General features: G+C 45.1%; 5 protein-coding genes and 1 pseudogene across 12 annotated transcripts; 4 read left to right on the forward strand and 2 right to left on the reverse strand.

Moving 5' to 3' along the window:
• Positions 1 to 2,336: 2,336 nt before the first annotated feature.
• Positions 2,337 to 8,528, forward strand: Gpr61 (G protein-coupled receptor 61). 4 transcript variants are annotated; one of them, XR_009594755.1, is made up of 3 exons: positions 4,837 to 5,011; positions 5,248 to 7,557; positions 8,018 to 8,528. XR_009594755.1 is itself a non-coding variant. In XM_021631642.2 (2 exons), the coding sequence occupies exon 2, from the start codon at positions 5,805 to 5,807 to the stop codon at positions 7,152 to 7,154; it is 1,350 nt and encodes a 449-aa protein (XP_021487317.1). In that variant the 5' UTR covers positions 2,337 to 2,469; positions 5,248 to 5,804; the 3' UTR covers positions 7,155 to 8,528. The 4 variants fall into 4 exon arrangements, 2 of the variants coding, with proteins under 2 accessions (XP_021487317.1, XP_021487318.1); XR_009594754.1 differs by having other exon boundaries at positions 5,248 to 7,396; XM_021631642.2 differs by lacking the exon at positions 4,837 to 5,011 and adding an exon at positions 2,337 to 2,469 and having other exon boundaries at positions 5,248 to 8,528.
• A 2,887-nt stretch (positions 8,529 to 11,415) lies between these two features.
• Gnai3 (G protein subunit alpha i3) lies at positions 11,416 to 51,487 on the forward strand. The gene is made up of 9 exons (XM_021631680.2): positions 11,416 to 11,673; positions 33,882 to 33,924; positions 34,037 to 34,178; positions 39,903 to 40,060; positions 42,347 to 42,475; positions 45,552 to 45,681; positions 46,071 to 46,224; positions 49,136 to 49,344; positions 49,436 to 51,487. The coding sequence occupies exons 1-8, from the start codon at positions 11,556 to 11,558 to the stop codon at positions 49,324 to 49,326; spliced, it is 1,065 nt and encodes a 354-aa protein (XP_021487355.1). The 5' UTR covers positions 11,416 to 11,555; the 3' UTR covers positions 49,327 to 49,344; positions 49,436 to 51,487.
• Positions 51,488 to 57,037: 5,550 nt separating this feature from the next.
• Gnat2 (G protein subunit alpha transducin 2) lies at positions 57,038 to 69,713 on the reverse strand. Its single transcript, XM_021631681.2, has 9 exons — positions 69,583 to 69,713; positions 64,741 to 64,920; positions 63,055 to 63,097; positions 62,650 to 62,791; positions 61,855 to 62,012; positions 60,256 to 60,384; positions 59,916 to 60,045; positions 58,432 to 58,585; positions 57,038 to 57,830 (listed from the first exon to the last, which is right to left on the reverse strand). The coding sequence occupies exons 2-9, from the start codon at positions 64,856 to 64,858 to the stop codon at positions 57,640 to 57,642; spliced, it is 1,065 nt and encodes a 354-aa protein (XP_021487356.1). The 5' UTR covers positions 64,859 to 64,920; positions 69,583 to 69,713; the 3' UTR covers positions 57,038 to 57,639.
• Positions 69,714 to 71,983: 2,270 nt separating this feature from the next.
• On the reverse strand, positions 71,984 to 72,602 carry LOC132657113 (uncharacterized; annotated as a pseudogene).
• Positions 72,163 to 84,275, forward strand: Ampd2 (adenosine monophosphate deaminase 2). Of its 3 annotated transcripts, none has more exons than XM_060392894.1 (18): positions 72,163 to 72,612; positions 77,652 to 77,782; positions 78,017 to 78,147; positions 78,460 to 78,528; positions 78,623 to 78,734; positions 78,951 to 79,137; positions 79,375 to 79,516; positions 79,623 to 79,712; positions 79,932 to 80,061; positions 80,586 to 80,780; positions 80,866 to 80,997; positions 81,147 to 81,310; positions 81,599 to 81,725; positions 81,817 to 81,980; positions 82,243 to 82,363; positions 82,620 to 82,793; positions 82,960 to 83,070; positions 83,196 to 84,275. In XM_060392894.1, the coding sequence occupies exons 1-18, from the start codon at positions 72,603 to 72,605 to the stop codon at positions 83,400 to 83,402; spliced, it is 2,397 nt and encodes a 798-aa protein (XP_060248877.1). In that variant the 5' UTR covers positions 72,163 to 72,602; the 3' UTR covers positions 83,403 to 84,275. The 3 variants fall into 3 exon arrangements, with proteins under 3 accessions (XP_060248877.1, XP_021487352.1, XP_060248878.1); XM_021631677.2 differs by lacking the exon at positions 72,163 to 72,612 and adding an exon at positions 72,957 to 73,606; XM_060392895.1 differs by lacking the exon at positions 72,163 to 72,612 and adding an exon at positions 76,461 to 76,554.
• Positions 84,276 to 110,812: 26,537 nt separating this feature from the next.
• On the forward strand, positions 110,813 to 115,902 carry Gstm4 (glutathione S-transferase mu 4). 3 transcript variants are annotated; one of them, XM_021631676.2, is made up of 8 exons: positions 110,886 to 111,105; positions 111,307 to 111,382; positions 111,799 to 111,863; positions 112,145 to 112,226; positions 112,325 to 112,425; positions 113,220 to 113,315; positions 113,397 to 113,507; positions 114,980 to 115,902. In XM_021631676.2, the coding sequence occupies exons 1-8, from the start codon at positions 111,070 to 111,072 to the stop codon at positions 115,067 to 115,069; spliced, it is 657 nt and encodes a 218-aa protein (XP_021487351.1). In that variant the 5' UTR covers positions 110,886 to 111,069; the 3' UTR covers positions 115,070 to 115,902. The 3 variants fall into 3 exon arrangements, with proteins under 3 accessions (XP_060248881.1, XP_021487351.1, XP_060248882.1); XM_060392899.1 differs by having other exon boundaries at positions 110,932 to 111,012; XM_060392898.1 differs by lacking the exon at positions 111,799 to 111,863 and having other exon boundaries at positions 110,813 to 111,012.
• The last annotated feature ends 25,165 nt before the right edge of the window (positions 115,903 to 141,067 follow it).

The following is a 141,067-nucleotide window of genomic DNA, read 5'->3' on the forward strand; positions in this document are numbered from 1 at the left end:
CCCCGCCATAGCTTTTTAGTAGGGGGCTCATGACCTTTCCCTTGGCCCCACTCCAGCTTAGTGGCCGGCCATGATAACTGTACTAGCTCCCTGGGTAGCAGACTCTCTCTGTATTGCAACCTCCATACCACTGTTCAAGACACTGGGGAGTGAGGAATTTTGACTTTTTTTTTTTTTTTTTTTACATATGGAAAAAGTAATGCACAGTCAGCTCGGAAGCCAAGGTCTTACTTCTGAGCAGGAGAGCACATCCAAAGCTAGACCGTGCTTTCCTGACCCCTGTCCAGTGCTTCTGTCTCTATTTCTGTTGCAAAGATCCTGTCTGCCCCTAGCTCTCTCTGAATCCCTGGAAGGGGTTCTGGGGCTTGTATCAGTCTGTGCTTTTGTCTTGACCGTCACATCAGGACTCCAGAGAGGCCATGGGACTGGGGAGGACTGAGAAAGCACTTTATCTTTGAACAGATAAATAGGGTTCAAATATTGGCTCTGGCTGTATTTGGTCCGGAGAAGGTCACTTCACCTTATGCCCTCTTCGCCTCAGAGGTGAGTAATTGCTGCCTTAAACACTGGTGTGAGGACTGAAGGGTCATATGTCAAGGGTTTGCCACTCACTAGGAATTCTGGGAGGGCTGGGTGCAGTGGTAGGCACTCTGGGAGGTGGAGGCAGGCGGGTCACTGTGAGTTCAAGGCCAGTCTGGTATACAGAGTGAGTTCCAGGACAGGGCTACACAGAGAAACCCTGTCTCAAAAAAAAAAAAAATTTTAGGCTAAGCTAGTCAGTTTCTCTTGGTTGTTGGTTTGGGGCCTAAAGAAGCTAGTCTGTCCTCTGAGTTTCTTGGGTAAGTCACTGGTTTTACAGATCTTTGTCTGGATCTAGTAAGCGATTCTAGCATTCCCTTTTGAAGCCAGAAGGAGTTGTTGAATACGCAGGTGGCTCCCTGACAAGGCTCCGGTGTCAGCTCCAGATCTGATCTGAATTCCCTGTTCAGGCTCACAGCTCTGCTGTGGGGTGGGGCTGTGCCTTCTGAGCAATGCCTTCACCTCAAGAATATGGATACCAGCCAGGCAGCGCTTTCATACACCCGTAATCCCATCAGAGGCAGGTGAATCTCTGAGTTCGAGTCTAGCCTGGTCTACAGAGTGAGTTCCAGGAAAGCCAGGGTTATACAGAGAAATCTTGTCTTGGAAAACCTTGAAAAAAAAAAAAAAAGAATGAATGAATATGAACCTCTTGGGGCTAGAGGGTTGCTTGGCTCGGGACTTGGAGCTTTTTCAGAGGATACAGGTTTGGTTCCAGCACCCACGTGGTAGCTCACTTCCATCCCAAACTCTAGGTCGGGGGTCCAGCACCCTCTTCTGACCTCCATGCACATACACAGATGAGCACTTACACACATGCAGGCAAAACACCCATATACATGAAACAAACTTAAAAGAGAGAAAAGAGTGAGTTCATACTCCGTGGGGATTTTAAGATGCCTCTTTAGAAACCTCTTCTTGGGATCGGTCACTGACCATGTTCTTCATAGCTAGCAGGAGGCCAGACTCCTTCTCTCCCTTCTAAAGCTTTGTCATATAGTGGTGACACCCTGTGAGTGAGGCCCTTGGCTCTGTCCAGCTCTACAAATACAGACCAACCTGAGCCTTCCGGGGAACCTGGCTCCTACCTCTGCCTTTAGGAGCAGAGGTGTGGACATGTGGAAGGGAGCTCAGGAGATCTTACATTCCCCTGTCTTTATAAGCCCCAGAGCTTAAGCAAATAATAGTGGTGTGGTTTGGGTGGGGGACAAGTGCATGGTCAAGATGGCTTCCTCTTCAAATTCCACTGCTACTCATTCATCTGTCTACTACACAAATTTACCCATCCCAAAAGGAGTCAAACCATGGGTCAGCCGCTGGAGCCCTCCCAGGTTGAATCTTGAAGTTCTGGCTATGCAGGGTTCAGCCTACTACAGTAGCACCTTGGTGCTGGCATCATACAGAACCGCACAATGAACATCAAGGATGTCAGAAACCTTGGGGGTCATCTATCTCATCATCCTATTGAGCAGATGAGAAACAAGGGCCAAATGGAAATGACTTGCCCAAGGTAACTCAGCTCTTAAGTGCCTGGGACTTTTTTTTTTTTTTTCTTTCACCAGGCTGATTGGGAGGGTTTCCCCTGATCTGCTTGCCATCAGCTGGCTCCTGGAAGCCTTTGAGATGCAGTCCAGATTCCTGAGAGAAACATGATTAACAGAGCTTCCTCGGCACTTTGCCTGGGAGCCCCGAGGCCCAGCTGTTTGCTCCAGAAGTGGCTCTCAAGGGCTGGTGGATAGCAGGAGGCCACTAGGACCCAGAAGCTCTCTGAGCATCCTGCTCTGCTGGCTGCCTCTCTCCGCTTACTGCAGTGGTTCAGGCTTCAGCAGCCTTGGAGAAGCATCAGCTGAGAGGAGCTATCACATAGGAGCTGGGAGCTGCTCAGCAAAGGTAGGAGTTGCCGACTAGGCCAGGATTGGGGGGCAGACCCAGGGCTTGGTGAGTGCTGCCTCACCTTACAGAAGGATGGCATCTCAAGGAGCAGCCCACCCAGCCCTACGGTGGGCAGTTCTGTCAGAGGATGGGCTTCCAGGTGTCCCAAAGGTAGTGTTGGCGTGTGGGCATCTCTAAAGCCAAGAAAAGGGAGGTTGATCATCTCCTGCTGGCCAGAGTAACTCCATTCTGCAACAGACAGCATTCCCTGTCTGCCTTGCCTTGTGTCATACAGAGAGGTCCCCACATCCTAGGAACAGGCCCTTCGGCATTCCAGGATGATGGGCATCTGTGTCCTGGGCGTGGGCAGTTCTGCCAGGGAGAAAAATCTCCCCTGGCCTAAGAAGACCACATTCTTGCCTGAAGGTAGGCCAGGCTCTGATCCTTGGCACAGAAGCTCTGGGTGTGAGACTCAGGTACATGTGAATCCCAACAATACCTTTGTGGCCCTGGGCTAGGCACGTGTGTACATGCTACATCCCGAGATGAGGACAGCTGTCACTTGACCATGGCCCTGTCAGAGGCCAGACTTCAGACCCTAGGCTGGCAGAGCCTTCCAGGTACTAAGGTCTCGAAGATGAGGAGGTGGTAGTAAAGGAAGCAGTGGGAGGGTGCAAGCATCTACTGAGGTGGAAGGCGTGATGACATGAGCTAGGAGTGGAGTCAGACTCCCTGGGTTTCCCCTATGAGGCAGTTACACCACAGCCCTCCCCTCTAAAACCCTCCATCAATGAGAGAGTACCTAGTATCCAACTATATTGGTCTGTCTGTTACAAGGCAAATTGGAATCCTAGAATTTGACAAGACTTGGGGGTGGGGGAACTATGAGAAAGAAATATGCCTAGTGCTTTCTTGCCTAAGGCTCCATCATGGCTGCATAGCACCCCTGCGTGTCCATGTGTCCACATGAAAACCATGTATGCCTTTCTCAGTCAGGGATTATAGCTGTGCCTTGCTGGATTGGACTCCTGCTATCTATCCACACATAGTGGACTCTTCCTTCTTTGGGCACCACGTCTTTTAGGCCCCACTCCAAGGGAGGATGGAAGTGGAGAGTAAAGGGTAAAAGATGCAATCTCTAGGATTTCTTTCAGGCATTTTTTTTTTCCTGGTAGACTGTCTTATGAGAATCTGACATCTCCCTGGAGAGAGGTATGTCTCTAGGCAGTTGTCCAAAGTTAGGGAAGCCGCAAATCCAGGAGTCTGGGCTATCCTCCTCAGAGAGAATCCCCTGGCTGGCACACAGATAACTGACTGAATATTTCAGGAGTTTGTACGCTGGGGCCAGGATTCAATTAGTCAACTTGAGTCTGATTCAACTCAAAAGAATTGCACTGAACACCTAATGCATGCGTGACATGTTAGAAGTTGGATTACGGCAAGGTTTAGGGTGGTTATAAAATAATTTTGAGAGGAGTGGGGCTCTGGAAAGTTATGTGGTTCTCTTCACTGCAGCTGTAGAATTGATAAGTTTTTTTAAGGGTAGAAACCACCAGGTGTTCCCCATCCCAGAAACTCACAGAGTAGCAAAATGTTATATGTAGAAAGCTTGCCAGTCTTGTGGTCCAAACCTCCCATTTCACAGTTGTACAAAGTGTGGCCTAGAAAAACTTTTAACTTCTCTACGGAATGGCCAGCAGACTTGGCATTCCATGGCTTGTCTCTAGACTGTGTAACTTAGCATACTGTATTGAGGGCTTATATACATATATGCTAATCATTAGTTAATTACTAATGATTATTAATTATATTAGTTATTGAGGGTTGATATATGTTAATTACACTGGGGACAATCTGTTTCAATTATATGCAGGCTTAATGTGGATAACGACATAATAAACAGATGTGACCTGTCACTTGATGGGGAGATCTGGGAGGTGATGGTTTGGTCTGGCTTTCTCTCCTTTCTGTGTACCCAATTCTATAACTGCAGTCCTCCACCCTGCCCCTCAACACCTTCACCCTTTTTACATGAACATTCACGCTCACCCTTTGTCATGTGATCATGGGAAGAGGTCAAAACCAAGAGAGCTTTGGGGTGAGCAATCCTTGCTTAGTGGCAGAAACCTGGGAAATGGGGCTGCTGCTCTTCCACCAGCCAGAATACCACAGCCCTGAGAAGCTATAGAGTAGGTAGAGAAGGACAGCTTTCAAATGGCATGTGTCCCCTGGCCATGGGAGTTCAGGAGCAGATGAGCTGGCGTTCCTTGCAGCTGGGCATCTGGTCTTCACTGCAGCTTCCTCGGCATTCCCAAACTGGCAGCTCTTTGTTTTGGGAGTGATGATGTCAGTAGGGACTGAAATGCAGCTGTTCTTTCTAGGTGATGGTGGGAGATGTTGGCAGGGTCTGTTCAAGTTCAGCGATGATTTCCTGAAAGCCTGCTGTACTCTAGTTGATACGGAGGCTGCTTTCCCCGCATAGAGAGGCATGGCGGGCAAAAGAACCGTCCCTGAAGGCAGACTACTCTGAGCTTGCCTCTCCTGAGCTGCGTGATCTTAGGTATGCTCCTTAACTTCTCCAGGCTGCAGGTCTATCTGTGGAGAGATGGAGGTCATACCGTCTGTCTCCTGGGATCGTGGGAGGATGGAGGTGAGCTGAGGGACCTGGAGTGCTTAGGGCAGGGCCCGGAGTGTGTCCTGAGCACCATGTAAACTCTTATTGTGCAGGATTAGTACTGCAACCAGACCAGACCCTGCGAGCAGTTACGAAATAGGTGTTATCTCTTCCTTTTGCAGATGCCTTCATGAGGAAACTGGAGCCCAGAAGAGTTGCAGAGTTAGTAACACCTGGAACCAGAAGCTGAATCTTAGGCTCCTTCTGCTCCCCATTCTGATGAAAAATCAGAAAATCCACACAAGCAACCCTAAAGCGGGATCTCTGTCCTAGAGCGAAGCAGGACACTGGAGGAGGCTGACAGAACTTTAGGATTGCCCTCAAAAGGGAAGAAAAACATGGAGAACTAGAAAAGAAAGCGGCAAAGAGGTACCAGAGGTCACCCAGAAGGCGGCTTAGGAGTATGTGAGGATCCTTCCCATCACCAGGGCTGACCCTGGGGCTACCTCCGGACAGAAACTGGACATGAGTTCCTGAGTTCAGAGCTGCCTGTCCTGGCGCTCTGTCCACACAGGGGCCCAGCTTGAAGGCTGGGGACAAGAGCCTGCCTTACAGGCTCCAGCAGAAGGCCCCCAGCGAGATTGGGAAGCCTGAGCCTGGGCTTACATCCCAGGGTCGTGGAGTAGGATGGGGGATGGGCCTGTAGTAGGAAGTGCCCTGGGTGTCCTCTTCCGGCCCCATGGAGTCCTCACCCATCCCCCAGTCATCAGGAAATTCGTCCACTTTGGGAAGGGCCCTTCAAACCCCAGGTCCCTCTACTGCCAGCGGGGTCCCAGAGTTGGGACTACGGGACGTGGCTTCAGAATCTGTGGCTCTCTTCTTCATGCTGCTGCTGGACCTCACTGCTGTGGCCGGCAATGCCGCTGTGATGGCTGTTATTGCCAAAACGCCTGCCCTCCGAAAATTCGTTTTCGTCTTCCATCTCTGTCTGGTGGACCTGCTGGCTGCCCTGACCCTCATGCCCCTGGCCATGCTCTCCAGCTCTGCCCTCTTTGACCATGCCCTTTTTGGGGAAGTGGCCTGCCGCCTCTACCTGTTCCTGAGCGTTTGCTTTGTCAGCCTGGCCATCCTTTCAGTGTCTGCCATTAACGTGGAGCGCTACTATTATGTGGTCCACCCTATGCGCTACGAGGTGCGCATGACATTGGGGCTGGTGGCCTCCGTGCTGGTGGGCGTGTGGGTAAAGGCCCTGGCCATGGCTTCTGTGCCAGTGTTGGGAAAGGTCTACTGGGAGGAAGGAGCTCCCAGCGCTAACCCAGGCTGTTCTCTCCAATGGAGCCACAGTGCCTACTGCCAGCTTTTTGTGGTAGTCTTTGCTGTCCTTTACTTCTTGCTGCCCTTGATCCTGATCTTTGTGGTCTACTGCAGCATGTTCCGAGTGGCTCGCGTGGCTGCCATGCAACACGGGCCGCTGCCCACGTGGATGGAGACGCCCCGGCAACGCTCCGAGTCTCTCAGTAGCCGCTCTACTATGGTCACCAGCTCTGGGGCTCAGCAGACCACCCCACACCGGACGTTTGGGGGTGGGAAGGCAGCAGTGGTTCTCTTGGCTGTAGGGGGACAGTTCCTGCTCTGTTGGTTGCCCTACTTCTCTTTCCATCTCTATGTTGCCCTGAGTGCTCAGCCCATTTCAACAGGACAGGTGGAGAATGTGGTGACCTGGATTGGCTACTTTTGCTTCACTTCCAACCCTTTTTTCTATGGATGTCTCAACCGTCAGATCCGGGGAGAGCTTAGCAAACAGTTTGTGTGCTTCTTCAAGGCAGCTCCAGAGGAGGAGCTGAGGCTGCCTAGTCGGGAGGGCTCCATTGAGGAGAATTTCCTGCAGTTTCTTCAGGGGACCTCTGAGAACTGGGTTTCCCGGCCCCTGCCCAGCCCTAAGCAGGAGCCACCGCCTGCTGTTGACTTTCGAATCCCAGGCCAGATTGCTGAGGAGACCTCGGAGTTCCTGGAGCAGCAGCTCACCGGCGACATCATCATGTCCGACAGCTACCTCCGTCCTGCCCCCTCACCAAGGCTGGAGTCATGATGGACACTTGGAGAGAAATAAGGCTTGGGGCTGGTTTATGATCTCATGGACTGCTTTTCCAGTTGGCTGGGGTTTGGGCTGGGGTCTCTGGACTTAGCTTTTGCTTGGTGTTTCCTGGGTCAGGACCAGAGCCATCAGGACGGACAATGTGGCAAAAGCCTTGGACTTGGATGTGATCTTTGACTATTGGGGGAGGGAACCTGGGTATGGTGAGACGGTGATGAGAGAAAAGGGTCACAAAGGTGAGGTAAAGCCTTTCTACCAGTGAACTTTTCATGCCTCAGGAAACAGGGAAACTTCCTAAGGGTAGGCGCTGGAGCAGCAGGCTAGGAGAAGTTACTGTGGGGACCACTGAGGTTTACTTCTTTCCAGTATAATAGAGTAATGCTTACACGGGACCAAGGTAAGACAATGGCCTACATCTTCTCAGTTGCTTACGAGCTTTAAAAAGAACAAAACTAGCCAAGTGTTTCCATGAGTTAATAGATCCCTTTTTAAAAGTTAATCTGTAAGATTTCTCTTAAACTGAGAAGACCTGTGGAGTGAAGTCTTTCCTGAATCTGGCCAGCAGCAAGGAAAACTGCAATTGGGGTAGTGGAGTAGGAGACAGAAAAAAAAAATGTTCTGCAGCTCTCTCCTATTCTCTTTCCTGCACGCAGGAGATCAAATGTGGGTCCTGATCACAGCAGAGACAAGTGTGAGAAAGGATGCCTCTTTCCTCCCTGTCTTTTGAGTAACTAGAGTAACTGGGGAGGTTAGAGAGATGAGGATGGGTGTTAGTCTTTGAATTGATAATGTGGCTGGATACAGAAAGGTCAGGTAAATTACTCTGATCAATAATACTGCCAATCTTTTCTTTCCAGGACTGGCCTCCTTGATCTCTCTCCTCATGGCAGTGACCCACTTCCAGCCCCCTGGACAATCGGGTACAAGAGACTAAGGTCGGGCACGGGAAGGGTGGGGTTTCCATAGTCCATGAAATGCCTCCCTGCTCTCATTCATTGCTCTCAAAATTAGCTTCTGTGATAAAGACTTAACTGTCTCCTACCTGCAGCCCTAGGTTGGAGAGAGGGCAGAGAGTTGGGCCTTGCTGTTTATTAAGACTACAGGAACTATGTTGGTTAGTATCAGCGATGGTATTCTCAATGGAGAGGGACTGACTGCAAGCTGGATAGGCTACCTATCTGGGTCCTGTCCATTCCACTTCCCTCACTCAAATACTAAAGGGTCAAGGTTGATCCAGAGGGTGATGTGTCTACATCTGAACAGATTTCTTGTTAATTGGACATCAAAGGGGGAAAGCGGGTTGGGGCGGAGTAGTTTCCCCTTTCAACAACTAATAAATTTTATGATAAAAAGTTATATTAATATCAACACTGACTCCTTCAGTTCTATTCAGTGCACAAATAGCAGAACACCAACACTCCATGGGACACACAGATGATGTGTGGACTCTGAGTTTAAGGAGTTCACAGTCTAACTTGATCAGATATTCTGTATTTTTGTAGAGCATTTAGGTCTGATAAGGTTTGTAGTTCTGCCTTCTGAGAATTCATGGAAGTGATACATAGACACTCCCTGCTTGTCCTTGAAGGTGTGGGGGATGTAAACAAAACTCTGCAGGGAAGAAAATAACCTATTAAATAAAACTGGGCAAACAGCTTTTTTCCCTTTTGGATTAGGTAAATTTCCAAGTTTCTTCCTATCATTTGTGTATTCTTCTAGTCTAGTGCCCGTTCCACTGAGGAAATCTCTTAGAAATGAGAGCCCTTTCAACTTCAAAACTATTTCTTTTTCTTTTGAGATAAATTCATGCTGAGAAATCTCCTTCCTACTATATAATACGGGAAAAACTTTCATATATATTAATCCACCAATCAGCTGGTAGACCCAGAAACTGCCCAGTAGATGGCAGTGTGAGCTCAGAAGAAACAGGAAAGGTACTTAGGAAGGGTAATTGTGTGTGTGTGTGTGTGTGTGTGTGTGTGTGTTAAACATTGCTTGGCAGCCATTTTGTTAAATTTTTTTTTTTTACTTAGCCCTCCAACCCTTGCTTTATATAAAAAGGAAGTTTTAAGTACAAGGAGATTTCTAATTCATACTGAAATAACTTGACAGTGAGATCTTGCTGCCATTAACTAATTGCCATTCCTCCCCTTCCCCCACCTTGTTGTAGGAACAGATCATAAAGGAAGTAAAAATTTCCCTTTATAACAAAGGAAACTTTCCTCACAACTTTTGCTATGACCACCTTCCAGGAATTTTCTACTCACTGAGACAGATTGGTAAAGTTCAGTATATAATCCTTAGCTCTTTTTTTTTTTAAGAAACTTGTTTATTATGTTTTTGTTTTGTTTTGTTTTGTTTAATGTAGGACTGTTCTGTCTGCATGTACACCTGCATGACAGAAGAGGACATCACATCTCTTTATAGGTGGTTGTGAGCCACCATGTGGTTGCTGAAAATTGAACTCAGGAAGAGCAGCCAGTGTTTTTAACTGCTCAGCCATTTCACCAACCCCAATCCTTAGCTAGTTTTTTTTTTTTAAGATTTATTTATTTATTTCATTATGTATACAATGTTCTGCCTGCATGTATATCTGAACACCAGAAGAGGGCACTAGATCTCATTATAGATGGTTGTGAGCCACCATGTGGTTGCTGCGAATTGAAGTCATGACCTCTGGAAGAGCAAGCAGTGCACTTAACCTCTGAGCCATCTCTCCAGCCCCCAATCCTTAGCTCTTAAAAGCTGTTCCTGTGCAAAACCTCCCTTAAAAGCTGAGGAAACAATAGGACGAGACAATCATCCTGTCAGTTATTTTTGTCTACATCTTGGTATTGAGATAAAAACTTTCTGTTGTCAGGTGTCCCTAAGCAATCCCTTTTAGAGGCCTGGTAGAAAAGGGGGTACAGTTGAAAGTAGGTAGATATGTTTACTGAAAGCCACTTAATTTCTCTGAGTCTATTTCCTCATCTGTGACAATGGGGATCAATATTACCTACCTCACAAGGTTGCTGTGAGGATTAAGAGATGAGACATGGAAATGCCAAGCCATACCTGGCAAACAGATACTCATTAAATGTTGTACTTCCCCTTGCCTTCTGAGCCCTTTCCCCCAGAAGTGATCGTAAGGGAAAAGCAGCCTCTTTCTTTTTAATGGTCAGTAGGAAATGAGTGGAAATTCAGCCTTGGAATTGATAAGCATTATGGTGAAGTGGATGAGGTTAATTGTCTAATTAAATAGTTCTAATTAATTACTTTTCACTGAAATGACTTTTCTGTTGGGGATTTTAAGATTTAAGTTTAGCTTAAAATACTAGAGAAAGGTTTTAAATTTCAGGGGAAGGTTTCAATGGCTGCAAAAAGATCCCCTTCCTAAAACGAGTGGCGAGTCACTGTGGCCATTTGACAGTAAAGGTACTTTAGGATTACCTTCACAGGGCTGTGATTTACAAATCTTCAGGTGGTACTACAGAGGCACCTTTTACTAAACCCTCCTTTTTCTGTGGTTATAACGTAGGAACTCTTGTTAGATTAACGATGATGCGCTGGTTTGCTTCTGGGTATTGGACTAAGAACCTAAGGTAGAGCCGTCGTTTAAGTTGGAGAAAGGGAAGCATGGAAATGTTATAGCTACACCCATTTTTCATGTTCTACTACTTGCTAGCAGTCGAGCGATTCTTTGCTAACACAGGAGTGCCAGGCGAATGTACAGCTTACAGAATTTCATACGGGGTAGCAGAAGGACTAAGACATACTTTTTAAGAGCAGGAGACTATGCCTAGTCTTGGCACTATGGGTGGTAGCGTGAGGAATGGATGAAAACCCAGGCGCAAAGATCAGACCGAGACAACTTTGGCGGAAGTTTCCAACACTCGGCTTTGGGCACAGACCCGGGCTCCACATCACAGATCAACAAGATTTTTCTGGAAAGGGAGTCTTTCCCCAGGTGAATTTCCCCGGGGGCTGTGAGCTCTCATTTAGGAATCCGGTCCTCATCGCCAAACCTTCCGTGCGTCCTCAAGAGGGCACCGCGAGCTGGAAGTCCCGCTTTTTCTACCCTTGGAATGCAAAGCCCAAGAGCCTAAGAAGTAAAAGGGCTGTAGGGCTGGGAGGTGCGGAGTGACAAAGCTCCCTCGCTCCGCGCGCAAGGCCAGACTCCTGAGGACTTCCGCTTTCCGTACCTCCACCGCCTCCCACCGCCGCAGAGCTCGGAGCGGTAACGGCCGCCGGGCGTCGCCGGAAGTGTCGTAAACAGCAGATATCCGGTTCTTCCGGGCGCTCAGGGAGCTGACGGGGAAGGCCACCGCCCAGCAGAAGACGCGTCTCCGCCGGTGGAGTCGCGGTTCCCGCGGTGTGTGAGTGAGCCAGGGCCCGGTCCCCTCTCCCGCCGCCGCCATGGGCTGCACGTTGAGCGCCGAGGACAAGGCGGCGGTGGAGCGGAGCAAGATGATCGACCGCAACTTGCGGGAGGACGGGGAGAAGGCGGCCAAAGAAGTGAAGCTGCTGCTGCTCGGTGAGGGGCTGGGGGCGGAGCCGGAGCGCTAGATCCCGGGAGCCCGGCCCGGGAGTAGCCCGAGCTCGGAGGGGTCTGACCAGGCTGCCAGAAAGGACCCCAAAGGGACCGGGAGGGAATGCCCGGCTCGGGGCGGGTGCTGGGGTTGGTGATCGAGGCCCCGGAAGGCGTGGGGATTTCGGGTTGGAGAGGGTGTAACCCGGCTGGCATAGTTCTCAGAGTTGGAGAGTGTGGAGCTCTGAGGCTGTGGTAGGAATCCGGGAAAGGCTCGTAAAGGGAGGGACCGATGTTAGGGAGGTTTCACGTTGGATTGGGATGTGTCAAGGAGGGTAGATATGGGGTCGGGTGGGCCTGTCCAGGGTTTGTGTGAGTTTGATTCTTGACGGCAAGCTAGTACAGAGGGGTCACGTAGAGAACCTGCGCTGTTTGTCAAAGAACGCACGTCTTTTTGCACTGTTTAAGTAAGGTGGATTGTCCGGGAACGTAAAGGGGTAGGCGGGTAAAGTAAGTGACAAGTCCTTCGGTATAAAAGGACAGAACTTGGGTGCCGATGCCGGCTGTACTCTTTCAAGTTTTTCAATCTTTTATTTTTTTCCTCTTGAGGTTCTGTAACTCCTGTTTTTATTAAAGGGATAGGGATGGTGTAAGCTGAGGAAACTGAATGAATGCCATCTTTGAGGTTGGTGATAGAGGACAGTAGATTACAGCAGGGAAGATACTGTGGTTTACAGTAGATACAGTAGTATAGGATAACGTGGAATGGAACATATTTACCATGAAGATTGTGGTAAGTTTTTTTATTGGGGTTTTCAAAATAAAAATACTGGCTTCCAGACTACAGCGTGTTGCTTTATACTCAGGTGGCTTTTATATAGTGTTAGTCAGGATAGTTTAGTTTTAAACTTTGACAGGCCCAGTAAAGTCATATGAAATTTTCTGGCATTAACCTACCAATATATCCAGCTGTATTCATTATTCATACTTTTGGGGAATGTTTTAGATCAGAGTAAGTATGAGTCACAGGTTCTGTAAGCACCAGAACTTTTTCGGTAAATTGAATCCCGGGAAATCATTGTAGAGTTCCAGATTCACTTTGTACAGCTCCAGAGGATGGACACACCCACCATAACCTCAGACTGCCCTTGTGCTTGAAGATGTGCTGGGTGCTGGTTTCTATATTGTGGAAGCTCTAAGTGGTGACTCTGATAAGAGGAAAAAGTGGAGTTGGAGCTTCCAGAAGATGTGAATTCAAGTCATGGTTCCGGACTGCCAGTGTCTGTGGAACAGGCATCTTCTGTGAATGAACATGGTTTCTGGTACTTAGCAGGTACTTAAGTATTTCCTGTTAGCCAACCAGCTTGATCAACCTTGTGCTGGATGTTGGTTCACGGGAGCCTTTCGGAGCTATATGAAACACACTTGTCAGTTTCCTTCTCTGCGTTTTTGTGTATTGAGACAGTATCACTACGCATCTTTGGCTGGCCTCCAGGTCTCCATCCTCCAACAGTCAGCTTCCCCAGTGCTAGATTACAGCATATATCACCATATCAGTGACATTAGCACTTTCTATATTGATCAATCAATTGTGAAATTAAAGATGTATTCTCACCTTCTGTGATTTGATTTATATTGACCATTGAAAAAAACAGGCAAGCACTATCGAAATATCTGGAAAACTCATTTGGGGCCTTTATTTCCTTTAATTAAGAAAAAATTAAACACATGACGGTATCTTACAGAATTTGGAAAGTTTAAGTAAAGTTCAAAGTACTAAAACATTTGTTTTTAATTTTTACCAGCTTTTTTTTTTTTTTTAAGCTTTTTGTTTTGTTTTGGGAGAATCTTGTCCTCAAAATTCATAAAAAAGGTTTTCCCCCCATCAGGATTTTTTTACGACAGTGTTTTGAGCAAATGAAACCAGTAAATTGAAGTAGGTCGCAGAAACAGCTTGTCTTACCTGAGCTGTGTCCTAATGCGATCTTTCATGGGGCTGGAGACCGTGCTTCAACAGTTAAGAGCACTGGGTGTTCTTACAGAGGACCTGAGGTAGGCTCGCAGTACCCACGTGGGTTACAGCCATCTGTAGGCCTGTCTGTGGTACGTACATACAGATGCAGAGTGAATTAAACATTCAGACACATAAAATTAATAATTCTAACACACACACACACACACACACACACACACCCTTCCTGAGACAAGGTTTCTCTGTGGCTGTCCTGGACTTGCTTTGTAGGCTAGGCTGGCCTGGAACTCACATCGATATGCCAGCCTCTGCCTCCCTGAGCGCTGGGATTAAAGCTGTGCGCCACCCTACTTGGCTTCCTAAGAATTTTAAAAAATGATCTTTCATGATATTTCTTTACGTAAAATTTACGTATGTGGTATATAAAAAGAATCCTATATAGTATTCCAATTATCCCCTTATTTTTTTGGCTGCAGAAAGTTTCCTTTGGTACATGTAAAGCATTTTACTTCAGCACTGTGAAGCTATTTGATTTAGTTTAAACCGAAATCTACTTCTCCTGTTTCTACTGGTTCCTATATTTTCTTTCTTTTGTGGCTGTAGTTTTGTGTAGTGATTAGCAGCATGGACTTTGAATTCAGAATGCTTCAAATTCTAATTTGTGTTTACTAGCTGTAACCTTAGGAAAGTCATTTCCATTTGCTTCAGTTTCTTAACCCCTTCTCCCCGCCATACACGCAGGCAGGGTTTTTCTTTGTAGCCTTGGCTATCCTGAACTTGCTAGACCAGGCTGGCCTGGAACTCACAGAGATCCATCCGTCTGCCTCTTCCTTCCTGAGTGCTGGTCTTATAGGCAGGTACCAATGTGCCTGGCTAGTTTAAGTTAGAGAAAGTAGATAATTCTTTACAATTGCTAGGAGGATTAAATATGGTAGTAATGTAAAGCAAAACATATCCAGCAAAATTAACTGTTTATTATAGTTAAAAGTCAGTGTTAAAAAAGTACTGTAGAAGTTCAAGTGAATAAGTATAGGCTTAATTACTAAGGAAGACTTCAGGATTGTAATTCCTCCTCTGGTTTGGATTTCCTTTAGATAGAGCTTGTTATGTCAAATTGCTGTTTTTAGAGTTTGCTGTGGTTACAGTTCCCCACCGTATCATGTAACCATTCCCAGCTAGTGTGTACAGGGTGGTGTGTAGGTATGCTCTTTGGAATTGTATGTTCAAATCTGAAGTCTTGTTTTGAGACAGGGGCAGCAGGGTAAGCCACTCAGATTAGCCTAGCACTCAACCTGCCGCAGCCTTCCAGCATAGAGGATCATGAGTATGTGCATCATACCTAGCTCTGAAATAATTGTATTACTTCAGAATTCACAGCAGTTGAAATAGTATTTGGATAGTTTTCATTCTGTAAATTTCTTCAATTTGATACTTTGAAGAGAAAAATTATTTGCAAGGTTTATACTAGTTCATTATTTAATAACCTGTAATACTTTACATTTCCTTTTCATGGCATAATCTTGTAATGAAAAAAAAAAAGCCTCTTCCACCAAAGCCTGCTCTGATATATGTCATGATGTTACAAAAGTTGGGAGGTGCTAGTGTAATCTATAACGACACTGCTTTTGGATTCAGACAAAAACCAAATTAAGCTTCCACCTCCATCAGCTGGTTGTGAAACCCAGAACAAATCACTTAACCATGTGGATTATATTCACGTATGTAAGTAGGGATGATTCTTCCTGTTTCGTAATATGAAATGACGTAATGTATGCAGAATGCTTAGTGTTAGTGTTTAGATGATAACAATCAGTAAATGGCAACCTCTGTCTGCTGACTGCTTGTGAGGCCTATCATTTTAGTTTCTATTTTTGAAGACTGTTTCAGACACTTGACATTCTTCATGTTAACATGCAAAGATCTTCAATTCATAATCTTGTGCTGATAATTTATATTTTATGGCAAAACCTAAGTTGCATGCAAAGAAGTAGAATATTGCATTTAAATTTTATATTATACAATTGGTTATTCATATTTAATTTTCAAATTACTGGTGGGATGTGATCATTGAAAATAAGATTCTCCTTTGATCCCCCTGTGGGGTGGTAGTCACTGTAGTTTTTGCCACCTCTTTAGAATAAGGCTTGTAGAAGCTAAATCTCTAGTGTGGATTTAATCACACCAGGAGAAAAAAAAAGAACCTGGAATAAAAAGTAGAAATAAGCATTGAAAAAAAATTTAGTAACCTTATTCTTTGTGTCTTTAAAAAAATTATTTTGGAAGCCAGGTGGTGATGGTGCATATCTTTAATCCTAGCACTCAGGAGGCAGAGGCAGGTGGAGCTTTGTGAGTTCGGGGCCAGTCTGGGGACAGCCAGGGCTACGCAGAGAAACTCTGTCTTGAAAACTCGAACAACAGCAAAGTTTAGATCGATGTTTTGTGTGTATGAGTGTTTTGCCTGCATCTTTGTAGGTACACCACCTGTGGACCTCATGTCCACAGAGGCCAGAAGAGTTTCAGATTCCCTGGAGCGGGAGTTTCTGCTGGTAGCCTGGGTGCTGAGGCCTCTGTCGGAGCAGCAGGGGCTCTTAGGTGCTGAGCGCTGGCCAGTCCCTCCTGAACCTTTTCTAGAGGGTGGTCCTCACTTCGCAGCATGGAAACACTGCACCTTTCCATGTCCCGTCACGGTTTTCTCCGGCTGCCGTTGTAGACAGGGATGAATATGGAGTAGGTGCTCAGTGCTTAGATGTACGGGGCCTGTGACGTCTCAACTGAGGCTGCAGCTGTGCTTCTTTTAAACACAGTGTTAGCTGATTCCACTTGGACCATTTACAAAATAGTCTTTAGTTTGGGGGCAGTTGTTTCTGTTAAGAATAGGTTTTAATGGAGAGATCTGTTTTAGAGGTCAGTGAAACTGAAGCTCTGCTTTTACTGAATTGGATATGCTCTGTCCCTGTCTTTTTAAAACTTTGTGCTGTTTTTATGAATACACACACATATATACACATACATATGTATACGCATAAACAAACTATATGGTCCTTTAGTCAGGAAGCCTAGGGATTTCTCTATATCTTTTGTTGTAGAACATAATAAATTCTAAGGGTTTATAAGGAACAGGAAACTGTTGGTCACACTAGTACAAGTAAAGGAGGAGTTTATAGACAAGCCATACCAACTAGGCAGCTTCACAGTTGACATCCAAGGATAGCACTGCAGTGAAATACGAGTAGGTTGCATCCTCATGAATTGCAATACCCTCCTCACTTCCAGAGCAGAAGTCCACTTACACTGCTTTGCTGGCTAAGTCACTTCTTCATATCATCTTTCTTTGCTTTCTTATAATACTCCTCCCCTCTCACTATACACCAGTCTTCAACTTTGGCTTATTCTGGCACCTTTTCTGGCTCACATATCACTATACCTGGTAGTTCAGTCTTGCTACATGTATCACAAGCTTCCAGGCTCTCTAACCTGGATTCCTGGGAAAGCATCAGGTTGGTCTAACCTTGCCAGGTACTCACCATAATCCAGTTTATTGGGGTGGGCGTATGGTAGAGTTGATGGAGTATCGTGAGTTTTATAAGGCTGACCTTTTCAAGTGCTAAAGTCCTCTAGTGAAAAGGCATGGCTAAAGAAATAATGATTAATAAATGACAGTGTCTGTGCCTAATAGACATTCATATAATCTAAGTTGGACATAGTGGAATGAGGTGGAAATATTAGAGAACCAAGCACATCACTGCTTCAGTTTCTCCTGCATTTGAGTCTGATCCTTCTTAGCGTCAAGGTGTCATTTTGTGTGCTTGGCAGATAAGTTTAAATTTACCTGGAGGTAGGATATCCTGTTCTCAACACAGCTAACTCAGAATAGCCATGTCACCTGGATTTAATTACTTTTAATTAAATTAAACTGTTAAAAACTACAAATGGTTTCTCTCTACCTGACGTCTCTGTCTACTGCTTTTAAGAAAGAGTAGGAGGTGAGCTTATGCAAAACTAAGGAAAGAGGTTCAGCTCACTTGTTTGTCACTAAAGCCTTTGCTTACAGGTCTTGTTAAGGAGTAGGTAAAAATGTTTGACAATGCAAATATAGATGAGTTTTCTGTGCTGTTCTTTTCTTATGGCATCAGGTTTGGCTTAGGTTTTTTCCTCAGGTGAAGCTTCAAGGGACAGGAGGAGAAAGATGCTTCAAATACTCAGGAGTTAGCACATTAATAGTAAAAACCAATTTAAGGTGGTGGTCTTGTATCATGAAGTATCTAGAACCACAGGCACTGAGTTTGTCCTGGTTATTAATTTTAAAATGTGTTTTCTAGCCAGCAGAATTTAATGCAATAGTGTTTGTAAATCTCTTACAGCTAGTAACTCAATTCGGAAATGGAGACACCATTATAATACAGGGCATAGAGCCTGAACCTTGTGAGATTGGTTTTAATCTCTAAGCTTCATTTTCTCTTCTCGGAACCAGTGAGGCATTGAAATTGGGTCTCAGTAGTCCCTTGCTTGTGAAATTCATATAATTTAACAAGTTACAAAGGGGACTGTTTGTGTTATTTTTCTTATTCAGTTTGGTTGAAATTAGTTTAACATCACAGAGCTGCTTAGGAAGACAGTTAAAAACTAAAAACATGCTTTATAAACTGCTCACTGTGTAAATGTTCAGCAAAGCACAGAGAAAATAAGCCCTTTTAGTATTTGATTTTCTCTTTGTTGTCTTCATTTTAGTATAGCTCTTGTGTAGGCTCAGGTTGGCATTATCTTTAAGCTTTTATCTATTCAGGTTATCCTGTTACCTGATTAGTGATCAGCTGTATCATTGCTGTAATTCAAACTGTTTGAACTGAATAACACTGTTAGGAACAGGGTTCAGTTGTTCTAGTTTGGATATAGTACTCCCTGTAAATGAATTTCCTTTTGTTCTTTGGCTGTAACAGAAATAATATAACATCTAAGCAAAGGAGGACGATGCTTGAAAGTCCACATTTGACCACCTGAAAAATGACTTAGAAGTACATTTCAGGAGGAAGTGGTCTTTAGACCTGAACCTCCTTTGACTTCCATGTTGAATTTAAGGTTAAGAAAGCATGTTAAGGGGCTAGAGAGATGGTCAGTGGTTAAGAGCACTGTCTGCTCTTCCAGAGGTCCTGAGTTCAATTCCCAGCAACCACATGGTGGCTTACAACCATCTATACCCTTAACTGCTCTCTTCTAACATGCAGGTGCACATGCAGATAAAGCGCTAATATAAATGCATAAAATAAATAAATAAATAAATAAATGAAATCTTTAAAAAAAAAAAAAAAGAAAGCATGTTAAGCTGGGTGGTGGTGGCACAAGCCTTTAATCCCAGCACTTGGGAGGCAGAAGCAGGTGGATCTCTGTGAGTTCGAGGCCAGCCTGACCTACAAAGTGACTTCCAGGACATCCGAAACTGTTACATGGAGAAACCCAGTCTCAAAAAAACAAAACAAAAGAAACAACAACAACAAAAAGAGCATATCAAGAATTAGTTGAGATAGTTTCATGTTTGCATTATTGATACATCACTTTTGCATACTTTGGACATTTTATTGCTAAGTTCTGTTTTCAAGTTGACAATTTAAAATTCATATAAAACATTTTTGAAGGATGGTAGTATTTTCCATCTGAGAAAATTCTTTTTGTCTTTTAAAAATATCTATCTATCTGTCTATCTATCTTTCTCTCTCTCTCTCTCTCTCTCTCTATCTATCTTTTAGGTGTGTGAGTGCTTTGTCTACATGTGTATGAGTGTACCACCTGTGTGCACAATGCCCACAAGAGCAAGAAGAGGGTATTGGACCCGTGGAACTAGAGTTATGGACAGTTGTGAGAAGCCATGTGGGCGGTGGGAACCCAGTTCGAGTCTTCTGCAAGAGAACCATTGCTCTTAAACATGGTGCCATCTTTCCAGCTCCAACAACTTTATGGTTTTTCTGTTTGTTTGGTTTTTGTTTTGTTTTTAGTCACTACAGCCTGATTCCAGCTCAGAAAATTCTTGTTAACTTAAAAGTGGTTCTTTGCCAGGTTTGGTGGTGCACACTTTTATCCCATCCCAGCGCTTGGGAGGCAGAAGCAGGCAGATATGTTGAGTTCAAGGCCAGCTTGATCTTGGTAGTGAATTCCTGTCCAGCCAAGATTACGAAGAGAAACCTTGTCTCAAGTAGGAGAGGGAAGTAGCTTTCTGATCACTCTCCTTCTTTTTGATGTATTTATTTGTGTGTGGGGGGGGTATGAGTGTGAGTATGGATGGGTGTACACACCATAGCACACTTGGAGAAGTCTGAAGGTAACTTGTAGTAGTTGGTTTTCTTCTTCTACACTCTGGTGCCAGAGATAGAACTTGGGTCAGGCTTGGCAGCAAGTGCCTTTACCCACTGAGCTAACTCTCTGGCCCTTGAGATTTTTTTTCTACTTGCTCATATAAATTTCTTTCAGTTGAATCCCAAATGTCTTGCCACAAATTTGTTTGCCTGTTTAAGCTTTACTCACATCTTTTATTCATCTAGTTTGCTGTTAATATGGCCATTTAAATCAGGACTATTTAAACCTAGCAAGGTAGCTTGATTTCTGTTGTCTTGTAATTAACCATCCTCTAGTGGTTGCATAGCCTGTTTTTATAGTGGGCCAAATAACAAAAAATTCCCTTTTCAAGTTTGGTATTTGCTTTGTTTTAGTCATGTACTGATGTCAGGGCCTGTGGCGCGGGGGTGGGAGGGTGTCCTTACACATTCTAAGCACACATGTGCAGGACTGCTTCAGGAGCCAGTTTTTGCCTTCTATCATGTTTGAAACAAGATCGCTTATTTCTGCTGTTGTGCTACATACTCCAGGCTAGGTGGCCTGTAGGCTTCCATGATTTTCCTTTCTCTGCCTTCAGTCTCCCCATAGGAGTACTGGGAGTAAGATGCGTGCGTGATAGTCCATCCATCTTCTCTGTGGATTCTGGGATTTGAACTAAGATCATCAGAATTGTGTGGCAAACTCTTTTACTAAGTAAACTGTGAACTTGGCATCCCTAGTATATTTTAAAAAACAAGTAAGTATATTATGATATGACCGAGGCTTATCAATGTGACTTTAGAAATCATTAGATTAAAAGTATTTTAAAATCATTGGAGAAAAGCAGGCTATGGTAGTATATGCCTTTAACCCCAGCACTCTGGAGACAAAGGCAGACAGATTGCTGGGAGTTCCAGGCCTAGGCCTAGTCTACGCATAGTAAGTTTCAGGACACACAATAGAAACCTGTCCCAAATAATAATGATAATAATAATAATTGAGAAGCAGCAGAATGCTTCTCTGTTTAAAGGGTATATATAATGTGGGGCTGGAGATGGCTTGGTGGTTAAGAGCTGTTCTTCCAGAGAACGTAGGTTTGATTCCCAGTATCCACATGGCAGTTACTAACATCTGTAACTCCAGTGCAGGGTATTTGATGCCTTCTTCTGAACTCTCTGGGTATTAGACTTGTGCTACACAGATATGCATGCAGACAAAATGCTCACATGAATAAAATAAATAATGAAAAGAACAATTTTTAAATAAAATATTTTAATAAGCTTTTTATTTTGGATTAATTTTACAGAAAAATTGCAAGGATGGTGCAGAGAGTTCCTGTGTAGTCTTCTGCTAGTTTTCCTTAGTGCTGACTTGCTAAATAATACCTGTGATACATTTATAATCACCAGGAAATTAATGCTGTTAAATAAATGTTAACTTTTATACAGTATTTAAATTTTAAGTTTTCCCACTAATGTTCTTTTGCTGGTCTAGGGTCAGTCTAGGATGCTGCATTGTATTTAATTAAGGTTTTATTGAGCTTTCTGCTTTCCAGTATTGTACTCTGCAGTGAAAGGCTCATCTATTATTTATGATTATGCATTTTTAGTTGTCTTTCATAGGTTCTCTCCTTCCCTCTTCCCCCTTAAAAGTCCTTTTTTATTTTTCAGAGTTTATTTAGCCAGGTTCGCCCTTGAACTTGTGATCCTCCTGCCTCAGCTTCTCTATGGTGATATGTGTGGAATGTGATTGATAGAAGAATCATGTTTTGAAAGACAATCTTAGAAGAAACGACGTTTGAAGAGGTTTAGGAGCTCCTTTTGATGCTTTGTGGTGCTGGAGATGGAGCCCGTCCTAGGGAGTGTTGTACACTGAGCTGCCCGCTGCTCTGAGTGTGCACAAATGCCCAGAACACAATTGAGCAGGTAGTGTTGACTGCATGACTGGTGTAGAACAGGTGTAGGAGATGGTCTTCCTATCTGTTCCAGGTGCTGGGATCATGACTATGCACCACCGTCTTGTTTTATTTAAAATGTCTTAAACATGAATATGCACGTGTGTGTGTGTGTGTGTGTGTGCATGTGTAAATATTGTACCTATGTGCATTAACTCTGATGGCATCTTCAGAAAAAAGTGAGTAGTAATTGCAATGCAAAGTCTGCCAACATTAAAGGCTGCCAACGTGGGTAATAAGAATCAAATTCTAACCTGCAAAAGCAGTTAGTGCTCTTTAGCCCGGGACTGTCTCTCGAGCCCATATTGAAACATTAAAAACATTTCAAATTCATTCGAGCATTGATGTGACAATGACAGGGAGAATTTGAATGCAGGTGGCATAATGCACTTGTGGAGGTCAGAGGTCAGCTTCTAGGACTTGGTTCTCCTTCTACTTGGGTTCCACAGATCAAACTCGGGTCCTCAGGCTTGCACAGAAGTACTTCTTACCTGCTACACCATCTTGCTGGTCCCTCATTGAAAATTTTAGTAGCTGTCTTAAGCTATATTTTATTCTACACACAAGTGCGTATGTATTTCAGAGTCTAGACACTTTGCGTTGTTCTTACTGCTTGTTTTTTTTTTTTCTGGCAATGCCATCACAGTTAATACTGTCACAAAAGATTGACTAGAAGAGTAAATGCATTATGAAACCCAGACTTCTTGAAGTTTTGCTGAGCAATTATATGGTAAAGGAAATTAAAATAGAAGCCTTTCACTTTGTAGACCCTTACACATTTTGTAATGTCTTACTGTAAATGACTCTAAAGTGTGGTATTTACATTTGATTACATATGCATGTACATATGCATGTGCTGCCGTCATTATTTGGGAGTCTGAGTTAGGATATGAGTCTAACATTTTTAAAATATGTTTTATTTAATGAATGAATTTAGCATTGCTACTAGCTTGAAGATAGACCATTTCCCACTATAATAAAGAATTATTTTTATGAATTAAAATGAGATCTTTGGACTGCTGATGCATTACAGTTATTTGTGGCATTTCTATTTCCTTTTATTCCAATAAAAACAGTTTTAAGTCATAGCATATATAAATACCATATAATTTAGCACCAAAATGGTTTTGTTGCCATGCTTTCAAAGAAAAAGGAAACTTACTCACCACAGGCCAAAATTAGAACTCTGAGGCAGTCAGAACACACACTGGCTTCTGGCTCACAAGTGACTGATTCCCAAGCAGTCTTGCAAAGGTGAGGAACGGAAGCCACAGTCTGCCCTTCTCCAGCCTGTACTCTGCTTATGTTATGCACAGTCTCAGGTGATAACATTTTGGTAATATTTGAGGAGCTGAGTGAGCCTCCTCTTTTTTTTTTTTTTTTGTTTTGTTTTGTTTTGTTTTTGTTTTTGTTTTTCGAGACAAGAGTTTTTCTGTATAGTCCTGGCTGTCCTGTAACTCCACTCTGTAGACCAGGCTGGCCTTGAACTCAAAGCGAAGGTGTGTGTATACACAGCACCCCTCTTTTTTTCTTTTCTTTTCTCTTTTTCTTTTCTTTTCTTTTTTTTTTTGTAACCAAAACAATGTTATCCTTAGGTTGGTTGATTTTACTATTTTTTTAAAAATCTACGTGTGTGTGTGTGTGTGTCCATCCTTATATGTCCCAGGCTTGCCTTGAATTTCCCACGTAGCTGAAGATAACCTTGAACTCCTGATCCTTCACCTTCTAAACACTGGGATTAGAAATGTGTGCTACCATACCCTGTTTATACAGTGCCAGGGATTAAACTCAGGGCTTTGCCTGCTAGGCAAGCATGATACCAACTAAGCTATATCCCCAGTCCACTTTATTTTATTAACTTATTTATTTGTTTTATTTTATGGTGCTGGTGATCAAACCTAAGACCTTATATGTGCTAGGGAAGTGCTTTACCCGATGAGCTTTGAGTAGTGTTCAGTTTTATGGGTTTTGTAGGATCATATGTATGTGCTTAATAAAAGATGCGAAACCGAATAAACCGCATACTGCTGTCTTGTAAGATAGAGAATACGGTACATAGGCGTGTGCGCGTGCACATACACGGTAAGGAGTACCTGCCTACTCCAAAATCCCCTTTAAGAAAAATCCCTTTTTTTCCTTAGTGGCAGTGTGTTCATGTATATATACAGCGTAAAAGCAGGTCTCCTGTATGAAATACAGGAATATGTGTTTAAGCCTAGATTCAAAGTGTGAGAGAAAATGTTTTCTATGGTGTTTCCTCTCCCTTCCTACTATTGTGTCTCCTCGCCCCTCTTTAGATCCTTTTCTCATGGTCCCCTTCCTACTTTCATGTCAATGTACATAGGTGTATATATGTAAATCTAGATTTTTCTTACGAGAGAAAACATATTTGCCCTTTCAAGTCTGACTTGCTGCATCAACGTGATAATTGCTAGTTCCATTCAATTTTGGCCTGATGTAATTTCATACTCTTTATGGCTGAATAAAATTTTACTGTGTATTTATGTGCAATGTGTGCACTTTTCTTCATTCGTTCATCTGTTGATTGGCATTTAGGCTGGTTTCATACCTTGGTTCGTGTGAATAGTACAGCAGTAAACATTGATAGGCAAGTATCTCTGTGATATGCTGAGTCAGATTCCTTTGGTTATATGCACAGGAATGGTAGCGCTGGATCATGGTAGTTCTAAGTTGTTTGTGAACCTGCCACACTGATTTCCATAGTAGTTACACCAGTTTACATTCTCACCGGTGTTATATAATGGCTCCTCTTTCCACACATCTTTACCAGCTTTTTCGTTGTTTGTTTTCTTGATGATAGCCATTCTGACCGGAGTGAGATACGAATCTCAATGGAGTATCAATTTGCATGTTCTTCATGGCTAGGGAGACTTTTTAAATATGTTTATTGGCTAGTTATATTTCTTTTGAGAACTGTTTGTTTAATTCATTTTCATAGCTAGGTCAGTTTTAGGGCATTTAATTTTTTGTGTTCTTTGTAGATTGTATATATTAATATCCTGTTAGATATACAGGGCAGTATTCTCCTATTTTTCATTTTTGCAGTCTTGAGCTACTGGAGTCCTTTCAAGGTCTTTATGCCTGTGTGTTGAGGTGTTGTCCTTATGCTTTCATATAGCAGTTTTGATAGTTTCACGTCTTACGTTAAGGCTTTGATCCATTTCTAACTGGTTTTTATACAGGGTGAGAGAGTGGGACCTAGTTGCAGTTTTTTACATGTAGACATCCAGTTTTGTAGGAACCATTTGTTGGCTGTCTTTTCCAATGTGTGTTTTTGAAACTTAGGTCAAAAATTAGATGCACAATTAATGTTTTTATAAAATTTTTCTCATAATACCCTTTGAGCCTTTTTGGTGATGGGTAACTCTTTTAAATAAACAGACACCCATGTTCTCTGCCTTAATTGCAGTCCCTGTTTCACATTTAAGATACTCATTCATCCACTGGACAAATACTTGTCAGTTTTCACTGTTCCACATTCTCATGTGCTAGGATTGCAGTGGATGGACAGATTGACAGCAGTTTATTCCATTGGAACAGAGTAGCTGTGTGCAAAAGCCCAGAGAAGATTAGAAGGAAGCGAGGCAAGCAGCGAGGCAAGCACTGTCCAAATTTACAGTCATTTTGGTTATAGGATGAGAGCTGAAAGCATAGGCAGGAGTGGGTGTGTGGCCGAAGATAGCAGAGGAGTGGGAATTTCTCTGTTCACTGCCCACATTGAAAATTCCATCCACTGCAAGTAGCATTTACAAAATGTGATTGGGCAACCACCGGATATCATAGCTGCTTAAGTCAGTTACCCCACAGCTAATTGCTCAGTGCCTCCTCTGTCCTAGATTGTGCTCTGGGTTTGGAGGAGTGGGCCACAAAAAGAAGGCCCTGTTAGGGCTGCTAGATGATAACAAACTCAAGTGCTTAAACATTTTGACCAAGTAGTAGTGTTACAGTCCTGTAGGGCCAGGTTAGGCCTGGTTAGCATGTTTTTAAGGGATAAGTACACAAGCATTGAAGAGTTTTCAGGTTATGCTGAAAAGAGTTTCGTAACTGTATTAATCAAAACCAGTTATGAGATTATGACAAGCCAGATGAGGAGTGAGGAAGGCAGCCAGATACATACTTTAGAGCAGCTGGGCAGGCAGAGGTAAATGACCTGAGTGGTGAGAGGAGCATCCTGAGTTATTTTCAGACATTACCTGATGGATCGATGCTGACCTGGAGGAACCTTTGGCAGCCACCATAGGAGTGGTTGCAGTGTAGGGGAGAAATCAAGGCTGGCCTCTGAGGACTGAAGATTACCTTCAATAGATGTTTCGGGATGCTTACACACACACAGGCTTGGCATGCTTAGAGGCTAGAAGACTGGGTGAGAAATGAAACTTTTTGTGCTGTAGACCAAGGAAACTTTCTAATTTCACAAGGAAACTCTAATGTCTCCTACGGGACCAGAATCCCTGAACTGAATTGAATGTGAAGCTTCGATGTGCAGGAGTTCCAGGCATGCAGCATGGATTAATTAAATGGAAATGAAGAACAATTTTTCTTTGTGCAGAGATGTTTTTCCTTCTGTAATTCCTGACCTTTTGTTTTAGTTTTTATTTTTATGTGTGTGTTTGTTTTGCCGGCATAGGTGTATCGTGTTCATACAAAGCTTGGAGGCCAGAAGAGGGTATCCTCTGGGACTGGAGTATGGACAGCTGTGAGCCATGATGTAGATGCTGCCGTTAAATCTGTGTTCTCTGGAAAGGCAGCCTGTCCTCTTAACCACTGAGCCATCCCTCCAGCCCACATTTTATTGCATCTCAATTAATTAATTGTGTGTGTGTGCGCGCGCATGTGCGTGCACCCCAGTGTGCATGTGGAAGTTAGAGGAACCAAACATGGGTCCTTTGCACAGACAGCATGTGCTCATAATCACTGAGCAATCTCTCCAGCCTGCTCTTCTTTGGATGAGTTAAGCAATTCCAGCCCAATACCTGAGCCACTGAGGTAGGAGGATCATGAATTGAAATCTGAACTACATTTTGAGATTCTGTCTTTTTTTTTTTTTTTTTTTTAGCACCACCAACCGGATTTTGTAATAAGTATAATATATTGGAAAACATTTTATGTGAAATATTTTTAACCTTGATCATATTATTGGAAAAGAAATGGTGAGGTGGGGTAGAGGAGTGGAGGGTAAGCCTGAGAGATTGCTCAGCCTGTAAGAGCATTTACTGCTTTTTTTTTAGGGCGGGGGGCAGGGGAAGCAGGGTTCAAGACAGCATTTCTCTGTATAGACTTGGCTCTCCTGGAATTCATCCTGAAGATCAGGCTGGCTTTGAACTCACAGAGATCCACCTGCTGGGATTACAAGCATCTGCCACCACCACCTGGCTCTGTTTACTGCTTCTTATGGTCTAGTTCTCAGCACTCATATGGAGTGACTCACAGTCACTTGTAACCATAGTTCTATGGGCCTTAAGTCCTCTCCCGGTCTCAAGGTATCTGTGTGCATGTACATATAACATGCCCTGTACAGACATGTATGTACATGGATAAATTTTAAACAAATGAATCATGGGGCCAACATGATGGTGCTTGTTGCCAACTTGATGATCAGAGTTTGATGCCCACCACATAGTAAGAGAGAATCTGTGGAAGCAATAGGCATCTCCATTAGAAGTAGCGGGTTGTGCTCTTTTGAGCTTTAGTTGTAGGGATGCATAATTCACCTCCTTCCTTCCCTGCCTTCTCTATGCTGCCACACCCCCCCCCCCATTTCACCCTACCAATAGCAATGTAAACTTGATAGAGTACCTTCAAGCATGGATATAGGAGTTGGCATGCCAGACAACTCTTACTGTCTTATAGTGGTGCTTCCCACTGGTTGACAATAGATTAGTATCCATATTACGGTAGCTGTTCTGAATTGTTGAGTTGTTACTGTATGGTTTGATTTGAGTTCTGTATTAGACTCAGAGATTAGTTATCTTGGAGTATAACTGTAGAGCACATTTAGGCCTAATTTCTTTATGTTTTATAGATAAGGAGGCAGGCATTGCAATCAGGTAGTTACCCAAGGTCACATAGCTGGACATGGCCTAGTAGCACAAAAATTTACTGTTCCATTGAGTTTATTATGATACGATGTCACCAGCTGGAAAATTAGGCAAGAAAGAATCAGATTTATTTGTTGGTCAAGCTTTCTTTTTGGTGTTTGGGGCAGGGGTCTGTCTTTACTTATATATTGCAGTAGGTCTGTGAAGAGAGAGTTTTGGTCTGGTACTACTAGGTTATTCACAAGTGGTGTCATCCTGGGACTCAGCTGCCCAAACTCTGCTCTAGTTATAACATAGAGTCACTAGAAATGTCAAGATTTCTCTATAGAAACGGGTATAGGAAAATGTGTCTCCTGTGCTCCCGGAATGCCTGCTGACATAGAGTAGGCATGTTGGGAAGCCTGGAGAAAAATGCCTGAGGCCAAGATTGGTGAAGTGTGAGAACAGAGATAGCAGACAGGGCCACAGTTATACCCAAGGAAGAGAGGTTTGTGTTCCCTAAGGTGGGGCAGAGAATGACTAATGCCTTGATGCAGTTTACTGTAGTTTAAGGTTTACACGTTTCTTTTTGTTTTATTTTAAATGTGTATAACTCTAGATGCCTCTAGAGTTCTATTACTTTCAAAGAACTTCTAATACAGCTGCCATTTCTGTAGGAATTTACACCAACATCAGAATCAAAGTCGTTTTTAGGAAGTAAAGTCCTTTGAGGCCTAACATCACTTGATGATGTTTTCAGCAGTGAGGACATTTTTATACACAGTAGCTGGCTGTCAGTCACTAAACATTGCTGCAGACAAGGCACTCTCCAAAACATTTTTTCTTGACCCCATTTCACACCTTGCTTCGTGGCGTACAGGTGGAAAAGAACGTAATAATAGATCTGAGATCTTCTTTGGACTGGGTTTAGTTAGATGAAAGGAAGAGAGGTAGCATGAGTAACCTTTCCAGGCTTTTCTCCTTTAAAGCCTCCCCTCCCCCGAGGCTGCCATCCTTATTGTCTACAGGGTCATCTTCAGTTCCTCCTACCCCAAGCTGTAGTTTTTAGCTATTCCAGTCCTTATATTGTATTATCCCCAGTAGATTGAAGATAGGCAAGTAAATGTACCTTTTAACATACTACTTTTTGAAGTAATGTAAGAAAAAAAAAGATGTAGGAAAAATTAGGAAGTCCAAAATCCACATATTTAATCAGGGAGGGAAGTACAAGTTATTAATATGATGGATGAAGCCTAAGAGCCAGATGTTACGGAAGAGAGTTGCTGCAGAGGTAAAACTGGATGGAGTCCAGACCTCAAGAGGAAAGAGCCATTGAAGGTCATTGAAGAATTTGGAGAGTCGTTAGGCTAATAATTTGTAAAATACTGCTGTTTGGGAATGATGAACACCAGGAGCTTTGAACTGGAAGTTTAAGAAAATTACAGCAGTAATATAATAGGCACAGTGTTAGGTGTGTGAAGAGTCCAAGAGGTTAAGTAATTTGAGAAATACTTAAGGAGAGAGAAAATTGTGTTCCGGCTTGGTAAGCTTACTGTGTTGGCTAGTTTTATGCCTGCTTGGCACAAGGTAGAGCCATTGGGAAGAGGAACTCTCAGTTGAGAAAATGCCTCCGTAAGATCCAGCTGTAGGCAAGCCTGTAGGGCATTTTCTTAATAGTGATCATGGGGAGGGCTCAACCCATTGTAGGTGGGTAGTGCCATTCCTGGGCTGGTAGTCCTGAGGTCTATAAGAAAGGAGGCTGAGCAAGCCAGAGAAGCAGGCCAGTAAGCAGCCTTCCTCTATGGCCTCTGCATCAGCTCCTGCCTCAGGTTCGTGCCCTGTTTGAATTCCTGTCCTGACTTCCCTTAGTGACAGGATTTGAGATTTGAGAGATGTAGGATAAAATAAAGTCTTTCCCTCCCAAGGTGCTTTTGGTTGGGATGTTTTCTCACAGCAATAGAAACCCCTAACCGAGACATCTAGAATAGTGAATGGATTCCAAGTGGACTCTTGGATTTCAGAACGTACTTAGAAGATGGGTAAAATAGTGGCACTTTTCATGAGAATCTACAGGTTGAATAGGCCAATGCCTTGTGATATAAAATGTGCTTCACTCTTTATGTATACCAAATGCCTAGTAACACACACTAAAAACAAATTCTGTAGGCAGTAAGAGGTGCCTTCATTTATGAGATGGACTTGAACGCCTAATAAAAGGGGAGAAACACACAGAGTAATAATAAAAGGAAGGGCAAACAGACATTTTCTTTTTCTTCTTTTTGCCATCCAGGGGGTGGAACCAGACCTTGCATATGCTAGGCAAGTGTTCTGCTGAACTGTATTCCCAGCTCCCAGAATGACATTATCTGGGGAACCTTTAGAAAAATGAGAGAGGTAGAACAGCATAGAGTTGTGGGAGTGTGTATATAAGTTAATGAGATGGGTAGATATTAGTGGTGAGATTAAGAGATTTATTTGTAATGGCTTTCAAAATAGTCTGCCATGAGCAGTAGGAATACATTTTCAGTACTGAAAGGAGAGCATTCAGTACTTCAATACACTGTTACTCATATGGGATGGTCTAGGAATTCTGAATTTTTGTTGCTGTTGTTTTGTTTTGGGGGGAATTCTGAATTTTACAACTTAAAAACAGCATGTGAGGCGGGAGACATGACTCAGAGGTTAAGAGCACTGGCTGCTTTTCCAGAGGTCCTGAGTTCAATTCCCAGCAACTACCTATAATAAGATCTGCTACATGCAGACAGAACATTGTATACATAATTGAATAAATAAATCTAAAACAAACAAACAAAACCTCCCAAAACAGCATGCATTTCTGTTGTCTTCCCCAGAGATGAAAAACTTTTCTAGGTATGAATAGTGGAATAAATGTTTTTGACAGTGTCAGAAGAAAGACGCTGCGGGGCTTGAATATTAACTGTGTAGTGCTGCCCAGGCACCAGCCCTGTAGTAAGAACAGAAATAAAGTCATATATACAAATACTCCTTGATTCTGCAAGAATGTAGAAGCTTGAATTTTTTATATTCAGATGTTATTTTAACTTAAAATTTTCGTTGATAAAATTGAGAAATATTTCGTGAATTATTATACTTATTAAAGGCACATTTGTTCAATATTTATTTGATTAAATATTTGACTAATTGATATCAGGCTCAGTTGAGGCCGCTGAGAACACCGGGAAGAACAGCTTGACAAAGCTTTTGTTTAAGTGGGAAGATGAGAAAAATAAGTGTTGTGAAGATATGTGCTGTGAAAAATGTGACACTATGGAGTGGGAGGTAGTCAGGTAACTTCATTAGGAAGTGTTCTGAGGGAGCAGAAATGTAAGTGAAGAAGAAAAAATGGCAAAATTATTTCAAAGGGAAGAGCAAATGTGAAAACTCTGAGTCAGAATCTGGCGCAGTGAGAACCAGTTTTGCATGTTAGAGGAAACACTCAAAAAAGCTGGTCTGACAAGAACATTGAGGATAGAGTGGAGGCAGACAAGAAATGAGGATGAGGAGGTAGGCAGGGACCAGAGTATATTGGACATTATGGCCCACACAGTATAATTTGGGTTTATAATTATAAATGGAGGATGAGGCTACTGTAGTCAGTGTTGTGACATGATCCAGACAGGCGTGTTGTACACTTGTGATTCTAGCCATTGGGCTATTGGGTAGCAGAAAGAGGAGAATCCTTCTAAGTTCAAGAGCAGCCTGATAAACATACAATTCTCAGACTGCCAGGGCTACAGTATAGCTAGATCCTATCTTTAAAAAAAAATTTTTTTTAAATTATAGAAGCTTTGCTGTGAATTAGGTAGGCTGTGGTTTCTAGTGTATAAGGACCAAACTGTGTATTTTTAAAACTGAATTCTACTAATATTTAACATGTATTAACACTTGAACCCCCATTCCATCTGTCCCTTCTATGTTACTTGCCAGTTACAACCTTAACAAGTTAGTTAGATGTTAATAGCATTTGTTGGGAGGAAAGACTGAGGGAGGAACAGGTTTGTTTGGGATGGAAGTGGGAATGAATAACTGTCAGTGTTGAGCATTAAGTTTGAGGTGTTCAGTGGATACCTGCTGTGATGTAGAAGGTAGAAGATGAGTTTGAAGTCAGCATTGGAAAGCAAGATTGGAGGTCTAAGTTTGGGAATCTAGCATATGCCAGCTCTGAAGTGAAAGAATGGAGATTTCAATTTTGCCACCTGCTGTGTAACTGTACAACTTTCTAGCCATTCTGCTTCATTTATCAGTATAAAAGGAGGGTAATAGTGTCTACCTCACAGAGATGAATTATCAAGGTACATAGAGCATCCTGATCCATGTTTCTCATTGGAGGTTAACTTGTATTCATTAATAATACTTTAAATCATCAAGTTAGGCTAAGTTAGAAAATAAGTATAGGGTTGGAGAGATGGCCCAGTGGTTAAGAATACTGGTTGTTCTTCCAGAGGCCTTGAGTTCAATTTCCAGAACCCATGTGTTGGCTCACAACCATCTATAATGGAATCCAGTGCCCTCTTCTGTCATGTAGAAGTATAGGAAGACAGAACACTCATATACATACATAATACATCTTGAAACAAAATAAGTGTAGAGAAAAAGACAGTCATCTTTGAAAGAGCAGTCTTGAAAGGCAAAGTAAGGTCTAGGGATGACCACTGAGCTTGTCAAAGTGCAAGTGGTCTCATTGGAGAACATGAGAAATAGTTTCATTATAGTAGTAGGGATGAATTAGAAGTACTTATTTAGAGGTTGTAAGTATAGATGACAGGCTAGGGAAATTTTGCTATAAAGAGACACAAAGAGGGGCAGCCAAGATAGCCCAGTATGTAGAGTTGCTTGCTTTTAAGTCTGAAAACCTGAGTTGATCCCTGGGCTGCTCATGTGGAAGGAGAAAACCAACTCCTATACGTTGCCCTCTGACCTCCACACATGATCATGTGTGTTGTCACTCTCTCCTAATCCCACAAAAGAATAAACATAATAGATCTTTTAAAAAGACTCACGGGGAAAATGGAATAATAGCTAGAGAAATGTGTGTGCGTGTGTAAAGATGGGTAGTGCAACAGTTTGTATGCTAAGAGAAAAATGGTGATAGTTTAGTGGTGTTAAAAATTACAACAGCCACAAGTCAAGGTGAAATAAAGGAGATAAGTATATAATCAGAGCAGTAAGGACATTGAAGAGACAGCTTGTCCATTGTGAAGAGAATATTAATGGAGATTCAGGTAAATAGTGGATTTGGTTATGGGAAAATGAGGTAATGTTCTCTGCTTATCTTATTTTTCCTAAAAAGAAGCAGCAAGATTGTCATTTGTCAGAAGTAGCATTTGAGGTGGTAACGCTGCAAGAGCCATTTTGGAAGATGGAAGACTTATTGACCAGGGAAGTCTAGCAGGAAGACTGTCAAGATCTAGAAGTTTATTTGACCTTTGGTCTTTAGCTTAAGTGATTCTAGTGTCTAAACAGTTGTCTAAATAGGGCCATGTAGTCCTCTCCCACAAGAGGAGTCGTATCATGAAAGGCAGTGTAGGTTCTGCTGCTGTTGGGATCCTTTCCAGCCCTATTGCCTCTGGAACATTACTCAGGTCCATGGGCAGGTCACAGAATTAATAACTATGAACAGGCTATTGGCCACAAATTCATGATTGCATTTTTGCCTGTGTTCATTGAATATATCATCGTTTATGATGTTACTAAAAATGTTTGTGTTGCTATCTTTGAGTAATATCTCTTATGCACAAATGATACCAATTAAAAAAAATAAAGCAAAATGTTCTAATTAAAGTTTAGTTTTCCCGATAGAAATGAAAGCTCATCAGAATTTCTGTAGGACCTATATTTTCCATTAATGTAGACTTACTAGTCACATTATTCCATATCTTTGTTTGCTTACAGAGAAATTCAGAATCTACTTTTGTTTGTTTTTCAGGTGCTGGAGAATCTGGTAAAAGTACCATCGTGAAACAGATGAAGTAAGTTCATGCAGGGCCTTCTAAGACTAGATTTCCTCCTCTTCATAAAAAGTTCATAATGTTTTCCTTTTCTGTTGCCGGTATTGACTTGTGGTTTAACTTCTTTTTGAAGAATCATTCATGAGGATGGCTATTCAGAAGACGAGTGTAAACAGTATAAAGTAGTTGTCTACAGCAACACCATTCAGTCCATCATTGCAATCATAAGAGCCATGGGACGCCTAAAGATTGATTTTGGGGAAGCTGCCAGAGCAGTAAGTACTTCTCATTTCCTCTTCGCTTGCTGCTCTTGAGTGGATGCAGTTAAGCCAAATTTGCGTCATGTTTTAGGGAACAAGAAGATAAGACGGTGCAAAATATTTTTGAAGTGTTAGCTGTGTGACTCAGACAGTAAGTTAACACTGCAGGCAGAGCCCTGGAAGTGGGATTCTGTGGCTACCCTGTGACAGCTCTATTTGGTTGCTTCCTTTGCTGCATCATTGACTTACATTTTGCAGCAGTTGATGGTAGTAAATGTATATTCTCAAAAACAGGGCTTTCAGAGTAAGCGATCAGGGAGAAGAACAGTTTCCCAGAATAAATTCTGTAAGGACTTAAACACAAACGCCCCAATTTTAGAGTTGATTTTGGATGTTCATAAATATCACTATCTTCCATTGAACTCTGGGTTATAGAATTGGGTTATTACATACTCTGATGTAACTCTTTAATGCTTTACATCAGAACTTAAAAGTCAGTTAATAATAATACTTAGTAGATTTGAGGGCAGTTTATAAAGAAGGATATTTGATGCCAATGGAGAAAGGGCCAAAATGAAGACAGTAGACCTTTTGTATTATCACCAACTCAATTTCAAGAAAGTTCTAGAGAAGTGCAGACTACATTAAAGGATGTCAGCTATGTTCCATGGCGCCACACTTAAGTGCCATGGGAAAATAAATGGAAGTGACCTAGGGGCTTTGCCTGGAAGGACAAAAACCTTATGCTTGTGAGTAGCCTAGGGACTCTTACCGGCTGCTGAGTTTATCAAGTGCAAGCTAATACTGATCAGTGGGAAGTTGAAGAGGAAAACACTGAAAGCTGTCGTGGCTTTGATTTATTCTTGAGTAGGATATATCTTTGAGGTGAAATAAGGGAACAGGACCTAGTTAAGAGCTACGGGAGAAAAGAATAGCAAAATAGAAGGGGAGGGGAAATAAGTACGTGACTTTTGTCATCTTATGACATAGTTTAGGGCCTCCTCTTCCCTCCTGGGGATTGTACTCATCGCTGCAGCAGGACTAGGTGAGTACGTGATCAGCATTTAGCCCAGAGGCTGTTTTCTGCCCTTATTTTCTTTCTCTATCTTAAGAAATTTTTTAAAAATTTTATTTTTAATTGTGTGTGTGCGCTATGTGTGGGGATCCCCTTGGAGGCCAGAGGGCTTTGATTTTTCTGGAGCTGGAATTGTAGGCATTTGCAAGCTACTTTATGTGTATGCTGAGAATCACACTCTGGTCCTCTACAAGAGAAGAATATGCTCTTGACTACTAAGCCAACTCTTTAGACCCCATTTTTGGGTTTTAGAGACAGTGTCTTACATTGTAGTCCAGTCTGGATTTGAACACACAGTAGTCTTGCTACAGAGGCTAGTTTTCTATTCTTAGGGAAATTTGATAATTCAAGTAAAGTCAAGTTTTTATTCACATCTTAGTTTCTTTCCATTCTTTGTCTCTCATTGACTTTTCTTCTTTGTACTAGAATTCTTCCGTGTTCTTTCCTTCATGTCATCTAACTACTTCTCTGAATACTCTTTGTATTTTATAATTGGTTAGTAATACTGTATTTATTTATTTTTCTTCTCTCTGTTGACTTTTCTCCTGTTATTTATTCCTTAGTCTCTCAGATGCCTACCTTTTGCCTTCTTGCTTCTTTCCCATCCTCTGTTTACCTCTGTTTCTCTTGACCATTCCTTTTTGTTTCATTCACTTTATCAAATGTCATTGGATGCTGGAGAGATAGCTCAGTTAGTAACGTACTTGCTCTGTGAGCTGCGTTTGATATCCAGAACTCACAAAGAAGCCAGGTACAGGGATACAGAGGCAGGAGGATCAGTGAGCCACAGGCCACAGAGAGACCCTGCTCAAACAAACAAACAAACAAACAAACAAACAAACAAACAGGGCAGATGGCGCCTTAGCAACAGTGCCTGAGATTATTCTGTGCTCCACACACATGCTCATGTGCGCGCGCAAGCACAGCTGTTATCACTGATACTCCTGTGTCACTCCATGGACCTGATGTTCTTAATTCCTCTCCGGGCTCATGAGTCATCTAGCCCTACAGCGTCCACTTAACCCGATGGACAGTCCTTTTAAAGTTTTAGACGTTTAGAGTTTCTCTTTTTTCTCTTACAGTTAAGGGTTTATATTTGTATTTATCTTTCCATTCTTCTAATTTGTAATGATGCTAAGAGAATGAAAAGAAAAGAAGAGAGCCTATGGGATAGTTTTCTTTTGTTACCTGCTTAAGGGTTGAAGTGTGAAGCTGGTTGTAAAGAGGGGACTCTGTAAGCCTTTGGAGAAGGGTTTACTGTGAGGAAGCTAAAGTGGGCTGGTGAGCAATTAAGTAGGAAGGGGGAAATATTTCCCTAAGAACTCTCAGAATCAGGACAGCCCCAATATGTAGTAATGACCCTCTGTATTTTGAAGTTTCTAAAATTTGAGTAAAAAAACAAAACAAAAAAACACAGGGCTAGAGAGATGGCTCAGAGGTTAAAAGCACTACCTGCTCTTCCAGAGGTCCTAAGTCAGTTCAAATGGTGGCTCACAACTGTCTATAATGACATCTTACACCCTCTTCTGGCATGCAGGCGTACATGCAGGCAAGACACTGTATACATGATAAATAAATAAATCTTGGATAAAAAAAAAAACAAAATAAAACACAAGCTAGGGATGGTAGCCTGTGCCTGTGATCCCAGCACTCTGGGAGGCAGAGGCAGGCAGATCTCTGTGAGTTTGAGGCCAGCCTGGCGTACAAAAAATGAGGCCAGGAGAGCCAAGGCTACATAAAGAAATCCTGTCTCAAAAAAACAAAAAAGAAAAAGAGAAAAAAAAAAAAAACAAACCAATACAGGTGCTTAATTATATGTTTGGTTGTTTTTTGTTTTTTTTTTCCCTCCTCCCCACCCCCCAAGGCAAGGTTTCTCTATGTATCCGTGGCTGTCCTGGACTTGCTTTGTAAACCAGAGATCTGCCTGCCTCTGCCTCCCCAAGTGCTGGGACTACGGGTGTGCACCACCAAGCCTGGCTATGCTTAATTATTTGTCAAATTTCAGGACCTGTGTAATTTTAAAATATTAGATAAAGCAGTATACTACACATGGAAAAAGTCTTATTTGTTGTTTAGTGTGCTTGACAATTGGTATAATGCTTAAACATTTCTTAATCTGCTTTTTTATTTAAAATTATTATCACTATTATTTTTTAAGGTTTATTTATTATTTATATAACATTCTGCCTGCATACTAGATCTTATTATATAGATGGTTATGAACCACCATATGGTTGCTGGGAATTGAACTCAGGACCTTTGGAAGAACAGTGAGTGTTCTTAACCTCTGAGCCATCTCTCTAGCCCCTGTTGTTGTTGTTGTTACTATTATTATTATTATTATTATTATTACGTTGAAAGAGAGAAGAGGGCCTGGGAGATTGTTCAATGGCTAAGAGTGCTTGTTGTGTAAGCTTGAAGACTGAATTAAAATCCTAACTATCCTCATTAAAAAAGAGCCCTGCATGGTCCTGTGTAGTGTAGCCCCAGTACTAGGGATAGGGACGACAGATCCTGGGAGCTAGTTGGCTAGTCAGTCTCGCTAAATGGCAAGCTGAGGCTCAGTGAGAGACTGCGTCTCAAGGGAGTAAGGCAAAGAGTGATGGAGACATCTGACATCGTTCTCTGGCTCTCCTGAGTGCGCATACATGCGTGTGCATAATACTCTTACAGCACTCACTCCTCCCACACCAGATGAAGAAAGAATGAGAGGGAGAGAGGAAATACAAATCATGCATGAAATCTGTTACAGAGACGATCCACAGAATTACTAGAAAGTGTAGTGGATAGGATCTTGATGTCAGAGTTTGGAAAGTTAATTTGAATGCAGTGTGGTGATTTTGTGGGTCATTAGATAAATGTATAAGTTGCAGGTGTTACTACATCTGTTCCTCAATGCTTTTGCTTGCTAGTTTTTGTTGTCTTAATGACTACTTAACATACAAACAACGGCTTCTCTTCTTCCTTTATTTTTTATTTTGTATTGTGTGATTTAAAAGAAAACATCTTTATAATTACTTGAAATTTTTAGGGTTGTAAATATTAGATTTATATAGAAAAAATCTTTGAAATCAATGTTCAATTTTGTTGTTGTTTTGAGATAGGGCTTCACTGTGTACTGGAACTCACTCTGCAGACCAGACTGGTCTTACCCTCAGAGATCTGCCTGCCTCTGCCCCCTTGAGTGCTGGAATTACAGGCTGTGCTGTGTTCTGTTTTAAATTTGCACATAGCAAAGGATAAAATAACACCACCAAAATTCTCCTATCAGTTTTTTGTTTTTTGAGACAGGGTTTCTCTGTGTAGCCTTGGCTGTTCTGGAACTTGCTTTAAACATCAGGGTGGCCTTGAACTCACAGAGATATGCCTGCCTCTGTTTTGCAAAGTGCTGGGATTACAGATGTACATCACCATGCCCAGTTTCCTATCACCTTTTTAAAGGCTTGCTAACTAATAAAATTCCTGCCTGAAAGTCATGACATTCTGATCATATTGTTCTTTTGCAGTTTCCCCTCCTGCTGCCCTTTTCTCCTGTCTTAGAACATTGTTGGTATGCTTTTGGGAAAATCTAGAAACTAAAAATTTTCCCTGAGGGGTTGATTCCCATTACTAGGCTTCTGCTTCTTTTTTGTTGGCATGCTTGTTTTTTTCATTTTTTGGAGACAGGGTTTTTTTGTGAAGCCTTGGCGGTCTTGAACTAATTTTGTAGACCAGACTGGACTCAAATTCATAGAGACCCACCTGCCTCTTCTTCCCAAAGTGCTGGGATTACAGGCTTTCTGCTTCTTATGTGCCTTCATCTCCTCTTCCGGTTCTGGTGCCTGCAATGAGAGGGACGGAAAAGCAACTTTGCCTTAAACTTGATACATGTTTTAGTCTCTGCACTATGTTTAGACTTTACTGCTTAGTTACGGCAGATCTTTTCATTTCTATGTAATAGTAGGCAAGTACTTTATCATTGAGCTATACCCTCTCTAGGTCTAGAGAGCGTACATCCAGGCATGTCTGTGTGTGGTCGTATAGGTGTGGAAGCTGGAGGTTCACCTCAGGTGTCCCTCTACCATTTTCACCTTATGTTTGGAGACAGTGTCTCTGTGAATCTAGAACATGCCATTTTGGCCAGACTGGTAGGCCAGTGACCTCCAGGCTCCTTCTGCCTCTGCTCCTTTAGCACTGAGGTTGCAGGCTTGTGTCATTGCATCCAGCTTTTACATGGATCTGAACTCAGGTCCTCATGCTTGCACAGCATGCACTCTATCGACTGAGCCATCCTCCCAGTCTTCATTAAGGGCTTACTTTAACAGAATGAAAATTTATTACACATAGTTGTCTCACAGACCAGAGTCCCTCATTCTCCACCCCTCTCACTAATCACACTGATCAGGATAGAGGCTTATGAGTCTATCAGAAGAGATCTTTTTTGAGGATAGTGGTACGACATGGAGAAATAAGAGGAAAGGAAATCATTACTCTGCTAGCTGTATTGATACTAGAAGTGGAAGGGTGGGGTGTGGCCTTCATTGCAAATTTTCTCATGCTACCTTGCCAGCTCTTCTAAAGTGTGATTCTGTGTGTATATGTGTGCGAGTGCATGCGTGTGTATAAGCTGGGACTTATCTTAAAGAAGTAGGAACTCACCTGTCCCTCTTTACTGTTTCCCTCAGGACGATGCCCGGCAGTTATTTGTTTTAGCTGGCAGTGCCGAAGAAGGAGTCATGACTTCAGAACTAGCGGGTGTGATTAAACGGTTATGGCGAGATGGTGGGGTGCAAGCGTGCTTCAGCAGGTCCAGGGAATATCAGCTCAATGATTCTGCTTCATAGTAAGTGATTTCTTTTCCTTTTACACTATATAGAAAATAATTTGGTGACTGTAGAGAAAGTCAGTGTCTATTCTTAAGAAAATGTTGAAGCACCAGAAGTCCATAGGATCCTTTATTACAGATGTCTCACTTTAAGGTTATCTCCATGATGCATTCTATAGCAAGCTGGTGACAGTGAGACCGTTAATCGAGGTAGGTGCCTTTTGTTCAGGGTGAGGCACCGAGAGTCTGTTAGAGGGGGATGTTAAACCTGGACAGCTCCTTTCCCACCCTCTATACACACAGACGCACACACACACACACACACTCTCTCACACACACAACCCGCAGCACCACATCTGTTATGACAGTCCTTTTTATACTCTCTGTATTGTCTACTCTATGAACTTTCCTGGTAGTGCTCATTACCATTTAATCCTTTGTGAATGTGTGTGTGTTGTGCTAGGGATTGAACTAGTCTTAGGCATGTCAGACAAATGCTCTACCACAGAGTTATGTCCTCAGCCCTCTTTCTGGTTTTTATTTTGAGACAATTTCACTCATGTTGGCACTGAACTCATTCTGTAGCTTTGGCAGGCCTGAACTTGTGCTTCAGACTTCTGAATAGCTGGGATTACAGGCCTGTACCACAAAACCCAGCACCATGTACATCTCGTGCCAGACTGTGGTGAGATGAGCTTCTGTAAGATAAGGATGTTGTCATAGAGTCGAGCAAATCATTTCCTTGTCAAAGTTCTCTTGAGTGTTAAGATTTGGAGAATTGGTAACTAGTACTTTTATATACTATTACATGTGATCCAATTTTGATCCCCTACACATTTATTTTTAAGGCCTATATTCATGCTGTATTTTTTAAATGTACTTTTTGTTTGTTTGTCTGTTTGTTTGTTTTTGTTTTTTGAGACAGGATTTCTCTGTGTAACCTTGGCTGTCCTGGACTCATTTTGTAGACCAGGCTGGCCTCGAACTTATAGAGATTTGCGTGCCTCTGCCTCCCTGAGTGCTGGGATCACAGGCATGTGCCATTGCACCCAGCTTTATAATGTACTTTTTGGTGGACTTGGTGAGTATTTGTCATCTGTATCCCTCTCTGAACTTGATAAAGGGCTTTTGATCATTAAGGTATTTTTTTTCTAATATTATATTTTCCCATCCTCTTTCTGACACAGATTGTTAAAAAAATTAAATGGTATTTATAAAGCTTACTTAGATCTTTCATCAGAAATAACTTGGCAAACAGTAAAGGATTCTTGCCTACTTTTTAAAATTAAGATTTTACAAGCATGTACTGATAGTTTAAGCAATTCAGTGGTCATCAAAGGCAGTTTTTTTTTTTATTGTTTCTTCTCATTTATTGAGTAAGCTTTGACTCCCCCAACTACATGTTGTTTATAGAGCTGTCTCCCTAGTTGTGCTCTGAGCTTTCTGTTAATTGACTCTATGTTAATGGTGGCATTTGGTTTGTAGAAGAGCTGAGGGACACACTTGCTGCCACCTGCTCTTCAGCTTTTTGTCTGGGATCAGTGAGGATTTAGCTTTTTGTCTCTGTCCCTACTCTCGTTGCTTCTTTCTTTGAGACAGGATTTAGTTAGAAGCCCAGGCTGTCCTGAAACTTTATTTGTGTCTTCCTGATTGGTCTAAAACTTGTGGCTTCCTGTGCATCCTCAAGTTACAGGCATGTACTAGCATGTCCACCCATATTCTCACTGAATGTAGTTCTTCTTATATTCATAATTCAAATGTCATTCTTTAAGGAGCTATCAAATAGTTATGTATGCAGCTGACATAAATTTAAATATTCGAGAACTTTTGTTTTATTTTTATAGGGTCTTACTATGTAGCCCAGGCTTCCTGGAACTCTTGAGTCCAGGATTATAGGTCTGTGCCACAATCCCAGTTTGGTTTGTTTTTTCTACTGTATAGTGCATAGCTCATTTCATATTAGTGAGAATAAAATTGCTGTGTTTTTAAAATTTGCCTTTATGTTATATTTGAAACCATTCTTATTACTATACGTAGAACCTATTCATTTTCTCTATGTTAGATTCATTTATTTCTCATTCTGTGATAATGAAGATTTAATATTTTTCTGCCCCTTCAGTGAATTTCATGATCTCCTTTTTCTGTTGTTTGCTGGCACTTGGGATTGAGCCTTAGGCCTTACATATACATGCCAGTGCTCAGCTAGTCACAGACTCTAATTTTGCCAAGTGCCTAGTTTGGTCTGTTGACCTGTTTTGTCTATGGTTGACTTTACCAAGTAAAACCAATGTATATTTTGTTTAGTTACCTAAATGATTTGGATAGAATATCCCAGACCAACTACATTCCAACTCAACAAGACGTGCTTCGGACAAGAGTGAAGACTACAGGCATTGTGGAGACACACTTCACCTTCAAGGAGCTATACTTCAAGTAAGTTACAAGCCTTTTCCTGCCCATGCCTGACACAAATAGCCAGTATTTTTTTGTTCTTGTGTTTGAGACAAGGTCTCACAGTGTATTCCTGGCTGACCTACTTCTTGCTGTGTAGACCAGGTTGTCTTCAAGCTTGCATCCTCCACCTCAGCCTGTCGAATGCTGTGGTTACAGAAATACACCACACACCCAGCTTATGAGTCCCCTGAGCCTCTATGACTAGGACTAAGATTTTTGTGAGCAGTGTTCCTTGCTTTAGAAAATTGGTATTTATTGGCCATTAGTTTAATGGTTTATCTGAGCCCAACATTTATTTTTTTCTCCAAATAGCATCCATATTTATATCCATTTAGAGGAAATTGAATATAAAATTAAATAACAATTTACCTCCTTTAGAATTAATCATATAATTGCCAGTTTGTGTTAGTTTACATTTATTTTCAGCATGTTTTGTTAGCTGCCAAACATATCACCTTTAATCCCAGCACTCAGGAAGCAGAGGCAGAAGCAGAGGCAGAAACAGGGGGATCTTTTTGAGTTTGAGGTCAGTCTGGTCTACAGAGCGAGTTCCAAGACAGTCAGAACTGTTATACAGAGAAAAAAAATCAAAATAAATAAAAGAAGGACCACACAATACTAAATAGGTAGAAAAAAAAACTTTCATTGATAGCTTTGTTCTGACTTTCTGACACTAAAATAGGACTATTTCTTAGCAACCTCACTCCTCTCCTACTGGTTCCTCTTTCTGGTTTAATGGGGCGAAGCTAAACTTGGCTTGGCTTTTGGATTGATACATGCATAGCATCATGCTCAATTCAGCTTGTAGTACAATCCAAAGCAGGCCTGGGGTAGAGGTGTTTTATGGTATGACGATGTAGACCGCAACTGTTGTAGGGGGCATTCTAGTGCTTTAAAAGAATTTTCTCATAGCTCTAGTAATTCTGAGAAAGAGCCTCTGCTTTTTTTTTTTTTAATGGTCTTTTAAAAATGCTAAAACTGTTTTGGTGTCTTTTTCTGTGTTAATGACCTGAGGTGGTAGTTTCCTCCTCTTCTTCAATGCATGATCAGTTTTTAAGAAGTTAATTGGTTGTAACTATGTGTGATTTGTAAAAGTCAGTGTTATTGCATATGAAGGGAATCACCACCTCAGATCCTCATTGAGGATCAGGATTTGTGAACACAGGACTTAAAGTATTGGAATCTTAGCACAAACTACATTTGAAACCTGGTGAATCATTTTTAGGGTAAACTGGCTGTTTATCTTAAGCACTAATGAACTTAACAAAATCAGCAAAATCTTTTGCCCTGTGAAGCCATAGGAATGAGATGTCTCTTCCTTGTACTATAAAATTAGTAATTCAGTTTTAATTAAGTACCAAAACCAGTAGTTAGCCTGGGAAACATTTTTGGTTGGTCTCATGGGTTGATCTTTAGCTAGGTAACTCCGTCTTTCTCTTCTAGGGTCAGTAGCCAAGTCAGATTTAAGTGCCACATGCTCTTCATTATTGGCATGTAGATAACTTACTATGAAGTACTATCACCTCTTCCTTTTCCTCTTCTCTCTAGGCAAAACTACTATCCATTTATTCAAACATTTATTGAGCATCTACCATATGCAAGGCATTGTGTAATTGCTTACTTGCCTCTCAGTTATGAGGTAATGTTTATAAAATGTTGATCTGTTAGTGAATAACACTGTGTAACTATGTGCTAAAGGCCAGCCTTGGGACTTCATAGCATTCTGTTAGTTTTATGGGCTTTATAGAAAATGGGGGTATAAATTGGAATTATTAGTGTACTAATATGCCTCCCTTTGGAAGATTTGTGTGGTTAAATGTCAGCCTTTCTCAAACTTACAACGTGACCCTCGATTAAGGCCAGTTTGTGATTACATCATTTAGCTATTATGCAACACCAAAGGTTGTAAAGAACTGCAAGATCCTCCAAAAGGAAGAGTTGAGTCAGGAAGAGATAGGATGAACATTCATGTCAAACGGAATTTGGAAAATCATGTATGCTTTACTTCTCTTAATCTGTAGGGACAGAAAACTCTCTGGAAATTTAGGCTCTAAGCTTACTGAGAATTTCACTCACTAAACTAGTGTGGTGGACATTAGCCTTTAAAACCTTATCATTGCTATCAGATATAGACCTTGAACGTGTGAATACTTGAGTGCTGACCCCATCAGACTCAAGTATTGATTAAAAGACAAAGTAGGACAGTGGTTCCTGTCGTTGTAGGAAGTAAGTGTGGACACTATTGATACAAACTTAGCACTTAGAGGACTAAGACAAATCCAGAATAGAACATAGTAAGTGAGCAATTAAGGCTTTGTGCTGCTGATTAGGTTTAAGCAAACTTTGGTATTGGGGAATACTGTTTATTCTGTTTATTTGCTTACTTTAGAGATGCTCTTGCTGTGTAGTGCAGGCTGGCCTTGAACTTGATATTTTTCTCTCAGCCTCCTAAATGCTTAGATTATAATCATTGCCTCTAAACCTAGCACCAGGATTAAAAAAATATTAATCAAATATAAAATTTATTTTTTTCCATAATTTTCCTCATATGTTTTTTTATTAACATAAGGCTGGTAAACTTGGGACTCAGAATTCAAGTTGGGTATTCAGGAACAAACCAGTTTGAGAGTCAGAGTGGGGCTCTGGAAGGTATATAGAGACTGTGCTTAAAGTGCCAGATGGTCTAGAGTAGTGCCTGGCACCATGGTAAGCACCAAACAAATACTGCCTGTTGTTATGACTGCAGTACTGTTCAGCTGTAGTGTTCAGTTCTTCATTTATCCTTCCTTTTCCTTCCTTCCTTTAATCCATTTTTAGCTCTTTAACTCTGCTGACTTTTGGCACATCCAGTATATGTTCTGAAAGGGAGGAGGCTCAGCTGTGGGCTCTACTTTTAGCCACTGACAATTATTTAGACACATTTTATTTGCTCCTTGTTTTTTCTATTACAAATGGGGTTTGAATGTGTGATAATGGGGAAGTTCCTAACCATGATAGTCTAGAGAGAAATATAAATGTGACATTGTTTAATCTGTGCTTTTTTTTCTTTACTCAGAATGTTTGATGTAGGTGGCCAAAGATCAGAACGAAAAAAATGGATTCACTGTTTTGAGGGAGTGACAGCAATTATCTTTTGTGTGGCCCTCAGTGATTATGACCTTGTTCTGGCCGAGGATGAGGAAATGGTATGTTGAAGCTTTGGGTAAAAAGTCCATCTGACACAGCTAGGAGATGAACATAACTCCTAGGAAGATGGATTGCTTTTCTTTACTCACAGAACCAAAACTTAATGCTCCTTGTTTCCTTGTCAGTGAGGTTAGTTTCCCAAATCAATTCCTCCATTCCACATTTGCTCTTGGTAGTCACGTTATGTGGGCAGGATTGCATCTTGTCAGCTACTCCTCATCCCCTGACCCCAAGAATTATACAAATCAGGATTGACTCAGCTTCAAGTTACAGTAGTACCTAACTTAGATCCATGAATTTGCTTTGCTGTTTTAAAACCTCTTGGTATATAAATTAATGTGATTTTCATTTTTGCTGCTAACCTATCATAACCCTGTTTGTTTTTCAGAACCGAATGCACGAAAGCATGAAATTGTTTGACAGCATTTGTAACAACAAATGGTTTACAGATACTTCAATCATTCTCTTTCTTAATAAGAAAGACCTTTTTGAGGAGAAAATAAAGAGGAGTCCATTAACAATCTGTTATCCAGAATACACAGGTAAAGGGCATGCGTTCTGTTGGAAGTGTGTAGCTTAGCTGTCATCGCTTTGGGGCTGGTCATCAGCTGCCTGATGACTCATGCATACACTAACAGTGGGCTCAGAAATAAGCATCTGAGTAAGATCCCTTAAGTTTAGAATGTAACTTCAGAGATTAGTGCTCTAAATTTTTGAGGAATATGAAATACAAAAATTAAATTTTGGCATATGTCCAAAAAGGTACTAAAAACAATATTTCTTAAGAAACAAACATTAGTTCCAGAAAGAAACTCATATGACTTTATTATGTAAAGTATGTCTTACCAGAAGTAGAGATAGTAGTTCAGCCTTGATGGGGCCAGTGCATTCTTTCTCTAGGGACAGTGACCTTGTGTGAGTTATTTAAAGGATGACATGGAAATGATTAGGTACAATAAAGCATGTGGAGAAGGGGGATTGCATGTAAGACAGAATGGAGGCTAAAAATGGCCTGACTTATTCTGAAATGTAAAAGTGGCATATGGTGGCAGTAGAATTTGAAGTGGTAGCAGGGAAAAGGCCGGCCCTGTGCCTCCCACTGAGGCAGTGAGGAGCTAGTAGAGAGTTTCATGGGCGCATGCTGTAGGACAGTGCGTTGGCAGTAGTATAGTGAAGACAGTGAGGGCTATCTTAGGATGCAAGTGAAAGCCTTTGGTGAGAGCTGGGAGGTGCAGTCTTAGACGCCAAGGGCAAGGATATGGGTGGGTCTAAGGGTTAAATTCAGAATATGAAATCATTGCTAGGCTCCTCTCTGAAGGAAGTAATTTCATCTTCATCTCTTTCGTCATCTCCAGGTTTATTCTCTGTTCCCTTACGAACTTTCTTTGATGTACAATATATAAAATAAAAGATGGCATTGCTGCCATTCCTCTGTCTCCATTAAAACAATGAGGGTCCACTGGTATTGCTTAACCTCAAATTCAAATAGCTAGAAAAAATATTCTGGTTATGGCTGAAGCAGAAAAAAAGCTATAGGCCAGTCAGTTATTTGAAATTAAGGACAGCAAACAGTGATGGCAGGAGTGTACTGTGAAAGCTGTGAAAGGTCTGCGTTAGCTATTTCCGTGGAAGGGGACTCTTATTATCTGAGACCTTATGCATTCTTTGTATAATAAAGTGAAAGGATACAGCAAACATTAGGACATCAAAGGTGCCTGCACTTTTCTCTCAGTTGTATGCTTCTGATATGGTCTGAATTCCTATTTAGGAATGCTGGTTTAGAAGTATCTGTGGAATAACCAGGTAGAGTACTATAGAGGTTATTATCGTTATCTATTAGGTAGTGATACGAATGCTGGGAATGTAGGAAAAGGTTTCTTGTTTGGATTCTTTTACTTAATATAGTTTTTTTTTTTTTTCCTTTGAGGTTTATCCAAGATGCAGTACCTACTAATATTTAGTTCTTTTTATTACTAATACTCTACGCATATGCCACAGTCTACTTATTCCTTAATGCTAACTTGAATCATCTTCTTTTCCCACCTGCTTGTAAATATTGCTCCATCAGTTAGCTCTGCTTTTCTGTTTTGTTACAGGATTTCACCACTTAGTCTGTGAGTCTCCTTCCCCTTCAGCCCACACTACTTAGAGGTAGCCTAGGCTTGCCTTTGCTTCTTCAGAATCACACCTTTTTGTTGTGAGCTTCCAAGACTGTTTCCCGCTGACTCTGTTCTGAGACTTTAGTAGCCCACGGTCCTGGTCACCAGGTGTCGGTCTGTGTTCTTACTGGATAAAGTTCACTTTTTCTTTTTAATTTAGAGGTTTTCCTTCAGATTTTAAGACACAGCCTGTTTTAGCTGGACAGTGGTAGCACACACTTCAGTAGCGTGAGTTCCAGGACAGTAAAAGCTACACAGAAAAACCCTGACTTGAAACATACACACAAACACAGAGATATGCTTTAGGTATCTACAAAATAGTTTTCCTTTATTTTTGGTGTTTAGTAGTATTCTTTTCTCTGATTAAAATAAAGTAGTTACGTACTTTATGTAGTAGTCTTTCTTTCATAAGTTCCTCTGCCTCTCCCAGTCTTCTTTATGTACCTAGTTGACATTTCTTGTCATGCGTGATCTCACTGAAAATAGCCTTTGCTTTAAGGAAAGAACTATACATTGTCTTTTTAGTTTCCCTGACACTAACAGGTAGTTTCTAAGGCTTCCCAAGGCCAAAAGAAGGTGTAGAAGGTGGATGACCTTCCACATTTTATATATTAGAAATAAGGCTTACTGTAGATAGGTCCCTGCTTGCCCCTGCTCCTTGAAAACCAACGGCTCTATTGAGACAGAATCCACCCTTTAAAGTGTGTTACTAGCAGTGCTGATGATTTTGCCTGCATCTCGGCCGTTGGGAGGATGAGGTAGGATGTCATGAGTTTGCAGCCAGTCCAGGGTAGATGAGAGCTTGGGTCAAAGTCTGTAACTAGGGTTCTACTTGTTTCCTATCTGTTAGGTTGCCTTTGCCTCTTTAACTTTGGAATGATTTTGAAATAAATGCTTTACCTTTTTGGAATCCTTATTTCAGGATCACTCCAAGGGCCAGACTGTGATATTTTAAACAGTTGCATTCTCTAGAAACGTGCCCAACTACTTTTCTAGTTCTTTTGTATATTTTCTAGATTCTTTTTTAGAAAAACTAAATGAAAAACTAAATGAAAAGGAAGTGAAACTTGTTTTCTTTATTTCTTGTGTGCGATGATTTTATTTTAGTTTTAGTGTCTTTTTCATGAAGAATCTTTGACTATAGAAAAACCCTAATGAAAACAAATAGAGAAAGAATTCTGTTTGTATTCAGTTGTGTTGTGTTGCTTTTCTTAAGGAAATGCTGATGGCGTCACTTAGCTGGGTGCAGGTAACTGTTAGATCTTGAGTTGACAGTGTTGGCTATCTATTTCAGGTTCCAACACATACGAAGAGGCAGCTGCTTATATTCAGTGCCAGTTTGAAGATCTGAACCGAAGAAAAGATACCAAGGAGATCTACACTCACTTCACTTGTGCCACAGACACCAAAAATGTGCAGTTTGTTTTTGATGCTGTTACAGATGTCATCATTAAAAACAACTTAAAGGAATGTGGGCTTTATTGAGAGGATGGCATTACTAAGGTAAAACTTTAGAGAGTTGAGTTACAGTGCTAGGATGGTGTGTTTTGGCTTTGTAAATGTTTTTCTAATTAATAATCTTCTTCCTTTTTAGTTTCTACAGTGAGGAGTGTTGAGACCAGACATCATCTGCTGTCTCTTGGGTCAGCTACAAGCCTGACGGGACCAAGGAATGGCAGCAGCATGCAGAATCTTAGCACTCTTTAGCACAATCTTCTGTATTAGGGAATGTTTAATTGGCATGAGAAGTTCAAGTCAGACATTGGAATTGGAATAACTGTAAAGTATGATTGCATCATCAGGGCATCCCTTGGGTTTTATAATCTCAAAAGTTTAGGGCATATTGAAGTCGAGGTGCTGCATTCCAGAACTTAAATATGTAGCCTACTTTTTTCCCCTTCTTAATAGATCACCAGTAGTTAATTTCTAGGTTTTTCTCATGGAGAAGATTAACTAGAAAATCTTATTTGTTTGCAAAAGAATCTTCTGAGAACTCAGTCTTAACTATGCACACAATGTGACCAGACATCTTGAAAACATTCCTCTTAGTAGGAACTGTTTGTTTTTAAATCTTGAAATGGTGAAGAATAATATTTCCATAATTAAAGTTCTTCCCAGATATTGGGACTACATTAATATAGCTTTTTTGAATGAAATTTACATTACTGCCATGTTTAAGGTACCATGATGGTTTCTAAACATCAGTCACTTTGGAGAGTTCTACAGTAAGATTCTAACTCTCGTTTCTTTAAACTAATGGTTGAAGGTTAACCTTGTTTTTGCTGATTACCAAATTACTAAGTGAATACTGATGTGATATGATAAACTCTGCTTCTTAGATACAGACACACCCAGGATAGCTGTCAATTAGAGATGCAAACTGCTAAATTGAGAACCAGTGACTTGCTACTACCAATCTACTAAATTGGCCACTTTGATTCTTGCCTGTTTGTCTTAGTCATGGGGAGTTGTGTATAAGGTGCCCCTTGTTCTCCAGCTTCATGACCTTTTTGTTGTTGTTGCTGGGAGATATCACACACATCAGTGTGTGAACAGTGCATGCTTCTCCTTTGTAAATGTGGCGCCAAATCCCTGTCTGCATCGTTTTTACCGTAGTCATCCTTAGTCAGTATGTTCTTTTTCTAAAACTTGCATTTTGGGACTTCTTTTTCCACTTTGTCACGTGTACAGATTTTAATCTGTTACGGTTGGCAGCAGTATTAAAATGGTGAGTAAAGAGTCCAGGATTGTTCCTGTTTGTAACTAATCCTTTCTGGAAATCTTGTCTTCAGTTTCTTTTTGCCCCTGCTGCGTGTTCTTTGGCCTTTGTCTGAGAGTGGGTTTAGGTAGATGGGTGTCTTTGAAAGTCTAGTTCCTTGATATAATAGTGTTATGAAATCTAGGGCTAAGGGCTTTATGTGCAGTCTCTGTACAAGTGATATGAGTCATAATCCAGCATCCTGATTTATATTTTGCTTGTACTGAGAGCTACAGTCCTTTTGTACAATACATAACAAATGTCATTAAACACTGAGTGGACCACTGGGGGATGGCAAACAGAGAATGCATTTTGAGCATTTCAGATCAGTAGTTTGAACAGTGCCTTTTGGGGTCCAGTCTTTCTGAATTGGATCCATTTCATCTTTTGATGTTACCTCCTACTCATTTAAAAGAAGGTTGGTGGTCAGAACTGCATTGGAAATCAAGCCACAGTGATCAGTGCCTTTGCTGGCAGCTTTTAAATTTTTTAATTCTTACACGTTTTGGAAAATCATTTTTATGCAGACAGTATAACTGTTATCTAACAAACATTTCTGTAGAGCTAGGAAAATGCCACCTGAAAGAAAGAAAAGTATTGATTTTAATCAGTGCTTGACTGGATTCTCACATTAGAGGGTTGATAAGTCTTACTCTGAATTTATCTTTCTTTTGTTATATTCTGTAATATAAAAGCATCTGGGAATGAGAACTAGTGAAATACTTTTGTCATAATTTTTCTATACTTTCGGTTTAATAAAATGGTGTTGATAAGCTAAAATAATAGATAATCCAAATTTAATTTTACTTCAGAATGCATTTTGTATTTTCATTTGAATCTGTCTATTTTTTAAGTCTTTCTGCTAATTAAAAATAGAAGTTCTCTACATGTTTGCCTCTACATACCACTTTAATTGCTTTCAGTTTCCATGAAGTTGTTCCTACCTTACCATCCGGTGCCTTTCTTCCAAACAGAAGGAGGCGGTTTTGAGTTTTCAGACACTACCTGAGGAAAGAATCACCAAAGCTCTCTGAAGAGGCTTCTCACCTATACATTCTAAAGTGTTTCTATTCAGCTAAGCTTTCAAATCTCTAATTTATATTTTGAAGAACATTTCTTAGGCAGAGTAGGAATGTGGGAATAAAACATCCTATTAGCCTGGAGGAAAAAAAAGATTGATACTTATAATTAAAGAAGCCAAAAGTTAGGTATTTTCTGCAGAAAATGCTGGTGTTTTATGATGGATAATGTTCCTATGGAAGTGGCCAGATCTTAGCCTGGCTTAGCCTACTGTATCTTCACTGATGGGTTGTTACTATTTACAAGGTGCTGAAATCATAAGTGGACCGAATTTTTTAAAGCAGCTTTAAAAAAATTTCTCATATGTATTATTAAACATGCGTTTTAGACTTTTTAACCAAAAATAAGTACTGTCTTTTCTAATTCATTCACTTAGCATGCGCCCTTCCCTGGCCCATGCTGCTATTTGTAGCTGTGGCTTTTGATGGTGCTTCTGTGGCCTGGCTCGTCACATTCATCTCCGTATCTGTTCACTTAGCCCTTGTTACAGGACTCTCTGGTAAAGTGAAGGCATGGAGACAGTGGAGCCAGTCTCTCATTCAGGTAAACAACCTTCCTCTGCCTTTCCCTCTTCACAGTTCTCTAGTCAAAGCTAACTTAGCACTTGTATTTAATCCTCCCTCCCACCGAGACAGCATTTCTCTGTGTAGCCCTGGCTGTCCTGAAACTCAGTCTGTAGACCAGGCTGGTCTTGAATTTATGGATCCACCTGTCTCTACCTCCGAAGTGCTGGGATTAGGCATGTGCCACAATGCCTAGGGAAATCTTATGTTTCTTATACTACTGACTGTAAGGAAAATGTTATCTTAGTTTGCTTCTACTGCCAAGAAACTATTGTGTTCTTCATCGAGCTCCGTAGTACAAAGCAGAGACCTGACCAGCTCAGACACAGTTCTCTATGTGACTCAGTACCCACCGTGCATTATTAGATTGTTCCCAGTAAGCACAAGAGACATACAGGACATCTAGAGGCTTGCCATAGAAACTTGGTTTTATTGAATTGTTAAGAAGTGAAAATAAAGGTTTTCTAGATGCTGAGAAACTGATTTTCAGAATGGTCAAGGTCTTTTTGCTTCATCTTAGTTTTACATACACAGATACATACATACTCACACTCCATTGATTTGGAGCTAATTTTGTGGAGGATATTTTTGGATGAGTCAGGGTAATACAGTCCCCTGTCCCCGCCAATACTGCCGGGCTAAGCCATGAACTTTTGAACAGGTCACTTTCAGTCTTACATTTCCTCTCGTGTGGTCCAAAGATGGGCTGCACTAAACTATTTCCAGGGGTGATAATCTATAATTTGACCAGGTAGAAATAACATTTGGAAATATAATATACTTTATGATAATCAGGATTATAGTACACTACAAAAAAAATGTCCTATGACACATGTACTTACAGTAGTTGGTGTATAGCATTGCTTACCATATCTTCAAAGTGAGGAGCTGACTTGGAGTTGGTCCTCAGTTTCTGGATCTTTGCTTTATATTTCAGCCATTTTCATTTTCCATTCACCCTGGTAGGTTCCCTTTCACTAGCTCAGTATACCTTCATGTTGTTACCAAGCCGCGCCCCCAGAGGCTCTAGCTAACGGGGGAGTCCTGACAGAAGCTGTGCTGGGGGCTGTGCTGGGTAGAAAGGGCAGTGGGAGGCAAGCGCTCTTCCCTCTTGACCACCTGCTCCCAGCAGTGCCAGCACTCTGGTGTGCACCTCTGCAGGTGGAGTGGAGCTGGGATGAGGTGGCACCTGGAGAGTGGTGAGGAACACCGACAACTCGGACAACCTAAGTGTTGTCATCATAGGGGCTGTTGTGTGTGTGGCATTTGCTCTTAAGACCAAATGACGCGTGCTGCGTTTATGCACCATTCCTTTACCCACAGAAAGTGTACCGGCACATTTCTAATTACTTTTCCATTATTTTTATTGTAGGAAAGAATGTATAGCAAGAACTCTTAAGTTTTCTAAGGAAGTATAGAGTTAAGTAGCGTGGGTACATTCCCACTGTTTTACATCCATCACCCCCATTCAGCTCCAAAATTTATTTTTTCTAATTGTAAGTTCTACCTACCAAATAGTAACCTCCACTTCCCTCTTCCTTCTAGCCCTGGTAACCATCATTTTGTTCTGTTTTGATGGTTTTAAGTGCCTCATATAAGTGGATCTATATGACACTTGTCCTGTCATGCCGTTATAGTATTTAAAAACAACCCATCAGACTGCGAAAGTTAGCAGTCTCTAATCATGCTGTGGTAGGGATGTGCCCAACAGCCTGTCACTGCCATCTGAGGAACTCATGCTGTCAACCAAACACATTTACTTATACTTCTGTGACTGCTAAATTCTGTTTGGGAACCTATTTATCTCAGTTGCATTCATTTTTAATTCAGCCTTCTAAGAACTAAGATCACAGTAAAAGAAATAGGGTTGGGTGTTTATTCTTAGTGAAAAGAATGAGTGCTGGCTTAGAATGAATGTGACACCTAACAAAAATGACCAATGTACATTTCTAATAGGGCAAAAGAAGAGAAAGCAGAATATATGGTGTAGACTTGTTCTTAGGTGTTTTGTGTTTTCTACACAAAGTTTTCCATGTACATAATCGAAATGTCTGGAATAAAAATAGGTCAGTTAGCCTGGTGGTGTGGTGGTGGTGGTGCACACCTTTAATCCCAGCAATTGGGAGGCAGAAGCAAGCCGGTTTCTGTGAGTTGAGGCCAGCATGGTCTACACAGGGAGACACTGTTTTAAAAAACAAGCATGCAAAAAAAGCCAAAACAGGCGTTGATGCAGAAGTACAAATTGACTCTGTAGTTCTGAAGAGTGGAGTGGAGGGACAGTCAGCCTGCCAGGACTAAGGATTAACGGCAACAGCAAGTGTGTCCCTCCCTTTCCTTGGAGTGAACCCAGGCTGAGTTTCAGACCATCATTTTGACGTTGTTCTAAGGTACAGATAAATGGGTGACCAGGGCCCAAGGAGTTACGGCAGTACAGCAGGGCACTTTACACTCTGTGTATGTAACCAGTTCTGACGCCGTTGAAAAACAGCTGGGAACATAGTCCTTTGAGGAGTTGCTGTTTCTCCTCTGTCTTGTGAGATTTGTATGCAAGGTAGAGTGTGTGAATTTGCAAGCCAGTTAAACATTAAAATGTCTGTCAGAAAACAGGAGGGGACCAAAATGCAACTCTGGTTTTGGCTTGAGTTTTACGGTTCTGTGAGCAGTCCCCGATGAATCGGCTCTTATACTAGAGGCAAGTTTTTTGTGACTATTAGTAGCGAAAGAAATAATAATAATAAGCAAACTGTCTAGTACAATGCAGAAGGGGCCCTCTCATGTGGAGCAAATAGGGTAACATTGTGGTCCGAATAGACAGTCATACTCTGGGTTCTGTTTTTCGAGACAGGCGCTCATGCTGTAGCCGTGGCTGACCTAGAACTCACAGAGGTCCGCTTACCTCTGCCTCCCAAGGACAGCTGGGATTAAAGCTGTGTGATACGACTACTGGCCATACCTCAACTGCTGCTGCTGCTGCTGCTGCTCCTCCTCCTCCTCTTTCTCCTCCTCCTCCTCCTCCTCCTCCTCCTCCTTCCATGGCTGCTCACTCACAGTGCACACGCCTTCAGCTTGTGCACTCCAGAATCTTCACATCATCTGTGACCGTCACCGCAACCACAGCTGTTTTGCTCTCTTGGCCAGCAAGCTTCATCTTTTGGATCATGTGTGTCGGGGACAGAGGTGGCCGGTTAATGCAGCTCATAAATAACCTTTTCAGCACAACCTGATTAAAGGTGGAGTTGGTTCATCTGGCCAGAAACCTGTACAGCTTGACTAGCAGCTGCAGGTAGATGTCGCGGCTCTTGTGCTCCTTGTGCCAAACCTTCCAGTCTTTGTGGCGAATGTCAACCCCCATGATGGCACCTCCTGCTCAGCCAGGTCCAGACAGCTACCTCAGCTTCATTAAGCTCCAGAGTCTATACATAAAATTAATTCTTTCATTTGCTTGTTTCCTTTGAAATTCTCAATCTTAATTTACGTATTTTTAAAGCATTCTGAAGGGCAGAACCACTCTGCCCTTTTGGGTATTACCCTTTTTTGCAACTTATTTTGCCCAGGTGGAGTTTGTTTCTGCTTTTAGTTTTAGTTTACTATTATTTTTTAATTGTTAGTAGTCATACCTAGAGAAGTTCCTCTTCAGGTTCCTCTTCCAGAGGACCTGGGTTCTAAAAACCCAGTTAGTGGCTCACAACCATGTGTAATTATAGTTCCAAGGGTTTGACATTCTCTTGTGACCTGTGGGTACCTGTCATGCAAGTGGTGCACAGACAAGATGAGCATTCTGAGATGTGTATGTTGGTGCATGTCTGAAGTCCTGGCTGTTCACCAGACTGAGGCAGATGGATCTCTTGAACTTACAAATACAAGAGCAGTTTTGGCAATACAACGAGACTCCAGCTCATAAAAAACAGAAAAACCAAACAAAATATTAACCCGAAAAGAGATCCATAGCCTTTATCCTGGAGGGACTCGTGATCTAAGTCAGACTCTCAGAATCATTGTATACTGCATTAGAGTGGGTGGACTGGTGATGCCTGGGCATGTCATTCAAAGGAGTCTTTGTGTTGCCCTTTTTTTGCAAGATGCCTTGCCCAGGTGGGGTTTATTAGTTTCTGTTTCTGGTTTTTGGTTTTGTTAGTAGCCATTCCTAGAGAAGTTCCTATGGTAATTCTGGCAGGTTGGTGTGTGTGTCTGTGTTCATTTGTTCCTTCAGACTATTACATGAATCCTATTTCAGTGGTTACAGATTGGTTCTTCGGTGGCTTTCAAGCTCATGAGGCTGGCTGGCTCTCTACTATTAATATTGCTAGAAGCAGCTAAGTGTGAATGGGAGTTTCTGGCAAGGAGCAGACTTTCATTTTAATTGACACTTTCTTTTATATACTAAAGCACGGATGCCAAGTTCTTTCCTCACTAGTAGTTGTAAATGCTAAATCTATACATGGCTTCACCACCTCCTGTCAAGATAAATGCAAGCTTCGTTTCCCTTCTGAGGAGTTCGAAGGAATAATTTATCCCTGGTTTGTTTGGGGAGATGTTTGCAGCCAGTCTCACATGGACCCAGCTGCAAAATTTCCAGGGCCTTAAGCAAGCTCAGCAGTCCTTTTTGTTCCTGTGAAACATGGAGCAGTTGGAATGAGAATTCAGATTGCTCACTTGTTCAAACTCTGTGATACAGAAGTGGCAGCAGAAAAGGCCTAAGTGGGAGTGTGTTGCTGTCCTCAAGTTCTGTCACACACTCTTGAAAGCTAAGCAGTCATTTAAAGAGAGAAAGGAAAGTGGGAACCCAGGGTAGGAGGGAGGGATAATTTGTTTTTAATAAAGGTGGTAATTTCTGAATGAGTTTTTTAGGAACGAGCAGGCTCACATCTTCCGTCCTGTGATCCAGGTCTCTGAGCTGAGGCATATACACCTGCCAGTAAACACACAGGAACTTGTCTAATTGTTAATGGTTCATCTCTCAGTGTAAGGAAGGTTTGCTGTTAGGCTTTGAGAGAGAGCATTCTAATAACCCAGTGTGGTGGTCTCTCGGTTGCAGCCTTCATGGTGGCTTTCCATGGCCAGCCACAGCAGCTTTCATGTGCTTTCTCCTCTATTAGATTTGTGCTCTTCAGAATGACTCTGTAAAGTAGGTGGGGAAGCTAACCTTTATTATATAGATGAGGGACTTTTGCTTAAAAGAAATGAAGCATTTCTATTCTTGTACTAAGCAGAACCAGTACTGGAACCTGGGCCTTAGGATCTCTGGCAATGTGTTCTTTAAAGTGTACTAGCCATATTACTTGAAAAACAATTATAAGCATGCCCTCTGTATCTCCAGCAGAATGGGCTTATATGATCTGGTTCATGGTGACTAATTTTCTGAAGTCTCAGACTTGAGGCTACCTGAGGAACTGAGCCTTAAAAGAGCCCACAGTCCTTGAGGTTTTCCTTGATGATAATGTCTGTAACTGCATCAAACACAAATTTGACATTCTGTGTGTCTGTAGCACAGGTCATGTGACTGTAGATTTCTTTGACATCTTTTCTCATGTTGAGGTCAAGGAACTGGCTTTTGATATAATTCCCGGCATCCTCATAGGAGTTGTTTCCTGTTTTGTTTTGTTTGAGAAAAAAAAATAACATGGAATAAATTAATCTGTAATTGCCCTTCGGAGTATTTTGCTAGGCCAGTGGTCCTCAACCTGTGGGTTGTGACACCTTGGGGGTTTGCATATTAGAAACTTACATTCTGATTCATGACACCTGGGGGGGTTGCATATCCGATATTTACGTTCTGATTCATAACAGCAAAATTACAGTTACGAAGTAGCAATGAGATAATTTTTTTTTTTTTGGTTGGGGGTCATCGCAACATGAGGAACTATATTAGAAGATCACAACATTAAGAAGGTTGGGAACCACTGTGTTAGACAAATATGGCCAGGGTCTGTCTGGGGGAGTGAGGCCTTTCATGCATGTAGGTGCTATTCCCTTGAGTGGAACAAGGACATGGAGGAAAGTGGTCTCTGTCTCCACTTTTGCTTTCTGGCAGGTATCCTTAGAACAGTTGGTGGCTCTGGTGTATCCATCTACTCTATTCCAGACACATCTGAACATGAACCTTGAAACCATTCCTCCCTTAAGTTCCTTTGTGTGTTTTGGCCTATGGAATGAGATGGTCTCATCATCGTTACTCTTATCTGCACTTACCATCATACTCCGGAAAACAAATACTGAGGTGGACTTTCTTAATTTTTTCCTCAAAGAGGTCCTTCTTGTTGAGAAAGAGAACAATGGAAGTAGCCGCAAAGAACTTGTGGTTACAGATGCTGTTGAACAGATGCAGAGACTCATGCATGCGATTCTGGAGAGGAAGCAGTGCGATCAGATCAGCTCATGGGACGGATGTCTGTTTACTACTGTTCTGCCCAAACAGACCAGTGCTCCAATATAAAGGGAAAGCAAGGGAACAGATCATAGGTTTTTAGTGAGGTGGGGCACAACTAAACATTTGGGTTCCTTCCAATTTTCTGTCATGTTAATAGTTTTGATTTGGGGGAGTTTATTAGCATCTCAGAGTTTCAATTTTCTTACAGTTATGAGAGCTAAATGAGAAAGAACATCCATCTCCATGGTAGTAGCCGACTATAGGAGACCTGAAGACTAGGATACCTAAATGTGCAGGTTGTTAGCTGCCTAAGTGCAGGGAGCATCTATAATGCTGCTGTTAGGCTGAAGCCAGGCCCAAATTAGCACGTTGTCACTTGCTTCTTCAAGGTGACTCTGCTAGGCTACTGTCAGGGGATCCCGAGTTTCAGTTGGGGCATGACTGTGGCATGGAGTCTTTGGCCCCTGGTGTCACAGGGAAGGGCTGGAGGATTTCCCAGTGCTATACCACCAATACTTAATCTTCTCTCATAGCTACTTTGAAAGATAAGGAGAGACCTGCTGTGTATTTGCAGAGTCTAGAGTTAGCCAGTATCCCAAGTCCACTGAGCATGTAGGGACCTGAAGGGTGCCACCAGCTGACTTGAATTCATTCTTGTCATCTAACTAGGGAAAACTAATTTGTAGCCTTTCTTCACTGGTAATGCTCCTGCTGTTGATACTTCAATACCTCCTAAACTCAGCGTAAAATGGAAGAGATCTTGGAATGTGAATCATGCTATAAGACATTTTAGCTAAAAGATACAGAATTCTCTACTATGAACCCCACCAGTTAAGGAGAAGAGAAGAGAACCAAAACTGGAGTGACAGGATAGAAGCTGTGTTTTCTGTTGGGCAGCTGGCCAATGTTTATGTGAAAGGAGTGTTTTCACATCTTTGACTTTATCTCAAACTCAAAAAAGGGAACTGGCATAAAGATAGCCATTGAAAGTCCTCCTTGCACTCCCTGTTTCATCTCTCTGTGTCCACTTCGCATCATTTCCTCTTGTTTTGTGATAGCCTATAATATGTGGGTTTGTGATCTCAGACCAAACTCAAGTTCAGTAAATTGAAGCTTTGCAGTACTAACCTAAAACCTGCAGCAGAAAAAGGGTTTTTTGGAGTTATTGATAAACATGAGACAGATTGCTCTGCTGGGAGATATCCAGGCTGTCAGGATTAGCCAGGTGGGGCAGTGGAACAACAAGGTTTGGAGGAGGGTCATGAGGAAAACCAATCCCACTGAAACTGGTGTAAAGGCCACTCACCACTTCATCATCTTCCACCAGCACCATGTCATAGGCACTGAGAGCAGCACAGAAAATGATGCAGGTGACTCCCTCAAAGCAGTGGATCCATTTCTTCCTCTCTGATCTCTGTCCTCCCACATCAAACATCCTAAGGGAAGATCAGGGTGTGCTCAGCATGTGACTCACTTGTCTTTGGTATTCACCCTGAGAGAGAGCTGGCCACTTGGGGCCAGTTAGTAGCAAAATCAGAAATAGGAGACCCAGGAGGAGGCGGAGGACAGTAATTCAGATTGGGCTTCAACAAAGGCCAAGAAACATGCTGTGAGACCTGAGACGCCCCAGGGAACCCAGTGCTGACCTGAAATTCAAATCTTTAACAGAAAACTTGGTCTCGATGATGCCCGTGGTTTTGACCCTAGATCGAAGCACATCCTGCTCATTAGGGAGGTAGTCAGGGTCTGTAATCCGGTCCAGCTGGTTCAGGTAGCTATCAAAAAGAGAGAGGCATCGGTGATGTTACAGTCTCTAAAGTCAAGACTCAGGGAGGCAGAGGGTCTCCTGATAAGTCACACAGCTGATACAGGGGCAGAAGCAGGACTGGAGGCCACGGCACTCAGTCCAGGTTCTGCAAAGCCTGTGCACCTAGGGAAGGAGAGAGCTGGGGCCACACCCATATGAGGCAAGTGTTCTGTCCCCCTGACTAAGCCTTTCTAGACCTTTGAGACTTAAGTATGTGCCCAAAGTTCCATCAATAGACAGGAAATAGACTGAAAGAGACTTTGAACACACGAGCCGTGAAGGCAATGTGTGGACCTGATCTCCCGAGCCAAACTGGGGAATGTGAACACATTTCGATATTTGGATACTAAGAAATTATTAGATATTTAGGTGTAATGATATGATTTCTTCTGTACATTTTAAATATATAAGGGAATTCTCAGGGTGAAGTGAAAGCTACAGAATCCTTTAGAGCAGTCTAGTGGGAGGGCTGACAAGCGAACTAGAAACAGCCATGAATCAACTGCCAACTAATGGTTCACTCCATTTCACTTTTGTATGTTTGGAAGTTTCCATGAGAACATGAGAAAGTACAAAGGGTAGAAAGAGGGCAGATGCGAATAAAATGACTTAGTATGGAGAGGGAAGGAAAAGTGGCATGAGTGTCTCATGTATTTTCACATTTAAATTCTCATTAAATCTTAGAAGACTTGAGATTCATGTCTCCTCTTTACAGTTAAAGGAAAAGTTTGGGAGACTCAGACATGAGGGCTGAGTTTCAGACCAGCTATGGCCACAAAGAAAGACCCTGTCACATCCCAAAACAAGAAAGCCCCTGGCATACTATAAAACCTCAGCTTTGCAGTCATGCAAACCTGGATTCAAGGGCAGCTGTCTTTGCCAAGTTAACTGACATCAGTGAACTGCAGGTTTCCTAGTAGAAAATGGAGCTAATGTGCCTTGACAGCTCATGTACAAACAAGTGAAGGGCCCTGAGGTACAGCATATGTCACGCACCTAGCAAGGGACAACAGAAACTAAGTGATAATGTTATTTCAAGATGAGGTGATAGGGGAGTAAACATGGGCCTGTTTGGTCCCATAGCTCTTGCCCACTTCTGATACTGTACTGTTGCGGGTGTTGATAACTCTGTCCCTTATCTTTTTGGAACCAGCTTTGCCAAGCTGATTGTCTCTTAGTGTCTGACCATCTTTTTTTGGTTTGCCTCTTTGAGATAGGGCCCAGGACTGCTAAGCAGAGCCCCTGTTTTGAATGTTGTGTCTTAAAGCTGCATAGCCACAGGGAGCCATTGTAAAGGGATACAAAATAGTGGAAACTGACGGATCTCTCTGTGGGCTTCAGTTCAGTGTGGGGGTCTGCAGCTTGGAACTGCTTGGAATTTAAAGCTGGGAGAGGTCTCCCCTGAGCATCATCCCCCTCCTCTTCCCCAGAGCCTTACTAAGATGCCGAGTCATTGAGCTGGAACTCTGCAGCCCTGTCAAAGCAGGCTTGAACTCCACCGTCCTTCCACAACTTTCTGATGACCTCCACCAGCTCAGGAGGCATGGTCCCCTCCTCAGTGGAGTCAGCCAGGTTGTTGAGCTGCCGACCGGCATCCTGTGTAATCCAGAAATCTGGCTGAGAATGAGCTAGGAGTAGGTGAGTAGCTTTCAAGGAGGTTTCTGGGAATTTACTGAATGCAAAATAGTTTGCATTGCTCCCAAAGCCTATGGCAGTACAGTCTCAAAGAAGGTGCAGTTTAAGGAAACATGCTAATTTACTTTGAGCCTGCTCTCCAGGTGTAGCCAGCCCTGAGGTGCCTAGAGGATAGTCCTAGGTGCTTCCTTCAGGTTTTAGATTAGGCTTCAGATTAGGCTGAAAGTGGATGGGTAGAAGATAATACGTCTAGCCATTATGTAGCCATTTGCAGGGACTGGAAATTTAAAAACTACACTGGCCCTAAAAATACACATACCAAGAAAAAGCTAGCATACTAGCTCATAAAATTCTCATAGCTAGGGCAAGAAGCTCAAGGAGAGAATTTAAGTGATAAAATGAAAAAAGGAAAAAGATGCTGGGAGTCAGTTTTGTAAGCATTTGTTGTAAAAGTAGGAGTTTCTTACTCTTTTAGGACTAGGATGATTTGAAGCTTAACAGATGCGATTTGAGTTACACAGAACGTTTTCTTACTCGACTTCCTTTGCGGTTGGTCTCTGGTCCTGCTTTCTCCCCCAACCAAACACCAATCACCTACCGCACAACTTGGTTCAGCATAGTCAATGCCTAGTGTGGACATGGCTCTGATGATAGCCAGGATGGACTGCAACACGTTCCCATAGATGACAGACTTGAACTCGAGGCATTCTTCGGGTGAGTAGCCATCTTGGTGAATGATCCTTCAGGGAACAGACACTAAACTTTTAGCTGGACCCGAGGAACTAGAGCTAAAGGATTGGGACTCCAGGTTGGGGATATAGGGTCATAGGAAGCCACCTGTATTCCTACTGCTCCTGTATTTCTGCTACAGTTCCCAAGTGCAGGGTGAGGGGAGGGACATTGGAGATCAGGTCCTTTAGTTGCCCTTCTGCTCAACACCAACGCTGGCTCCACTGACCCCCCACCAGCACTTCAGTCATCCTGGAGTTGTGTTTTTACTCACTTCATCTGTTTGACGATAGTGCTCTTTCCTGACTCTCCAGCACCTAGAAGGGAAATATTCACACTGTCAGTTCCCCCCAAAGGTCCAGAAGATAGTGTGTGAACAGCGCTTTCTAGGATACTTAATTGGGAGACAACTTGAGCTCAAGCCATTCAGGATGTAGAGCAGTTTCTCCCTATTAGCATTATTTACATGGGGGAGGGATTTGGGGAGGGGGGTTGAAACAAGGTTTCTCTGTGTAGCCCTGGCTGTCCCAGAACTCATTCTGTAGATCATGCTGGCCTCAAACTCAGAGGGATTTTCTTTTTTTATGGCTGCCCAAAACATTGTAAAACGTTTAGAACTGTGCCTGGTCTTTACACACTAGAGGCCACCAGCATCCCACTCTTTGTGACAAACAAGTCTCTCCCTAGTGGGAGTCTTCCCAATTGGGAGCCACTGATCGACTCAGAGACGTTCCTTTAAAATAGCCAGACTGCCTATTTTTGACTGGGCAAGTAGTTGGGTAGGATTGGAAAGAGCGGGACCTCTTGATGGTGTCTGTTATTGGCTCAAACATTCTAATGTCCTTATTCAAGCTGTGCTCTTGCCCATCAAGATGTCACGTTCCTTTAGGCCTCTCTACTGTCCTGATCATTCAATCTCCTCCTACTTTACCTGTGCTTGCTTTCTCTAAGCTGCTTACCATGTACCTAGAAAATCTGTTTAGGCTTAAAAGATCTCCCTTCTCTGTCGTCTCTGCTTCCTGTGTGTAAATCTTGGATTCCTTGGAGCCTGAGCCTAGCTTATAAATAGGCCCTGTTAGTGTGTCCTTAGGCTTTACTGCTCCAATCCCTAGGTCCTCAATGGAAACCCATCCCGGGCAGCCAGCCTTCTGCTGCATAGAGCCAGCGATCCCACTTCAGTAGTACCATGGGTGTTTTTGTTTCTTGTGTTTTTTATAAGCCAGGTATCAGTTTCTTATCTTCTATTTGAAGCCATGATCATTTTCCCTGGCTGACTCGCTGAGATGCTTTTATCATCTCTGTACCAACCGATGAACTGCTTGGAGCGGGATCAAGTCGATGAACCTTCCAGATGCCAGGAGCTTTAGAGCAGTTATGTAATAGAAAGCCAGGAGGATGTGTCCATTGTTAAAACCTCCTCCTTCCCTATGTCCCTCCCCTCCCTACCAGGTTCCTCTGTGTAGGGAGGAACTTTGAAAGCAAGGAGAAGGATACCATCTACTTGGCAAAACCCAGTAGGCTTATCCTTGAGACTGTGTTGGGATTGGGGTGGCGGTACCTTATGAATCCATTGGTGGGAGACAGCCCTGTTTACTTACTCTGTGGCACAGTCATCTTGGTGTGTGCCTGGATGGCCAGGGCTTTTGGTAGTTGTTGAACCAAAAGAAGGTGTTGTTGCAGTTGGGTAGCTGAGCCCTGTCCTTTCACTACTTACAGTTCAAGGAAAAGTAAGAGTTCCGTAGCTCTGGCACTTTGGGTCTCCCTGTGGCGACTCTGTTAATGTGCAGCTCCATATTAACTTAGCTCCAAGCTTTGCTTGCTTTCTTAGCTTGAGGCTGGACCAGGATGAAAAGAACACACCTGGCCCTCCCCTGTTGGTCAGACCTCCACCATCCCTCCAGGAAAGCAAAGATAAGTGTTAATCTTCCCCTGTGTCAGTTCATCTGCTCCTGTCACTCACCAAGCAACAGCAGCTTGACAGTCTTGGCTTCCTTGTCAGCATCCTCCTGCAGCTTCTTTTCCAGCTCCTTGGACCTCTTGGCAAGTTCTTTGTCCTCAGCACTGATTCCACTCCCCATCGCTGCTGTCTCCTCAGAGAAGGACCACTTTCTCTGGCTCTTAAAATTTTCCTATAAGGTTCCTGTCTGAGACAGAGAAAAAGAAAAATAGGTTGGGACAGAGGAACATTCTCTCGCTCCCATAAAAGCTGGGCGAGAGTGCGGACTGCTCTTGCGCCCTGCCTACCTTGGCTTACGACTCTTATTCCAGCTGGAGAGCGACTTCTTAATCTAGGGATTGCCCCCTTTATGTCCAGCAGTATGACAGATCAAGCCAATTAAAAGCTTTGCCAGTCAGACAAAGGGCAGAGACAAATGCTTTGTTTTTTGTTCTTTTGCTTTAATGAGGAAAATGACCTGGGTTCTGACACAGCAGGGTAGAATCCAGGTACTGGAGCTCTGGGAGGAAATGGCCACCTCCTCCCTTCTCAAGAGCTCATCAACTAAGAGTCTCTGCTCCTGTGGCTTCACTGAGGGTTAAGGGCACTCTCCAAGTTGAATCTTTGGATTACAAGGTTTTGGTTTTAAAGGATCAAAGGGATAGATAATCCTGGCAAAGACTTGTGCCGCCCCTGGGGCTATTATTGTTCCTTTGTGCTGGCTCATTTCACAGGATGCCTGTCCCTCTGCATGTGTGTGTGTGTGTGTGTGTGTGTGTGTGTGTGTGTGTGTGTGTGCGTGCAGACTAGGCTAGCCTCCAACTCAGAGCTCTGCCTGCTTCTGCCACCTGAGTGAGTGCTGGTTCTAAAGGTGTGTACCATCACCTACCATTTCATATTGTACTTTGTTTTCCCACTGTACATTTCTTCCATCTGGAGACTAAGTCTGATTTACGTTTGAGTTTGTGATTTGCTCGTGGATCCTCAGCAAATATTTTGGTAAACGAAGAAGTGAAGGAAAGGGGGATATGGGGTAGAGACTGGGATTGCTCCCCTTCGCCCCGCACCAGCTTCACTTGGTTAAGTAGGTGTCGCTTGTGCTTTGTGCGGGTAGCACGGCAGTGTCACCCCACACAGCAGCTGGACACTAGACTGCCCACTTAGAGATGGGGTATTAGGTCTGCCCCTCGACCTCTTGGCTGTCCTTCTGTGGGAGTAAGGGTGCAACCCAGCAATTGCCTCACTGACACTGAGCACACCCCTTCGGTCAGAGTTCTCGGAGCCAGTAGTTTGATTTAAAAGAGCCCTCCCACTACACCCCCCTCACCTAGAGTTACTTTAGCTCGCACTTTCTCAACCACCCTAGTGCTGCAACCCTTTATCACAGTTCCTCATGTTGTGGTGACCCCCCCAACCATAAAATTATTTCCGTAGCTACTTTATCACTGTAATTTGCTACTGTTGTGAATCTTAATGTAAATAACCTATTTGCAGGATATCTGAGATGCGTCCGACCCCATGGGTTGAGAGTCAGTGCTTTAGAACATTGCTAACCCCTATGTATGGCAAAGACCAGCCACATCAGATGCCCTGGGGGTTTGTTAGACGCACAGTCTCAGCCCTCAGCTCAGAACGTCCAATAAATAATCTGCATTTTATCTCGGTTGACCCATAGGGCATTCAAGTTTGGGAAGAACTGCCCTAAGAAATTGTTTCACCCCAAGCTTGCCTACTCCTTATGTCTGGTTCCTGAAATATGGTTGGAAGATCACCTGGCTTTTCAAAAATGTTAAGAATAGTTTAAAATGTTTGAAAAGGGCGTGTTTTAAAAATCTATAAATTACAGTAACAATGTGAATTCTAGAACCTAATATAAGTGGTTATTACCTGGCAAGTTTGAAAACTGCCCAGCCAAGCATGGTGGTACATGCCTGTGATCGAACTCTGGTGAGTTCGAGGCCAGCCTGGTCTACAGAGTGAGTCTAGGACAGCTAAGGCTACACAGAGAAAACCTGTCTCAAAAACTAAAACAAAACAAAAAACAAAAGAAGAAGAAAGAAGAAGAAGAAGAAGAAGAAGAAGAAGAAGAAGAAGAAGAAGAAGAAGAAGAAGAAGAAGAAGAAAGGAAACTCTGTCCTACAAAAGTGGGGCATATATTCATGTAGCCTAGGGTAGCCTTGGACTTGTAATGAAGGATGCCCTTCTGATCCTCCTGATTTCACTTCCCAAGTACTGTGATTATAAGTTATGTGTCCCAACACCCTGGAGAGCCAGCCTAGGCCTGTGGGTAAGCCAGGCAGGTTCTTTCCCAATGGAACCAGAGCCCAGAAGGTTTTTGTTTGTTTTGGTTTTTTAAGACAGGGTTTCACTGTGTAGCCCTGGATGCCCTGGAACTCGCTCTGTAGACCAGGCTGGCCTGGGACTCACAGAGATCCGCCTGCCTCTACCTGCCAAGTGCTGGGATTAAAGGCCTTCACCACCACTGCCTGGCTGATCATTTTAAAGGTTGGTTACGTTGCCCTGGAGTGCAGTCCAGTCATGAGATTTCAATTTTTCCTCAGGGGATTCCCAGGTACAGTCAAGGTAGAAGAACCCTTAAGGTAAACAGACTGAATTTGTGCCTTTTTGAGCCCAAATTGTGTGACAGTGGGGTGAGAAAAGAGGAGGAGAAGCTAGGTCCCCACTAATCAGACACTGGGAACCCAGAACAGTGGTTTGTCATCTTCCTTTGCCCCCACCCCCCCTTTCAGTTAGTATCTGAGAGACCAATGAGAAAGAGCTGTGGAGGTGCCTGCCACGGCAATCCTGCTGTCCCAACTCAAAATCGGCTTGTGCTTAGTGACCTAAGGGAAAACAAGAGTCTCTTTGATGTTGTGATTGTTTGGAATCTTGGCTAGGAGGTTCCAGTAATGATACCCCACCAGCAGCCCTGCCCTGCTCTACCCACAGCATTGGTAACTTACACCCAGACCAGAGCTGTGCTGAAGGCTGTGCTGTTCAAAAGAAGGGACCTCAAAGAACTGTGTGTGTGTGTTGGGGGGGGGAGGTGCACCTCTTTGTGCCTTTGCTGCAGGTGGGCCTGTGGCTTGCTTCAGGTCACAGCTTAGTAAATAGAAAAGTCAGTCATCTCCCCTTCACCAGCCCCCATCTCACTGGGTGAGAAAACAGTTGAACAGTTGAGCAAATGGGGAAACTGTGGACAGCTGGTGTGCCTGCACCACTGTGCAAGAAGCCACTAGCTTGAGTCACATGTTGGGGGGACATGACCCTGTACCTTTTCTTTTCCCAGCTGCTGTTGCCACAGCCTCTAGCACTGTAGCTGCTGCTGGACGCTCCCCACCCGCACATTCCAGTTCAGTTGAGAGATTCTCGGCCATTCCCTGGTTGCTGAGGGTACAGGGACCGCCTGCCTTCCCTCTGGTTGTCGTATTCTGGTGAAGAAGGCAGGGTGTGGGGAGCATAGTACCTGTTTTGGAGCTGAGAGAAGCGCAGCGTGGTGGTCCCCCTCGGCATGAGGGTATGGACAGCACCCATGTTTGAGTCACAGCCTTAGATGGCCATAACATTTTGAGCAAAAGCAATTGCTGTTTCCTGAGGGATTTGGGCACATTTCCTAAGTAAAGGAGGTCTCAGCATCTGCCTCACATTTAGTGAGAAGCTGTGCCCCAGATGGAGTGTGGGACACTGACACAGGAAGAATTGCCTTTGGGAACTTGCAATCCACAGGAGGAGGCTGGGGAAAGCAGAGTAACAATTAAAAGGTTGATGCTAATGTTGGGGGTTTCAGAGCTGTTGAAAACCTTGCTTCCACCCCCTGGCAGGAGAGGCAATTATATCCACATCTATTGTGATTAAAAAAAAAGAAAAGTGTGTGTGTGTGTGTGTGTGTGTATGTGTGTGTGAGAGAGAGAGGAGGGGGGAGCCAGCCACTCATATTAACAGAGCATGCAGTAGGTTAAAGGAGTAGAATCCTGAGTTCTTGATCAGCCTGACCTACAGAAGGACCATTTCAAATAACAACACTAGCGAAAGCAAGGGGTGGTTGTGAGGAGGACAGACTTTCCTCAGGGAGCCAGGACAACAGACATGGAGGATGGGAGAGGAAAGGAGGAAAGAGAAAAGGTCTGAGGTAAATGTGGGCTTAGAGAGACTGGAAAGTCTGCTGTGACAGGACACGAAAGGGTGGGAGTGCTAGGAAATGAGATCAAGAAAGGGAAATTGAGGCTAGCTAGAGGAGGGCCTTGCATGACAGGTTAAAGGATTTGGCTGAAAATGGCTGGGCACCTGATGTGCAAACAAGCACAGAGAGACAAATGCAATGTTGGGTGACTGAGGTGAGGGAAGAAGAGGAAGATGGCCGCAGGGTCAAGCTTGATTCTGGAAAGGCCTGGGACTAAGAAATCACCCTGGGCGCGTATCCCTTGGAAGCTTCAGATATTTTCTCCCAAGTCTTGTATCTGCTCTTGTAGAGAGGTCTGTCCTGCTCAGGCTGACATTACCAGGGGGAGCTGGAGGTCAGAAAACCAGGACATCTGTTCTTTGGAGAAACAGGGGCTGGCTGACGTTGGGAAGGTCCGGGTGAGAAGCGTGGTGGAAGTAGGTTAGGAGGAAGAAGCCCTGTCTAGAGGCAGGTAAGATTCCAGAGACTGAAACAGCATGAAGGCTTCAGTACCAGAGAGCCCAAGGCCATGGGATGACTCACTCCTTCGTTCCCCAAGCTCTGCTCTGCAGAGGCAATGAAACCCCGCTGAAATTCTTGCCTGTGTTGAGTAGGTGGGACACTGATGCTTAGCTGGAAGCTGGACAGACTCCCTAACAACCACTACAGACCACATGACCCGGAAATAGGGGGGCGGGGGCTAATACCGTGACGGCATGTTGTTGCTGGTGGGACTTCAAGATGAAGGCGCTCATGAACTGGTTTGTCTGGGTTGGGTGGAGAACAGGATTGCCACCTATTGGCTAGGTAGTTAGGCAGATCTGGATTAGGGGATCCACGCAGGCCTGGTCCAGTATAAGGCTGTGACCCTTGGAGTTGTATCAAAACCTGCAACTTAGCAGAACATAAATGAGCATCTATATCGTCACATGGTGCTTGATTGTTAGTTTGGGGATTTATTTTGTTCATTTTTGGAAGCCAACATTCTCACAATGCCTAGGGGCCATATTCAGAACATCCCACTTTCTGATTCTGGAGAGAGCACCAGTGGGGTGACTAGGGAGTCCTGCAGCATTTTTATTAATTTCCACCATAGTTTTCCATGTGTTTCTTTTCTGTGTATATCATATATGTCACATAATTAAGACCATCCTATCTCTGCAGTTCTTTGAATCCATTTTTTTCATCTAACTTTGTGTTGTAAAGGTTTTCATACAATTAAAAAACTTCTCCAAGAACAGTATTAGTGGTTGCATTTCATTTTGTTCATTTCAACATTCCCCCACTATTGTTGAGCTTTTACGTTTCCAAATTTTCTGTGGCGAGCATTGCAATATTGAACAACTTTGTGGATATTTTTCTGACAGCTCTTTTCTTAAAAGAACATTTTTGTGGTTCCCACCCCCTGAGGAAATCCCTAGAAACTGACATGAACTTTTCAGGGTCTGCTTGCCTTCCTGAATTCTGATTCAGAAAGGTGCAACTTTTCCTTATTCTCTTTTTCTTTCAAAGAGTGTATGCATACCCTGGGGCTATTCCTTTAACCAATAATAAAATTATTTTTGAGTGAAAAAAAAAGGGACTTGTTAGGAGTAGATTACTGGGTCAAAACAGTAAAACTTATTGAGACACTTGATTATATTTTGCTAAATGGTTCTTAATTCTAGTAATGTTTATGGCCACGTAGTGTGTGTCTCAGTTCAATATATCTTCACCTGTATCTGAATGCTTTTGGTGGCTCCTGTTTTGATATTTAAACATAACAAATTAAGAACAAGTTATCTTCTGGTTCTATTTTAGTCTTGCTGATTCTCTGTAAGCTGGATTTCCCCTACTGTTCTCCTAGGTTTCTGAAGGCCACTGCAGGGGGTGGGGAGGTGTTTGTGTTTTTATCTTTTTTGCAGTTCTGGAAATTGCCTTCCACCTGTAAGGCAGAGTGAGCACATACCCCCAAGGGGATATGTGCATTAATGTGAAGGTGCCAGATCCCTTGGAATGACCATTACAGACAGTTGTGGGCTGCCATGTGGGTGCTGGGAATTGAACCCTGGTCGTTTGGAAGAGCAGACAGCGCTCTTAACCACTGAGCCATCTCTCCAGCCCCAAGGCAATAGTGTTTAAAGTCTGTTTTAAGAATAGTGGACAGGAGGCTTCCTCCAGGGCTCATCAGATGCAGATAAAGAATGGGCCTCAGAGCCACTTGAAGTGGCTCAGGCCTGAATCCCAACACTCAGCGAGGCAGAGGCAGGTGGATCTCTGTGAGTTTGAGGCCAGCCTGGTCTACCAAGTGAGTCCAGGATAGCCAAGACAGAGAAACCCAGTCTTAAAAAAAAAATGGGGCTCAGGACCCAGAGTTCAGGATGGAGAGAGGAGGGAAGGGATATTGTGGGGAGACCTGAAAGTAGCTGCACAGACAGCTTTAGAACAGCTGGGTGAGGGGTCAAAGAACTCCCTCAAAGGATAGGATAAGGAAGAGACCCATTGCTGCTCATAAGGTAATTACTTGCAGCGAGGAAATTACTTTCCTTTACAGGTTTTCTTTAGGTAGAACTGCCCCTTGGAGATGGGAATACTGGTCTGAGTGTCTGCGGCCTTACTCAAACAGCCCAGTTTCACTTAACCCACAAGGACAGTCATGTGTTGGCAGTAGGGATCCCAGGCTAAAGCAATATTACATGAACGCTGATTGGGTAGTGAGTAACTTACAGGCCAGGAACAGTTCTAAGCACTTACCTCATCTTCACCAGCATCAGATAGAGCAAGAGTAAGAGCTAAAGTCAACCTGTAAACCTCGCCGGGAAGTTCCGCGTCAGTCAGGAAGTAGGTGGAGATGCCTGAGTTCGAACCGAGACTTTCTGGCTAGTCTAACCCCAACATAGAAACTAATGTGGGATGGGAAGCCAGCCTCGAAGGGCACACCCGGCGTTAACAATGCTTGAAAGAAGGAAAGACTCAGGTGGGAATGCGGGAGAACACAGGGGCAGGGCTTCTGCTGAAAACGGATTCTGGGACCCTAATAATAGCTACCTGACCTCGAGCCAGGTATTGTGCAAAGGGACTTTACAGTCACTCCTCAGTAACTCCTTTGGCTGAGGTGCTGTCATTATCTCATCCAATCTGACTGATGAGGAAGCTGACGCACAGAAATCGCCCAAGACCAAAGGGCCAAGGCAGGCCAACCCTGGCCCGGAGGCTGCCCACGTGGCGTTAGGGAACAGGAAAAAAAAAATGGTGGGGGCGTGGCCAGGAGGCCGGAGGCGTGGCCGAGCGGGGCGTGGCCGCAGGTTTGGCGGGGCCTGGGGCAGGCGAGATTGGCGCGCGGCCCGGGAGGTTTCGGCGGGGTCGCACCTGTTGCGCGACTGCCCCGTAGCCGGGCCACGGGAGTCGGATCCCTGGTTGATCTCCAGAAAGTGGTGAAGGAACCCTAGGCGAATTCCGGGTCCGGTCTTCTGGGGAGCACGTGGCCTGCTTCCTCTTGAGTGTGGGCTTGGGGTCGCGACTCCGGGGTCTCCTGAGGTCAGTCTGGCCGCTGAAGTCGGCGGGAGTCCGCCCCCGGGCAGCTGGCCATTTTGAAAAACTGCCTCTCTTCCCGCTTTTCAGTGTAGGTGCAGGGGCCAGTGGCTCGACTTCTCCCCGGTGGGGGCCCTCTCACCTGCCCAGCCGGCTTTCTTAGCCGTGCAGGCTTTCGTAAGGCAGCATTCTTGGTGCCACTCGGGACTCGGGCACTATGGCCTCAGGTAAGTGTGTGGCGCGTGTGTTGGTGATAGACGGACCCCTGGACAAGAGGTGCCTTGATCCGAGTGACAAGAGAATGGGGGGGAGGGGGTCTTGTCAATGCCTGTGAGACCTAGGGGATGTGAACAGCTCCTAGAAGGGACTAGGGAAGCAGACTTTGAGTGTGCAGGTAGAGGGACAAGTCATAGGAGCCCGGTCTTTCCCGCAGCCTCAGACAGGACCCTGCCTCCCACTCTTCCTGTCTTCCTAAGAGGCAGCTTCTGCCGGTCAGTGGAATTTTCCCAAGACAGGCCCCTCCCTCCTGGGCTCGAATTTAAGAGTTCTGCCTCCTTCTCCCGGAGCTGGGCTGTCCCTAGAGCAGGGGTCAGATGGAGAAGAAAAGGGGGGGCTTTGCCTCAGAAGCGATGGGTTTTTATAAGTACACTTGCCCTGTCCCTGTAGGAAACGGGTTTTGAGCTTGGAGAAGCTCAGGCTGTATTCTTGCTTATTCTTTTTCTCTCTGGCTGGCCGGACCAGCCTAGCCTGGACTTTGGCTTCTTTGCCTTGAAGCTTTGGCAAAGGGATGAGGGTTCCCGAGGTTGGGTGAGAGTGGTGCAGAGCTGGGAGCTGGCGCCGCTCCATCTGTTTTCTCTGCACTCCCACCCCCCAGCCCCAGCCACTATCAGTCACGTCATTCCAGGAACTGGAGTGGGAAGGGAGGGATAAGGGGCAGGATGGAAGGATGGAGGCCCCGCTCCCCGAGGTTGCCTAGACAACATCAGAAATCGTGGCCAGGGCCTCTTCCGCCTGCGGGGCGCTGCTTCCTGCATCAGTCACTCCCGCTGGGGGCGGGGCGGAGGAAGGGGTTGGATGTAGGAGAGCTTGGCCCCAGCTGGTGAGGTTTCTCCGCTGTCGCCTTGGCCCCAGCCATGGCATCCTATCCTGGCCCAGGCAAGTCCAAGGCCAAATATCCCTTTAAGAAGCGGGCCAGCCTGCAAGCTTCCGCTGCCGCTCCAGGTGAGTGTTCTTGGCTTTAGGCATGGGCTCCCCACCTCCTGTCCAGGTCACTGAGTGCCTCAGGGAGCCCCCCCCCCCTTCTTCAGCAACCCTCTCTGCAATGATGCCTCTCGACCTCTGTTCCAGGGCTGGCTAGCTGGCTTGGGTTGCGCAGAGAGAGGGAGATGGGAGGGGGTGCCTGAGGTTTCCATGTCAGGGATGCTGCTCTCGGTAACAAGGAGTGGGTGTGGATGTGGGTGCAGAAGAGGCGTGTGTGCACACGTGTCTGCTTGTGCAGATGCAAGGACTGCGTGTGAAGTGTATGTGAATGGAGTGGGAAGGGTGTGGGACTGACTGCGGACTGGCGACTCTGATTGGTGCCTGTACCTCGGCCAGGCAGGCTCAGGCAGTCCTGCCTTTACTTACTCTTCACCAGACCCTAGGTCTAGAACCCCCTCCCTGGTGACATGTCGGGTCATGTGTGGCCCACACATACACCAGGGCTGGGCCTCAATTGCCAGTATCCTTCCCGTTTGCTTGTTCCTGGTCTGTGTTGTGAGTCTCGTCAGGAAAGTGGGGAGTCCTTGGGTCAGCCGGCCAGAGGACTGGAGTACGCTGCACCCTTTGGTTTGGCTCCTATTTTGTGGCCATGTCTGCACCATTTGCAGCTGTTTGCATGGCGGCGGCTGTGAACATCCTGGTGAGGACTTAGCTACGAGAGTTTGTGCTTCCTGGACTGTGGGTGTCTGCGGCTCAAGTCTAACGGCTAAAGAAAGACCTCTGGGTGACTGGTTGGGTGTTATTAACCCCTCGTAGCCGCCTGAATTTACACCCTGATTGCCCTCCTCCAGCATGTTCTTACGCTGCTGAAGACATTCGGCCAAGGCTTTGTACTGTGTTGAGATCTGTTTTCTGTGCTCAGATCTGCCTTCTAGGTGTATGCCCTGTGGCTAACCCTGGGCTGGTTACTCCATTGTCGAACCAGAGACCCTTAGGTGGTGAGACCATGAGAACATCTTGTACTTGGGGGTCAAGGCCTAGTGGGGCAGACTTGATAAGGAGTCAGGGGGCTCCTAGTCAAGAGGATTGACCAAGCCCCAGAATCCTGGAGTACGTATGCACCCTTTAGCTGTATACGTGCGTATGTGGTGTAGTGGATGCCAACTTTTGGCACAGGGCCAGGGAGATGGGGCCTGGTCTGAGAGCGTGTGGAGGTTATCACCTGTTTGTCACCTCTGGTGAGTCCTTAGCAGTCTTTTGCAGTGGTGTGGTAGACTAGGAGGATGCCTCTGGCTGTTGGAACCCTTCCTGCTCACCCAGTACTTCTGTGAAGGTCCAGAGCTGCCTGTTAGGAAAAGGTTTAAAATGAGAGTATTTGGTTTCATTTCTGCAGCTCTGTGGTCTGCCTTCAGGGCCTTAGAAGAGGTGGGTGGCTTGGTGTGGTGATGCACACCTGTGTTTAGCTGTTTGGGAAGCTGAGGCAGGAGGATGATGAGTTCCAGGCATGCTTGGACACGTAGTAAAATCTTGCCTAAAAGTACACAGAAAAGGATGAGGATGTAGCTTAGTAGTAGAGGACTTCCCTGGCATACACAGGCCTCAGGTGTGGTCCTAGTAATGCAAAAGAGAGAAAACAAACCCCCAAATGGTCTGGAGCTGAATTTAGGATGGTTCTGGGCTCCTTTGTGTTTGTTTGTTTGTTTGTTTGTTTGTTTGTTTGTTTTTACGAGACAGGGTTTCTCTATGTAGCCTTAGTTGTCTTGGAACTCACACTGTAGTCCAGGCTGGACTTAAAGATTGGTCTGCCTCTGTCTCCTGAGTGCTAAAGGAGTTAAAGGTTTGTACCACTAACACATGACCTAGGATCTTGATAATCAAAGAGTTGAAACCCTGGGTTAGGTGGGTAGTGTTGATCTTTGCTTCTTCCCCCTGTTCTGCTCTCTTGCAAAGGAGGATTGGCATCGCATCACCACCCCTGCAAGGTTCCTCTCTTGACATTGCTCTTAGGGACCTGCTTGTCAGCCTGGACCCTGCACTGGGCTCAGAGAAGCCCTCACCCTCATCACTGAAAGGTCTCCATGTGGGAAGTGTTTGGAGGGTCCCAGGAATTCCTAATTGCACTCTCAGGGCCCCTGAGCTTTACAGACCGCCTGCAAGGACATTCCCCTGTGAGTCCTGGGTCTGTGGCCATGTAGGGCAAGGCCACTTTCTCACCCATTTATAGCCTGTGTCCAGAGGTTAGGACAAGCAAGTAAACAAAAGCAGAGTCCTATGTGTCTTCCAAATGCGGCTCCCATATGCCAAGGTACGCTCTCTGAACAGGTTGTCCTCACCCTGACAATGGGCTTGGAACTAGTTTGTGGACTCGGAAGCCTCTGTAACTAGCTCCTACCCAGACTAGGCCAGTTGTCCAGCTACCAGCCAGCTCCTGTGCGTAGAAAAGTCCTTGTCTCTTCTGAAGAATCCATAGACAGGGTCCCCAAAACAATTGTGGGCAGAGGAAGCTGGCCAGTGACTGCAGGGCTTAGGGGAGGATGGCTGGTCTCCTTCCTCTTACCCTTTGGCCAGCCAGGCTGTGTCCACTTTCTGTCCCCTAGGGCTGTGGTTTTAAGGAGACTTGGCCCCTCCCCTGTCAGGCTGCGTTGGCCATATCAGCCTGTCTTGTTTCTCCCTGTTGAGATCCCAGGGTCTGGGTGGGCCTCGTGGCACCAAAGAGGTTAAGGCCCTGTTAGAATTAGAGGTCTTCCTGTCTCCCAATTCCTGCTCCTTCGCTGGATTCCTGAACTCCCCTGAACTCTCCCAGCCCCCTACGTGCGGCCAGCCCAGGGTCTCCCCTGCTTATAGCTACACTTGGTACAGCCCATGCCAGCCCCTGAGCTGTCCTGGGGGACTGGCTGCAGCTTCACAAGGCAAACAGGCAGGCAAGGGGCAGAGGGCTGCAGACCAGAGAGCACTCTTGAACTCTGCAGGTAGGGTTCCAGTAGGGACCAAGGCAAGTAGGTAGCTGGATTCTGATCTAGGGAAGGCACCCCTCTCTTTGTCCAGAGTTGGGGCTACACCTAGAGTACTAGGAAGTGGGTACAGAGACCTTAAGGCATAATGCCTAGATGTGGCCCCTGAGTCCCTTTTCAAAGCCAGAGTGGAGGTGGGGGAGAGGGTTCTGGAGGGATGCGACTTCTAGAGCTGGCTGGGGGAACCAAATGGTCTGTGGACAGCTTTCTTGCAAGATGAGGCTGAGATTGCTGGAGGACCCAGGGAGGTTCCTTCCTGGTGAGCTGCAAGCTGAGGCAGCCCAGGAGACTAGCAGCTTCAGACCTTCAGTGTTAGCCTCGTGGTAGGGCCCATGTTGGGCTGGAACGACCCCGGCTTCCAATCCTCCTTTCCCAGGGCCCTCCATGAGGCCTCCAGCTTAGATCCTAAGGCCTCCAAGTGACGCAGACCGTGGCAGCTCCCTTTGAAGGGGCAGCCAGCAGTAGGAGGGGTAGCCTCGGATCAACCCTCCTCTTGGCAGCTCTGGGGTCCTGGAGAGAGGACAAGCCTCCAGGGGAAGACAGGGTTCCTTGCCAATCAGGTCCTCTTTCTTAAGAATTGCTTCTTGGGTCAGAGCTGGGTGCCTGCTGTACTTAGCTGGGCCTTGCAGGTCTGGGACAGCAGGCAGTGGTTCCTGCGAAGGATTTGTTAGGACAGGGGTGGATCTGACCCTGGTAGAAGTGTGTGTGTGTGTGTGTGTGTGTGTGTGTGTGTGTGTACATGTGTACCCCTTCTAGAAAACAGTCAAGATAGATTCTCCTGATCTAAGGGAGTGGGCCACCCCCACCTCAAGTTCTTATTGCAGGGTTGACCGAATCCGTTTGCCCCACAGGCAGGCACAGGACCTCATCCCTGAGGGTGGGGTGGTAAAGGGCCTCTGTAGATACTGGATGAGCCCCACGTGGCTGGCTCTTCTGTCTCAGTGGAAGTACTGCCCAGCGGGGTCTGGCCGCAGGTTGGGCAGGGGCTGTTGGTTTCCAGGGGCCTCCAGGCCTTGTCTCTCCTCCCGTTGACCTTGGCATCACTGTCTCTGCAGAGGCTCGGAGTGGTCTGGGGACCTCTCCGCTGCAGCCTGCCCGCTCCCTGCCGGGTACCACCCCCTGCCTCAAGCACTTCCCACTGGACCTTCGAACGTCTATGGATGGCAAATGCAAGGAGATCGCCGAGGTATCACCTGGCACCCCTACACCTCCTCGCCTCAAACCTCACCTGTACCTCTGTTGCTATACTCCTCTACCTCAGCCACCTCTCATCTCATGCTTGGCTGTCCCTGATCCTAAGCCTTTCCCAGGAACCCTGGCTCCTGCCCTCATCCCTTGCCCAGGCTCTGAAGGGGAGGGGAGGGGCAGAGGGCTTGAAGGCAGGTTCACCTGACTTTCCTCCTTCCCTGCTTGGTACCAGGAGTTGTTCAGCCGCTCACTGGCTGAGAGTGAGCTCCGCAGCGCCCCGTACGAGTTCCCAGAGGCAAGCCCTATCGAGCAGCTAGAGGAGCGGAGACAGCGGCTGGAGCGGCAGATCAGCCAGGATGTCAAGTAAGCCCGCTTACTGCTGCTCCTCCTTGCCCCGTTGTCTCTTTCGAGGTCCATCAGGGAGGCAGCATAGAGCACATTCCTTGGAGCCAGGCTATGACTGGTTCCATCTTCCTGTAGGCTTGGAGTCTACTGGATAACTTACTTCTGGGGCTGCTTTCTTATCTCTGAAGTGGCGTGAGAACAGCCCAGGGTCCACAGGCCTGCCCGTGGACCGCGCGTGACAGTATGTGCACAGCAGCGGGCACAGTGCTGGGACGTGGATGCAGCAGCCACTGCTCTTGCTCTACCAGACCTTACTCCTCTCACCTCTAGACTGGAGCCGGACATCCTACTTCGGGCCAAGCAGGACTTTCTGAAGACAGACAGTGACTCGGACTTACAGTGAGGAGGGCAGAGGGGCCATGCACGGATGGTATGGGGCTGGAGTCTGCCCTGTGGGGGTCTCCAAACCTTATTTATCTCCCCTTCCCTATAGGCTGTACAAGGAACAAGGAGAGGGACAGGGTGACAGGGGCCTTTGGGAGCGTGATGTGGTCCTGGAACGGGAGTTTCAGCGGGTCATCATCTCTGGGGAGGAGAAGTGTGGGGTGAGTGTGCGGTGTGGTCTCAGGTTTTTATCCTTGTGTTCCAGATGTTTCTGGGCTCACTGAGATGCTGGGACCGGAGAGTGCCGAGTGCTCCTGGGTTTGAGGCCTTTGGAGCGAGGGGTGGAGAGGTCTGGGGATGGCCACAGGGAGGAGGTGAGTATGTGCCTGAGTGCGGACAGAGACCAGGAGAAAGTGATTGCTTGTCCTTGTCCTCAGGTGCCATTCACAGACCTGCTAGATGCAGCCAAAAGTGTGGTTCGAGCACTCTTCATCCGGGAGAAGTACATGGCCCTGTCACTACAGAGCTTCTGTCCCACCACCCGCCGTTACCTGCAGCAGCTGGCCGAGAAGCCCCTGGAGACTCGCACCTACGAACAGAGCCCTGATACCCCTGTGTCTGCTGGTGGGAACCCTCCTCCCTCCCAACCCCAATTGCCCTGGGCGCCTAAGCTCAGAGCCTCGGCACTTCTCTCCCACACCCAGCCTCTTCCTAGCTTCTTGACATCCGGGAGGGTGGAGGCTGGGGACCATAGTTATTCTTTTGGGCTTTTGACATACCTTGCCCTTTATGAAGCCCATATCCTGGGCAGCTGCTGGCCTTGAAGCTCCCTGGCCCTGACCCTCCCCGTCCCCTTTGCAGATGCCCCAGTTCACCCCCCTGCACTGGAGCAGCACCCATATGAGCACTGTGAGCCAAGCACCATGCCTGGGGACCTGGGCTTGGGTCTGCGCATGGTGCGTGGTGTGGTTCATGTCTACACCCGCAGGGACCCCGATGAACAGTAAGTGGGGTGTGGGGTGTGTTTGGGGGTATAGCATATGGAATGGTGCCTCGGCTCGGGAGGGGCTGGAGCCCTGGCCCCCCTCACCCGAGCTTCCTACGTGCAGCTGTCCGGAGGTGGAGCTTCCGTACCCTGACCTGCAGGAATTTGTAGCCGACGTCAATGTGCTGATGGCCCTGATTATCAATGGCCCCATGTAAGTTTCCACCTGTGCCATCTCGCTGCCCTGCCCTGCCTGCCCTGCCCTGCCCTGCCCCAGACATCTGTGACCTTGTTTCCTGCCACTCCCGGTCATCCACCCCTAATTTGCTGCCCTCTTGGCTGCCCTTATTCTCTGTGCTCCCGCCTCCTCCCTTCAGCCTCCCCAGAAGCCTCCATCGGGATCTGGGTCTCTCTCTCCTCTCTTCTCATCCAGAAAGTCATTCTGCTACCGCCGGCTGCAGTACCTGAGCTCCAAGTTCCAGATGCATGTGCTGCTCAACGAGATGAAGGAGCTCGCCGCCCAGAAGAAGGTGCCGCACCGGGACTTCTACAACATCCGTAAGGTGGGCCCTCAGCCCCGCCTCTGCGACCTGACCACTTCCCCCCTCACCCCAGCATCCAAGATGGAGATCCCTTTTATACGTACTGCTTTGGCCCTGGGCCCTTCCTTTAAAAACAATTTATTACATTTTAATTAATGTGTGCATAAGTGGGTGAGGAAGCAGAGGAAAGCTTTCCAGGAGTTGTGTCTCCTCCTCCACCATGTGGGTCCTGGGGCCTGTCTCAGGTGTCAGCGTTGACACTGGGTATCTTCTACCTTATGTATGGAGGCAGACGGTCTCACGTGAAACCAGACTTTGCTGCTTCGGTTGGTCTAGCTAGCCAGCTCATCGGTGTACCCCCGCCTGTACTCCCCTCATAGTAAGATTATAGGCAGGCCGCTGTGAATGCTGGGATGTACGTGGGTTCAGGGGACCCCAACTGCAGCCCTCCCATTTGTATAGCAAGCGAACGGGTACCAGCCGTGCCATCTCCCCAGGCCCAGGGCCTCGCCCGCGGTGGACCCAGCAGCCCTTCTCCACTGCAGGTGGACACACACATCCACGCCTCCTCCTGCATGAACCAGAAGCACCTGCTGCGCTTCATCAAGCGGGCCATGAAGCGACATCTGGAGGAGATCGTGCACGTCGAGCAGGGCCGGGAGCAGACGCTGCGAGAGGTCTTCGAGAGCATGAACCTCACAGCCTACGACCTGAGTGTGGACACGCTCGATGTGCACGCGGTCTGTCCCGTGGGGTGGCCTGGGGTGTTGGGGCAGCGCTGGGACCAGGGATCGGGGGTGACCTAGGCCTTCGCATCTCCTCCAGGACAGGAATACCTTTCATAGGTTTGACAAATTCAACGCCAAATACAACCCTATTGGGGAGTCTGTCCTTCGAGAGATCTTCATTAAGACCGACAACAAGATTTCTGGGAAGTACTTTGCTCACATCATCAAGGTACGGAGGAGCTCCCCTTCCTGCTGAGCTTCAGCCCATGTGCGGGAAGGCCTCAAGGGACGGGAGGAGGGTCTGAGAGGCCTGCTGAGCTCATGTGGTGTGTACACGGGGCAGGGAGAAACCTAGATGTCATTGCTTCTGGTGTCTAGGAGGTAATGTCAGACCTGGAGGAGAGCAAATACCAGAACGCAGAGCTACGGCTGTCCATCTACGGCCGTTCGAGGGACGAGTGGGACAAGCTGGCACGCTGGGCGGTGATGCACAGAGTACACTCTCCCAATGTGCGCTGGCTGGTGCAGGTGCCCCGCCTCTTGTGAGTGTCCCTTAGAGTGGGAGGGAGCTCCATGGCAGTGTGCAAGGGGCCAGGGCTTGCCTCCTGCTGTACGGGCATGGCTGAGCCTTCAGTAGCCAAGCTAGGCACTCTCGAGTGCCAGGAGGGCCCTTCCAGGCCACCCCACAGTCTGTCCAGCCTGGTCTGTCTGGGTGTCCCACTCTCCCACTGTGGTTCAGATGTACTCTGGAGCTTCTCGTGACAGCCCTGACCCTTCTGGCATGCTGCTGACCCTGACCTGCATATGCCTGTGCCCTGTCTCCTCTGCAGTGATGTGTACCGCACCAAGGGCCAGCTGGCCAACTTCCAAGAGATGCTGGAGAACATCTTTCTGCCACTGTTTGAGGCTACGGTGCACCCTGCCAGCCACCCGGAGCTGCATCTCTTCCTGGAGCATGTGAGCGGTGGCCTGGGCTGGGTGAGGGCAGGGCGGCTGGCTGAGGGCCCAGCTGGGGCTCTAGGCCTGACCACCACCAGCTCTTTGCCAGGTGGACGGTTTTGACAGCGTGGACGATGAGTCCAAGCCAGAGAACCACGTCTTCAACATGGAGAGTCCCCTCCCGGAAGCCTGGATGGAGGAGGACAACCCACCCTACGCCTACTACCTGTATTACACCTTCGCCAACATGGCCATGCTCAACCACCTGCGCAGGTGCGAGGACCGCCAACCCCGCCTGCCTGGCTTTGGGCACCCTCGCTGAGGCCTCCAGTGCCCCCGCACACCCACTGCCCCTGTGCCCAGACTGACTGGGCTCTTTCTCTGCCCCTGTCTTCCATCCGAGCTCCCCATAGTCACTAGCTGGAGGTCACTAGCTTGAGGGCTATCCTGTCCTGGCGGTGTGGGATCTGGGCTCAGGTGAGCTTAGGCATACCCCACCCGGCTCTGGAGCTGAGTCTGTCTTTATACCCCTCAGGCAGAGAGGTTTTCACACGTTCGTGCTGAGGCCGCACTGCGGGGAGGCTGGGCCCATCCACCACCTGGTGTCAGCCTTCATGCTGGCCGAGAACATCTCTCACGGGCTGCTGCTGCGCAAGGTCAGGGCCTACACCCCCAGCCTCCACATGCAGCTGTTCACCCTCCTGACCCTCCTCCCCGCCCAGCCGTGAGATCCTCCTTCCCAATATAATTAGCTCTTCCCACCCATCCTCTAGTGGAGGAGCCCAGCTTGGACTCATTCTGTGACACCCGGCCTGGACCCTCCCCTTCCCCCTCTTCCCCTAAGCCCCAGAACCAGCGTGTCCTCCCAGCAATGAGGCCACTGAAGGCGCCCTGTTCCTCCCACCTGTCCAGGCCCCTGTCCTGCAGTACCTGTATTACCTGGCTCAGATCGGCATCGCCATGTCCCCACTCAGCAACAACAGCCTGTTCCTCAGCTACCACCGGAACCCTCTACCTGAGTACCTGTCCCGTGGCCTCATGGTCTCGCTGTCCACAGATGATCCTCTGCAGTTCCACTTTACCAAGGTCAGACCCAGCCCAGTCGGCAGCCAAGGCAGTGTCTAGGGGATACTGGGGTGTCTCAGGGTTGCTGCTGCCCCTTGCTGGTGGAGCATAGCGACTGTTAGCCGCGTCCTTGAAGGAGGGACTGCAGGGGCCTGACGCCTCTCTCACAGAAACCTGGCCTGTGCAGGAACCCTTGATGGAGGAGTACAGCATCGCCACCCAGGTGTGGAAGCTCAGCTCCTGCGACATGTGTGAACTGGCTCGCAACAGTGTGCTGATGAGTGGCTTCTCCCACAAGGTACAATAAGCCATCCGCCTGAGGCTGGCGTCACCTCTCTCCTTCCTTTGCATGTGGGGTCTCGTCCTTGTCCCTGTGGTGGCTGGGTCTGCTGCAGCTCTGTCTGTTTCCTATGCCCCCTTCAGGTAAAGAGCCACTGGCTGGGACCCAACTATACCAAGGAGGGTCCTGAGGGCAATGACATCCGCCGCACCAACGTGCCAGACATCCGCGTGGGCTATCGCCACGAGACCCTGTGCCAGGAGCTGGCGCTTATCACACAGGCCATCCAGAGTGAGACGCTGGAGACCATCCCAGAGGAAGTGGGCCTCATCATGAGCCCAGGGCCTTAGTGGACCCGTCCAGGCAGTGCTTGCCTCATCTCAGCATCTTGATTGTGTCTGTGATTGGACCCTCCCACCCGATGACGTCTCTGCATGTCTCCATTTTGTTTCTGTCCTGCATGTCTTTGAACGTGTGTCTTGCCTCTGGGCCAACTCAATGAAAGCCAGTCCAGGAACCTGCTTCACTATTGTCTTGGCTCAGGTGGTACCTGATGGCCAAGATTTAAAGGTTGGCCCTGCTAGTGACCCGTCCCAGGATTGTCAGAAGTCTGGCTGTCCTCCGGTGTCTTCAGTGTCCACAGGGGTTTGGGATGGTTGTTTGGGGCTGGTCCCTTTACCCCCGGGAGCCCTACCTCGGCAAATCCAGGCTTTGGCTAGAGTTCAAGTTGAGTTCCCCTCTTGTTAAGTGGCCGTGGAGCAGTTGGAAGGGGCTCATTATCCCTCTGCTGTGGCACTGGCTGCTTGGCCTCTGTGAAGTTCCAGCCTGTCTGTGCTGGGCAGAGCAGCACTTAGGCTTGCTCCTGGCCCTGGAGGCCTGGCCTGAGGGGCTGGACCGCTGCTCCTGCCAAGTCACTGCCCATCAGCTCCTGCTCCTCCCCAGTCCACGTGCTCCTTTGTTTCCAGCTCCCTATGCCCCCGTGGGAATGGGCAGCAGGCTTGATCTGAGTCTCCAGTTGGGGGCTGCTGCAGTCGGAGGGCACTGGGTCTGTCATTACCCTGAGGATGGCACCTTCTTTGGAGGTTTTCAGGTCCTTGATCAGACCCAGATCCCAGCTAGCCTCTTGTGTTATGTTCTAGACCGAGGCCTTTGCTATGAAGAACAGTGTTTCATATGACCCATTTTTTTCCTAGTGCATGAGAAATAAAAGATTATTTAATTAACGAGGCATGTGAAGGTCTGTTGGGAGAGGGAGAGGAAGGGGGTTGAGGGGCAAGGCACTTTGGTGGAGTATGGTGTGGGCCGCTGTGTAACACAGGCTGCCAGTCCTGCCTGCCCACACTTCTGAGTGCTTGGATTACGGTGGAGGCCTGTGATGAGCGGCACAGTCTGAGGCATGGATGGGGTGGATCGGTGCCATTTGCGCACTGACTGAGGAGATGCCATTGAGCCCTCATCCAGTTTGCCCCTTCTGAAGGTGACATGAGCCTCCAGGTCCATGGTGTGTTCTTGACATTACCAGCTTAAAGGATAGCACTCTTCCGCCTCATGCAGCCTCTGAGGATGACATGGCATTACCAGCTTAAAGGATAGCACTCTTCCGCCTCATGCAGCCTCTGAGGATGACATGGCAGGTGGGAACATATGCCTCTACTTGCCTCCCTGAGGCTTTTAGGGAGCCTGTCTAAAATGCTCTCTCGAGGTCCCTCCCTCAGGGATTCTGACACAGAGGTAGCAGATGTGGTGACAGATGTACCTGTCAGATTGCGTTGAAAGGAGCTGGAGCAGCTTGTGATTGAACTCTCCAGCAATTCGCTTTCCACCCCGAGTCTATGGTGCAGTTTGCAGAGTTTTGCCACTAAGATGGCTGGAATTTGCTGTCCATGTGAAGAAGGGCAGTGAAAACATGCCCTGGACAGCACAGGCACAGGCAACCAACACTTGCCACAGCTGCTTCTGGGTAGAGAGAGACTAGGGTCTGCCTGCCTCAGAATCGCAAGCTTGTATGCTAGAGGACCTGGCTGGGATCCCATAGAGGTTGCAGCAGGCCCCACCTCTCTCCCATCCCCCACCACCTAGCCCCCGACTCTGAGCAGATAGGAGGGCCCCCATCTGCATCTGGCCTGAGACTGTAGCAGGTTCCCTAGAGACGCAGGGCAGAGTTCTCCTTACCTGCCTGCCCCCCCATTGGCTCCTAGCCAATTCACTGTTTTAGCCATTTATGTATCTGAACGCATCTAGATGCTGTCCTTAGGGCATGAGCAGAAGGCTGTAAAACTGATTTCTGCCTAAAGAAATGGGCTGAGGAGACAGAAACAGCCAGTGATGGGATGGGAGACAAGCGCTGTAAGGCTCTCTCCACCTCACTGGGCCTTGTCTGAACTGCTCCCTAAACAATGCTTTTCAAGGGTGGTAGGAGCTACTTTTGGAAATCAAGCAATCAGGATTAGGAGATCCCTCTAGACCATCCCTTGAAGGCCAGCATGGCCTGTCCATACCAGCTCCGAGGACTCTGCATTCATTCGCTAAATTTGTCGTTGAGTCAAATCCTCTCTTTCATGTTTCTGTACAGCTTTTCTCGGTTTGTACTTTGGCCCAGCCCTCAGTACATTACTAACCAACAATATATTTCTTAGCAACCTCTCCAGTTTCATATCAACCAGACTTTGGTTTTCAGTTTTGCAGACATTTCCCTTTCAAACATGTATCAAGAATGAATTGTTTGTTTAAAAAATTGTTGTTTTTTTTTTTTTAATTTGATTTTGTGGTGCTAGGAACTGAACACAAGACATTTCATAGACTAGGTTACTGATCCACACACGCAGCCCAGGAGCAAATAATCTTTCAAAGGGAAGGAAGGTTTTGCTGGTGAAAAAAGAAAAGAGAGCTCTTTCTACGGTACCATAATGGGTCACATGCATTTGCTGGCGGATGCTCTCACGAATGTAAACATCCCATCCTCTTCAGCCTGTGCCCAAGTCTTCACCTGGTTCCCACCCAGGAGGAAGAAGCATGGCTATGCTGGTAGTCACTGATAAGCACAGAGCTGGGAACGTGAACCTCCCCGCCAGGCTAAACAAGTAATGGCATGGTCAGCCCCCGATTTGGTTGATGTGCAGCTCAGAGACTGAGGGAAAATGGGCAGGAGAATCCCCTCCCATCTCTCTTCAGCTTGGTTTCACCGTTCTGACAGCCTCAGATGGCCACATGGACTATGAAGAATTAAGATGAAAACACACAGGAGGTAATATTCTGGGGATTCTTTTTCTAGGGGTATCACACACACACACATACATATATGTATATAAATGCCGTAGAAAAGATTTTTTTAAAAGGACTTTGAAGATACAGGAAAATAGGAGGTAAGTCTATTCTTGCATACCACTTTTACAAAGTATTTGATTGTAACCTGCATACCTGAGCTGTATGTATGCATAAATATATTTTACATATTCATTACATTTTCCTTCTACTTCTTTTTTCTTTCTGTCCCCTCCCCTCTGTGTGTGTGTGTGTGTGTGTGTGTGTGTGTGTGTAATGGGGCCTATATGGAGGTCACTTGGTTCTGCCTTCCACCCCTTGGGTCCTAACGCAGCACCTCAGGTTGTCAGGCTCGGCGGCAATCATTTACCGAGTCGTCTTGCCATTCCCACTTCTCTTTTTGCAAGCAGCATTTTGTTTGTTTTTTAGACCGTGTCTCCTGTGCAGCCCAGGCTGGCCTTCAAGTCACAACCCTAACCAGCCTTCCCAGTGCAGAGGTCACAGGCGTGTGTACCACACACTGAATTCGAGTGATGTTTTTGAATTCGAGATTATGTTAAGTCTAAGTTTTATTTAAACTTATTAATGTCTTTCACATTCTGCCAAAATAATCCGTAAATACGTTTCATTGCTGTGCCCTGCCCCATGATGATTTACCATCATAGCTTTTCTCCATTAAAGAATAACCAGGCCTGGCCTTGTGAGATGGCTCGGCAGGCAAAGGCCATTGATGCCAAGCCTGACACCTTGGTTCGATCCTTGGGTCTGACGTGGAGAGTGAAAGCTGACTCTTGAAATTCGTCCTCCAGTAACATGTACCATGGCGTGTGCACACCATGCTGTGTTCTCATGTGCGTACGTGCACACATACTCAAGATATAAAACAACAGTGGTAAGTGCCCCTGGGGCTGTGACTGGCCATACCTAACACCCAGGCCTCAGCTGGGCTCCTGGTCTGTGACCACGGGCATGATACGTCCTTCTCTATGCTTCCGGCCTCCTGTCCACAGAGCTTTGCTCATGCCGATTCTTCCCATCGTTGGATTAAAGAGTTAGGTAAGATTCTGGTAAGCTTTAGATTTGGTTCGTACAAGGCTTGAGATTCCCACCCTAACTGTGTGCCCGTAAGAGAGAATCACCGGGTTGGAGATGTCCATTTGACCAGACAGAGTGAGGCAAAGCCCTTCCCTGGCTTGCTTGCCCTCTGACCTCTCCTACGGTCATTCTGCCAGGCCCTCCTGGGACCTGCTTGGGAGGTGAGTGTGAACCACTCCTAAGGGAGGCAGCACCTTACCCTGCTCCAAAGGCCGACCTTGAACTCATGTAGCCCTGGCTGGGGCAGAAGCTGCTTCTTGTTTGCAGGGTGGAGGAACGAGATTGGCGGGTGGACTTTTAAAAACAGTGCTTTACAATGCCCCCAAAAGTGCGTGCAAATAGCGGGCGAACCTTCCTCCTTGTGGCTTTAGGGCCGGCACAAAGTGAATTCTACCCAGGGACACTTGTCATCTTAAAACCAAGTGGACAGTAACCTGGGCGCCCCCTCCTGGGGAACTAGAGAAGAGCAGGTGGGGACAATTCTCATGCTCATTCAAACCCTGTCACACTATTGCCTCATGGGAGAATTTATTCAAGGAAAGTCCAATAGAACTTTAAACATTAACTCACATTTAGTCCAATGTTCAATGATTCATTCTGTTTTCTAAATGGGAGTAAAGTTGCTCAACTTGACATTGCCTGGTCGATGACCTGGGGTCGGTGGTCCCTGCCATAGAAGCCACAGGCCCTCTGGAGTTGGGCCCTCTGGATCCCTGGCTCTGCATGCAAACCTGTGGAGTGAGCTTTCAAAGGCTCAGGGAAGGCTGGGGAGCTAGAACTTTGGAGGCTGTGAAATAAGGAAAAAAAGAGAGAAATTGAAACTAACAAATGTTTAAAGAAATGCCTTCAGAAAATAGCACGTCAACTTCAATATTTGTTAATTTTAGTATCCATACAAATGTCATTATATTTGAAAACAATGTGTAAACTGGGTTTTTGGCAAACGCTCCAGAATCTGCAGCATGACTGTAGTCAGAGCCTGTTCTAGACTAAATGAGTTACTCATAGCCGGGTAACTTCAAAAGCATCCTCAAAAGTAAATCCACAGAGGCCCCTTTAGTTTAAAGCAAAGAAGAGTTACTTGGAATGAGGGATGCCACTCTTGGAGGGAAGGGTTCTTAGGATCAGATGCAGGGTCTGTGTAGGGCTCAGGGGAGTCCCGCCTCCAGCCTTCTTCCGGTTAAGATCAGTTCAGCCTCAGATCCAGCCTTCGGGTTGTTGCTTCTCCCTGCCTGAAAAAGCTGAACAGAACCATGGTCTCTGCTGCTGCTGCTGCTGCTGCTGCTGCTGCTGCCGCCGCTGCCGCTGCTGCTTCGTTGGCTCCTGGCTGCAGAGCAGCCTTAGGAATGGCTAGAGAGCCCCCATCTCCACTCCACTCCACTCATGAAAAACTAGCCTGGTCTGTGAGCCTGTTAGCTGAGAGGGTGAGCCCTGACACGTGTCGTAAGTGGAGGACAATGTTCCTGAGGATTCTATCTGAGGTTGTCTTCTGGCCTGTGTGTGTGTGTGTGTGTGTGTGTGTAAAAGGACCGATAGTGGGGGCTGGGGAGATGGCTCGGTGGCTCACAACCATCTATATTTGGATCTGATGCCCTCTTCTGGCATGCAGGTGTACATGCAGGTAGAGCACTCAGACATAAAATAAATAAATAAATCTAAAAAAAATTATTTGGTGCCACTAAAAAGACAACAATGATGTAATGAAGACAAGGTGGCATAAACTAGCTATGGTGTCATGATGGGCTGGTATAGTCTGATCAAAGATTGAGGATATGCACTCTGAGAGATGGTGACGAGCCCAGCTCTTTCCTGTTGCCTGGGCCCCAGGGAGGTACAAGTTTGGAGTCAAAACTCAGCTTCACAGTACTTACTAACATGAGCCCTTGTGAGTATTACATGGCCTCTGAGCTTTCGTTCTCTTGTCTACGAAATGTAACTGTTCCTGGGGCAGATTGCCTGAGAGAACTTAGAAGCAGGAGTTTGTTTTGGTTCATGCTCAGAGGCCTGCAGTCCAGGCCACCTGCTCCTTTTGCTGTGGACTGGTGACAACACGGTACTCAGCAGAGGGGGCACATGACCGAGAAGGTTCCTTTACTCCATGGAGACCAGGAAGCATCACAGAGGGAGGATCCCAACATCCTCTTTGAGTGCACGGCACCAATTACCTCACTTTGTCCAGAGAAGCCCTACCTCTTTTCACTGATTCCTACCCACTGGTGCCATAGCCTGGGGAGCAAGCCTCCCACACATGGGCCCCGGAGGACATTCCACATCCAAACCACAGCACAGGCTCTACTGTGGGGTTCTGTGGTAGAGATCAAATTCTATGTATTTAGAGGCCAGTTTTGAACAGGGAACTTGGACAATTTGGGGCTTGTGTCAGAAGTTCTGTAGGAGGATCTAGGGAAGTTCAGGTCATTTACTTTTGGGAAAAATAATGTATCTGGTTTTTGTCTCGTTTTTTGTTCGTTCGTTTGTTCTTGTTTTTTTGAGACAGGGTTTCTCTGTGTAGCCTTGGCTCTCCTAGACTCACTTTGTAGACCAGGCTGGTCTCGAACCCACAGGCAGATGGATAGCTGCCTCTGCCTCCCTGAGTGCTGGGATTACAAGCGTGTGCCACTGTACCCAGCTCAACATACCTGATTTTCCGCATTTAGTTTTTACTAGAGTGTTGTGGGTTAAGCAGGTGTGTGGTCGTTCCAATCAATAACCCCAAGGCCTTTTGGAGCCAGGTGCGGTCAGCATTGTTCAGAGGAGATAATGGCGTGGGCAGCTGAGTGGACACACGCCCTGCCTGTCTCAGGGCTAGGAAGTGAGCCCGGTGAGGACTGAGCCTCAGACTCCTGGCCCAGGGTTTAAGCTGTGAGTCTCTTTGGGACATCCTGGAGACTTTGGTGAGGCACTGTAAAGAAAAAAAAAATGCTGAATGAGTAACAGAGATGCTAGGGCCCAGGGTGAGGACAGAGGGGAGAGTAAGGACAGATCTGGCCCTTCACTAAGGGTGTGCATTTTTACCCCCAACATAATATTTTTATTGATTATTTGGGAATTTCACATCATGAGTTTCCATCATACTCATTTTCTAGTCCTCCTAGGCCTGCACCCCCAACACTTGTGACCTACCCCACCCCCCAATAAAAGGAAAAGGAGGAGGAGGAGGAGGAGGAGGAGGAGGAGAAGTCGTTCAATTTGTGTTTGTGTTGCCCATGTACTCACTGGAGCATGGTCAAACTCCCAGAAGGCAGCACCTTAAATCTGAGTCCTTTCCCACCCACACCCATGCCAGAAGCCATCAGCTGTGGAGAGCTATACTACGGCGTCCTCATCACAGTTTTTAAGAGTTCTCTTTGATGGTTTTCTGTCTAGGCTGTTACTTTTGGGGGGTGTAGGGGATGGGGTGGGGTAGGTGTTGTCAGAGACCTTCTCTGTCCCTCTTTCTGTGAGTCTGCTGTCATCAGTATCACTGCAAAAGTGACGTCCACATGGTTTCTGGCGACAATATGGACCATGTAATTCACATGGTCTCTGGTGGCGGTACAGAGCAAAGACATTAACATAACCCTCTGTCCCTGCCTGGGCCATGGGAACACCATCATAGCAAGCACCCCACTGTCTCTTTTAACTCCCGAGACTTCCTCCTTCTGTTTCTGCCGCACACCCCGACCTTTGCCTGAGTACCCCCCGGGAGAGCCCCCAGTGAACATGGGTCTTAGGATGCTTTGGGCGTGATGGTGGAGGCTCAGACTCACCATCTGCCTCCAGCTCTCACCTTCTGAGCTCCCAGGTCATGCCAGCTAACCGACATTCTATTGCTCTTGTTCATTTCCCTGAGTTACTTTTCAAATCCACACAGCCCGCTGGACAGTATCTGCTTTATTATCTCCGTCTGACAGATGGAGATTCTAATCTACAGATTAAGGGATTTCCTGGTTGCTTAGTGTTGTGATGTTAGGAACCAGGCTTCAAATTCTGTCTGACTCCGGATCCCGAGCTGAGCCCCTGCGGGTACACCACCTCTAGTGTTCTAGAAACCTCTAGAGTCTTGCAGATGATGCTATCTCGGAGCATCTGACTTTCACATTGACACACAGTGACACACAGCTGCTTCAGGGAGATGTTTACAGCTTGTGACAAAGCAGGCGAACCCACAAGCCACTGGTCTATCACCAGATACTGATTAGCCTGTCCTGCCTGGCAAGCTGCATTTTCCTCTGTGTTATTCACTCTGCCAGGGGTCACCCAGGGTAACTCTTTATATTATTCTGTTTCTTTTATTAAGCCATTTGACAGTTCTTTCTTTTGTCGATGCCACTAGAATAACTTTTTTTTTTTTTTCTAGGCAGGGTTTCTCTGTGTAGCCCTGGCTATCCTGGACCTCAATCTGTAGAGCAGGCTGTCCTTGAACTCAGCCACCTGCTTTGGCCAACAGGTCTCCAGTGACTGGGGAGATGGCTCAGGAGGAAAAATGCTTGCCTTTTAAGCACAAGAGCCAGAGTTCAATCCTCAGAACTCACATCTAGAAAAGAAAAAAAGTTGTACTTGGTGATTTGTACTTGTAATCTCAGTGATGAGGGGGCAGAGACAGGAATATCCTTGAAGCTTACTGGCTGGCCAGCCTAGGCTACTTGGTAAATTCTAAACCAGGGAGAGAGGTCTGTCTTTAAAGTAAAGGGTGCAGGGGAGGGTGCCAGGTAACAGCACCAGAAGTTGTCCTCTCCACACACACACACACACACACACACACACACACACACACACACCTCCACACACACCTCCACACACATGAAGATAGACATGGACATGCACGGACACACACACAATTTCCTCCTTCTTTTACTCCTCTATGTCATCAAACTGTCTCCCTGGTCCTCCAAACCCTAAGCCTCTGCTACCCAGCAGTCACTTCTCCCAGACTTCTCTGGTCTCTTCTTTGAGGGTTTCCCATTGACGTGTGAGTCTTGGTGTGGCTCTGTGAGCTGCCTTCTGGTCCCTTTGCCTTTCTGTTGCCCATCTTGTCACCAGACAATCCTGTCTCCCGAGAAGGTCTAGGAGATGGTTCTTCTCTCAGATCTGGGAGTCAGATGCTCCTGTGTGGACAGACACGAGGAGGAGAGGAGAGGAGCCTTGGCAGAACTAGGAGGGCCTAGGTTGAATGGATACATTAGCAGACATCTCAGTGGGCAAGGAAATGGGGTCAGGATGCTCACAGGCTAGATCCTCAGCTGGGCGTCTAGAGATGACCAGTCCTGGAACTGACTCTGTCTTACCTGGGTGTTGCTAAGTGAACCACTGAGCCACCTGCAGCAAAGACTTAAAACCATGGAGCAAAGTGTTTGTAAAAGTGTCAACCAGGGATGGCTTGGGGAGCACGGAGTTTGAAGTCACGGTTTTGAAAAGCGCCAGTCTTTCTCCCGTCATCTCTTCTTCCTTGCAATCAGTGTTGCCCTGGTCTGAGGCCTGCTACTCTGCAGTGTCTTTGTGCATTCGCAAGGCCCTCTTTCCATCGGCTGACACAGCGTCCTGCAAGGAAGCATGGCCTGCAGATGCAGGTGGCCAATGGGCTCTTGTTAGGTGATAACCTGTTTTTTTCTTGTGGTGGCCTGGACTTGGGGTCCCTGAGGCTCTCTGCCAGGTGCAGTTGAATTATCATTGTGATACCTCTGTTTCTTAAAAATATTTTTAAAATTTATCCTTTGATATATATATATATATATACACACACACACACACACACACACACACACACACGCATAAGTATATATGCAATATGCACTGACCATATCTACCCCTCACCCACCACTGGCTCTTATGCCTGAGGTTGCCCCTTGGCTGCCTATGTCCTACATGAGCCAATGTCATCAGCTGACAGTCCAGCCATCCCTGCCCCCACACCACCTCAACCCTATCATGAAGCAAGAGCTCAGCACCCATCAAGCTGGAGGTGCTCCAGTGTGGCCATGCTTTGCACATTCACACCAGCGTGTTCCCAAGGACCCCAACTGCAGGGAATCCTGCTGTTCTGTGCAAACCCACGGCTGTTCTTCGCTCCATGCCATCTTCGTGGGGATCAGGAAAAGGTGGGCTCTCTGGGAAGATATAGGCCTGATAGCTCATGGAACTGACGGAAGCTTTGGTTAAAGAAAAATGCTTTTCCTTTTAGGTAGCTGTGGCTGTATGGCTGTGAGGTGTTGGTTGGTTGGGGACAAATTCTGCTTGCCCTTAGGGCCTTGTAGTTGCACATTTGGACACCAGGGAGCGCTGTGGGAGTTGCTGCCAGAAACCATGCGGGATTTAAGTCTGTACAGCATGCTAGTCCCTTCAGTTTGCAGCTGGGTCTACCGGTAATCTAACCATTTTGGGGTGTCAGGGTTTCCCAGTTTTACTTGTTGACCCTGAAGGTCTGGGGTTGGCTAGTCCCAGTGGCAGGTCTCTGTAGGGGAGGAGGAAGTTGCCGTCCACGCTCTCTGCATACACCTCAACACTCACACATGGACAGGAAGGCTCGCCAGCGCCACTGGGGTCCTTGTCAATAATAGACAGTCACTCAACATCATCTGCTTCCCAGAAGCAGCAAGCAGCACTCTCAACCTGTGAGCCATCTCTCCAGCCCCATTATTATTATTATTATATCATTATCAGCATGAAAATGTTTCCCTATCTAGACAAGCTACCTGGAATTATTATTATTATTATATCATCATCATTGTGAAAATGTTTTCCTATCTAGCCCAAGCTATCTGGAACGCACTGTGTAGGCTGGCCTCAAATGCACTGATCTCCTGCCTTAGAAACCTAATAAAACCACAATAAAGCACTTTAACAGCTACGTCACAGCAAGTCAGCAGTCACTGCACAAGCAGCTTTGTAACTGTAAATGCTGAGATTCACTAATGTCAGTCTTGTGGATATAACTGTTATGAGCAGATCAACTGTATTCGTAAAATAAAACCCTAGGAGCAAAAATGTATGTAAGTACATCTCACCATGGTTAGGAATCGTGTGCGCCCAGCTTTATAACTATGGCCATCTAAAACATTTTAATAAGATCTTTTTGAAAAATCAATTTTTTTATTGTGTGTATGTAGGCATGCACATGCCACAGGACACGTGGACATCAGAAGACAACTGTGGAGTCCACTTTCTCTTTCTATTTTTATGTGGGTTCTGAGGATCAAATTCAGGTCATTAGGCTTGTGTGGTGGTAAAAATCAGTGACAGAGCTAGAGAGATGGCTCAGGGGCTAAGAGTATTTGCTGTTCTTCCAGAGGACCTGATTTCATTTCCCAGCACCCACACTGCGGCTCATAACTGCTTGTAACTCCAGCTCCAGGGGATCTGGCAACACCCCTCTGACCACCACGGGCACTGACATACGTGTGCATGCACATAGATGCACACAGACACACATACATACATGTAGACAATAATTTTTTAAAAAGTCAGAGTGGCAGTTTTGGGAAAGGAGCTGACGTGAAAATTAGTCTTCAAAAATGATCTTCATTAGGCGAGAGAGTCTGTGAAAATGGTGGGGGTGGCCTATGGTTGGATCTAGTGGTGAGAGATCAGTTAGGATCTCCACCAAGCATCCTATCCCAGACAGCAGGGCAGAGACGTCAAGGAAAAAAGAGGAGGTGGTGGTTTCATTGAAAATGTTCCGCACAGGCTCATGCATTTGAACACTTGGTCTCCTCCATTTGGTGGCACTATTGTTGCAGATAAATTCAAGGTATGGCCTAACAATGTTTATTATTAGCCCTATAATGATTACAGCAGTATTAGCTAACCCGCTGTTATAATCAAGAAAAGACACAAACACCTGATAGATTTTAGAATAGCTTTGTCTTACTTGGGGCAGGGCAAATATTAACCCTCCAAACTACCTTTCCCTCCTAGCCCCATCCCAGGCCAATCGTTCTAATAATTTCTACCTGGCTACCTTCCATCCACAATTCCATAAACACTGGCTTATTCTGTCCTCTGGGCAGCTTCCTCCCTCCATGCTGGCCGTGTGCTTTCCCATGTAACCCTCGGCAGCTGTCTGCTTCTTTCCTTCTCTTCCTGTCTCTCTCTCCCATGATCCTTCTGTCCTCAAAGCCCCTCCACCCCCAACTTTGGTCACACCTACCTCCTGCCCTTCCCAAGCATAGGCCTTTTAATCTGCCAAACGGGGATAAATGGGAACTTTCCTTCTTGTCACCTGGGTACAGGAGATAGTTTAATATTAATAACAATGCCCATGGCAGGCTGGTAACCAAATCTCAAGATACTGTAGTCAGCATTTGAATACATAGTTAAGGGCTGGAGGGATGGCTCAGAAGTTAAGAGCATTATCTGCTATTCAAGAGGCCCTGAGTTCAGTTCCCAGCAATCACATGGTAGTTCACAGCCATCCATAATGTGATCTGATGTCCTCTTCCGGCATGCAGGGTTACGTACAGTAAACACAGCTGAACTTTCCTCTACACTATTTGTGAAGGTTGTGCTACTCGTAGGAGGCAGAGCCTTGCTGGAGGAAGTCAGTCTGCCACTAGGAGTAGGTTTTGCATTTTTAGCCTGTTCCATTTTGAGTTTGCTTTTCTCTGCTCCATGTTCACATGCCCTCTCTGCTTCCTGCTGCTGGCTGCCACAGCTTCTCTGCCATAACAAAAGCTCCTTCTGGAACCAAATACCAAAACAAATTCTTTCATCCACAAGTTGCTTTTTTAATCTTTTTTTTTTTTTTATCATAGCAACAAAAAAGCAACAAGAAGTTCCCCTTTAAAACCTGGAAAGGAACTTCATTACAAAAGAGAAAGATAGAGAGTAAGAGAACAAGGTGTCATATACAACATGATGGGTACCAAGAGAGGAGAGTGGGAGAGAGATGGAGAGACAGAGAGAGATGAAGAGACAGAGAGAGAGACAGAGAGAGATGAAGAGACAGAGAGAGAGACAGAGAGAGATGAAGAGACAGAGAGAGATGAAGAGAAAGAGAAAGAGAGAGAGATGGAGAGAGAGAGATAGGACATGAGAATGAGAGCCTAGAGAGAGTAAGAGCTGGAAATGCCTTACTTTTAGAATTTTCCCACAGGGTGGGGAGTCTGGCCACAAGTCAAAGCCAGTTTCAAGGTGGGAGTGGCAAGAGAGTTGTTTGTTCAGAGTGGAGGATACAGAATGTTTGCCTGTGAGTTCCCTTTACATGCACAGGAGGCGGCCAAGGCCTCATTTCTGAGACAAAGGAGTCAGCCTGAAGGGGTCTACGGTCTAACATTTCTAGCCTCCCTGTTTATATAAAAAAACATAGAGGAAAGGGAAGGTAGAAGGAGCAAGCCAAGGGGTCAGGGACACTGAATTCAAGTCTCTGGCTTCCTCAAGCTGACTAGTGAGGGCCCACTTTCCCAAATGGGGACCAAGTGGGGGGTAAACACACGCATCTTTGGGAGATATTTCTCTTTCAGACTGTAACGGAGAGGTTTTACTAGAACTGGTCTGTCCTTGAAGTTAATTTCATTAAGCAGTCTTGGAGCTCCTAGCACATGAATATTATGTCACATATAGAGGTAAGCAATAGACAGGGTATTAGTAAGGCTACTGTAACTCAAGATAATTTTGGCTTTGGAGTTCTACCAACCTTTCTGTTCACCTAAAGGAACAGTCAAGTCTCCACATTCATTGATGCCTATAGGTTTTACCAGCCGAGTTGTCCAACCTAAGTCTTTGGACAGGATTGATCAAAAACAGCAATGGTGCCGCCTGCCTGGCATCCTATCGCCAGGGAGGCAGAGTGGAGCTTGAGGGCAGCATGTGGCTACATAGTAAGACCTTGTCTCAAAACACAAGAGAGAGCGAACTACCTCGAGGCTTTCTGTGTAGTTAATGGTTGCTGCAGGGGAAGGGAGAAACATTTCTTCAGTGGTGTAGCCACTGGCAAGTTGCTCATATTCCTGTCAAGACCCCTTCACCCATATTCTTGTAAGCAAGCCTAATGAAACTCCTTGGATTTAAAAAAAAAAAAGGCTAGGCATGGTAGTGCATGTCTTTAATCCCAGCACTCATGAGGCAGAGGGCAGAGCAGGCGGATCTCTGTGAGTCTGAGGCTAGCATGTTCTACATAGTGAGTTCCAGGACTAAAGAAAATAAAATTAAAAAAAAAATATCCAACAACAGCAAACAAACAAAAGGAAACAAAAGAAAAAAGAAAGGAAAACCAAAACGTGGGTTGCGGGACTTCAAAGGTGTGAGGCTCTGTGTTCATTCCCAACACTGCAAACCTGTAACAAGACAAAAAGCCTCCGTCAGTCATCACAGCATTAAGCACTTGATCAAAGAGGTGGAATCCTTAAACACTCTGTCTTCCACGAGTGCAGCTGAAAAGAGAGCATGCCCTCACTAACCAAGCACCTTTCAACACTTTTTACACGCATGAGTGGTGCTCACACACAAAATTAGTGAGTCAGTGTGATGGAACCGAACTTACACAGAGCAAAATTTGCAAAAAAAAAAAAAAAAAAGAAAGCTTGCCGTGAATTAGAATTCTGAAGGTCTTTTGCATAATCTATACTTCCAGGATTTGAAATGACACAAACCTGAGATTCCCAGCATAACAAATTGTAGAAACTAGTTCTGACAAGTAGGATGAAGGGAGCCCAGCTAAAAAAGCCCAAGGATTTGGGGACTGCTGGCACAAGTGCTGGAATCCAAAGGCCGGGGAGCATGGAATACTCATGTCCAAGGCAGCTGCAGAGAGCTGGGTCTCAACTCTCAGAGATGTTAGCTTTCTGTGTTCTCTGTAGCTGGCGGGAGAAGCTATTGAAAAGAGAGACACTGGTGTGTACCATACTAGTGAAATAATGGGCTCCAAAATATTAAAAAATTGCTAGGAATCCCACACTGGAGGAAGGGAAAGGCTGAAGTCTTATCGCCAGACAGAGAAGGAACTTGCTTCCCATGAAAAGATTTCACACAGTCTGACACTTGTCAGACCTCCAGGCAGGAGAGACCAGAGCCAGGAAACTGTATGAGTGATGGGCGGGGCCAGCCTCTCACATCAGCACCCCAAAGACCAACTTGGATGTCACCCGACCTCGTTATTTGTTCTTCTTTCCAAGGTGGCCCCGTTGAATAAATCTCCTTTCTCTGCTTTTCAATATCACTTGTCTCTTTAATTGGTGTGCTGGGGACAGATGGCTCAGCCTACCTTGTTGGGACTGCCAGATCCCAGGCTCTGACCCTAAGATTCGGTAACCGTACCACACCGAGGCTAGGCCACTCAAACTTCCACGCTAATCTGCTCTGGGAACATCTTCAAGGAAAGCCCCTGAAAACGCCTCTCAGATTTTCCTTCCACCCAACGAGATGTAAAACAGCACGCGGATCCCGGGACGTCTGAATTCTCTCCACACATCCGGGCTTTGTGCCTGTCTCACGCAACCCGCTGCTTTTCGTTTTTCTTTCCCAGTGAGAGTTGTGGTTTTTCGGCCTTCAGGATTTCAACATTTGGGATTTTTAATCTTTTGAAGTTGTGACTTTTTCAAGTTAGAATTTTTAATCTTTTGGGATTTCTACAACTAAGATTATGGCATTTGGGAGTCTGTTTCATAGGATTGCAATCCGTATTCAGTTAGGTAGACACAAGAGCTGGTGTCACTAGGGGAAACATGAGGGAGGCCGGTGTCGGCCGGAAGGGGAACCGTTTGAGATGGGAAGCCTTAGAAGAACAACTTGAATGAAGGCAGTATGTGACTTGCCTGTGTGGGGTTTAGTTAAAGGCGAAGTTATCACCATTCAAGGTTGGTCAGGGGCTCCTGATTCCAGGCAAATGACACTGTCGTGGGGAAAGAGACAAAGACATCGGTTAAGAAACATTTTAATCTGTCCTTACTTTTTAAAACGCAATCACTTTTGGAGACGATAACACGTGTGTTTGTTTTGGTTTTATCAGGAGGTGTGATTAACGAGAGACACGTGCTCGTAGAAAGATAAAATACTGAGTTATGGTAAAAGAAGCCCTGCTGTGTTATGGCGCCACCGTGCGGCAATGTCGCGTGTTCTTCAGAGAGCTGGGAGGAGGCCTGCTGAGGTGGCTCACGCCTGTAATCCCAGCACTGGGGAGGCAGGGGCAGGAGAATCACGGTGAGTTTGAGGCCAGCCTGGTCTACAAAGAGAGCCCAGGACAGCCAAGGCTACACAGAGAAACCCTGTCTCAAAAAAAAAAAAAAAAAGCAACAACAAAAAACAAACAAACAACAAAGCAAGAAAGAAAGCTGGAAGAAGGCTCCTAACTTGTCTCTTGTTTTCTTCTTCTTCTGATGTCCAGCCTCTTTGCCTTTTGGAGTGGGGATTGAGCATTTTAGCCAGACTCCTTCCTCTTGATTAGTTTCTTTAGGTGTACAGATTTTAGTAGGTTTATTCTATATTATATGTCTATATGAGTGAGTATATACCGTGTGTGTCTTTCTGCTTCTGGGAGAGCTCACTCAGGATGATCCTTTCCAGATCCCACCATTTACCTGCAAATTTCATGATTTCCTTGTTTCTCATTGCTGAGTAAGGCTCTGTCCTGCGGACTATCAAAGCAGATGTTGAGACTTATGGCCAAACTTTGGGCAGAATGCAGGGAATCTTATGAAAGAAGTGGGAAATAATAGTTAGATCTGGAGAGGACAGGAGGTCCCCAAGGAGAGCAACAGAACCAAAAAATTTGAGCACAGGGGTCTTTCCTGAGACTCATACTCCAACCAAGTACCATGCATGAAGATAACCTAGAACCCCTGCACAGATGTAGCCCATAGCAGTTCAGTGTCCAAGTGGGTTCCATAGTAATGGGAACAGGGACTGCTTCTGACATGAACTGATTGGCCTGCTCTTTGATCGCCTCCCCCCGAGGGGGGAGCAGCCTTACCAGGCCACAGAGGAAGACCAGCCACTCCTGATGAGACCTAACAGATTAGAATCAGAAGGAAGAAAAAGAAACCCTCCCCTACCAGTGGACTTGGGGAGGGGAGTGTGTGGAGAAGGGGGAGGAAGGGAGGGGTTGGGAAGGGAGGAGGGAGGGAACTAGAGGGGGGATACAAAGTAAATAAAATATAATTTAAAAAAAAAAGAAAGCTGGAAGAAAAAAGTCTGGATTTTTTTTAACTATAAAGAAATAAGTGTGACCTATGTTTAACATTGCCACGGACCGGCCCAGTCGGGCTCCCGTCGTCCGCGGGAGAACAAGGCTTTGGACAGGAAGACACAGTTTCGGCGAAGAATTGACAGACAGAGACACCTTGATGGTTTTGACTCTGCTGCAACTTTACTGAAATCAAGCTAGTATTTTTATAATGATTTTACAAAAGGCACCTTAAAATTGGCATACTTCCCAGAACATTCAGACTTTTACCAAGAATACAAAGTTTACATTTTTAACTCAAAATGCAGTCAAACATAAAGCAGTACCCACAAGTAATCTTGGCCTAAAAACTTTTTGATCAGAGCAAACAAAGGAAAATAAACCTCAAATATAGTTTTATTATTGCTAACCAATGAAGAGGAAAGTCAGGAGCTAAGTCAGATGCCTGCCAAAGTCCCTTTCTATATCAAAATCTAACTACACCTTTGTTAACCATCCTCCCATATGTCCAGCCCAAGATTTATGATCTTCCCTAGGAACAAGGCACTGAAGGGAGGGGGAAACTCCGTCCAGCTGCACCTCTCATGCTATTATTTCTTAAGAAGGAGCCTATTATTATTTTACTATTCTTAATGCCTGTTAATACTAAATCTAATTCATTACTTTCCTTAAACTTATTTTTATTAAAGCCTTTAACAATCTACTAACAATAAATTTCTTTATAAAGTTAGTTGTGCTGTTTCAGGTGTCACAGAAAAAGATCAAAGAATTCATTATTCCAGCCCCAGAGCCACAACTGAAGAAGCGTAGAAATCTCAGAACACGTCTCTTTTCCAAGTGGGATGAGATTGCCAGGGACCTTCCAGGGGGCTTATTTCTAGAGAAATCATATCCCCCGCCCTGTAGCTTATGCTACTATGGCGACACTGGCGTGGGTGTAGCAAACATGATTTCAATAGTACATGATATATAAACCTATCAAAACAATGAAGTACCTATTGATATGCATAATTTTTTATGTATCAGTTAAAAATATATTTAAATGGGCTGGAGATGTAGTTCTGTGGTATGCCCTGGGTTTGTTGTGGCCCATGACTGTGACCCCAGCATGAAGAAGCCTCAGGAGTTCAAGGTCATCCAGGCTTCATAGTGAATTCAAGGCCAGCTTGAGATAATTAAGACCCTGTTTCCAAAATAAACTAATAAATTTAAAAATAGTTCAAAAATTTTAAACTTTTTTTTCCCTCTTGAATTATTTTGTGTCTAGAGAAAACAAAACAAAACAAAAGATTGGTCACTCTAATTAAAGAAAATGATTAAGCTAGACAGTTAATTGCATTGACTGCAGTAATTACAGAGAAACTCAGGTATGCACACAGAATAGGGAATGATTTTCTGCTTGTTTAGAAAACTTACTGCAAAGAGAATGCGCTCAGTCATGATTTGACTTGATGTGCTGGAGCCGGTTGGTGGGGGGTGACCCTTTTCTAAGGAGCAGGGCAGTGGGAAGAGGGACAAGAGAGAGGGAGGGTGGGACCAGGAGGAGTGGGGAGGGGCTGATGATCAGGATGTGAAGTGAATAAATAAGTAAATAAATACATTTAAAAAAAATTACTGTAGTTTACTCAGTGATAAACTTAAAAGCTTGTTTTATTTAGCGTGGCCAATACATCAATTATATTTCAAATGTATATAGTTCAAGGCTTTAAAGCATTTTCCTACTGAGTAGTAGGTGCTCCTTGTCTATCTTAGATGTCAGCTCCTCATCAGGCATGTAATTCACAAATGTTTTTTCCGACTCTGTTGGTTGCTTCCTGTACTTTGTAGAAGCTTTGAACCTTGGCGTGACCCTCTCGTCTATTTTTCCTCCCACTGCCTGTGCTTCTGGTGTCCTCTCTAAGAAGTCTAGCTTAGACCGAAGTCCCAAAGTGTTTTCTTCTCGGGGTTCTATAGAATCAGGTCTCAAAGTCCAACGAGCCCAGTGGGAGTTGATCTTTATAGATGGTAGAAAGTTACAGTTTAGGTTTTTGACTGTAGAGCAGGGAGTGCTGAAGGTCAGTCCTTCCGCAAACGGGCTCTACAGTAAACTAACTATTCGTCTCTGGGTGGGTGTCTGCACACGAGTACAGGTGCCTAAAGAGGCCAGAGGTGTCAGATTCCCCTGGGGCTGGAGTTTCAAGGCACCCACCCACACTGAAAAGAAAGGAGATTGTGAGCCACTTGATGTGGGTGCTGGGAATTGAACTCAGGTCCTCTGGAAGAGCAGTACGTGCTTTTTTTTTTTTTTTTTTTAAATTTCTCCAGTCCTTAATTGTTTATTTTTATTGGTGCCTGGGACTGGACTTTTAGGGCCTTGCACATGCTAGGAAAGCGCTCTACCGCTGATGCACACACTCTGTGTGGGATTATGAAATCTTCAAATCAGGGTAAATTTTCTTTTTCTTTTGCACTGTAGGTGCCCTTATCTCTTTTGCTTGCCTGATTGCTGTGCTGAGTAAGAACCATGAGAGGCAGCGTTGTTTGCCTTGCTTATGGTTTTGGAGGAGGGGGCTGCAGAAATGTTTCCGTGGTTAAGAGCAGGAGCTGATCTCGCACGGGAGCCAGGTTTGATTTCCAGCACCCACGGGGCAACATACAACTGTCTGTAACTCCAGTTCTGGGGGACCCAGTGTCTTCTCTTGACCTTCATGGGCCCACAGTACACAGGTAGACCTGCTCTTTGAGAAAAACAATTTCCCAATTTTTAACAGCTAATTATAACGTAGGCTTCTTACACATGGCTTCTTATCATGGTGACATATCTAATTGACTTGTGAGTATAAAAACACTCAAAACCTTCTGTGTCTAGTTTTTGAGCTTTTTAACCATGAGAGTGGTTGGATCTCACGTTATGCTGTTTCTGTATCTATTTAAATGATAAGTGATTTTTTTTTTAATCTTCATCCGGTTAACATGACAAGGCCAAATGATTGATCTGCATTTGCTGAGCCATCTTTGCAAAGCACCAGAATTGACATTTCTCCAAAGAAGACATAGAAATGGCCAACAGATGTTTAAGGACTCCCAATGTCACTAATCACGAGAGAAAGCCAATCAAAACCACCATGAACTATCCTCTCCCACACAGCGAGGGCAGCTGTCCCCTTCTCCCCACAGCAAACAAAGAAGCTAGAAGGCTCATGCATAGGCAGGAACAGAAAATGAGGAAAGCACTGTGGAAAACAGTACAGAGGCAATTAAAAACGAAACCGCCACTTGGTCCCATTATCCCCATGCCCAGGGATACAAGCCTCCTCCAACTGAAATCAACATCTCAAAGAGGTATTTCCGTTCTTCTGGGTAGTGCCGTACAACTAACGGTAGCCAATGCCTGCAAGCAACCTAAATGCTCACCAGTGGGTTTATGGGTAAAGAAAATGTCGTCTACATGCAACAAAGCAGATAAACCAGGGAAGATAAATTAACTATTCGTGAGAAAACAAATATTGCATGTGTCGACTTAGAGGAGATATCTAACAAAAAGACAACTTTCACAGACATATAGCACAAGAATGGAGTCTGCCTGGGGCTAATGGAGCAGAAAATGCCAACTGTTATTGAATGGGCACATCACCTCAGTCACAGAAAGTGAATATGTTCATATGTCTGCTGCGGGACATCATACTGACAGTTAACAGAACTACACTGTGTGCTGAAAAACTCATTCAAAGCTTTAAGCAGAGGCAGAGAGGCAGAGGCAGAGAGGTAGACTGTGGGTCCAGACAGGTCCCCCTACAGGGTCTACCTACAGTGACCCTGTCTCAAACACAAAGGAAGTAAGCTTTAATATATCATACATTTGAGTTTTTTTTTTCTATGTGTGAAAATCAACTGTAGTTTGTCACAAAAATAGCATGCTTAAAGGAGTGGATTAAGATGTGGATTTTGCATGCTAAGTGCCTTACATGTTTTACACCTGGGTTTCTAGAGCTTTTTCTCACGAAATTGTTCTGTTAACTCTCTGTGATTTTTTTTTTAACTCTTAAATGTTTTCGTTAAGAGGTCACCTGGGAAGTTCTGACCTGATTTAAATGTTATGATGGGGGCTGGGAGATGGCTTAGGGTTTGAAAGCATGTAGTACTCTTACAGAGGACCTGGGTTCAGTTCCCAGTGCCCACACTGCAGCTCCTGTACAGTGTCACATCTTCCTGTAACCCAGCTACAGGAGACCAGATGCCTCTGCCTCCGTGGGCCCTTGCTCACATATCCATCCATAGATACACAGACACATAATTTTAAAAATCTTAAAAACTGTTACCACAGATCTAAACTCGCTCTTAAAGAATTAATCATCCCAGAAATGAAATCACTTCTGGCATCTAAGATAATTTCTCTTACCTGACTCTTCCAGCTGGAAAAGCATGCATGCTCTTAGCAGGTGATTTTTCTTTTAGGGGTTGGGGTTCTGGCAACTTTAAATGCCTTGAAAATGTAGTGTTTTCTGGCTTTGGCAAGAGTTATAAAACTGAAACAACAGTTTAAAACAAAATGTGGAAGCCATCTGTGGTGGGCTACACCTTGCACCCCAGTTCTCAGGAGGTTGAGCAGCCATATTGTCAGGAGGCTGAAGTCAGCTTGTGCTTCGTAGAGAATTCCAGGACGGTCTGGACTGTGAGACTGTTCCAAGGAAACAAAACACCTGAGAACAAAACAAAACAGAACCCACAGCAAGGACAGTAACAATTGCAAAAAAGAAACAAGCCCCCTCCAAAAAAACACAAACAAGCCCTCCAAAAACGCTCAGAAAACAACCTAGAAAACAACAACTGGACTGTTTACTTTAATATAGTTAAAAGAAATGTTTGTTGAGCACGGGAGCTCGAACCTTGGACAAGTGTCTTAGGTGAGGGGTGTGCAACACAGTGGCAAAGACCATAACCACAGAGAAAAGGCGGGCTTTGGAGGACTTCCAAGAGATTGCTTCTAATTATCACAAATAAGTGACTCGAAATGGGAAGTACTGAGCGTTCGTTACCCGCTCAGGACGCCTGCTCATATTATAGGTAACTTCAAAGGTAGTTCAGCAAGTGTCTCACTAGAGGCAAAAGAGCAGCAATAATAAACCAACATCGGTGCTGTGACCCCACAGGTACTACCAAAGAGGTTTTAAAAACACATCCTCCTGCCAGCAGTGTGCTGCTAATCAGTGAATGTGGGATGAGGAAAAGAACGAAGGTCGTGAGGATTCTGCTAGCCGATAAGCGGAGATTTATGACTGCCTCCTGCAGTGGACTGTGAGTGAGTTCTGATTATTTCCTGTCTCCCTCTCAGCAGGGCAAAGGGGAGCTGTTCCTTCCTTGTTCAGCTTTTACTGCGGCCAGGAAATTTTTATTTGGGAGGGGGAGGGCCTTGGCTTTGCTTTTCAATCTGAAATTTCCATTTCTCTCTCTAGTAATAACCTTAGTTTAAAGTTGTTATTAAAACGCTCTGTAAAGACAGCATTTTCTCCCAAAGCTTATTCTCATCATTCATAATTCTCGGGGAAAAATAAAAAGAGCTAGTAGAATCGTAAAGTAAATGAACAAAGCACCCTTAATCCCCACAGCTTAACACATCACCATTAACTTTAATGAATACCAGATCAATCCCTTCTAGGCCTGGGAATGGCCTCCTGGTGAGTTAATAAGATGCTGGCCTGTGTATTTGAAAGTTTCACTCTCAATCTTAGATGCGATGTGATTACAATGAAATGCAACCAAGGAGTTTAAGTTCGGCACCTCCAGTGTTGCCAAGCAGTACTAACTGCATTGTCAAACTGCCTATCTACCTATCATATGCAACAAGAGGCTGTTTTTAAAAGGCCGGAGAAAAGTTTTCCTTGATCCAACATAAGGATTTTATGAGACGCCAACATATTTATCTATACGTTAGTATTGATCAGCTCAAAGGATACATATTCCCTCCAAAGCACTGAGCCACCCATTCTATTGGAAATGATTTTTTGTTTGTTTGTTTTTGTCTTTTGGAGACAGGGTTTCCTCTGTGTAGCCTTGGCTGTCCTGGAACTCAGAACACACTCTGTAGCCTGGCTGGTCTCAAACTCTGCCTGCCTCTGCCTCCTGAGTGCTGGGGTTAAGGGTGAGCACCACCACTGCCTTTGGAATTTTATTTTTAAGATTTATTTATTATATTTATGGTTGTGAGCCTAGCCTTTAGCAGATGAGCTATCACTGGGGCCTCTGAAAGACTCTGCCCAGCAGGGTATTGAAGCAGATGCTGAGCCTAATAGCCAAATTTTGGGCAGAGTGCAGGGAATCTTATGGAAGGAGGGGGAGATAGAAAGACCTGAAGGGGACAGAGCTTCACAAGAGAACAACAGAGCCAAAAAACCTGGGCCCAGAGGGGCCCTGCAGAGACGGATACTCCAACCAAGGACCATGCTTGAAAAGGTCCTAGACTCCCTGCTCAGATGTAACCCCTAGGCAGCTCCCCAAGTAAGGGGAGCAGGGAGTGTCTCTGACATGAACCTAATGACCAACTCTTTGATCACCTCTCCCTGTGGGGTGCAGCCTTGTCAGGCTACAGAGGAAGAAGTTACAGCCAGTACTGATGAGACCTGATAGGCAGATAGAAGGCAGGGAGAACCTCCTTTATTAGTGGTCTAGGGGAGGGGCACAGGGGGAGAAAAGGGAGGAAGGTTGGACTAGGAGGAGACGTGGGAGGGGGCTACAGCAGGGCTACAAAGTGAATAAACTATAATAAATAATAAATAAATTAAAAAAAAGAAATGTAAATCAAAACTGCTCTGAGGTTCCATCAAAATGGCTATCTTTCCTAGGATCCTCCTTGTTGTTTAGCTTCTTTAGGGCTATAGATTTTAATATGTTTATTCTGGAGTGTATGGCTGATATCCACTTATAGGTGAGTATATACCATGGGTGTTTTTCTGCTTCTGGGTTACCTCATTCAGGATGATCTTTTCTAGTTCTATCCATTTGCCTGCAAATTTCATCGTTGCCTTGTTTTTAATAGCTGGGTAGTATTCTATTGTGTAAATGTGGCCCATAGACAGCTCAGTCTCCATATGGGTTCCCTAGTAAGAGGAGAGAAGACAGTTTCTGACATGAATTGGGTTGCCTGTCCTTGATCACTTATCACTAATGGGGTGACCTAGCCAGCCCACAGAGGAAGAGGATCCAGATAGTTCTGATAGGACCTGATAGGCTAGGATCAGACAGCAGGGGAGCAGGACTTCCCCTACTGTAGACTAGGGACAGGGGAGAAACAGGGAGGGAGGATGGGGCTGGGAGAAGATGAGGGAGGGGCTACAACCGGGATACAAAGTGAATAAATTGTAAAAGTAAATAAGTAAATACATCTTAAAAAGATCTATTTATTATTTTACATGTATGTATATATGTGTGTGTGTACTACATGTGTGCAAGTGCCCATGGAAGCCAGAAAGGGGTAGTGAGATACCTGAGGTACATGCTGGAAACCGAACCCAGGTCCTCTGCAAGAGCACTAAGTGTTCTTGATTGCCAAGTCCTGCCTAGGAATCTTCCAGAAGATGCTTAGTCACCGGTGGACGCTTTCCTGCCAGACACCGATAAGGATTAACATTTGGGTTCAAAGCCCTTTGCTGCCTATTAATCCTTATCTTCTTTGCACTCGGAAGCTCTCTAAAGCCTAAAGCATTATTTCTCCCATCTTTATCCCTCTGTGTACACGAGAGACCCCATGCATGCGTCACCTGTCACTTAAGGGACTATTACACTTGCCTGCGTTTCTCCAGACCACTGCTGCAGTTCTGGATCTGAGGACTGCTGATGTATGACCCTCATCTGGCCCTGACAACAAAAATGTCACAGCTGCTTTAAAACAAAACAAAACAAAAAACAAAAACTTCGGAAGGAAACTTCCCTTTAAGAGGCCCTGTAGGAGGGGAAGAGGGGCTATACCTGGGTACAATATGAAAAATCGTGTGTGGGGGGGGGAAGAAGCACAGTTGGTAGTTAGCCTCTCTCACATCATTGATTCCAATCTCCACTGTTGCGAAACTTTAGGCTGCTCTCGAGGTCATTACAAGCCCATCAGCAAGGTCGATCAATTATAATTTATATTGGGTCACTCTGGCTGCCACAGCTGTTTGCTTTCCCCAGGGCTCTCTGAACCTGTTTTGCAGGAACTGTTTAATTCCATTCAAAAATGTCTATCTTGCATAAAGGCATTAAAGAGTCAAAAATAATAACAAGACAAAACAAAAATAAGAAGCCAATGCCCAGGACTTGGTCCATCTTGAGACACGAAGTAATTCACTCTTATGATAACAAAGGATAGTCTCTCCTCCGGAGTCATCTGTTTTCCACTATCTCGCATGTGGCAGGAGGCTGACACCTCCCCCGCACACTAACTGACTCCGATTCCAACCAGTCCTTAGAGTGTTCCAGGTATTTAAAACTATCGCCCAGCAAGAAGTCATGCTTACGTAAGGATAACTAGAACCCTTCCAAAACGAGGCAGGCCCAGATAATTTGGGAGGACTCCAGGGAGGAATAACGGATTCCTTTTCATAGAGGTCAAGTTCTAGGAAACATAGTGAACTGGAACAAAATACATTCAGCAAACATGGCCAGAAGGTGGATCTCTATGAGCTGGAGGGCAGCCTGGCCTACACGGTGAGATTCGGGCCAGCCAGGGCTACACAGTGAGGTCTTGTCTCAAAAAAAAAAAAAAAAAAAAAAAAATCAAAAGACACATTGGGAGACACGGAGAAATAATTCTACCCTTGATAATGGGTAGGGAAGGCAGAAGCAAGGGAATCGGCAACTTAAACAGGGCAATAAACCAACATGCAGGGCATTTTCTTCTTGAAGTTGCCTGGGTCGTGGTGCTTTGTCACCGCAGTAGAAAAATGACGAAGACAAGTACACACTTTAAGACTAGAGTGACATGTGTGGTGGCACGCACCTTTAATTTCAGCACTCAGGAGGCAGAGGCAGGGGGATCTCTGTGAGTCTGAGGCCAGCCTGGTCTACCTAGTGAGTTCTAGGATTGGCCCAGACAGCCAGGGATATGTAGAGACACCCTGTCCCTTGAAAAACAAAACAAAACAAAACTCCAAAACCCAACCCCCCCAAAAAAAACCCAACCCTTTGAACACACAAAAAACAAAAACAAAAAAATCAACCAACCAACTAACCAAAAAGCCCCCTGATTACAGCTATGTGTTAGCACATGGGAAATCCAAGGGAAGTAAATTTGTTCTTACATTATTCTCTTAAAGGCAAGTTAAACAAAGAGGCTGAGTATACAGTACGATAGCAATCTTAAGTGACTTCAAGGTGTATTATTAACTCTTGCTGTGAGGTCCAGCAAAAGTCCCAGTCTCTTAGAATGTAAGAGACATTTTTGTCATAATAGCTGGCCACAGTACATTCTTAACATGGGTAAGAATTTTAACTATGGTCACGTGACACTTCAGTACATTTTAAAGATGGACTCCATTTATGTAGGAAGTCCCATAGAATTATAATGGAGCTTAAAATTCTTGTCACGTGATTATTTTTTTTTTCGGAGACAGGGTTTCTCTGTGTAGCCTCGAACTCACAGTGATCTGCCTGCCTCTGCCTCCCTTAGTGCTGGGTTTAAAGGTGTGTGGCACCATCCAGCCCCCGTAGGGGTCTTAAAGCAGTAACAAAATGCAGCGTGTGATGCCTGCTGCACAAAAGGAGAGCCCGCTTGCCCAGCCCTCCAAGACTACAGTGTTTGTACACATACAAAAACCAGTGTTGTCTGAAAGCGTGCCCTGCCACGAACAGCAGCTATAAACCTCTCAGGCATCTTTCTAGGTTGCATTTGCTCTAAGCTGATCCTGAGCGTGTCATGTGCTGGCCCTGTGTATCCTCCGACATTTCAGGGGTTCTTAGGTCTGTGTAAGTACGTTAAGATGGTCACACAATGGAGAAAGCCGCTACCTCTGTTAGGAGACACGTGACTCGTTTTAAGTCCCTGAATAATATGAGCCCGCATCCTGACCGTGTAGGAACTTTCAAATTGAATCAGAGGTTTCTCTGTGATAGAAATAACCTCTTGGAACTCAGATGAGGAACTTCTGAACAGAGACTTCTCTCTGCCGGGCAAAGAAACATCACCCGGGTACCACTGTCATCAGCAGGGCCCTGCATATCTTTGTTTGCCAAGGATGAAGTGCTTAACCAACACAATGGGACTCCCCTGGAGGCCTCACTCTCCTACACTCCGAAGGTAGAGGAGCACGTAGGCAGAGCGCTCTGGCGAAGACAGCCACTCGGCCAGAGCTCAGCATCTGCGCATTCTGCGAGAGGATGAGGGCGGGACTGCAGGCGGAACCGCGCTGTACGCTTTCCGGTCTCTTGGGGGTGGAGCTCTGTAATTGTGCTTCTGTGGGTGACGGGGGGAACTGGAGGAGCAGGGTGTGTTGCGGGGCAAAGTGGGTAGAAGCAAGATCCTATCGGGCACCAGCCCCACCCAGCTACCCCAGGGCACCAGGGTAAAGTCAACGCTGCTCACCGGGAGGCTAGTGGACTAAGCCCCGGGGACCAGCACCATGCCTATGACACTGGGCTACTGGGACATCCGTGGGGTGAGCGACCACCTGACGAGTGGGAAGGATCGCAGGGCACAGATGAGGGGAGCTGTGCAGGGGAGGGATCTAGAGGAATCCCTTTGCTTGTCTAGCCCAGGCTCTTGCACACATGCTGGTGTGTACGCCTGTGCGAACTGACTCGGAGGAGGTGCAGTCACGTAGAAATCCCCTGCCCCCGTCCCTGCCCTATCTTTCCAGCTGGCTCACGCTATTCGCCTACTTCTGGAGTACACAGACACAAGCTATGAGGAGAAGAGATACACCATGGGCGACGGTAATGACGTTCGTTTGGTCACACTTCTTCCCTAACCCTGACCATAGGCGCCTAACAACCCACTTCTGACTACTTTCCAGGCCTCCCGCACCACCAGGCTCCCTCAGGTGGACTTAGAGGCTGCCTTTTCAGAAATTCCCAGAGGGTTGGGCCTGAATGGCATACAGAACACAGAACCCTGGAAGTGGAGGGTCTCCCCCCAAACCTCCACCCCACCCCCACTCCCCCCCCCGTTGAAATTAGATCACATTTCCCATGAAGGCTTGGCTACACCTTTTGTAAGTCTTGGAGAGGTAGGGCCCTCAGTCCAAACCACTCTTCATCCCTGGAGCAGTAGACTGTGAGGTTGCAGATCCCTTGCCTTAGGGGGTTGGACACTAGGCTGATTTCTTCTTCTGAAATCTTATCAACCACAGCTCCCGACTATGACAGAAGCCAGTGGCTGAGTGAGAAATTCAAGCTGGGCCTGGACTTTCCCAATGTAGGTAGAGGGTAAGGGAAAGTTTGGGGAAGGCGTGTTGCTCCCACCTCATCTCCTTGCCTGGCAGAGGTGGTTTGGGATCAATGCTTTCTTCTGCTCTCCTACTCCCATTCCTGGGGGTTGCACAGTGGTTCTGTGATGGGCTGTGTCCCACCTCTTCCATTCAGTGTGCAGGCTGTTCTTGGGGGCTCCCAGGTCATGTGGTCATGTGTTTGTCCTAATACAGAGAAGTAAGGCTGGGGCCTCGTATCCCATCTGACCATTTCTGCTTGTCCATCCAGCTGCCCTACTTAATTGATGGGTCACACAAGATCACCCAGAGCAACGCCATCTTGCGCTACCTTGCCCGCAAGCACAACCTGTGTGAGTGAGGCTGCCTGCGGGGAGGGGGATGGTGGTCATCTCCCTGGGCTTGGCTGGGGCAGGAGGCTGAGGGTGAGTCTGTGCTGTGTGTGCTGCAGGTGGGGAGACAGAGGAGGAGAGGATCCGTGTGGACATTTTGGAGAACCAGGCTATGGATGTCTCCAATCAGCTGGCCAGAGTCTGTTACAGCCCAGACTTTGTGAGTCTTATACAACTCCCACCCCGGGCTGGCCCAGGTAGTGTTTGGGTCAGGAGTTGGCACTCTCAGATTCCCATCTGCACAGCTCTTACTTCCCTTTTGAATTTCTTAGCCACTTACTCTCCAGGATTGTGTGTGTGTGTGTGTGTGTGTGTGTGTGTGTATATGTGTGCGTGTTATCACCAGCAGTCCCCATTTCACTGAACTATGAAATGAAGACTCTTAGGCCTCACCTACTTTAGGGTACAGTCCAGACTTCCCAGAGTGGACATTAAGTCCCTAGATAGTGAAGTCATGCTTTCCAAGTGTTCTCCACCTGTGCCCTCTGCACAGGGTCAGCCTGAAAGACTTTCTCTCCTTTCTTCCTTCCAGCCTCAATTTATGTACTTCTCAGTTTACGAGGGGAAACTCAAGTATATTTCATTCTTCTGGAACCTACCATGCAGACCTCTTACCTTCTCCTCTGAGTACTTTTAGTTCTGGATTCTCTGATGCCGTCTGGCATCTAACCCACTGCCTGCAAGGTGCTCAGGCACTCAGAGGTTTAGCCATCAGGAACAATGATGTCCCATTTCGGACAGTGTCTTACTCTTCCCTGGCTTTTCTTGCCCTGCATTTGAAGGGTGGGGCGGGCTACCAAGGAGTCTAATAAGTAAATCAAAGCCTAGACATTGACTCCACCTCCAGTGTAGTGGAGATGGCTGCCCACCCCTAGCCATTTAGGGCCATGTACGATACTGTTGGCCCAGGTCATTCTTGGGAAACTGCATGGTGACAGCTGTTTTCTGCCTCAGGAGAAACTGAAGGCAGAGTACCTGGAGCAGCTTCCTGGAATGATGAAGCTCTTCTCACAGTTCCTGGGGAAGCAGACATGGTTTGTTGGTGAAAAGGTAAAAAGAGAAGAAGTTTGGAGTTGTCATTCTTTCCAGGGGGTCAGATTTTCTTGGTCGCTCATTCTTGGCCTCTCGCAGATTACTTTTGTAGATTTTCTTGCTTACGATATCCTGGACCTGCATCTTATATTTGAACCCAAGTGCCTGGACGCGTTCCCAAACCTGAAGGACTTCGTGGCCCGCTTTGAGGTGATGCCCTGAGCCCCCCTCCTCTTGGCTGTCAACTTTCCCTTGATGTTTTCTTGGGCTTGGAGATGAGGTGAAAAATAACTGGTAGATACTGCTGAGCACTCGCTTTCTGCTGGAATCTGTGATGAGCATCTCACATCACTGCAGCATTCGTCGAGGGTGGGAGAATTATCTGTTCCATTGCTCAGATAAGGAAACGTGGAACTCTAGAACGTCGCTTGCTCAAGGTTTCAGCCCCAGTAGAGCTGGGATCCCTGCTGACTTTCTGCTCCCCAGGGCAGTAGGTAGTGACTGCAGCCTGGGTTAGGAGGGCCAATCAAAGAAAGATGGTGCGAAGCACCAGGATGTTAGAGAGTACTTGTGCTTGAACTGTTGGCTGCCTTGCTGAGACTTGTGTGGGGTTCCTGTTGGAGAATTTTATCTGGAAATGTGTGACACATGCTTTCCTCCCTCCCTCCTTTTCTTTTTGATTATGAGTGTCTACGTGTTCTGTGAGATGGCATTATATGCTTATTTTTACTTGTATTTCCTGATCTGTGTATGAGGCACGTGTGGTACCCAGGAAGAAAGGAAAAGTTGGTCCTTATACCCTCTGTGGGAACAGGTGTATCAGATAACATCAGTCATACCACACCGGGAGGTGTGTGGGGTACCACATGGGTGCCGGGGAGCCCAGATTCACGAGAGAAATTCGGGGGCTGGAGGCCTCAGTCCAGTGAGCTTTTCAGTCTGGAGCTCATTTTGCTCTCCCATTCCTTAGGAAGTGATGTGCGCTGTCAGCTGGTTCTTATCATTTGGCCCAAGCTGAGTGGCTTTGGGAGGGAAGAGGCTGTGGAAAGCTGAAGGCTGCAGCTCTAGGCTAAATGTTAATTTGGTCCCTTGGATACAGGCAGCTCTGAACTGCGTTAGGGATATTCTCGGGGCTCACTGTCCTGCTAGAAGGCCAATAGCACATGTAATTGCTATTGAGCCTGGTCCCTGTCTGTTTCAAGGCTGGAGACAGGATTGCTTGAGGCTCAGAACCAGGTGTGAAAATTTGGTTTTCTCCTTAGGGAATGCTTGGAGTGAGGCTGGCTTTTCTTTTCTGGCCTGCCAGTATCTGTAGACTTTCACCCTGGTTTTGCTGAATCACTGGATGAATTCAGGGTTATCCTCCACTGGAGGAGATAGGGGCTATCTTTCAACATGGCCCTTCGTCCTGCCAGATTCCTACTCAGGGGTGCAAACCCAGGCGATATGAAGTTGGTATGTATAAGAGGAGCATGTCTGTGTAGACGGGGTCGCAGGGCCTCTTGGGGAGAGTGGGAAGTGGGTGCCCAGAAAGAGTACAAAATTGGAGGAGCGGAGGCCAGGCCAAACCCAGATGTGTGCCACTTACTAGCAGTGTGAGCAAGAGGAAATTGATTCACCTCGCTGGCCCTGAACAAACCTGAGTTTTGGGTTTTCTGTTTTTTTTTTTTTTTTTCTCTCAGGGCCTGAAGAAGATCTCTGCCTACATGAAGACCAGCCGCTTCCTGAGAACACCTCTGTATACAAGGGTGGCCACATGGGGCAATAAGTAGGGCCTTGACAGGGCAGGAGGGGCGGTGAGGAACCTGGGATCCAGGAATCGTTGAACTTCCGACAGCCCTGATACTCTTTTTCTTTCCGCCCCCTTTCTGCCCCCAGGGTGTCATGGCTCCTCTTTTTTTTCACCCAATCCCTGCCCTTTCATGCCCTTTAAAGCCGAGGCTCCTCGTTTTCCTTCAGCAAAGTGCCTTTCTAGCATGACTGTGCCCTGCCCCCATTTGACAGTCTTGCCTGCCAGTTGCTGTGCTGTTGTGAAAAATTGGGACTCTGCCTCAGAGCTCAGCCCAGGGCTCCCCAGTCTTGCTAGGAGACTAGAGATGGCTGCCGTGTGACGCCCCTGCCCAACTCTGTTGGGTCCCTGCTGTAAAGAAGGCCTGAACCACACTGGCTCTGGCAGCTGCACTGCCAGCTTTTACTGCTGCCTCCATGGACTACCCAGCATGACCCTGAGTTATCAGGGATTCTGCTTGATAGGCAGGGGTTAGGACGTCTTGGCCCCAACTGATAGCCTCACAGCAGGCAGTCGCAGGAGGCTCTGTGGAGTTCAAAGGGAGCTTGGATCTCCTTTAAGCTAGCATTACTTAGGTTTGTCATGCAGGTCTTAGGGGTGAGGATCCAAGCTGGTGGGAGTCCCCAGCAGCAAGCCAAGATCCTCTCTGCCTCACAGTGGTATGGCTGTGTTATATCTATATGTCTCCAAGATCTGTCTATTGGGTCTCTGATGCCTTCAGAGTATCCTGTCTTAGTCACAGAGGATAGGGACTGTCTTGGTTAATCCCTTCCCTCTGTGAGCCCCTGTGAAATAAATGCCATCATGTTTTCGTGATTTCAGATGTCTTTTCTTACCATTTTTATCAGAAATACTTTGGATAGGTACAGAATTGTAGAGTGAACTTTTAGTTTCACTAAAAGAGGTGGCTGCTCACTTATTTGATGGATTGTTGACAAAAATCTTTTTCCATTTTGTAGGCCTCTCTTTTGTCTGACTGATGGTGTCCTTTGCCTTGCAGAAGCTTTTCAGTTTCATAAGGTCATGTTTATTAATTGTTAATCTTAGTGCATGTGCTGTTGGTGCTCTGTTCAGAAAGTCTTCTTCTGGGCCAATGAGTGAAAAGCTATTCTGGAATTCCTTTTGTATTACGTTCAGTGCATCCGGCTTTATGTTGAGTTTTGATCCATTTGGGGTTGAGTTTTGTGCTAAGTGATAAAATTTATGTAATTATTATTTCAAAGTATAGAATGAGACAAATACAAAAAAAAAAAAAAAAGAAAAGAGGTGGCTGCTCTTTTTTCAGAAATGTAGCGTTTCTGGTAATAAGAATCCAGTCACTCTGACTAGGATTCTTTTGTACATGTTCAACTTTGACACTTCACATGGCCACCTTAGTCTTGATATCTCCAAGTCAAAGCTTTTGTAGGGATCTGAACCTTGACCTGGTACTTCACACACTTTCTGAGCTTCTCCCACTCAGACTTAAAATAAGGTTGTTCTGGGCTGACAGTGCTGCCTCCAAGAGCCAAAGGCTATTGAACAAAACCCACACCAGTCATGACCAACCTCTTTTGAGTTGTTGGTCAGGGTTTTCCAGGAGACTTCCAGAAATTACAGGCTATTTCTATTGGCATTGGTTTCCCCTATGTACTTCAGACACAGGACCCAGAGACCCTAAGCCGGATCTGACCTGAAACCTTCATCCCTGAGGACTAACTTTCATAGTGCCAGAAGGTACTATGTAAGCTTCCGAAGGAGGGAGGCAGTCAGTAATCCTTCTCAGCTATGATGCCTGTAACCACGTCAATGACCAGGACGCCACACTAACCCTTAGGGTGCAGTAATGGCACACATACTTTGATGGTAACCAACAGCTCTTTAATTAGACTTAATGCCTGATCAACAAGAGGGAAATCATGCCTGGTATAGGAAACCTAGTCAACTGCCCAGGGGTAGTGAAGTCATGGATCTTAGAGGTGAACATACAGCTGCTACATTGTTAAACCATCATAATCCTTAAATACACTCTAAATACTTGTCCTCACTCCTCATCAAGAAACTTCTCTTTGCAATAGATGGAGAACATTGCAGAAAACTCTAACCAATCCAAATCTATAGCTGTGGAGCCTAGTTCCAACTGATGCTATCTCTAGCTCAAGCCCTGCACCTCAGGCAGGGTTTAGATTATTGCAGAAGAGTGGGTGGAAAGATCAGAGCCAGAGTAACAGGGTGTTTGCTCTGAGATTGTGTCTTCTAGGAATGTCAGAAGTCTCACCAGCATGGCTGCCTAAACATGAGCTGAACAAGAACACCACCAGCAGACATAATAACGTAGGCAGTGGGAAAGCTCATGAGGCCTCGACTCTAGACAAAGAACTACAGGCAATGAAGGAGTGTTCAGAGTGGGGGAAATAGTCTTCTCCAAGAAAGAGCACTGATTATCCAATACCAAATGGTCAGCCCTGAAAACAAACATACATATAGACTGAGGAGGTTGTATTTATGTATTTAGAATGTATATATATATATATATATATATATAACAATTAAAAAGGAAAGGCATATGGAACACTCTGGAGGGAGAAAAGGGAAGGGGGAAATTATGCAATTATAATCTGAAAAAAGAAATAATTAAAGAATTAAAATGAAGCTAATTTCAACATAAAAATGTAAGTCTTGTCTTTTGAAAGACAACAGCATTCTGACCCGCCTAACAAGAGTGGGTCATAGGCAGGGCCATGTCCAGTTCTGGTGGATATTTCAGTATTCCAAAGTGGTTGTCCCATCAGCAGAGTGCAAAGGGATGGCATTGCTAATCAGCAAAGACTTTGTTCAAAAGCTATAGTCAGAAATAGATCATCAAAACTTACTTAAGACTTACATGGCATTTCCCCAAAGTGAACAGCCAGTCATTTAGTCCATGGACTCATGATAAACACCGTTAGTTAGCAGAACAGTGCATGATTCAGCGTATTCCCTGCAGAATGGCTCATATCCAATGAGTGACAACAGTTGCTAAATCTGTGCAATAATTGGAACTTGTGCCAGGTTCATTACTCCCCAGTCCTTCATCTGTACGATGCCCTCCTGAAGTGATTTAAAATCACACCTAGAATGAGCCTCAGAAGATGCTAAGCTTTCTTATTTCTTTTTTTTTTTTTAAAGTGTGAGCAAGATACTTTTAAATTTGAGTACATTAGTGTGAAGGTGTCAAATTCCTTGGAATTGGCTTTACAGACAGTTGTGAGCTACCATGTGGGTGCTGGGAATTGAACCCTGGTCCAGCCTGGCAGAGCAGCCAGTGCCCTTGACCACTGAGCCATCTCTCCAGCCCCGGGTTTCCTGGCAAGGTTTCTAACAGCACCGTGAGCCTTCTCAGTGCACCAAAATGAGTAGTTTAGTTTGCAGGCAGGTGTTTTACTCGCTCCAGACTCTCATCTGATTTTTATAGGTGCCTACCTCTTTGTGAAGCTGAGTGATACAGTCTCAGTACACTCTGTCTGGCCATCTTCATGATGTCAGAGGTGTGGATTTCATTGACTGAAAAACTTCTAGCCCGCATCGTGATCCTCTCGTTCCCTCTGGCTTTATTCATTTTGTTTGGATAAACTACCAAGTAGATACTTCAAGGTAAAAGGCAAAACCAATTCACTACTTTATAAGCGATTATCTTGTTCTCTTTATGTAGAATAATTTAATTTTTGGTGGCAACAGTAAATCGCGTGCACCTCTTTCTCAACTACATAGGCACCTGGTGGCCAGAGACGCGTCATCCGGTTATCTTTTTTTTTTGTAGACTACTCTGGTCTGGAACTCAAAGATCCAACCACCTTTCTCATGAGTGCTGGGGTTACAGGTGTACAACACCATGCCCACCTCACTTTCATCATTTCAAAATGCTTTGAGATATGTGTCTGGCCTCTTTGTAAATTATTGCTCATACATGTTTCCACCTGAGGAATCAAAATCTGTGAATCTCCTGGGATAAAACTGCTTATTCATCTCCTGTCTGTTGCCTAGTCATTTCCTGGAGAAAGTTGGAAGATACACCCAAGGCAATCCACGCCTCTTTCCTTAGGGGTGTCATAACTGGGATTCTCTTTTAGGTTTTCTATCACATAAATGAGAGTTAATTTTTTGTAGATATCACATACATCTCAAGACATCGTTCCTCATATGTTTGACATGGTATTTCCAGAAAAGCTTAGCATTTGGTTTTGTCAAGGAAAAAGCACGTGCCATTAGTGGCTGACGCCAGTCAGAGTCTGGACAATTCTAACGCAGAGGGGTGGATGTACTCCCTTATTTTGACTAGGCCACTCCATCTTCTCCTGTCTGGGGACATCTAACTACAGGTTCTCTACCCTAAGACTTGGCGGAGACTCACAGCGTTGTCCTCCGCCCATCTGCTCTTTCAACTTGACTGAGCACTGACTCCCGTGCTTCGCTGAGTTGCAGAGATCATGAACCTTCCCTGCTCCATGATATTTTCATCCAGTGTCAATAAGTTACTTCTATCTGATTAAAAATTACATAATAATTCCATTACTTTTATCTAATGCATTGATATATATTTGTTTCGTTTCCTTGGAGAACCTTGATTATCCTATATAGCAAACAAACACAAAAAATTAATCACAGTAATGAAAGAGTCTATAAAGAAAATATAAAACAATGTAGTACTTCCATTTCTTGGGGACCTTTTTCAATTTGGAACAAATGGGATGAATTTAGAGGTAAGACATCTTTTTCTGTCCTAGTAAGTCTCAGTTCATTATCAGTATTTTTGGGAGGAGTCCAAAGGGAAAATCATCTCAGTTCATTGGTAAGAGAATATCTGGGAGGCTTGCAAGGGTAGTTGGGCATTTAGAAAATAGTTGCTGCTATGGTGACCCCATCATTTTGTCCCTTGACTCATGGCAACCATTGTGTGCTGATATATTTAACTTTTGGCCTTCCCTGTGTGGAATAGGTTTATTTTCTGTGGTAATGCACCACATGGGTGAATCAGCCTGTAGAGGCCAGATGTGAGCATCCTTCCCCTGGAATGGAGATTACAGCTGGGCATGAGCTGCTGTCTGGGTCCCGGGAAGTAAACCCAGGTCCTTTGCAAGAGCATCAAGTGCTCTTCGCTGCTGAGCCATCTCTCCAGCCTAGGATTTCTTAGGAGTTGTAAAAGAAATGTTTATGATGGGGCTTGTCGTATAGGCACTGGCTGCTCTCCTAGAAGGTCTATCTGAGTTCAATTCTCAGCATCCATAGGACAGCTCACGACTGTCTGTAACTCCAGTTCCAGGGGATGTGGATCTGACACCCTCACTAGAGGTACATTCAGGCAAAACACCAATGTACATAAAATGAGAGAGAGAGATATTATTCCACACAAAGGGAAAGTCTCCTGCTCTCTTTCCCGATGTGCAGCCTGCTACCATGGGGCTTCCCCAGGCTAGACTGCTGCTAGGTCCTCCCCATCTTCCCTCTCCCAGCTCTTCCAGGGCAGCAGCTGCTCTGCTCCACCTCTCACTGGCCAGTATGTCTAGGCTGAGTTTCTCCACCTGCGGCTTCTGAGCCATTCGTGGTTCACAGACTAGATAAGGTCCTCTCAGCTGGTCATGGCTGCATTTGGACTGGGTGGTTCTTTGCTCTGATGATGTGCTGTGCACTGTGGGATGTAGTGGAAGTTTTGGTTTCTTTAGAAACTTAGTTACAGACTAGGCATGGTGGCACACTCCTGTAACCCCAGCACTTGGGAGGCAGAGGCAGGAGAATCTCTGTGAGTTCGAGGCCAAGCCTGGTCTATACACAGAAACCCTGTCTCAGAAAACCAACCAACCAACCAAACAAACAAAAACCCCTCAGTTATGTTATACAAAAACAGGTTTTATTTTTTTTTAAATCCCAAGTGTAGTGTGGGATATGGAGCTGCTTTTAGTTTGTCCACAGCTGATAACAGCCTCATGCAGCCCCGAGAGGAGCGTGGTCTTTGCCAGCTGCAGTCAGCTTAACTCTGAGGACTCTAACAGTGCGGAAACACGAGAGCACAAAGAGGAGAAGAAGGATGCTTCGTGGGGATGGTTGGAGGGGGAAGAAGGCTGCTGGTTAGTCCTGAGGTTGCATTTGCTGTTTGCTGGACTGCTAGATATCCCGGTATTGCCCCAAAGAAGCAACTCTAACCAGCTGGAGGAAAACAGGGAGAACTCTGCCCCTTCTCCTCACCAACTTTCTTTCTCTCCTACCTAGTGTTGGGGTGTTGAAAGGTATTAGGAGGGATAAGGACTGGAGAAGAGAGGCAGAGGCATAAGGAACCCCAAATTAAAATACAGCTGAGAAACAAGCGCCTACAGCGGGACATTCGTCAGCTTCCCCATCCTCCACCCACTAGACGCTGCAGCACTTCTCAGTGGTGACCGTTCAGAAAGTCCTTGAGCTTTGTCAAGTGTGCCACAAACTGCAAATTGCCTCCTGTACACACCAGTAGTATACTGGATGGAGATTTCCACTTTAAAAAAATAAAAAAGAATAAAAACAAATGAAAAACAGAAACGATTATGGGTCTTGTTTGATGAAACTTTATTTAGCAATATGTTATTATTTAGCAATATGTGTGTTTCTTATCATGCTAAGAACATATTCCCCTACTTGTTTTTTTATTTTAAGAAGACTTAATTTTAAAATTATGGTTATGTGTTTGTGTGTATGAGTATGTGACTGCGGGTAAATGCAGAGGCCAGAAGAGGGCATCAGAACCTCAGGAACTGTCATTTGCAGGCAGTTGTAACCAGACTGACGGATGCTGGGATGTGCATTCCAGTCACATGTTCTTAAGCAGTGATCCGTCTCTCCAGTTATTGCCTCCCTTTAAAAACAGATTCGTAAGTTTATTTTTTAACATACACAAAACATAAAAATCATATGTATGCACAGGATACCATGTGATGTTTTCGGTACATTTAAACATTGTGCAATGTTTAAACCAGGCCAAACGTATTTATCCCTTAAACATATATCACTTCTTTGCAGTGGAAACACCGGAAGTCCCTTCTTCCAGTTATTTGGATAGACACGCTACATCGCCATTGTCTATAGTCACCTGCTATACAACAGCACATCAAAATATCTTCCTCCTAACTGCAACTTTGGGCCCACTGAACAACCTCTTTCCATCGTTTCTTTCTCCTCAGATCCTGATGATCCCCACCCTCACCTCCTCCTCCTCCTCTCTTTCTCTTCCTCCTCCTCTCTTCCCTTCCTCCTTGGAGACACACTCTTGTGTGTGGAAGGATGCTGGGACTATGGGCATGTAGTACTCTGTCTGGCTGTATTCTCATCTTTTATGAGATGAACTGTTTTTGCTCTGGTTGAAATCACATGGGACTTACCTCTCTAATTGCATCCATTGTAACACATCACAAGATTTCAATCTTTAGAAAAGTTTTAATTGCAGTTATTAATTCATATTAACTATGTGAATTAATGGATTTAACTGTGCCATTTTCATATATGCATACATTGTACTTTGTTCATTTATACTTTCCTTACAGCTTACTGCTTCCCTTTCGTAGCCTCCCATTTCTCCCTCAGTTCCCTTCCCAATTCCTAATTACTTCTGCTTTCAAGTAATCCTTCTTGTTTATTTCTTTTAAAAGAAATCTATAAGGTTTATTGCACACTTGTTGGGAAGGTAGCAGAAAAGTTAGCAACAAATTTGATAGAAAAATCTCTTGTCACTCTAGTCAGTCCAACAGCAGATGGACACAGGACATAGCCCTCTGAGGTGATGGTGTCTTCTGCCTCCCATGACTGAGCCAGTTTCTAAGTAGATTAAAACGCTGTTTCATGATGCTCTGAGTGGGCAGTGTCTTCACTTTGTGCGGTGGTCCTGCTGTCTACTCCCTGGCTCTCTGGTATCCATAAACACCCGGAAGGCAGGGAGCAGCAGGCAGGGAGCCTTCTACCACACGGGCGGGCGTCTGGAGGCCTCTCCTCTGCAGCAGCCACAGAAGGCAGGAAAAAATGCTCCACAGGAGGATGCAACCGGGGCTCATTGGAGACTTGCGAACCTAGGCAGAGTAAAGGCCCTCAAGGCACAGCCCTGCTTCTACCTCCCTCCCATAAGCCTCTGAGGACACTGCCCAGTGTGGCAGAGAGCACTCCGCTAGCCCACAATCACTATCACTTTCCAACACAGGAGTATTTGTTTCCTTACACGAGAGAAAATATGCAGTCTTTGTCACCCGAGTTTGGCTTATTCACTTAATGCAATGCTCTCCAGTTCCATGTACTTTTCAGCAATGACGGTTTCATCCTTTGTGGATAATACTTCCTGGCATCTCATTTAACCATTCATCTGCTGCAGTGCACCTAGGCTGGTCCCGTGACCTGACCGTGATCACAGTTGCAGCAAACATGGGTGTGCAGTGATGAAGCAGGATCCCTTGGCAAACCTTTGTTGTTAGTGCACAGTCTTTATAGAGTTGTGCTAATTTGCACGCTTACTAACAGCATATAACTGTCCTTCCCGCCATACTCCTGGTAGCATTTTTTTCTTTACATAGTTTTCTTTTTAAATTTTATTATTATTCCTCACACATTTGTCTTTTGCCTACATGTATGTCTGTATGAAGGTATCAGTTCCCCTAGAACTGGAGCCACAGACAGCAATGATCTGCCATGTGGGTACTGGGAATGGAGCCCAGGTCCGCAGGAAGAGCAGCCAGTGCTCCTAACAGCTGAGCCATCGCTCTGACCCTGTTATTTTATTTTTAAACAGCATTCTGAGTGAGTTGAAATGGAATCTCAATGTAGCTTTCATTTGCTTTTCCTTGATGACTAAAACCGGCAGACATCTGAAAAACACACTTACTGCTTATTTGCAGCAATTCTTTCAGCACATTTGCTCATTCATTATTTGTTTGTTATTTTGTTGTTATGGTTTTTTTTTTTTCTTTTACCATGATTCCACTGTATAGCCCAAGCTGGGGTCAGACTTGGGATTCTCATGCCTTCTGTTATTGGGATTACAGACATGTACTGTCATGCTTGGCTGAGCTTTTGCATTCTTTTCCTATTCTGGATAGAAATCCTTGGTCAGAGGAACGGCTGGGAGATTTCCTCCCATTCTGCAGGTGTCTTCTGCCTCTACTGAGAGGCAGGAGCTTTTGGCTGCGTAGCAGCTTTCTTTTTGATGCTCTCTCACCTGCCAATTCTTGCTCTTATTTTCAGAGCTATTGGACTCTTACATTAAGGCCTTTGGCTCACTTGGAATTTATTTTTGCACAGGATGAGAGACAGGGATCTTATTTCTATCTTTTGCATGTGACCATCAGTTTCCCTAGGACATTTGATTGGAGATTTTTTTTTTTTTTTTATGGCTAAATAGTATTCCATGGTGCACACATAACCCATTTCTTTATTTATTTATCAGCTAGATGACCTCCATTTCTTGGCTATGGTAAAGTCATACTCTTTAGCATGGTAAGTTCATTTCCTGTGGATATATAATATTGGTATTGCTGGATCACATGGTGGCTCTATTTTTTATTTTTATAGGAACACCAGGTTGTTTTCCATAATGGTTGTGATAATTCACACTCTTATCAGCAGTATTGAAGTGTTCTCTTCTGCCCACATTCTCACCAGCCCGATTGTTTTTTTTTTAAACAAATCGCAGTTGTTTGATTTTATTAATAAAGACTAGGGAGCCAGATGCCGGGGTGAAAGCCTGCTAGCCCAAACTGGCAAAGAAAGCACCCAGCTGAGCTTCCTCCTCAGCTGACATCCCAGAAAGAAGCCCCTTCACCCACACCATCACAACCTCCTTCAGGCTGAATGTCCCTCCCTTCTACTTCCTGTGTACCTTTCTAGCCATCCTCCTGACTTCCTCTCACTTTCCACAGTTGTTTTCCTATGTTTACTCCCTGCCAACTGGTTGCTGGCTCCACCTCTTGACCTATGGTTGACTTTATTTAATCCTGTTTACAATTACCAAGCAGAAAGCTCTTGGATTAAAGGCGTGTGTTAAGTCTGAGCCACACCACAACTAATACCAGCCCCCCGCCCCCCAGTAAATAACGCAACCTTGGGGTTCACAGTGTGATCAAATATCCTGCAGCACCCGATACCTTTGTTCTATTTGATGATGGCAATTCTCATTGGGGAAGGTCTATCTCATTGTGGTTTTGCTTTACGTTTTCCCAGTGTTTAGTGAATATTTTTCATGCATCTACTGGTCCCAAGTATACGTAGCTCTGAGTTGCCAAGCTTAGCAGACTCCTGCCTGCCCTCTGGTGTCTATGAAAAAGCTATAGACCGCAGGAAACACTAATCTCTCCAGCTTGAGGCATCATATTTTATCCTGGCCCAGCCACCAGGAGCCACCCAGAGCCAAAGCAGGGAGTTGATGGTGAAGTGTGAACAGTGCCAGGAAGATGATGAACAGCTTTGCACTTTGACTGTCAAGAGTGCCTACAACAACCATACTACCTTTCCCTGTGGACATAGCTGGCCAGTCCAGCCCTGCCTTTGACTTTTGTTTCCGGGACAATCCGAGGCTGGATTGAACTTTATTTCTCCCTGCTAGTGGGTCCCTGGATCTTGCTCCTGTACTTCCTCTTTCTGGAAGGTCTGGAGTTGGAGAAAGGTAGGACAGTAGCCCAACTGTAGGTTGGACTGTAGCCAGGTCCTGCCTCCCTTCTGCCCAGGGCGCTATCAGAAGGCTAGAACAAGCAAGAACTCTGGTCCACCTGCTGGAGGCTCATACCAAGCCCACGACACTGAGTTACCGAGACATACGAGGGATGAGTGAGGGGACTTCAGAAGAGTGGGAACACCCAGGAATGAATTCTAAAATATGGATTCAGTTCAGAAGTTGCTGGAAAGCTTTGCCTGTTGGGAGTTCAAACCCGAGAGCCTTTGTGTTTGTGCTGAGTAACCTGTGTGTGATGTGTGTAGAGGGGTCATTGTTAGTCGTAAGGTGGAGACTCACCAGGCAGCAAGGCAGTCACCCTGCCATGGTTTCATCACCTCTGGCTTGTCATGGGTTGTCTCTCACAGCTGGCTCACACCATCCTCCTGCTTCCTTCACAGATAAAAGCTGTAAGAAGAAGAGGTACACTGTGGGGAATGGTGGTGACACCCTATTTGTCAGACTTTTGCCCAGTTTCTACCCAGCAATGCTCAACAAACCATGTCTGGCCCTGATTGTTGGCCTCCGTAGGCCTCTTCCAGCTGGAACTAGAATATACCTTTCCAGAAACCTCCTTGAGGTTGGTCTTCTAGTACAGGGCAGTGGAAATGAAGGGCTGGGTTTCTTTCTGTTATAATTGGACCACATTACACATTAGAGGCTATGTAAACCTGTATAAGCTTTAGTGAGGTAGGGCTCATGGTCTTTGGAAGCGGTCTTCGTTCCTGCAGCCTTGGATTATAGAATGATGTGTGAGGTTTCTGGCTTATCGTTTCAAGGAATATTGTCCTTGGTTTCTTGGGAGGGTCTTGAACAAGGGAGAGTGGGCACAGGAGAATCTTTACTCTACATTGTTTTATCCATCACAGCTCCTGGCTATGACCAAAGCCAGTGGTTGTGTTGAAAATTCAAGCTGGACCTGGACTTTCCCAATGTAGGCATAGAGAAGAGAAGAAGGATTGGGGAAGGCATGGTGCTCTCACCCCATCTCCTTACCTGACTGAGGTGGTTTGGGATCAGTGTTGCTGCTCTCTTGCTTCCACTCCTGGTGGTTGTACAGTGTTTCTGTGATGGGCTGTGTCCCACCTCTCTCATTCAGTGTGTACTGTACTCATGGAGGGCTTTCCATGGTACACCCACTGAGTAGGCAACCCAGGGAAGGAATTCAGGGACCCTATATCCCATCTAAATGACCTTTCATGTCCATTTACCTGCCCCATTTAATTAATAGGTCACACAAAAGCACCCAGGGTAAAACAATCCTGTGCCACATTTCCTACAAAAACAACCAGTGTGAGTGGGGCTGGCTGCAGGGTAGAGGACAGAAGCCATCTCTCTGGGCTTTGTGGGGTGGGATACTGAGGGTGAGTCTGTGCTGTGTGTGCTGCAGGTGGGGAGACAGAGGAAGAGAGGATTCATATGGACATTTTGGAGAATCAGGTTATGACAGCTGTAATGCAGTTGGCCATGGTTTGCTATGGCCCTGACTTTGTGAGTGCCACCAATGCTGAGTTGGAAGTGGCCCTGTATTCTTGCTCTTGCCTTCACTCTGGTTCACTTTGCCACCAGAGCCTCTTTGTGAAACTCATGGTACAGCATTTGAAATTGCCCACAGAGTAACCCCAACACTCAGTTTGCTAAATGAGAACTCTCAGACATCGCCCCTAAGCCTTTAGATCCAGCCCAGACTCTCCAGAGTGGCACTTCAGTCCCTGGTAGGATAGACAGAGTTCAAATTGCTCTAATTCTAACTGCTGGTTCTGTCCTGAGCCATGTCCTGCAGTTGGCTTAAAGCCTTGCCGCATCTGCCGCAGGCACACTCACACTGTGAGAAGAAGAACCTGGGGCTGGGGGACACTCTCTGTAGCTGCGCTTTCTGCATACTTTATTGGATTTTTATATCCACCACCCTTCTCCACCCCAATTCCCTCCAACACCAGGTAGGCAAGAAAAAAGGTAGAGGGGGAAATGGGGTGTAGATATTTCTAGGCTACTTCCTGCTGATTAGGGGTGTTGAGTTCCTTGGGGCAAGTCCAATCTTTGTCTTCAGGAATACTCCAGCCAGCAATCCACCAATTCAACAAACAGCAATAGTAACAGCAAAGGCAGCAGCAGCAGGAATCATCAGTAGCAAGGGGAACAGCTGTCAACACTCCTCTTGGGGCTCTAGCATTTTTATACCCTCTTAAGAGTTCCCATAATTCCAAACGGAAACTATCTTCAGCTGGCAGAATCACAGCCCTCCTAGTACATAAGACAAATGTTAGCTGCTGTGGATAATCTGAAGTAGCCCCATATCCCACACCAGGCATTAAAACAAAAACACATTCGCATAATATTTCTGTGCTTTTAAAGAAACCAAAATGATCACTGCAATTCTCCTCCCAAATGGCTTCCCAGAACTGTGTCCTTGACACCCACAGAGAGAAGCAAATGTTCCCAATAGGCAACTCAGTCAGCCGAAGGCCTTTGATGTTTCTACTGTCTCCTTTTGTCCTCTCAAGTTTATCTCATCTCTTTGGAAACTGTCCTGAAGGTCCCACCGTTACCAGTAGGTAGAACATTGACCATGTCCCAGGTGTTTTCAGTTGTTTGCTTATTTGCTTCTGCCTCATGTGAGTTCAGGGTTCAGAGTTCAGAGCCAGTTGCCCACAGTTGTCTTGGGTCTGTTACATAGTGGTTCTGATAATGGTGGTAGATACCAGTGGACAGAGTTGTATCCTGTTGGCCCATTGCTTAATAGCAGTTTAATCATGGTGATACTCCACCTTAATACGTGGACACCATTCTGAGATACATTATGTCTGTGGATAGCGACATTGCGCTTCAGGAGAAATGGAAGCCCAGAGTACTTGGAGGGCATCCCTGAGAAGATAGCGCTCTATTATGAATTCTTTGGGATCACTTATGGTTTGCAGGGGGTGAGGAAAAGGGGAGAGAGATGAGGCTGAGGAACAGCCAGCAGTTTACCAGTTTTCAGTGCCCTCACCTTCAGCTTCTTACAGAAGACTCATGCGGCTTTCCTCACTTGTAATAACCATCACTGTGTATTTGAGTACCTGAACACATTCCCAAACATGAAGGATTTCATGGTTCTTTTGTTCGTTTATTTTGTTTTTGAGACAGAGTTTTCCTGTGTAGCTTGTTGTAGACCTCAACCTCACAGAGATCCTCCTGGATCTGCCTCCCAAGTGCTGGAATTAAGAGCACGTGCTACCATGAACGAATTTCATGGTTCATTTTGAGATGATCTCACCTTCCTTCCTTTTGGATAATTTTTTTCTCTTTCCATGATACCTTCCTTGAAATGAGAAATGAAGAATGACTGGAATATATTGAAGACTGGGCCTGTGTTCAATAAAGTCTTATGTATACTGAATGAAGCTTGTCATCACAGCAACCTATGTGGTGGATAGAATTATCAAGTGTTATTGGACAGATATTGAGGATGAAGACATCTTCCAGTGGTGCTGGTTCCTGCTGCAAATGACAGTCACTACAGTCTGTTCCTTCTTTGTCCCTGATTTAGGCCAAGGGGAAAAGCTGTGGGTCGGGAGTGTGTAAGTGACAGGCATCCAGAGAGTGATGTATTTCTCAGCTCGTTCTCACCACACTGCTTCTGATCCAGGCTGCTCATCCTGGAGACTACGTGAGCAATCTGTACTGTACTGTACAGACTGGCAGTTCAGTGCAATGGGAGTGTGTGGGAGGCTGCAGTCCAAGGCCAGCCAGGCCTGGCCTCTTGGGTACAGTCAGCTCCGGAACTTTGATTAATTCCCAGCTTATCTGGGCAGTCTACTGGAAAGATGGCACACGGCACAGTGCCGCTCTGTAAGGTCTTCTCTAGCAGGGCTGGGAAAATAGGATGGGCACACTGAGTATGCATTCAGCTACCAGCTTTCAAAGTTAAGATTTTTTCTGCATCTGGAGAATGATCAAGGCCACTCCATTGTCTTCTTGTTGGTCCACCTATCCCCGTCCTCATTCAGTCAGGATTTACTGAGGTACTGGGTGAGATCTTTGCTCTCTTCCAATGGATACAGGCATGTTACAGGTTTCTTTGCCCTGCTTTAGTCTCTCCCAACTGTGGAAATATAGTCAAGAAGGAGCCTGCTGGTCAAAAACAAACAAACAAACAAACAAACAAACAAAACCCAAGAGTGTTTGTGTAAACAGACAGTGACCCAGGCATTTCTTGCTTGGGGAGTGAACCAAGAGGATCAAAATGGAAGCTACAGAGCCCCTCCCTGTACAGACAGGGCTATAGACTGTTGCCTTTCTAGCTGAGTGAGTAGCATTTAGCCTCTGTGTGCATTGCTCACATAGAGCAGCTGCTTCCTCCTCAGACCAGTCTTTGCAAAGATGGCCTTTGGAACCCCAAAACAAGACTACGAAGCCAAGACCTGAGGGCATTTTCATGGCCAACCTGCTGGCTCCAGCCCTTGGGCACAATTGGGTCCTTTCCCCTAGCCCAGTTTCCCCTCTTGTCCATTTTCCTTTCCTCCATTTCTTCTTCTTAGCATTTCCCTGAACTTGGATTTTCATTTCTCTGGTCCCTGGGCTCCCTGTTTCTTCACCAGTCTTCTATTCCTTGTCTGCGTTCTGCGTCCACACAGCCCTCTGCTTAGAGGAAAGCATCTGACTCCAGAATCCACGGTATGGCCTGAGAAACTAGACCTGCCAGTGTGCTGCTACCCTGGTTCTCAGACTGAGCAGCTAAGCCCTGTCTGATCCCCAGTAAAGTCTGACTCATGTTTGCTCTGTGTCTTGTCTCACTGGCCAGGACTCCCAGGACCAGCTGTGTTGACTGAATGGGTGGTCTTTGTTTTGTTCTCCACAGGAGGGCCTGAGTGACAGGGATGTAGAGACTATGGGTCACATAAGATCCTTGGTGTCCCTGCCCATGTTCCCATGTTCCTTAACTGGAGATTCTTACAGAAGAGGTCTTTTTCTTTGAACTCTTCCATCTTTGATATGAATAGCAGGGCTTGGCACATGGTTGATGTTTGGGAAATTTGGAACCTGAACAAATTATCTCCAGAGGAGTTTTGGCCTGTCCATGCAACTGGCTGTAGGACTCAGAGCTCTGGAAAGGAAAGCCTCATCCAGAGGCATTACAGCAATGCGTCCATGCAATGGTGCTGGAGTCCACGCCAGAGGCTCTCTCAGCTAAGCAGCTCCATTAAGAGGCTGCAGCTGCCTGTGGAAGACCAAGGCTGGGCATGGTTGGGCCTAGTGTGCTGGTCAAAGATGCTGTGGGCATTTTTCATCAAGTTGCCCATGAAGGTCTTGGACACATCACAGAAGTACTCACTGAGCATGTTGCTATGCCAGTGGCTGGATCACAGGCTCTGGCCTTTGTCAGGCAGTGCCTGCGACTTTCCTGTACCGGGTAGTACATCTGGATGAGAGTCATGATGGCTGTTGTCTTCATACCCACTGCAGTCAAGAAACAAGCAAGCACTGGCTTGCCGAAATATATGGGGATCTAAAGAATAAAGGTCGTAAGATAAACATTTTTACAAGTGAAATGTTCATGAAACTGGTAAGTTCACATTATTTCAGTCAACATTCGTTAAATTTTAACTAAAAGACAAAGAAGATAAGCTGGAGAGGATGTAATGAGGTCAGGAGTAGCATTCTGATAATGCTAAGTATAGAAATTAAAAATACTATATCACACACCAAAGTGGACATGGACCCACAACAGAGGCTGGCAAACGTTCCCTATGGGGTTCAGTATTCAGGCTTTGCAGGCCTTCTCCTTTTCATTGAAGCTCCTCAGCTTTGTAGCTATAATGGAGAAGCAGCGATAAAACACTGGTCATGATGGAGCGTGTCTTTAATCCAGCACTCCAGAGGCAGAGATAGGAGCGTGAGCTCCAGGACGGCCATTGCTATACAGAAAGACCTTGTCTCAAACAAAACCAACCACCAACTAACCAACCTTCCCACCTGGCACCAACAGAAACCATAAAGCACAGGAAAACTGAATGTGTCCTAGCAGAATGTTATTCACAAACAAGTACTTACAATATTGGCAAATCACTGGATTCAAATGTGGACAATAGACCCAAGTGGACATTTTCCCAGATAATATATGTGAGCATATAAAATTGTTCCACATCACCAACTGCAAGATAATTGTGAATCAAAAGTACAGGGGGTTGGGAGGGAGAGGCAGGTAGATCTTTGGGAGTTCCAGGCCACCCTGGTCTACAAAGCGAGTCCAGGACAGCCAAGGCTACACAGAGAAGCCCTGTCTCAAAAAAACAAAAACAACCCCCACCCCCCAAAAAAAATAAACAAAAAAGTACGGGGGGAACCTTCAGTTCACCCACTGTCGTATTTAATTTCTACTGTCATGATACACCACCATGACCAAAAGCATTTTGGGTAGAGGAAGGGCGTATGTAGGGTGCACTTTCTCTTTACACCCCGTCATTTGAGGGTACCAGGGCAAGAACCTGGAAACAGAAAGTGCAGCAGGAGTGTGGAGGAGCGCTGCTTACTGGCTTGCTCACCCTGATTTTTTATACCATCTAGGGACCACCTGTTCAGGAAGTGACACCACCCCCAGCGAGTTGGGCCCACACATGTCAATCATTAATCAAGAAAATGGACTGCAAACTTGTAGTGCATAAATACGGCAAATCCTATGAAGGCATTTTTCGAATTGAGAGCCCCTTTCTCAAGTTTGTGTCCAATGGACAAAATTTTAACTAAAATACTCCACTTTATGTATGTGTATGTGTGTGAGTGTGTGTGTGTGTGTGTGTGTGTGTGTGTGTGTGTGTGTGTGTAAAAGGGCAGTGACCAATGCTGGAGTCCTCCTCAGTGCCTGTATGTCTTTTTTGAGACCTTTCTGAATCATCCAGTGCCCTGAACTGGGATGAACCAGGCTGGACCAGGGTCCAGACTTGGGTTTCTATGAACCCAGGTCCTGTTTCCCTTTTGAACACCTTATAGCTACTTACAATCCAGGTCACTCCCCATGTTGGTGCCACCAACCTTCCAAACTCCTGTATCAAGTGAGCACTGTTTTCAGGGCCCACTTACCTCGGGTCAGTGTTTATCATTTCCAGCGTAGACCTCCAGTTCCCAGAGAGTAAGGTCTGTCCTGAACTACCTCTACCTCTGGCCTTGGCCTGTGCCCAGGGTTCTGGTTAAGGTGATTCATGCTATCTGTGCATTTCTGGGTTAGACAGGTTCAATCAACGAGAACAAGAACTTCAGGATGGATTGTCACGGAACCCTGGCTTATGAACTCTGCAAGCCTCTCTCAGTGCAGTCCTGTCTACATCCACCAGGCAACAAAGTTTTCTCACAGATAGCTCAGAAACCCACTGCTTGCCTTCCAGTCTGCTGCACTGGTTTATCACGCTGTCTTCAGGGTCAATAGGACCTCTGTTCCTCTCCTTCCCTCCTCTAAGCCTCAATTACTCCTCAACTTTATATAAATCTCCCCAAACGCTTATTTCATTTTTCTGAAATCTTACTGGGTAAGGCCCTCGACCTTTAGGAGCAGTTTCAGTTCCTTGCTTTGCCAGTCTGTCCACTATGGGATGCACATGTGTCCACAGCCTCCTGAGTTCAACCATCAGAAGAGAGTTTGCCTAAGAGGGCACACACTTGGGACAGGCTCTTGTTTTGTTGTACTGTTTTTTTTTTCTTTCTTTTTTTAGATTAAAACATTATTTCTAAAAGTTTTTGTGTGTGTGTGCATGCGCGCGCTTTTAGAAAGAGAGAAAACTGACTCCAGTAAGTTGCTCTTATGGTACATGTGTGTCCTCCTCCCATGAGACGTTAATTAATTAGTTAGTTAATTATTTAGGTCATGAGACATATTAAAGAAATGTGTTGTCTGTGTCAGCTGTTTTTGTCACAAGGATGAGGAAACTGACTACTAAATGTTCTTGGAGACAGAGGATCTTCAGAGAGCCCTATCCAGCCAGAGCCCCACTGGGAAGCACTGAGTTCCCAGACTGTGGTTGGTTCTGGGTCTGAGAAAGCAGCTGGTGTCCTTTCTCAAGGACTACATCTCGAACATCTTGTGGTAGGGGAGTTTCTTTTTTATCTCTCTTTTCATGTTAAACTGTGAATCTGAATTGTCCCTTGACACAAGCCAGAATTGTCAGAGAGGAGGACACCACAATCGAGAAAATACCTCTCTAAGACTGGGTTATAGGCTAACCTGTAGGGCATTGTGCTAGTCAGTGATTTATGGGGGAGGGCCCAGTCCACTATGGATGGTGCCATCCCTGGGCTGGTGGTCTTGGGTTCTATAGGAAAGCAGGCTGAACAAGCCATCCAGAGCAACCCCATGAGCAACACCCCTGCATGGCCTCTGCATCAGCTGCTGCCTCCAGGTTAAATTCCTGGCCCGGCTTTCTTCAGAGATGGAGTGTGATCTGAGAACTGAGAGATAAAGTTAAGAGTTTCCTTCTCAAGTTGTTTTTGCTCATGGTGTTTTTCATCACAGCAATAGAAGCCCTGACGAGGACATCCCTTAAAGGCTTATGTATTGGATGAAGGCATTGTCTTCAGTGTAACAGTATTCAAAGGTGGGCCTTTGTGACTGGACCATGAGGCCATGACCCATTAATGTTATGGTATAGTTGTGGAATTAATAAAAGGTTATTGAGAGGTGGTGGAAACCCAAGGTGGGTCCCTAGTAAGAGGGAGTAGGTATTAGGGGTGGGAATGGCTGAGGGGTATATTACCAACTTTCCCTTTCATCTCCCTTTGTTTCCTGGCACCATGTGGTAAGCAGCTTTTCTCCAGAACCCACTCCTTGTCACAACGTTCTTCCCCATCATGAAGCCAAGAGATCATGGACTGAACCCCTGAGACCATGAGGCAGGGTAAATATTTCCTCATTTAGGCCAATCTTCTCTGCCATTTTGTCTAAGTAACAGACACCTGACTGAGATAGACATGCCCATGTACCACAGGAATTCTCTGTGAAATGGGACAGATTCTTATCTTCACACCATCATCCTCCGTATGAGGCATGGTGTCAGGCACAGTGGGACAGGTAGAGATGTCCTCATCCTGAGACTGAGGGTAGCAGGGAGAGAAAGACTGAAACAGAGACAGAGAGAGACACACACACAGAGAATTCTAGATTCTGATGTCCATGTGGTACCTGCTGGGTTCTAGGACAGTCATCTCACAGATAACCCTGGGCCACTAAGAACCTACATTTTTCTTTTCTTTTTTTCTTTTTTCTTTTTGTATCCACACAACCTACTTTGTTATTGACTTTGGAATTGAAAATGCTAGGGAAATGGTTTTTTTCAGCTTGGAGTCTGTTTTTCTGTTCCACACACTTTCTCAGCTAGTCCTCATTGTGTGAGAGCTGGCGTGGCTCTGGGGAGAGAAGAAGGGTGGAGGAGGAAAGGAAGAGCTGGCTCACTCACTGTCCTGACGTAGAAGACTTGGACGTACATAGCTGATATTCTGACTGGTCTGCAGAGAGTGAGGTCCATTTTGGCTCAGTGAGACTGACCTCAGGCACCAAGTGGGGAAACCTGAACGTTCTGCTCTCAGGGGCTTGATTACGGCCCTGATGAGGCTTTCCTCCTGGATCTGCTGGCAACGTCCTTTTCATCCGATTTTTGTTTAGTCACAGGGTAAGATCTCTTCTGTGCCACACTGATCTGCCAGACTTCTTTGTCCTCTTGGGAAGCCTGACCTGTGTGTAACACAGGCTAGGAAGAGCTACCACGTGAGCCAGGAACATGCCTGTGCCATACAAAGAGAGAGAGGGAGGGGGTCCGCTGCAGGAGGGCAGGAGGCATGAGCCAGGGACCTCACAGAAGGCCTGTCTGACTTGGGTCCTGTCCCACTGATAGGCTGTGTGAAAAGAAGGAAGTTGCTTAAGCTTTCTGGACCTCAGGTTCCCAACTGACAAATGGACGTGGTTGGACAGATTTTGCAGGATTCTTGAATGGGTGTCCATGTCTGCCTTCCCCCTTCTTCCTGACTCCACTTTCTCACTGCTGACTCCATTATGCTCTAACTGGACATTATTTGTTTGTTTGTTTGTTTATATTTCCAAGAGACAGTACCCTTTCTCTGGGATGCCGAGGTGGGGATTTAGGCTCAGAACAGACAGTGGCTTACAGTCATCCTCTCTGTGCTGCGTCCCAGGTGACCACTCACGCCAGACCTGTGCCCAGTTCGTGACAACTGATGCAGCATGTAAGCTCTAGGCAGGTTTTGTCATTTTGTACAGCCAGTTTCTGAAAACCAGTGCTGGGGGTAAAAAAAAAAAAAAAAAAAAAAAAAAAAAAATCTCTATTTAGTATATATCATCACCTCATTCAGGTCTTAATTTCTGAAATCTACATTTTGTCATTAGGTGTAGTTGATTGTAGCATTAACGCGCATCTGTGGAAAAGCTTTATCCTCAATTTTGAAATCATTTGTTCAGATTTGCAATTGGCTTTTTTTTTTTTTCCTGTCTCCCCATATCGACTAACATGGAATTTCCCCAAGGCAAGGTTTTCTGTCCCAGTCTGGACTCAAAGTTGCTGTGTAGCTGAAGATGACCTTGATCATCTCTCTGGTCCAGTGTCCTCCCCCGAGCGCTGAGATTACAGGCGAGTTCCACTGTGCTTGATTATGATGTCCTTGGGATTGACTCCAAGGCTCTATGAATGCTGTCCAAGATCTGTACCATGTGGGTCATTTCTTCAGCCCCCGGAATATCTTTTTGTGTTTTTCTCTTGTTGGAGTTAAGCTCTGTTAATTTTTGCTAAAGTTTTCTGGTACACCTACGGGGTTCTCAAGCATACTGAAGAAAGTTTCGATATTTTTCTTCTTTGTATATATATTTTTTTCTGCAATTTTATTTTACGATGAACTTGTCTGCCTTTCTGTCACTTTGAAACCTTAATAAATTTAAGCTGAAGATTTGTCTCTTTCTCTTTTATCTCCATCTGTCCCCTCTTCTCTCCTTTGCCCTCTATCCCAAATAGCACTTCCTTGGTTTCTCCATTCCTTCTTCTCTCCCTCCCTCCGTCTCTTCCTTCCTTTCCTGCTAGCTCTGGGCTATACAGAGGGCCTCATCCATGCCACACAGCTGCTTCCCTGAAGCTACTACCTAATGCGATAAAAGCCCACTGGGTGGAGACAAGATGTGAAGAGAGTTTTTGTTTCAACCCGCCATCACCGCAGATTGCCTGTTCTCTGATGAAAGCACAACCTGAAGATTGAGTTCCTGTTTCTGCTCACTGGTGACAGGCAGCACCAGCTCCCTTCCTCTGGTTGTGCACGCCCAGCCCTCTACCCAGTTCTTGCTGTCACAGGGCTGTGGGACATTCTCTGCCTCTGTTCTGAGCTGGCCGAGTCTGGGGCATGGTGATATTCGTTTCATTATTTCTTACAGAAATGAGATCATATGTATCTTCTTTTTCCTGAGTTTCCCTAGACAGCATGCAAGAGAGTTCCCTTGGGGCAGAAACCGCTTAGTTTGTTTGTTGGCATTTACTTGTCCTGCAGCATTTTAAAGATTCTGAAGCCTGTAGATGTAGACTTCTGTGAATTGTCATTGACCATGTTGAATGCCACCTATTGGGCTGAGAGGAATTATGGGACGTCACTCTACGGGTAATAAGCCAAATTTCCTCCTGCACAGTGTCCTTTTAAGCCCGTAGGACTGGCTGCACGGTGAACTTGTGACAGAGCACAGAGACACCAGAGAACCAACCAGTGATCAACACTGGGAATTAGTCCTCCAGGACAGTGCTGGCTATAGCTCTTAGCTTCAGGACCCCAATATCCATGTCCCCACTCCCCATTGCTCCCTGTTGCCTTTCAGAGACCTCTCTCATCCAAAAGGATGATGCTCTTAGACTCTGGGGACCCTGCATTGAGGGCTTGCTATCCCAGCCCTTTCCCTTTCTTGAAGAGCTATTGTATCCTCTGAAGGGCTCTGGGTCTCTGGCCTCCCTTCCCAGTTCCTCTAAGTCCTTGTTCTGGACAGCATGGATTCCTTCTTATCTTCTATTCCTCCTTCTCCCCTCCCCATAGTGCATGAAAATACACTGATGTACCTCATTCTTGCAAAACATCTCTCTGTAATTCTAACTAACTTGTGGTCTTTAGTAGCTAATTACAGTCAACATGAAGAACCTTCTTATCCATGGGGCCTTTGTGCTAGAGACTCAGTTTTAATAATGGAGAAATAATGTTTAATAAGAGAGGAAACAAATTGGATAAACACTATGGTACAACTTCAGTTTCCATGTAAAATTTGTTTTAATATTTTTTTGTTTGTTTTTCTGTTTCTGTTTTTTGGTTTTTTGTTTTTTCGAGACAGGGTTTTTTTTCCTGTGTAGCCTTGGCTGTCCTGGACTCACTTTGTAGACCAGGCTGGCCTCATACTCACAGAGATCTGCTTGCCTCTGCCTCCCGAGTGCTGGAATTGCAGGCATGTGACACCACTCCTGGCTACATTTTAATTTTTTTTCCTATCTTTCAAACTTCTTATTTTAATTGATCTTAGTACTTAACACTCAGCTTTTCAGATAAAACCAGAAATTCCTTTTTTTTTTCTGAGCGTAACATGTATAATAACCCTTGGAATCACAAATGATTAAAAATCTCAGACATAAGAGCTCAGGAACCAAGGAATTTGGTGCATCTATGGGCAAGCTTAACACTGGGCATTGGCCTTAAGGTCTCAGGTTACTACCTGAACTTGGACATTCCACCACCCTGAAACGGGCAGGCGGACATGTCCAAAGCTAAGGCAGCAATTGCCACAGGCACCGTGAGCCCCAGTGACATGGTCTGTTTGCTTGCATCTCACACACATCTGCAGATCATGTGGCTGCTCTAGAGTCACAGGAAGAGATGGCCTCTGCCTGTTCCTGCACCCTCACTGCACACCTCACCCTTCTGAAGGCAAACCTGCATTGATAGGTTGTCTTCCTATCCCATAGACCTAGGAAAGGGTGATGTCATCCCCAAATGTGCTTTTTCCAGAGCAGCAGCCCTGCCCTTTGACTTGCAAACCCATTTTCGTCTCCACTCCTGTCATTTGTTTTTCATTATTTCTGATAAGTCCCTTTGTTTTCATTCGAAAGAGAGAAATTGTGGCAGCCCATTTGGAGTTAATGGCAATTTGGCATGGGCATCTCAGCAAGGGAATTCAGCCTCTCAGTCCTGGTTCCTCTCAAAAGCTTGGTGGCTAAGAGATTGACCTTGGCAGCAGAAGGCTCTGGTCCTGAGAACTAGACCATAAATTCCATGTAAACATGGTAACCAGACAGCAGGTTCTGTGTAACCTTGAGTAAGCCCTCTTATGTTTTGGCTATGTAAAATTGCCTTCGTGAGAAACTGCTTGAACTTTTTTGCCTACTTAAGTGTTAACCTGATGTCCATTAAACTGACACCTGGATCAGAGCCTAGACTTGGTGTCCTTCTTTGTGTCTCTTTCTCCTGGCCCTCTCTCAGGTGGTGTTCAGGGGTTGCTGCGGGGCAGCCACAGATGGAGCCGAAACCCCGGGAACCTGAGAAGGAGGACAAGCTGAGGCCAGTGATATGGACCACAGGACCAAGTGCGAAGCAGCTGACCAAGAGCACAGGAAGTGCAGGATTGGACCTCAGTTCTGCCATCTACACAGTAAAAATGAAATTGGTTGCTCTGGTAAATGTTAAAGTTTAGTTTTGACTTTTAAAATTATAAATATGCTTTATGATTTTACTCCTAAAGAGAATGCTTTGTTTTGATATTGCAAAAACACGTTTTAAAAAATATTTAAATGTTTAAGGCTATGAAACATTTTGGAATTTATCGGGTATTTTAAAATAATAACACTAACAAAGAACTTGGAACAGTTTCTTAACCCTTTGGGGGAAATAAAAGACCTTGGTATTTGTTTTATTAATTTTGCAAAGTGAAACCAAGTATGCTGTTTGAGCCAATTAAGAAAACTGCAGTTATTACAATGTATCGTGTCAGGGTGGTCTAGTATATTCTAGACCAGTGAAAGAAACCACAAGAAGGATTTTATTGAAAGTTTTTATGTTGTCTGAAAAGCAAGAGAGAAGGCAAAAAGACTGGAATAATAAAGAGAAAGGATATTAAAGAAAAGAATAGCTTGTTTAAAATAAGAATGTCTGGTTAAACCAGAAGAACGAAGCTAGGAACCTGAAGGTATATAAAATGTTATGGAAGATCAGTGTATGTATAGAGATTCTTCAATGCAAAATGTTTGCTTATGCTCTTTTAAAGGGGAAAAAAGACTGCAGTTCCATGTTAGCCCAGGGTTATGCAGGGTTATGTTCAGATCATTGTTAACCATTATATAAATTATATGCCTGACTGCCCATGCCTAAATAAATCATTTAATGCTGTTTCTTTCTGGCCTGTAGATTTGGTATGGCCAGAATAGTCTTTACCGAGGGCTACACACTAAGTTTAGTTCTCTGTTTAATGCTAAATGAAATTTCAGAAAGTACAAATTAAAAAAGATAATTTAAAGACCCTTAATAGACTTTCAAAAATCATTGGGAGATATAAACTGGCTTAGGCCATATCTAAAATGAACTACTGGACAACTTATGCTATTGTTTAATATTCTTAAAGGGGATGCAGCTCCAACCTCCCCTCAAATATTGACTCCAGAGGCTCGAGATGCATTACTGATAATGGAAAAGGCCTTAAAAGATCAATTTGTAACTTACTGGGATCCAGATATTCCTCTCCTGTTACTTATATTTCAATCACGGTTTACTCCAACAGGATTGTTACGGCAATCTAATCCTCTATTGTGGATCCACTTGTCAGCTAGTCCCAATAAAGTAATTTTGCCTTATTGTGAGGCCGATGCCCAAGTCATGTGGCGAGACGCACCCAGGCAAGGGCTTACTTTGGAATTATCATACCATATAGTAAGGCTAAAATTAATTGACTTTACGCCAACTCAGATAAATGGTTGCTTTCTTTGGTTAAATTTATAGGCCAACTAGATAGGTAATCATTACCTTTCCAATAAGATTATTCAATTTTTGACTTGACATAGTGTTGTTTTTCCTACCATAGTTAAAAATAAACCTTTAAAAAATGCTTGCTCTATTTTTTTTCTGATGGTTAATGCTAAAAAAAAAAAGCTGGCTATACTGTTAACGGACAGAAAGTTATTTTTCAAATTCCAGGGTTATCTGCTCAACTTGCAGATTAAAATTAAAATTTGTTCATGTAATTACTGATACCTGTACAAGAATTATTTTTGCTACCTTGCATCCTGGAGAAGCTGCACGCCATGTTATAGATCATTGCTTGGCTGCCTTCGTTGGTCT

This window comes from Meriones unguiculatus, chromosome 10 (assembly GCF_030254825.1).
Source record: "Meriones unguiculatus strain TT.TT164.6M chromosome 10, Bangor_MerUng_6.1, whole genome shotgun sequence".
Lineage (NCBI taxonomy): Eukaryota > Metazoa > Chordata > Mammalia > Rodentia > Muridae > Meriones > Meriones unguiculatus.

Bases quoted from the DNA above. Each gene is read 5' to 3' on its own strand.
- Gpr61 (XM_021631642.2), top strand. From the start codon at position 5,805: ATGGAGTCCTCACCCATCCCCCAGTCATCAGGAAATTCGTCCACTTTG.
- Gnai3 (XM_021631680.2), top strand. From the start codon at position 11,556: ATGGGCTGCACGTTGAGCGCCGAGGACAAGGCGGCGGTGGAGCGGAGC. The intron at 33,925-34,036 runs GTAAGTTCATGC...TTCTTTTTGAAG, and splicing joins ACCATCGTGAAACAGATGAA to AATCATTCATGAGGATGGCT. The intron at 40,061-42,346 runs GTAAGTGATTTC...TATTTTGTTTAG, and splicing joins CTCAATGATTCTGCTTCATA to TTACCTAAATGATTTGGATA.
- Gnat2 (XM_021631681.2), bottom strand. From the start codon at position 64,858: ATGGGGAGTGGAATCAGTGCTGAGGACAAAGAACTTGCCAAGAGGTCC. The intron at 62,792-63,054 runs GTGAGTAAAAAC...TGTTCCCTGAAG, and splicing joins ACTATCGTCAAACAGATGAA to GATCATTCACCAAGATGGCT. The intron at 60,385-61,854 runs GTAAGGCTCTGG...TCTTTTTGATAG, and splicing joins CTCAATGACTCGGCATCTTA to CTACCTGAACCAGCTGGACC.
- Ampd2 (XM_021631677.2), top strand. From the start codon at position 73,519: ATGGCATCCTATCCTGGCCCAGGCAAGTCCAAGGCCAAATATCCCTTT. The intron at 79,713-79,931 runs GTAAGTTTCCAC...CTTCTCATCCAG, and splicing joins CTGATTATCAATGGCCCCAT to AAAGTCATTCTGCTACCGCC. The intron at 82,364-82,619 runs GTCAGGGCCTAC...CCACCTGTCCAG, and splicing joins ACGGGCTGCTGCTGCGCAAG to GCCCCTGTCCTGCAGTACCT.
- Gstm4 (XM_060392898.1), top strand. From the start codon at position 110,828: ATGAGGGCGGGACTGCAGGCGGAACCGCGCTGTACGCTTTCCGGTCTC. The intron at 113,316-113,396 runs GTAAAAAGAGAA...GGCCTCTCGCAG, and splicing joins CATGGTTTGTTGGTGAAAAG to ATTACTTTTGTAGATTTTCT. The intron at 113,508-114,979 runs GTGATGCCCTGA...TTTTTCTCTCAG, and splicing joins ACTTCGTGGCCCGCTTTGAG to GGCCTGAAGAAGATCTCTGC.